Source organism: Mesoplodon densirostris, chromosome 4 (assembly GCF_025265405.1).
Source record: "Mesoplodon densirostris isolate mMesDen1 chromosome 4, mMesDen1 primary haplotype, whole genome shotgun sequence".
NCBI classification, from domain to species: Eukaryota; Metazoa; Chordata; class Mammalia; order Artiodactyla; family Ziphiidae; genus Mesoplodon; species Mesoplodon densirostris.
The window spans coordinates 109,218,723-109,362,901 of NC_082664.1; the positions used below are offsets into that span (position 1 = coordinate 109,218,723).

The 144,179-nt window shown below is 41.0% G+C and overlaps 2 protein-coding genes across 3 annotated transcripts; one reads left to right on the forward strand and one right to left on the reverse strand.

Moving 5' to 3' along the window:
* Positions 1-921: 921 nt before the first annotated feature.
* LINS1 (lines homolog 1) lies at positions 922-24,965 on the reverse strand. 2 transcript variants are annotated; one of them, XM_060096918.1, is made up of 7 exons: positions 24,835-24,965; positions 8,653-9,147; positions 8,242-8,331; positions 7,266-7,407; positions 6,326-6,805; positions 4,827-4,998; positions 922-2,735 (listed from the first exon to the last, which is right to left on the reverse strand). In XM_060096918.1, the coding sequence occupies exons 1-7, from the start codon at positions 24,946-24,948 to the stop codon at positions 1,850-1,852; spliced, it is 2,379 nt and encodes a 792-aa protein (XP_059952901.1). In that variant the 5' UTR covers positions 24,949-24,965; the 3' UTR covers positions 922-1,849. The 2 variants fall into 2 exon arrangements, with proteins under 2 accessions (XP_059952901.1, XP_059952900.1); XM_060096917.1 differs by having other exon boundaries at positions 924-2,735; positions 6,215-6,805.
* Positions 24,966-25,284: 319 nt separating this feature from the next.
* ASB7 (ankyrin repeat and SOCS box containing 7) lies at positions 25,285-81,812 on the forward strand. Its single transcript, XM_060096919.1, has 6 exons — positions 25,285-25,711; positions 25,882-25,976; positions 32,614-32,738; positions 34,651-34,912; positions 63,097-63,702; positions 78,425-81,812. Exons 4-6 carry the CDS (start codon positions 34,702-34,704, stop codon positions 78,562-78,564), a joined length of 957 nt encoding a protein of 318 aa, XP_059952902.1. The 5' UTR covers positions 25,285-25,711; positions 25,882-25,976; positions 32,614-32,738; positions 34,651-34,701; the 3' UTR covers positions 78,565-81,812.
* The last annotated feature ends 62,367 nt before the right edge of the window (positions 81,813-144,179 follow it).

Here is a 144,179-nt window from a genome sequence, read left to right on the forward strand (position 1 = left end):
TTGGTTTCCCAGAGCTTATGAAAGTTACGTTTACACTATACTGTAGTCTAGTAAGTGTGCAATGGCATTATGCCTATATATCTTAATAAAGAAATACTTTATTGCTAAAACATGCTAACCATCATCTAAGCCTTCAGCGAGGTGTAATTTTTTTGCTGGTGGAGGGTCTTGCCTCGATATTGATGGCTGCTGACTGATCACGGTGGCCATGGCAATTTCTTAAAATAAGACAGCCATGAAGTTTGCCCCACTGATGGACTCTGCCTTTCATGAACCATTTCTCTGTAGCAAGCAATGCATTTGACAGCAGTTTACCCGTAGTAGAAGTGCTTGCAAAATTGGAGTCCTCTCAATCCCTGCCGCTGCTTTATCAAATAAGTTTATTTAATATTTTAAATCCTTTGTTGTCATTTCAACAACCTTCACAGAATCTTCACCGGGAGCAGATTCCATCTTAAGAAACCACTTTCTTTGCTCATCCGTAAGAAGCAACTCCTCATCCATTAAAGTTTTATATTTGTAACAAATAATGAAAAAGTTTGAAATATTGCAATTACCAAAATGTGACACAAAGACACAAAGTGAGCAAATGTTGTTGGAAAAAATGGCACCAAAAGACTTGTATGACACAGGACTGCCACAAACCTTCAATTTGTAAAAAATGCAATATCTACAAAACACAACAAAGTGAAGCACAATAAAATGAGGTATGCCTGTAATGACATGAAAATTTGAATTTACTGCCTCCTCTCAAAAAGACAGAATATAATTATCCATATCACAACAATTTTAAATAGGAAAATTACCTATTAAAACTCTTTTTAAAGAATACACTTGTGTTCGTAGACCACATATATACGTATAGAGCTAATCACCTCTCTTTAAAAAACTGTTAAGATTTAAGTTTTTTTTTTTTTTTTTTTTTTTTTGCTGTACGCGGGCCTCTCACTGCTGTGGCCTCTCCCGTTGCGGAGCACAGGCTCCGGACACACAGGCTCCGCGGCCATGGCTCGCGGGCCCAGCCGCTCCGCGGCATGTGGGATCTTCCGGGATCGGGGCACGAACCCGTGTCCCCTGCATCGGCAGGCGGACTCTCAACCACTGCGCCACCAGGGAAGCCCAAGATTTAAGTTTTTTACATATCACATTACATGTAAATACCTCAGGGAGAAATAATAACCATACTGGCTTAAACAGCGTCCCTCCCAAAATTCACATCTACCCAGAACCTGTGCATGTGACCTTATTTGTTGGAGACAGGGTACTTGCTGATATAATTAAGCTAAGATGCGGTCACACTGGATCAGAGTGGGCCGTAACTCAGTGACTGGTGTCCTTACAAGAGGGAAACTGGATACAGATAGACACACAGGGAAAATGTCATGTGACAACAGAGAAAGAGACTGGAGTGATGCAGCTACAAGTCCAGGAGTACCAAGGATTGCCAGCAATGGCCAGAAGCTAGGAAGAGGCAGGGAAGGATTCTCCCCTAGAGCCTTGAGAGAAAGTGTGGCCCTGTAGCCATCTTGATTTTGAACTTCTAGCCTCCAGAACTGTGAAAGGATAAATCTCTGTTGTTTTAAGCCACCAAGTTTGTGGTAATTTTTACAGCAGCAATAAGAAACTAATACAATAACTATCCCAAATTTGTGTAAGGTGAACTACCATAAATTTTGAGCACTGTACTTGTATCAAGTGACTTATCATTTGATATATCTTTTTCAGTCACTAGGCAGCTTCCAAAAGGCAAAGGAAAAGCATGTTAGAAAACCCTTTTGAAGTTTTTTTTTTTTTTTTTTACTGTTATCTCATTAAGGCACAATTATATTAGGGAAAACCAGTTCCTGTTTTACAAAGGAGTCATACTTCTATTATATATTGTCTCAATATGTTTTAACAACTTCAAAAGTGCTGTTGGATTATATGGGAACAGATTTTTCTTCTGCAAACGATAAATGGCACCTTGTAGCTCTTCAAAGCACTTTACTGTTCTGTAAGATATTCCCACTTTAGAAGCAATGTTATTTGGGCCTATGTGACAATCAACAGAGAAGGGAGTATTAGATTCTTTGGGAACCAGAGACCTTGACTGAGACTCCAGGCTAAGTTCTTTTTTATCCCTGCTTGTTCCAATTGTGTCCTGAATTTTCTTCATTGCTTCTTGGTGTAAAGATGTTAGTCTACTGTTTGCTAAACGCTGGTCTGTGGATTCTTCTTCAGAATCATCAGAGGTTTCATAATCTACCAGACTTTGAGAAGTTCGTGGGGGAGGCAGACTATTAGCCTGGAGTGTGGCCTGGGCCTCCTCAGACATCACAGCATGGTTCAGTGGTTCAGAAGAAGCTTCAGAAGCCCAAGAGACCCAAGCATGAACATCTCTGTGATTACCAAGAACAGCCAAAGGCCTAGGTTCTGTTTGGTTGCTGCTTCTGTCTTGGACAAGTGAGGAGATACAACAACAAATATTTACGTTATCTTTAGATTCAGTTATATCAAAGTACTTGCAAATGGTGAAAAAATTATCCCAGTCTTTTTGCAATAATTTTAAATACCTAACAAAATACTCAAGAAAACAGGTTTCTGATGAAATCAAAAAATCAAGAAGAACTGTAGAGTCAAATCCTATATTTTTTAATAAGAATAAAAAAATACAGTGTGGATTATAGCCATTTTCATGTGTGTGATGGTTCCACATTTCTTTTTCTTGGGTCAAGCTTTCAGTAGCTTCACATTCTCTGAAAACAAAGAGAGCAGAGACTTCAGATTAATGACTGTTTACAAATATAAGTTTTGACAGATGTAATTCACAAACCATAAATTCTCCTATCAGATTTCTTTTTTTTTGTTTGTTTGTTTGTTTTGTTTTTTTTGCGGTACGCGGGCCTCTCACTGTTGTGGCCTCTCCCGTTGCGGAGCACAGGTGCCATATGAGCAGGCTCAGCGGCCACGGCTCACCGGCCCAGCCGCTCCACGGCATGTGGGATCTTCCCAGACCGGGGCACGAACCCGTGTCCCCTGCATCGGCAGGCGGACTCTCAACCACTGCGCCACCAGGGAAGCCCCAGATTTCGTTTTAATGTATGCTTTTTAAAAAGAAAAAAAATATTTCAAAACAATCTCTTTTTCCACAAACTCCATATAAATCTGATTCAATAAAATCCATTGACTTTGGTAGTTCTAGTTTTTACCTGCCCAATTAAAGTCCTCTGTCTTCCTGTCTCTTGACATCAGAATTCCTTGTTCCTACAGGTAACTAATTCCCTGTTACCACAGGTGGGAATTAACCTCCTTCCTTTCCTTCCACACTTGCCTCAACAGGGGTGGGCATGTGACCCAGACTGACCAATCAGAGTACCCAAGCTCCTGGCCACCATGATTCCAACATGAATCTGTGACCCACGCAGGCTAATCAGATCTCTCCAGGACTTCTGCTGGCACCATTAAAGATTATAACTGTAAGGCTGCTGTAAGCCTGGCACTGCTGGTGGCCCTGTCGGAGAATTAATTCAGAGCCGTGAGATAGAAACAAAGAGAAATAATCAATGACATGGTTTGAGTCATATACAGTTACACTTGATGCCAGTTTGACCCCTTAGAATTCCCAATTAAGAGCCAATAAATTCCTTTTTTTTTTTTTTTTTTTTTTGCTTAGACCAACTTATGTTGATTTCTATCATTTACAGCCAGTCACTCTTAACTAATACAGTTACATTAAAAAAAAAAACATATGACATGAGCACATGCCTCTGCCGAGCACACTAAACTCAAGCTAAGAAAGTTAGAAATTCACATACAAAGTAGATTTAATTCCGAGGCTTCCTCTTTCTTGAGGAGTAAGCAGTCAGCTTTGAATACAACTAAGATATACTCTACGAGGCATGTGCATTCCGACGGAATTTGTATTTGACCGTTTCTAAGCCTAATTCAAATCGCATGCAGGAATTCTGTGTTCTTGATGAGAACCTTTTGAAAACTGGCCCCAAACTCTTACAGTCTGAAAGCAGCCACTGCCAGCAGTGTCATAATACAAGTAAGAACTGGCAGCACAACACTGCCCCGACAGTCATTAGTAAGAAATCCCTTTCTCTGAAGCCAAGAAAGAAATGGAAATAAAGCAAATACTTTAAGGTTTTCATCAAGCAGAAGCAGAAACAGTGTAAAAGGTTTTCAGTTATTAACTTCATTACCAATTACAGATATTTGCCACAAGAAGATTGACCCAAGATCGACCACGTACAGCTGTTTTAATAAACAGAAATAGGATCAGTATAAAATGTCATCAGTAACGTAAGTTCATAATCAATTTCAGATATCTGCCTCAAGATGATATCAATCCCAGTTCAACTGTACATTAAAGTGAAAACTTACAACAGCTCCTTTGATTACTTACAAGATTGTACTCACCTTTACAAAGTCAAAAATCACCTTACAGAAGTTCAATACAGACAAGTTAGTCTCAGAGGTGAAAAGAGTTCTTAAACATCGATTAAATTAAGACTTAGACAAGTGTATTAACTTATTCCTGATCACACAGGTAAAGCAAAGGTGGAGGCTCAGCCAGAACCCATGCTGTCTAATATCAGTCTAGTTCCAATCCCTAGATCTGCCTAGCCAGCCAAGTTTTCATAATGAGAACTCAAATGTCATCTCTTTTCATGTAGGGCAGGGTTAAAGAAAGGAATTGGAACTTATAAGGAAACCACAAGATGGTTAGGGATTTTTTCCCCCCTAATGATGGAAAGTAAATAGTATGTCCAACACATTATTAAAAATGTTTTCTGCTTTCCTGGCATGTAGTTAGTATAATTACTTTAAAATATACGAACCTGGTCAACTTCAGGTAGATGCCCATTGCTGTTTTGGCAGCCTCCAGCATGTCATCGTCTTGTTCTATGAAGACCCTAGACAACCACTCACAAAGATTGTGTGATTGCAGAGACGGCTGAAGGTGAGGCTTTAAGAAGGTCAGTAACTCAGACATGAACCTCTGTAAATCAACTTCAAAAAATGCAAATTTCAAGGAGCAGGCAACAGTTTATGAATGCATTTATAATAACTTGCCTATATATAAATTTATAATATCTAGAGTACTTTAAAATTCATTTTCATAATCCACACTTTCAAAAAGTTTGTGAGTTAGGGATTATCTCCACTCTGTATATTAGGAAACTGAGCTTCAGAGAAAAAGTGACCCACTCAGTAGGATACAGTTAAAATGTATAGCCAGATCATCTACTTCCCATGCTGCCAAATAACTAATTATCTCTGAGAAATAAAAGTTACATAAATTCTTGCTAAAAGCCTATAAATGAATGAGTAGTAGGCAACAGAAATCACTTCACTGGATGCCACATGGTTTGTTACTAGAGGCAACAATGCACCCAAACAAAAATAATTTGCCCTCAAAATAACAGAAAAAATTTTTTTGTTTGTTTAAAATTGTTTAAAGTATTAAAAGAAAGTACTACTATTAAGCACAAAAGTCAAAAAGGTTTTGAGGAGTTTTAACTGCAATTTAAAATTCTTGACATATAACACACGCCATCTAGTGTTGTAAATGATAACTGCACAGTATTATATCTTGAGTGTTACTACAAGCTAAATGTTATCTGAAGCAATTCGGGGAAGTCATTGCTTACAATTCAAACCTTTCACTGAAACTCTATGCTGCTTGCTTAGAGACGTTTACTATTCATTTTTCTCAAATGAAACAGAGGACATAACCTTCCCCAGCACCTACACTGAATACTTTAAATGGCTCTCTTTGGACTCTAAGTTAACATCCTGGAAATTTTATACAAAAATTTCTTCATCAATATAACTTGACATAATAGTTTTGATTCAACTCCTAATTGTCAAAAATCTGTATTAGTAGATATACCAATTTTATGAAGGAAAATATGAATAATATACTACAAATATCTGAATATGAATTGACATTGCTTACTTCGAAGTAACTCAACAGCATCTTATTTTTTTTTAAACATAATTAACTGTACCATGCAAATTCAGTTTAGAGCACAAAACTGAAACTTTTTTTCTTAAGGCAATTCTAGTTTTTTCTTTTTTTGGAAGAAAATTAATAAATTATAACTAGAATAACATATAGCTTAAATTGTGAAATTACAGTCCTGAGATTTGATAATTATGAATAATTTTACTTCAGTAAATAATTACCCATTACTTTGCATACAAAAGGAGTTGAGAGAGTTACCTTTCATTTCATTTGCTGAAGCACCATTTTGAAACTTGATTTCTAAGGATCTAATGATAAGTAAGCTCGCTGCTCTAAGGATCACATGATCTGGACCAGGGACACACTCACATCCAGGTTGGACTTCATCGCCTCCAAAGCAGGAGGGTTTTCCATAGACAGACAGTGTCCTCAACAAGCCCAAATCCACAGCTTGCAGAACAGCATCAGCCAAAGCCAACAGGTCCACATCTAAAGGATGATCTGGTGCCATGAAGGTAGGGACAGATCCCCGACAAAGGTCTTCACCCACTTTGCAGAGAAGGCACTTTTTGATGAATATGATGAATTTCCTTTTGACAAAAGCCTGAATAGGCCAGGTAATAACGTCGAACACACAAGAAGGTTTCAAAAATAACATCCTCTGGCAAGTGAAATGTAACTTCAGGTGGATTCTGGAGGCTATAAGAAGTTCAAGCAATTCCAGGAAACATATCAAGCTGTTTATTAGTTTAGAAGTATCTTGGTTGTTTTCAAAATGCTGAGAAAATAAGGAATTGTAAAAGACTTCAAAAATAGTGTCAAAAGGAGTCAGGAACTGCTTTAGAATTTCTGTGATTAAAAAAAATAGTAACTATAAGCAACAGGAAAAACAAAGACTTCTTAAAAAACAATTTTACAATTCAATTTTTATAATTATTATCCCTTTATAAGATGAAAAAATGGCTTAGATTGTTTATCTCTAACATGAACAAATGAAGATACACAGACTAAGTAAGAGCTAATAACCATGGCTAATACCCATTTTACAAATAGCAGTAACATCAGACGATGCAAAGGATATATAAAAACGAAAAGCTTTAATTTCAGTTTTTAATAATAGTGAAGTTTTACATTTTTTTCCTTTTAAAAAGGTATCCTCAATCAAAAAATATGGGGCACAATTCTTTAGTTTTTCATACTTCAAGACAGATCAGACGTTGTAAAGTAAGTTTTACTCTTCATTATATAACTATAATGCTCCTTGGGAACAAGATAATGACCATTGTTTACGGGGAAACATAATTCATACCTGTTTTTTGTGAACATGTATCTTTAAAGATTTCTTTTATTACAAAGGTAAGCATCCAGAGGCAGTATACTACTTTATCACTTTCAGAATGTTCAGAAAGATTTTTTTGGCAAAAAGAAATCCAGGAATTACTCAATGTTATCTAGAAGTTAGAAAAAATTTAAAGGAGTAAGTTATAATACAATATTTTCTTTACAATTACAAATTGCCTATTATATACAACTCAATACAACATTGCTTACTCCCTTCCAAAAAAAAAAGTATGATAATATTTGTTAAAACAAGGACACAAATATCCTAATATTCCTTAAATCAAGAAATTCAATATGCCATAGAAATAAAAGATCAAAGGGAACATGAAAATATTAGCAGTGGTTATTATCTCTGGTAGCTGGAATGATATGCCATTTTTATTTTGGTTTTTATACATTTTCTTTTTTCCCAAATTTTCTACTGCAAATACTGCCTTTTTTAATTCAGGAAAGAATGTTATTTTAAGAAAGGAACAAGCAATTATAGCTGAAAGAAGTCAGTAAATTTAGATCTATTAAATAATTCAGAGATAAGAGAAAAATCTGATAATTTGTTATTTTTTCATTATGCTGAGGACCACTCTTAGAATTTATTTATATTAAACCTGTGAAAATGGTCTTAGTCTCAAGCAGGGGTTCCTAAACCTTTTTTTGGAGGGGAGGAAGGAGGCCCACCTACTTCTTTGACAATCTGAAGAAAGTTATGAACTCTCTGACGTGAAACCCATCTTTTGGGTTAAGAATCTGATTTGTGAAGATTTACAACATATTTAAGACTCTAATCCTTGATATAAGCCATCATCATATTATTCTATTCTTACACTTTTGTGGATTTACACGTTATTGTGTGAGCAAATATTTTACTGATAAAATACTGAATGCCAGAGAGCAATTTTAAAGAAACTATAAAAGAAACAGTAACATAATTTGATTACTTATCTTACCTTTTCCTTCAATTGGAAATACAGAAGTAGTGCAAGGCACTTTGCAGCCATGTGAGATAACAATTTATCCGAGTTTTGGAACATACAGGTCTATAAGAAAACAAATAAATTTACCTACTGTTACTGAATGTTAAAACTTATATTTTAAAAATCTAGATCTTAAAAAAAACCCCAGGGCCTCCCTGGTGGCGCAGTGGTTGGGAGTCCGCCTGCCGATGCAGGGGATACGGGTTCGTGCCCCGATCTGGGAGGATCCCATGTGCCGCGGAGCGGCTGGGCCCGTGAGCCATGGCCGCTGGGCCTGCGCATCCGGAGCCTGTGCTCCGCAACGGGAGAGGCCACAACAGTGAGAGGCCCGCATACCACAAAAAGAAAGAAAAAAAAAAAAAACCCAAAAGCAAATGGGCTTACTAGTTTAGAATCGATGTCAGATGATTTTAAAAGAATTTTAATTATATCTCTATATTTCTCCTTTGCATGCAATTCAGTTTCGGCAGATAATATTCTGGTTATCATCACTCTGATCACTGTTAACTGAAGGAGCATTATTTCTCGGGTACTGCTCATCTGAAAATGTCTCTGCAAACACACAGGTGCTACAGAAGGGGTAGCCAAATTGACAGAGGATGGCTGATGCTTGCCCTGAAGATCAAGGATGTTTGAGCAGTCTGAGGAGGTGGTTGTAGAGCAATCTTGATCTGAAAATGCTGGGTTGAGATAAAAGATGTAATCACGGCTGTCATTTTCAAGTGTGGCTCCAAGAAGTACTTTCCTGTATAATTGTTCTAAAACTTCAAAGAAAGCTTTCATTTTGATTGCCAAATATATCTTACAAGAAGGTCGACAAATCCAAATTGTAAATATTAATCTTAGAAATGGGATGAATCTCTGTTTCTTCAATAAAACCTAAAATAGGAAAAATAATTTAAAAATATAAGTGTTATATACATTACATTACAAGGGAAAGGCATCTGTTTCCACTTAATCATTTAGTCTCTCAAGTTAAAGGTAATACTGATGGCTTAATTTCTAAAAATGGAAAATTGGTAATAAGATTATTTTAAAACCATAAAAATAAAATTTATGTTTTTCATATAGATTTAAGATCATAAAATTATTTTTAATTTTATTACAGTAAAACTTTAGCTTGCCTCTAACATTTTTCAATGGGCTGTCAGAGTTTCTCAACCTTGGCACTATTAACAGTAGGAACTGGGTAATTTTGCTTTGGGGGAGCTGTCTTATGCATTGTAGGAAGTTTTAGCAGCATTCCTGGCCTCTACCCACTAGATGCCAGTAGCATGCCCTTGGGAGGCAAAATCATCCAGGTTGAGAACCATTTGGCTAATAACTCAAATTCATTAACTTTTACTTTCAACTTATAGATGAAAACCTAAAGTTAGATTGCTATGTGGTCAAACTATTATGGTTATTGCTGATTAACTCCCAACTTAAAATTATATGATAATATAGAGAAACCCTGGTTATCATTTATAACATTAAATTAAAAATTTTTAAATGCCATCCCAAGAAAAAGACAAGACGTTAAGCAAAAGCAATCCGAACGTGAGCAAACTGTATTTTGTATTTGTAGCTGGATATAAATTTAGACATCCTGGTTGCCCCAGGCTCCTTTGACCTGATGGAGACCAGAAAGAGTGGGGAGAAAGGAAAGGATCAGACGTGGCTTTTAAAGCAGAGAAATGGGCAATCAACTGATAACTGAATATTAGAGAAAGTATGTAGTTACTATACAGCAGGCGTGGCTAGGAAAAATGAAAGACTTTGGTGCAAGCAAAAGAGATTACTGAATATCCTTTCAATGGAATACTGGAGCCTCTGGGAATTATCGGATCCTACAGGGCTCCATCTTTTCACTGCCTTTGAGCTATTTTACACCTTGGTAAATTGTAGCTGACTGATAGCAATGCAAATAATTCTTGTCTGTGGACATGCCCATAATTGTCTGGTGAAGGGGCAACCCTTCCTGCAGTGGGAAAAGCCAGTTTTGCTTCCATCTGTAAACTCATTTCAACATTCTTTTACTCTATATAAAGTCAACTTTTCTTTTAAAATGGTTGTGACATTTGTCTAGTTCTTTCATTAATTAACTAGTTAAATAAAATCATTGTTCCGCGTTAATTTTATATGGGTCATGATTTTGTCCTTTTAAAATTTATATTTAACAAAATCCATGAAATTCCCTCCTTTACCCAGACCCACTTATAAATGCCCATCTTTAACCACCTTCCTTCCTCACTGGAAGAGACCTCATAGGGAGGGCTGTCACTTTTACTGGGTCTCACTTTTACTATAGGGCCTACTGGCCTGCCCTTGGTCTTCAAACCTCCCTCTCCACTGGTTTCTTCCCCTTGCTTAGCTTGTGAGGAATTTCAATTCCTGGTCACCCTTACAAGACAAAGCCGCCCTGTTTTAGTCCTCCAGTGCAGAAATAAATATTAAGAAACCTATAGATTTTAAGGTTACAAATGAAGCTTCTGTAAAGTTTTCACCAAATTCTATTTTCAAACCATGGTGTGTATCTCACACAATTTATAAACATAACCTAATACGGTAATATCAGTAACCTTGTTCCACCTGACAATGTTAAAATTTACCTGAGCCCTGTGCTCCCAGAAAGCAGCCATGGTTAAGAGGCACTGAACCTTCTGTGTTCCAAGAAAGGGCTGACCGTATTTCCAGATAGGAGCCACCTTCACCCTTCCTTACTGACTCCCTAGTTTTATAAAACTCCCCATTTTTTCCTTCTTTGAGAGGTTTTCCATTAATATACATTCTCCCTGTTGCAATAGCTTGAATAAAATCATCTCCTTAATTGCCTGGTATATTTTGTCTGTCACATACTAGAAATTAGTTTTCATATTCTACCTCAAAGATGAATTCCATCATACTTATTTTACTTTATATTTTAGTTATAACATTTCTTCCCAATAAAACTACTGACATTTTAATATATATTCTATTATATAAAATATTCTGTGACAATATTTTTAATTTTAAAACTAATTTAATCAGTAAACCTACCTAATTAGGTTTTAATATTGTATGCTCAACTTTATTAATTTTCAACCACAAATGGAATTATTTTTATTTCAATGCTATAGCAATAAAAATACTTCTAATAGTATTTCTATACATCTTAAGTCCTTAAATTTTACTACAAATGAGAATAAAACTGCTGCTATTTCAACTATTTTCAACCTATAAAAAGACCCATTTCAAGTGGTTCAATAATTTCAGCACACAAAACTCAAGTGAATGCCAATAAATAGGTAAACAAAAAAGCATTTTGGGGGTTTGGGGGGATTGGAGGGGAGGATGGGCTGTTTTCTATCACGGTGGGACCCAGGATCTTGATAAGAGTGGTTATGAGAAATCAGATTGAAAAGTTATAAACTTGAAGATACAAAGAGTCAAAATGATGCTTTATAGACAGAAAGAAAAACAAAAGCATTAACTAGGGGTCACAAATGCCAGGCAGATAACAAATGAATGAAGACAGTAGGTGCTAGGCTGCTTCTACTGTGACTATTATAAACCCTTCCTAATTACAGTGTCTTTTAAGATATTAATGCTGGCCAAAGAAACGTGCATTGAAACAAATGTCTATGGTAACCCATTGAGAACTGAGAACTGCAGTTGTTGTTTTAAAGCAATCATAGCACTAAAGGAAAGGACAAATCCTGAAAAAAAGAACTAGGGGATTCACTTAAAGCGATTCACCAAAGCGAAGTGTCTGGGGAAGGATGCTCAGAATGCTGAGAGGCTGTGGAGCCAGCTATCCTGGATAAATGAGAGAGATTTGTCTAGCCTGTAAAGGACACAAATGTTAGGAGAGACCTAATTAGGAAAAGTGAATGAGCAGTGCTTCTCTGAGTTCTTTCAGAAAACGCCTCCTGGAAAAGGAAAGTGAATTCCCACGTCAGGGGGCCTAAGGGGGTGCCCATTACAAGCACAAAATTTGTTTAAAGTCTCTCTTTTATTGTTTAAGGACTGTAAACTATCTGAATTTTGCAGTCAAATCCTAATAGAATCATGCTTGTCTTAATATAAAAAATATATTCCCCACCCATCTTCACATAAAATCAATGATTTAGGGATAATAATTGCTGAAGTTTATCGAGCACCCACTATATATCAGAAACTGTTTTAAGTGAGTAATAGCTTCATAACAACTGTAATAGGTGGGTACTTAATTACCACACCCATTTTACAATAAGGAAACTAAGGCACAAAGAGATCAAGTTTCAGAGCCAGTTAAGTGGCAGAATCAGGATTTGAACCCAGAAAGTCTAATTTCACAGCCAGTGCCCCTTCTCAAATTTCCTCTGATGTTCCAAAGCCTCAGGGCAATGGTTGAATAGAAGCTCTCTAATAAACTTCTTAAGTGTAAGGAGTAACTCACACAGCCTAATCTTTAACAGTTTTTTTTTTTTTTTTTTTTTTTTGCGCGGGCCTCTCACTGTCGTGGCCTCTCCCGTTGCGGAGCACAGGCTCCAGACGCGCAGTTTCTGTTTGTACTCCCACAATACCTTAAAGCAGAATACTGATCCTCAGAATCATTTCTACGTGCTGCACAAATTCTAAAATCAAGGCCAATTACTATACAACTTCGCAACTATGCCACTTCCCAGTGCAAACCACAATTAATTTTTTCAAATGATACTCAGCAACCAAAGGTTGAAACATTAATCAGGACACCCATTTGATTGATTTTTACACTAAATTACTTTTAGTAGCTACATCAAACCCAGGGTGAAAAGCCTAACTATCCACTGATCATACTTTGATATCAGTTCATCAACAATTTAAAGGCAGTATAAATAGGAGTGACTAAGACCTTGATTTAACTTCATTTAAAATAATTTCAACCTTTTACAACAATTAACTCAAGATGCATCACAGGCTTAATACTTAAAATTAACCTTTTAGAAAAAAAAGGAGAAAATCTTTGGGATCCAAGGCTAGGCAAAGAGCTCTTAGACTTGGCCTTCAAAGCCCAATCCATAAAAGTAAAAACTGATAAACTGGACCTCAACAAAATTAAAAACTTTTGCTCTGTGAAAGACCCTATTAAGAGGATAAAAAGATAAGCACAGACTGAGAGAAAATATTTGCTAACGACATTTCCAACAATGGACTAGTATCTAGAATATATAAAAAACTCAATGTTAAAAAAGATAATAATAATTCAATTAGGAAATAGGCAAGAGACACGGACATGTTCACTAAAGAGGATATAGAGCAAGTAAGTACACAAAAAGATGTCCAACTACATTAGCCATTAGGGAAATGTAAATTAAAACCACAGTAAATACCACTATCAATGTGATTGAAATAAAAATTAGTGATACCAAATTCTGGCCAGAACATGGAGAAAGTGGACCACTCTACATTGCTGGTGGGAACACAGAATGGTACAGTCACTGGAAGACAGTTTGGAAGTTTCTTAGAAAACTAAACATACTCTTACCACGTCGTTCCAGCAACTGCACTCCTCGGTGTTTACCCAGAGGAGTTGAAAACTGATGCCCAGAAAAAAACCTGCACATGCATAATTGCCAAAACTTGGCAACAACGAAGATATCCTTAAGTAGGTGAATGAATATATATATATAAACTGTGGTACATCCACTCAATGGAATATTATTCATGCTAAAATGAAAGTGCTATCAAGCCATGAAAAAGACATGGAGGAAACTTAAAAGCATATTACTAAGTGAAAGAAGTCAATCTGAAAAGGCTACACAGTGTATGATTCCAGTTATATGACACTCTGGAAGAGGCAAGACTATGGAGACAGTAAAAAGATCAGTGGTTGCCAGAAGTTGGGGGATGAGGGGAAGGATGAATACACAGAGCACAGGACTTTTAGGGCAGTGAAACTACTCTGAATGATACTACAATGATGGATACATGTGATTATACATTTGTCTAAACCCATAGGATGTAAAACACCAGAAGTAAACCCTAATGTGAACTATGGATTTGGGTGATTATGACGCGTCAATGTAGGCTTATCAACTGTAACACATGTACCACTGTGGTATCCCATCTGCAGATGCTGGTAATGGAGGAGATAATGCATGTGTGGGGGCAGAGCGTATACAGGAGATCTCCGTACCTTCCTCTTAATTTTGTTGTGAACCTAAAACTGTTCTAAAAAATAGTCTTTAAAACAAAACAAAAAAGCTAAACATGCTACCATATGACCCAGTAATTACACTCTTGGGCACTTATTCCAGCAAAATAAAGACTTATTTTCACACAAATACCTGTATGTGAAAGTTCGTAGTAGGTTTATTCACAGCAGCCCACAACTAGAGACAATCCAGTTGTCCTTCAACGGATGAATAAACTGTGGTACATCCATACTACTCAGTAATAAGAAGGAAAGAACTATTGATACATGCAATTATTTGGATGACCCTTAAGGGAATCACGCTAAGAGAAAAAAGCCAATGTCAAAAGGCTGCATACTGTATGGTTCAATTCTTGAAATGACAGAATTAGAGAGCTGGAGAGCAGCACATCAGTGGTTGCCAGATGTTAGTGAGGGCCCCTCCCACTTGGTGGGTGGGTCATAATGGCCTTGTGATAATAGAACTGATGGGGAACACGCTAACCTATATATGTGATAAAATTGCATTGAACTAAATACAGACACGTAAATTAATAGAAGTAAAAGGGGAATCTGAGTTGGAGCAGCAGATTGATTGTATCAATGTCAATATCCTGGTTGTGATACTGTACTACAGTTTTGCAAGATCTACCATTGGAGGAAACTAGTTGAAGGGTACACAAGATCTCTCTGTACTATTTCTTACAACTTCACGTGAATTTACAATTAGCTCAAAATAAAAAGTTAAATTAAAAAAATAACAATTTCAGCTATAGACATCAGCCTTCTGATCCTTAGCAACAATATGCGTAAGACTTCATTAATATCAACTAAAATATAAACGTAAACTTATTAGAAATTGATTTTAAAAATTTCTAGACTGAAAACTGAGAATGGTATTTAAAAGTATTTTCTTAAGAAGTATTCCTAAGAAATAGAGCTTTTAAGTGCATAGTCTATTCACTAGAAAACATTCTCCCACAACTTAATTTTAAAATTCTCAGAAAACAAGTTGCTAGTAATTTACTCCTTTGTCTAAAAAAAAAAAAAATGACACTACTTCTAGGGAGTTCTTTTTTTTACATAAACTCTAAATTAGGAATACAGAAAAATAATTACTTTCATGGTCAGTATGTAAAGTAAAAAACTGCTTTTCTTTCTGAGAAGCTAATGGTTTGCTAAGTGACTAGAATCTCTCAATACTGGGCTTTGGCCTAATGGAACAAAAGGTTCAAATCTGACCACAGCCAGACAGGTTACTTAATCTCTCTCTCCAATAACAAGGCTGCTGTGATTCTTGAGGCAGAAGTTGAGGCACTCTAAACAAAGGCTGCTTCTAAGATTCCAGTTCCTTCCCCCAACTGAGATGGCATTTACTTTGTCCAAAAAATTAAAGTGGGTCTGGTTAGACTCCACAGAAAGTTGGGAGGGGGCGGAGAACCTGGGTGGCAGTGCCAAGGTTAGGAAAGTCTGAGAGGGCAGTGAAGGCACTGAGAAGGCCCAGAAGATGAAAGGACAGAGGTTCCCATCATCCATGTCCACCATCAGGGCCATCATAGCTGGCCAACTCTGATTTCAAGAGCACCTCTCTACCCTAGTGACAAGAGGGGGAAGGATATGTTCCAACAGCACATCCTGTGTTGGGCACCTTCCCTTCGCCCTGCTAGTTCTACTCTTCCCCTTTCTCTGCGTCCCAACATGCTCCTGTAGGAGACGAGGGGGTGGGGAGGGGGGAGAGGGAGAGCAGGAGACTGTTCTTTCCAGTTTCAGGAACTGCTCCTTCTACTTACCTCCAGGCCTAGAGCAGGTACTGGCAGTTACCAGCCCCCAGTGTACACCATCCCTTGCTCATTTCCTTAAAACAAGTTTTAGCTGCCTCAGAATCACTTGCCAAGGCATGTAAAAGCAGACTGCAGGCCTTACCCCAGGAGTTTCAGATACAGCAGTTCTGGGATGGGGCCCCCAAATTTTTATTTCTAACAAGTTTCCAGGTTATTGCTAAAACACTAAGAACACTTAGACCCTGCCTCATGTTTGTAAATCGTCCTCCTATTAAACTCTTGTTGGCAGGACTCTGATCCAGGTCAGGCATTTTTTTTTAGCATAAAGAAAAAGTCTGTTAAGTTATAGATAAAAGATAAAATGTATGATTAAGACAATACTTAAAAGTGTTTTTCTGTCAACGTGGTATACTGGTAAGAACCTGGGATCTGGGATCTAGAGTCATATGTCTCTACCACATCAGGGTCACCATAGGGCAAGCTATCACCTCAGCTTCAGTCTTCTTCCATGTTCAAGGGCATAATGACGCTGGGAGGGTTAAGTTAAATGATTGTCTCCGTAATAATCCCCAGTGCACATCTGTCAGTGTTTCCTGCGCCCCAGGTGGCCCTGTTAAGACAACACACGGCAGGAATGACTCCAGGCCCTGCCCACCCCACTCCTTCCTTTTACTTCCTTTGTACTTCTATTTATGGTGTGAAATTGTTAAAAAATGAATGAACATGATTTATTTTGAGAAAAAACAATGCTCCTCCCCCATTTTTTAAAGGAGTGGCAAGTTTAGAAAGGCACAAATAGAAGACACTGTTTACCAGATTCTTTTTTAATTGAGTTATAATTGATATATAACATTATATTAGTTTCAGGTGTACAAAATAATGACTCACTCTCTCTATATATATATTGCAAAATGATCACTACAATAAATCCAGTTAACATCCATCAACATAGTTTCAAAAAATTTTTTGTGTGATGAGAACCATTAAGATCTGCTCTCTTAGCAACTTTCAAATATGGAATACAGTATTATTAACCACAGTCACCATGCTGTACATGACATCCCCACGATTTATTTATTTTATAAGTGGATGTTTGTAACTTTTGATCCCCTTCACTCATTTGCCCTCCACTTCCCCCCACCCCACCAATCTCTAACAAACACTGATCTGTTTTCTGTATCTATGACTTTGGTGTTTTTGTTATTTTTTTTTATCATCCATCGACACATACTTAGGTTGTTTCCATAAATTGCAAGCAAAGGAATCAGGCAGCAAATGCAAAGGCAACCTACAAAATGGGAGAAAATATTTGCAAACCATATATCTGATAAGGATTTAATATCCAAAATATATAAAGAACTCATATAACTTGATAGCAAAAACAAAAAAATCCAAAAAACTGATTAAAAAATGGGCAGAGGATCTGAATAGACATTTTCCCAAAGACATACAGATGGCCAACAGGTAACACTAAAAGATGCTCAACATCATTGATCATCAGGGAAATGCAAGTCAAAACCACAATGAGATACCTACCACCTCATACCTATTAGATTGGCTGTTTATCAAAAAGACAAGAAATAGCAAGTGTTGGTGAGGATGTGGAGAAAAGGGAACCCTTGTGGGAATGTAAATTAGTGCAGCCACTATGGAAAACAGTATGGAGGTCCCTTAAAAAAAATTAAAACTAGAACTATTATATGATCCAGCAATTCCACTTCTGGGTATTTATCCAAAGGAAGTGAAAACACTAACTTGAAAAGATATATACATCCCTATGTTTACCGCAGCATTATCCACAATAGCCAAGACATGGAAGCAACCTAAGGGTCCATCAATGGATGAATGGATAAAGAAGATGTGATATCTATATATTTATATATCTATAGATATAGATATTATTGTTCAGCCATAAAAAAAGAACAAAATCTTGCCATTTGTGACAATGTGGGCGGACCCTGAGGGCATTATACTAAGTGAAATAAGTCAGATTAAAAAAGACAAATACCAAATGGAAAAAAAAAAAAAAGACAAATACCATATGATCTCTTTGATATGTGGAATCTAAAAAACCCCCAAATTCATGGATACAGAGAACAGACTGGTGCTTACTAGAGGCAGGGGGTGGGGTGTGGGAAAAATGGTTGAAGGTGGTCAAAAATAAGTAAGTCATGGAATGGAATGTACAGCATGGTGACTATAGTTAACAATACTGTATTGTATATTTGAAAGTTACTAAGGGAGTAGATTTTAAAAGTTCTCATCACACAAAAAATCTGTAACTATGTAAGGAGATGGATGTTAACTAGACTTATTGTGGTGATCATTTTGCAGCATATACAAGTATTGAATCATTATGTTGCTCACCTGAAACTAATAATAATGACTTTCTCCATCAAGGTTAGGCCCTCCTGAGATACTCTCAGTCTCCTAGCACCACTGCTGTCTTACAGAATGTGTCACAATTGTACTTTAATTTATCTGTGCAATAACTTGTAACACTCCTGCCTTAAGAGGAGTCTGGTTGGGCTTCCCTGGTGGCGCAGTGGTTGAGAATCTGCCTGCTAATGCAGGGGACGCGGGTTCGAGCCCTGGTCTGGGAAGATGCCACATGCCGCGGAGCAACTAGGCCCGTGAGCCACAACTACTGAGCCTGTGCGTCTGGAGCCTGCCTGTGCTCCTCAACAAGAGAGGCCGGGACAGTGAGAGGCCCGTGCACCACAATGAAGAGTGGCCCCCGCTTGCCACAACTAGAGAAAGCCCTCGCACAGAAACGAAGACCCAACACAGTCAAAAATAAATAAATAAAATTAAAAGCTCAGGAAAAAAAAAAAAAGAGGAGTCTGGTTCATCACTTCTTCCCCAGCTCCTAGTTCAATGCCAGGTACACAGTAGTATTAACAAATATTTATTGAATATGTTCATGGCTGAATATTCTGCTTCAGTCAAGTTCTCAGGGATTTATTAACTTCATTCATTTAGTGTCCATGAGTAGTGTGTATGTCCAAAATAATCCTAAAATCAGTTCCAAAGTTCATTTTAGTACTGTTTTGATCTCAAAAAAATTTTTAACTGCTGTATAATTTTTAACTTATGAATTTTAAAATACAATAAAAATTTCATGTCAAAAAATTATAAATGCAGTACTATCTATAGCAGGGCTTGAGTTCTGAGCTCATTCAGTCTTTACTGTGTTACACACCTAACAATGTGCTCGAGCTGCACACATTGAAGTCACAATAAAGTGCAAATTAAAACTACCCTTGAGGGAAAAAAATCCCTTAAATTAGCAGAATCAGGGCTACAAGAAGCTCAAGAGCCAGTAGTTAGCTTCCTTTCTTTCAGCATTTTTTTGCTGGGACCGTGAGGTCAAAGTGGAATTTCTCTATCCATCCCCATCCTCTTTTCCTGCCAGGTACTGCTGAACAAAGTTAGGCTAAAAGGCAGATGATGTGACTGCGTGTCTGGTGGCCCTATTTACAACACACAGGTCCCGATCTCCCTGCAGTCCCAAGAATGGTGTCTGCTGTCATCAGGGCATAACCTGCTTACTCTCTCCACCAACACTGCGTGCTTTAAGACACAGCCTTCTGGCCAGTAATTCTTGACTTCAGTCACACACTGAACTCTCTGGGGCACTAGGAAAAATGCCTGAGCCCTAGGCACCAACTGAATCAGAGTTGCTGCAGTGGGGCTTGAGCATTTTTCCAACAATCAAGTCCACTTCCATGCAGGGTATAAACTTAATTCAGGTTGAATCAGGGTTTTATGAACTAAAACATCATAAGCGTTGATCCTGAATTATCTCATTTATATGTTGTAAAATTAGTGTTTCCATTTGTGTGAATTTGATATCACCTAACTGAATGGAAAATGAAGTATGTCTGGTGAAATCTAATCAATTTTCACTTGTTAAAAATATTATGCAATCTAAACTTTTAAATCAATGAAAAGTTATAATTTAAGAATTACTAAATTTGAGAGCACCAATACAGTAAAGCAACTTAGAATTATCTAGAAGCACATTCTGTGAAAGTGTGGTAATACCATGTTCCCTGGTTGTGATATAATTGTACCTGTCAGTAATCTTAAAAATTATTGCAACCTGAACAAAGGATTTCAAGTGAAAAATAAATGACCAGAGAAGTGGAAAAGCTAGGAAAAATTAGGACTCAACTCAGATACCAGCTTCTGTTAAGAAGCTCATAGACCTTCACGTCTTGGTTGAAGCGGCATTTTGCAAACACACTATCCAAATTGCGTGGGTGCTGAGGATGCTGTAAGACTGAACGTGTTCTCCATAACTATTCACATATTTATTCATTCTTTCATTCCTTTTGGAATTCAAAACTGCCTGATTCTACAATCAGTAAACATTATAAATCTGAACTTATAACTTACATTTATACTAGTAAAATACCACTTTTAATAGACTTTTTTACAATGGAGTCCCACTGCTACGAAAATTTGAAAATCCCTGGACCAGGAGATTCCTAAAGCCTCTACGCAATTCAAGAAACCAAGAGTACTAGGGACGTCAGGTGGCAATCCAGGTTGCCAAGAAGGAAGCAGTAATTATTTAGACAGAATGCACAGATAAAGTCTAGAAATTCATGGCATGAGGTTTATTATTATTTTTTTTGGCCACGCCATGTGGCTTGTGGGATTTTAGTTTCTCAACCAGGGATCGAACCTGGGACCTCGGCAGTGACAGCGTGGGAGTCCCAACCACTGGACTGCCAGGGAATTCCCCATAGCACAAGTACTGTTGGAACTGTGTGAAATGTCTGAAGACAAAAAGAGTATGCAAAAATACAGTTGGGGGCTTCCCTGGTGGCGCAGTGGTTGAGAGTCCGCCTGCCGATGCAGGGGACACGGGTTCGTGCCCTGGTCCAGGAAGACCCCATATGCCGCGGAGCGGCTGGGCCCGTGAGCCATGGCCGCTGAGCCTGCGTGTCCAGAGCCTGTGCTCCGCAACGGGAGAGGCCACAACAGTGAGAGGCCCACGTACCGCAAAAAAAAAAAAAAAAAGAAAAAAAAAAAAGAAAATGCAGTTGGTGGTGGTACTGAAGTTGAGGTATTGTAAGTTGGTTTCCAAACTTTTTGTGATGTTATTTTGTTTTTATAATAAACCAGTAAGAAATCATGGCAGAATTGAAAGGTCAGAAGTTGCTAATATGTAATATCATTTAATGTCTGAATATAACTGGTTTCTAATTATAATTCAGCTACGTACTTCAAGGAGGAAGGGAAATTTAGAAATTCAAAGTTATGAAATATTGCTGAGAAGTATAAAGATATAAAAAATAGCTGATTTTTTAAAAATTGGGAATTATACATCCAAAAATATGTAGTAGCCTTCAATGTAGTTTTTTTATGAAGAGTTACCTCCAAATAGAGTACCTTTGTTCCAGGCTCTTGTTGAAACCCCTTTGGAAACTGCTCGCAGAGTTTTGCACTGTATATTCTTTTGAATATACAGTTAGATATGATACTTTCTGGGTGGATTTGGTTTAAAGAAACAGCCAGAAGTGATTAAAAACTTCTCTTGTATAATTTGCAGCCTGGCTTTTAATAATACACAACTTTAATTTTTTCTAATCTAAGCAAATGTTTAGCAAGAATGTTCTTTTAAGAATTTGTATTTTCTGAAAAGCCTTACACAGAACAAGGGAAAGAAGTCTTTAGGGCTCACCAGATGTGAATATTAATTTAATCATCAATCCATAGAATTTCAGTGCCTTCTCTATCATGCATGAGGGTTCTCACTTTATAATACATCTTTTCATTCCCCTCCCCCTGCAAGTCTTCAAGTTTTCTTCTTAAAAGGGGCTTCTGCTTACAATTTCATCAGTAGACTTGCTGGCCAAAGGGGTATATTCTTTAAAGGAAAAATGGGCACATGTTCACACAGATAATAATTGTGTAGCCCTTCCATTAAAAATATTTTTGCCTTTTTCTAAACACATACTAATCCTTGACAAGTCAATTTCTCTTGGAGTTCCTTCTTCCTCTCTGGAGATTCCTTCTCAGACAGGCTTGCTGGACCCCTTTCCTTCTACAGTCATTTCTGGGTATGAGATTGGTTCTGGACCCCTCGGGGATACCAAAATCAGTGGATGCTCAAGTCCCTTACATAAAATGGCGTTGTATTTGCATATAACCTATGCACATCCTCCCCTATACTTTAAATCATCTCTTACTTACAATACCTAATACAACATAAATGGTATGTAAATAGTTGCTAAGCTGGTGGCAAGTTCAAGTTTTGCTTTTTGGAACTTTCTGGAATGTTTTTCTTTTTACAAATATTTTTGAGCTGAGGTTGGTTGAATGTGTAACCTGTAAATACAGAGGGTTGACTGTAGTCCCTTAAATGTTTCATGGACTTTCAATGTCTTCAATTAATATCTACACGTTAACAACTCAGAACCCACAGTTAGGTCTAGCTCTCTTCTGGGCTCCACACTCATGTATCTAAATGCCAGTGGAGAGCTGCACTTGGAGTTTCCACAGCACCTTCAATACAAACTCAACTCAGTCTATGGCCTTTCAAACTTGCCATCTCAGTGTACGGCACCTGTATCTCATAGTCACCCAAGTGAGAAACCTGGCTATGTTCCTGGACCCTTCCTAACCTCACTTCTCTCTATCCTCACTGCCACTGTTACAGTACACCACTCCTACCCTGGACAACCACAACAGAGTCCGTGCTAAGCGGCTGTTTCTTGGCCCACCCTACACCCACTTCCTTCTGAAAAACATCTCAACTTTCATTCGGATAAAGTCCAAATCCTTGAACATGGCTTAGCATGTCCTTTGAGATCTGGCTCTTGGGGTCTTCTCACCTCTGTACCCCACAAACTTAGCTCCAGGCTTTCTCTGAGGGCCTCAGAAACTCTGTGCACTTTAAAGATTCCCAAGCTTTGCTTGGCCCATTCTTTCTAAATCACACTCAACCATTTCCCTCCCACTCTCAACCTTCAACTAGGAAACCTCCAGTCTTGGGGAGCCCTCCACATATCCAAGTCAGGATTAGAGGGCCCTGCCAAGTGCTCCCTCAGCCTATACACAGTATTTCTCTCACTGAATTGTCCATAACTATTTTCTAGTTTGGTTCCCCTACGCTTGACTATGAGCTTCCCTGGGCAGGCCTGAACCCAGTTTGCCCACCTAAGCCAATAAGTAGCTCATGTAGAAGGCACCAAAACTAGTATTCTTTTTTTTTTTTTTTTTTTTTTTTTTCTTTTTTTTGCGGTATGCGGGCCTCTCACTGTTGTGGCCTCTCCCGTTGCGGAGCACAGGCTCCGGATGCGCAGGCCCAGCGGCCATGGCTCACGGGCCCAGCCGCTCCGCGGCATACGGGATCCTCCCAGACCGGGGCACGAACCCGTATCCCCTGCATCGGCAGGCGGACTCTTAACCACTGCGCCACCAGGGAGGCCCCAAAACTAGTATTCTTGATAAATGAATGATAATGTACAATAATATACCAGGATATAAATTTAAAGTGTTTTCAGTGACCCCCATCTGCCACAAAACATCTTAATATATTTTATTAAACAAAAACAGCTGATATGTTGAAATGCATACTTCCTTTATACAGTTAGGCCTTTCTTTGAGGACATCGGTGGTAGTCAAACGTCTGGTGTACTGGGTGACTTAGTTTAAGATAATGTCTACTACTGCCTGGACTACTACAACAGTCTTTCACATTTGCCTTAACCTCACTCCCAGCTACAGTCTTCTCCACTGAGCAGCCAGTGATCTTTTCAAAACATAAACGGATACGATAACTTTCCGACCACCCGCTACAAGGTCTTGCAAGATCCGCAGCCTGTCGCACCCCCCTCCCCCACCCTCAACTTCATTACTAACCATGCTCCCTCTTACGCTGCTTGACTACCTGGCCTTCTTTCTTGCAGTTCCTGCCAACAGCAAAGATTATTCCAGAGTCAGAAGCTCTGCCCTTTTGATGTCTCTGCCTGAAAAATTCTTCCCTCAGATCTTGGCATGGCTGGCTCTTCCTCACTCAGATCGATACTCATAAATGTCACTTCCTCAGAGACCTTTCCTATCTAAAATAGCCATCGCGCCCTAGCCAATCTCGATCCCATTATTCTGCTTTTCTTTACACAACCTATCCCTATCTGATAAGTAATTTTGTGTTTGTCGGTCTCTCTGTAAAAGTGACGAGGGCAAATGATTGCATCTAACCTATCTTGTTCACCGTTGTCTCCCTAACGGCTAGAACAGTGCCCGGAGGGTAAATACCGGCTAAACGAAAAAATGCAGTTAATAAACACGTCCTCCTCCCATATTTTCCACTCTTTTCCCTTTCATTCACAGAATTCGTGAGAGTCGCTGTTCTTGCAGGAAAGCCCTTGAAGCATCACCGTCACCCCACAGAGAGTCCTCTTTTCCACGCTAAGCGAGGCACGCCCAGCCTGGGAGCTAGCGGAGCCTCAGGGACCGAGAGAGGAGCCCAGGACCCGGCACTCGCGTCTAAAAAGCTCTGAGGAGAGCGGCGGGACAAGGCGCCCCTCTCCTGGCTTCCTGGGGACTGACGCCTCCGCAATCCTAAGCCCTGGAACAGCCTCTTAGTCGGCCGCACACACGGCCGCACACACGCCTCCCCCGCCGCCGAGGTTAGCGGCTGCGCCCAGTTACCTGCCAGGGAGCTGACTCAAGCCACTCTGCTTTCGCACCGCCATTCGAGGGAGCCCCAGCCCCTTCCGAGACACCGTAGTTCACGGAAAGTACAAGGCGTTTCCTCTTCCGCATGAGCAGAGGACCTGTTCGGCCTACAGTGTTTCTTAGCAACCGCTTCGAGTCCCTCCGCCCCCTGGCGGAGGGGGAAGTGAGTGAGGCCAATCGGAGACGAGTCCTAACCTCGATCGGCACGCCTCCTCTTACTGTCGCGAATGCACAGGAGGCTTTACGGCAGGCAAGGGGTGGGTACTGCTGGGGTAAGGAGGAGGGAAGGAAGCAACCAACCAACCAAGTCGCCTCCAGCCCCCACCCCCGCCCACCCCGGACCTGGCTCAGGCTCCAGTGCGGCCGGTGATTGGCCGCTAAAGGCTTGGTCCCATCCCAGTGACCCCAAAGTGTTGGAGGGAGGGGGCGGGGGTGGATCAGTGCAAAGTGCATCCCGAAAGCCCCCTGCCTGGAGCCCCCGTGGCTGGCACTTCGGACCCTGAATGACCTGGGACCTCGCTGCCCCGAGACCTCCCGTGTCCCCTCGTAGCTGGGAGCCTCCGGCCCGGAGCGCGGCAGCCCCCTGCTCCGAGCCCTCAGACGGGGACTGCCCCCCCACCCGAGCCGGGACTTCCTCCCTGCACCCCTGCCCCGAGGCTGCCCGGCGGCCAGGACCGCCGCCTCCAGTCTGCTCGGCAGTCTGGATGCTCGCCGGGCTGGGGCCGTGAGGCATCGAAGGAGGATCAAGAACACCCGTGTCCGGCCCTGCCTGGGCTGTTTCTTCAATGGAGAAGTTGGTGAGTGTGGAGGAGGCTGAAAGAAAGAAGAGAAGCAGCAGCTGAGGAGACAGGTAAAGTCAGTTACCTCTCCTGAGGGGAAGGGGGCTGGCCTGGGAGGGAGGAGAATCACTGCTTCTTCCTGCTTGCCTTTTACCAGTCTCTTCCTCTGCTCCCCCTTCTTCAGAGCCCCCTCCTCCTCGCCCCCGGGGTACTGCATCACTCACAGGTTTCTGATTTCCAGGTTTGAGCTGGCTAGGGGAGGCGAGAGAGCAGGAACGGGGCTGCCCACCCACCAGAGAAGCAGCAGCGAGCCTCTGACCAGCATCCTCCATAAAGGTAATAAGCCAGCCGTCCCCTCCCCCACTGTTTATTCCTCGCCCCTACTCATTAAGCAGTGCTTTATTTTCAGGATGGTTACCTGGAATGCAACCCTTTCCTGGCTCCAAGTTTCCCAGCAAAAACAAAAACACTGCCCATGCCCCAATCCTTAACATTTTAATAACTTCTCTTTCCCAGGAACATGTTTTCCCCCTTTCTCTCTGTACAGTGTGTTTCCGTGTTTTGCATTATCTTTTGGTGCACTGTACCATTTACCCAGCTCAGAGACTTTGAGACCTTTTTGTAGCTCCCCCTGCCCCTCTTACTCTCATAGGAATTCATCAGTTCCTTGTTAATGGCTTGTTAGTTCTGAATGACTCTGCTTTTCAGTTAAACCACAATTTTCTGTTTTCCCCTGTTCTTTCCTATCATCTTTCCTCTACCTCCATCAGAAAATCTTTTGAGTTACCTAACTGACAGGGGTTTGGTAGAGGATGGTAAAGTAATAGCTTGAAATTTGTGAGTTTCAGAAAATAATGTGACTTTTTTTTCTCTAGTAAAAAGTGAATCTGCGTACCTTAGTAGTATGAATGGTATGAAAGCAATACTCCCTCCCGAAGCACTTATGTATAATTAACTCTTTGGGCTTTTGTGTGTTTCTGTGTGACAGATATGGCTGGGCTCTGAAACTCTTATAAAAAGATAAATCGTATTTGTTATACCTCATTTTCTAATACTTATAAAACTTTACGGAATATCTTGTTAATCATTTGACAGTCAGGAATTTTAAAACAAAATAATGTTTTGGTGTGTTTAGAATTTAGGGTTTTATTTTGGCACTCTTCATAAGATTTCTCATTTCAAAACCCTTACAGAGAATTTGTTAAATTGAAATTTAAGCATCTAATTCATGTGATCACATTTCTGCTGCTGTATTTCGTTGCTGCCTCTGAAAATGCACTAAAGGTAGGTTTAGGACATTCATGTAAGTCCTAAAGAGGGGATGTGAACAGAGAAATTATGTAAGAGTTAATTCAGAAATTAGCCAAATGAATAGCTTCTCTAACATGCAATAGCAGGAGTATAAAGTGACTTGTTAATCTCAGAGTTATTTTAATATCTCAGATTGTTTAGGGAATTTTAGGTACAAAGAAGTACTTAAAATAGCAGTTGTTAGGAAATCTTTGACTTACTCTGTTTTACTGGACTTTCTGCCTTCCAGAAAAGGAAATTAATGTCTTTCCTGATTCTTCTAATTGTCAAGGTATAGCTAAAGAGACTTTTAAGGGGCTCTGAGGGTTTGCATATTCTTGAGATCTGGAACTGGACACCAAAATGAGAGTGTATGCTACTGAATGGGATTTAAAATCAGTATCTACTGATGACTATTACACAGTGAACATTTAGGGCACCCTTTGTATGTATATGTAGGGTCCACTTCATTTCAGTAAAAGCTAGGTAGAATGCGGTTTTCATTATTTAAATATGTGAATCACTAGAGAAATGCCTAATGATTCCTTTAGAACTTTGAAAAAAATGATAAAATACTTGAAATATGTTTTTAAGGTAAAAATGAATTATGTATTTTCTATTCAGGCCTTCTCAGTTAAATATATTTATACTTTAGATTGAACTCTAGCATGTTTTCATTTCTGAGGGATATTACCACCTGTGCTGAGTCAAGTATGTAAGGTAAAGAGAGAACACTGCTTTCCTCTGGTTTCCAGTCAGTTCATTCTCATTGCTTAAATAATGTTTCATTGATCCTCTCAGCTTTTAATGATTTTTCTAAGATTACAGAATATATATAAATTGTCAGCATCTGTTCCTAATATTAGCACGATTGAGAGTATTTGGTCTAGGTTATGCCAGTCATGTAAAATATTTAATTTAGTACTTCGTTACCAACATGGCCAGTTAGGTAGTTTATCTTTTTCAATCTGGTAGTTAACTTTGTGTTAATTCTGTTGTCATTCGCATGGTTTTGAAAGGAAAAAAAATTTAAAAACACCCAATTTTTTTGGTAATCAAGTAAGATTTATGATCACATAGGAAGAATCACTGATTTTAATTGAAGTGTTTCATTTTGAGTATGCTATGGCCAGTACTTATTTTCTTCATACCTAAAGTGATGCCATTCACAATTATGACACATACAATATCTCTTTATTTGATAGCACAGAAGTACATACTGTTCCTAAAAAGTCTAAAGTCAGGTAGTTTCTATAAGCATATCTAATACGTGACTTTCAGCCTTTCATTTCATTCTCAACAGAAGGCATGCCTTATGTGGAATGCTTGTCTCATTTCTTACAAACTTAGGTACCGACATGAGGTTGCTAAGGTGGTAATGCCAGACATGGGTTAATGAGATAAGACTGACAAGACTTCATCACTTATAGTGCTTGTGATTTATGCTTTGAATTGGGTCTGGGGAAGTGAATTACGAAATTTCCTCTGTTACCTTGTCCACATTTCATGAAATTTCTTGGTCTTTCTGTTAGAACTTAGGAGACTTATAGGTAAGTCTTGCATGATAATAAATCCTTATGTTATATGGAGGCCCAGTAATTTGAAGGGAATAGGAATACCCTCACTTGTTGTGGAACATAAACACTATGGTGCTTTGTTGAGTGATACTAAAATGACACTTCTACTTCATTTTGGGTTCCAGGCTCTTAGTTATACGAGTAGACCTCGTTAACATCCATCTCACCCACGTTGCACACTTCGGGCATTGTAGTGTTTCTGCATCCATCTTCCTTCTTAGGACTTGTAAACTATTGGTTTTTTTGTTTTTTGTTTTTTTTTCTCTCCTCAGAGCCAGTATCCTTGGAGTTGCTGATTTTATTTCCTTTCCAGCCTGTATCTCTGTTTACTCTGCAAAGAAATGCTGATTTCTTTTTTTGAGTAGCAAGCTGTTATCTTGTTTCTAGTTTGTGTGAAATCTGAAAGCACAGTTCTAGTGTGTGTCACTTAACCAAAAAAATGTGTGGCCTTTTAGTGAAAATAATATGTAAAAAGCCATTAATGACTAATCATTTATGCCAAAGGAAACTGGGGACATGTGGGCAAATTTGGTGGAAGTTATATAATTTTAGACAGATCTTAAATATATTTTGTTTTATAGCTATTCTTTATTTTGTGAATATAGATTTCTTTTAAGTATATGAAGCAAGAAGCTTTGGTTTTAGCTTAATGAGGTTCACTTGGCATCTATAATAGAAATTAGATGGCAACATTTTAATTCCTAAATTTATAGTTTCTAATATTGTCAACAGTATAAAAGCTTGGATGCCTAGATTGTTTTCTTTTGTAAGAAAAGTGTAGAGTAGAAAAGATAAATTCATACAGTTTAAACACACCATTAACATTGGGCAGTAAAATCTTATATAAAAGTGATATACATTGGGAAGCAGCTCATTTTGATATATAATTCTGAAGTCTTCCTTGTTAGTATGTTTTTTTTTCTTTTTCTGACTGTGAAACCTAGAATGGGATTTCTAAAGATTGCACCCTTAGAGTTTTAGTCATTCTGAGTCGACTTACATTACACATATGTTTATTAGAAAATTGCCTCCTTTGCCATATTTTTTAATTTTATAGGTCACTACCATGAGCTATCAGACTTTCAAACTTGCACTTTTTGAGGGGGAATAGACTTTTTTCCATTCTCATCTCTGAGCTTCCTTTTTAGTTTTTAATAGGTAACTTTACCACTGGATATTATATTTACTAAGTTCAATAGTCTTTTTCCCCTGTACTTATATATACATGGATGGTTCTACTCTAGTAAGTGCAAACTCTCATAAAATTACATCAGGATGAAATTAACTTGTCTGATGCTTTGAACTATTAGGATATTTTGGTAATAAGTCATTGGCTTTCATAATTTGACATATGCAGTTGACAGGGGTCATGTGTGCATGTTATGTGTGTCTATGTTGTTTTTTCCCATAAAGACTGAAGCGCTTTTTTGGTTTAAACCTATGGTTATTATTTATAGAGCTTGGTATTGTCAGAAAAGAGAAAAAGGATCTTAACCATTCTAGGAGTATTTGATTCATTTGAAGTATGCAAAACTCTCTATTAAAGTTCTACCCAGGGATGATACGAGTGGCCAAAGCCTAGTAGTATGCCAGGCATGTGTCAGGCACTCAGTAGACTTTCATTTGTCTAACTGAAGCAGACCACGTGGGATTATCACAAGTTACTATTGTTTGTGCGTCATTCTTATAAGAGAGAAATAGTTGAGTCACTTTGACTTTTAACAAAGCCTTTCTTGATATTATTAATAAATTAATACCATTTCATATTCTCCTCAACCCCCCCCCTCACATGTCCTCCCCACCACTCCGCTGCATTCATGGAAGTGGTGATGGCTATATGGAAAGCAACAACAACAAGAACAAGGACTCTTAAAGGCTCAAGACCATAGAGGGTCATCTCTACTTTTCTTGGGAGGCAGGGAGTACTGAGGACACACTTAGAAGTAAGGCATTCAGTGGTGTTCATTCTTGCACTGTAGGTGTAGCTCACATGTGAAGTAATCACATGTTCCTTTGTGGAAATGCTGCAGGCTCATCATTGGAGACATTGGTTTGCATTTTTTATTTTAGTACAGTTCTAGATTTATGGAAAAACAGCGAAGGTAATACAGAATTCCCATATACTGCACACTCACCTTCCCCTAATTAACATCTTATATTAATAGATACGTTTGCCACAATTAATGAACCAGTAATGAACATTCTTATTAACTAAAACCCATACTGTATTGAGATTTCTTTAGCTTTTACCTAATATCTTTTTTTCTGTTCTAGGATCCCATCTAGGATATCACATTCCATTTAGTCGTCTGTTTAGGCTCCTCTTGGCTATGACTGTTTCTCAGAGTTCTTTGTTTCCTTGCTTTTGATAACCTTGACATTTTGAAGAGTACTGGTCAGGTATTTTGTAGAATGCCCCTCAATTGGAATTAGTCTGATATTTTCCTCATGATTAGGCTAGGTCTGTGGGTTTTGGGGCACAGAGGTAAATTGCCATTCTCATCATATCTTACTAACAACATGACTTGGCACTCTTGATTTTGACCATGATCACCTGGCTGAGGCAGTGTTTTTCAGGTTTCCCACTGTAAAGTTTCTCCCCCCTCCCCCATACTATCCTCTTTGAAAGGAAGTCACACTTAAGGAGAGAGGAGTTGTGCTCCACCTCCTTGAGGGGGGAGAATTTACACAAGTTATTTGGAGTTTTGCACAGGAGATTTATTTCTTCTCCCCCTTTTAAAATTTAATTAGTTATTTATATCAATACAGACTTATTGATATTTATTCTGTACTTTGGGTTAGACTCTAATAGTACTTTGATTATCTTCTTGTTCGAATTATTCCATCTTGAGCTCTTTTGGTTGGCTCCTCTGTCCCTTTGACATACCCCCATCATTGCATTTTTCTTGGAGTACTTCCTTGCTTTTTGGCACTGTGAGATGCTCTAGGCTCATCTTCTATATTTCTTGCCCAGTCTTAGAATCAGCCATTTCTGTAAGGATAATTGCATTTTTTACAGCTTGCCATGTAGGAGTTGTTCTGATCATGCCTAGTTCAGTTAGAAGTGTTAAGCAGAGTTTTAAACCAAATATTATTTATTTCCAAGTGCATGTTTGCAAAGTCTTTGGCCTTCCTTGAAGAAGTTTGACAAGAAAAAATAAAGTGTGAAAAGAGGAAAGGTTCAAAGTAGACCATACTAATTTGGATTGGTTGAAAATCCTGGTCTTTAGCCACCACCACCTATGACTGTCACTTTTCTCCATAGCTTATCAGATTGCCAGGCAGCTTGACCATTCCTTGTTTAAGTGATGGAGGGCTTATTAGCACACCCACCCCACTGATATGGGATGGCAGTTCTCCCAGTGAGTAATTCCCAGAGGGATTCTGGTGTAATGCATGGAAGTCACTTTGCCTGTGTTCTTAACCTTAATGGAATTCACAGATCTAGGATTTATTTGACGTGGAGAAAGATCCCTATTCTTTTAGTTGTAGAGAATTTTTTCAGAATCCATATGGAGAAGCTGGCAAGACTGTTAATCTTTTACCTAGTTTGGTGTATGCATAAAGGAATAGAAGTTTCAAAATTATTAACGTGATGCCTTTTGTGTGTACGAAGAACCAGCATTTAAAGAAAATCTCCTTTTAGTTGTCATAGATTGCATTTTGACCCTAGCCACCTATTGTATTGAATGCAGATATATTCTCATTTTAATTGTTTAGAAAGAGTAAGAAACTTGCGATGCCAATTAAAAAGTAATTCAGTACTGAAAATATATTTTGAATAGAGTAAAAAGAAGAATTTGTGTTTGCATCCAAATTCCAAGTGTGTGATTTATTATTTTCCTTATTCATTAAAAAAAAAACACACCTGCCTTTATAGAAAAAAAAAATTCCTGAAAATAAGTCATATCCTATACCACCTTGCGGGTTAATGTAGATTTGAGATAATTTTTTCTAAGAATTGATTTAAGTTCTTTCTTTGCTCTGTAAGTTTGTTGTAAAGTGCTAAAATATAAGCTCATCAAAAGGTAGGCTACTCAGGCAGCTATGTTTCTTTATTTTTTTTTTAGAAAATTTCCTGTGATTGTTATTTCATTCATTTTTAGGTTAAAAAAGAGCTCATTGACACCGGAATCTGGACACACTCTGAGCCCCCTACTCACGATGCTGTATGTGCACAATGGTTATTAGGCAATCCACGTATCAGGAAAAGGGGCATTCTTCCCGTAAGGTAAGTGACTGAGGGTCATAAGTCATCTGTGCTGTTCTGGGGCAAAATCCATTTAGCTTTTATTTCTCCTTCAGATCACCTAATTCATACTAAACACAGCACTTGCTAAAAGAAAATCCAGGTTTGTTTTGATATTGTTTGAATCTTTTTCCTTGCATAGTATGCCTTAAGTGCCAAGGTGATCATCCCAATTAAAAAAGAAAAATCTGTTAAAGATGACTGTTTTGAGTATATGGTAGTAGTTTCTATTAACTCCTTCTAATGGTCTTCATCTTTCCTTATAATGCTAAAAATAAGCAAAAACCTATTACAAAAGGATTCTTGGTTTTAAAATTTCTAAGACAAGAGACTTAATTTTAGTGTCAGTTGAAAAAGTAATTAAGTGAAGAGATGGGGGAAATCACATTTATTAAGAAAACAGATTGTCAGGAAATTTCTCATTTCCCAATTTTCCTTGAGGAGATAGCCTGATATTTTTAAATTACATTACTTAGTAGTGATACTTAGGAGTTTTGTAATAACCATTTTCTATGTATGGAACCAGGTAGGATATGTGATTATACTATTAAGCTGTGATAATATGACCTAAGTTATGACCTAAGTTAGGCTTAAGTTGACCTTTGTACAGTCTATAAGGAGAAGTTTTACAAGGTAAACTATTATTGGTAACAAGATTATCCCAAGATGTCTAACCTACATATGAGACCAGAATGTCTTTAAAGGACTTTCACATAATTTTTTATTTTTAGAAATGGAAGCTACTAATTAGGAGGTGAGTTTAATCTATACCTTAAAGTTAGCCCAGATGGAATGGCTTCCTAGAATTATGTAGTTTAAGTTTCTGTATGTATTTAAAAGCTAAAAAATGCACTGAAAAAGTTTTTATATACACACATATAAGATGTAACTTTTCACCAATTCAGTTTGGACTTTCCTGTTTGCATGAAGATGATCTCATTTTACATTGGGTTTGAGTACACACCTCTTTTGTGACCTATTAGAGAGTGTTGGAATTCTATATACTGCTTTTACTTTTTTCATGTGGTTAATCAACAGACTGTTTAGATTCCTTTAGTTTTTAAATATTTTGTATGATCTTGCTACTTTGAGTATTTGTAGAATAAAACTTCTGGAAAATGGAAATTAGAAAAGTGCAAAAGAACTGTGGCAGAAAAAGAGGAGTAGTAATTCGTGCCTCAGAGGACATAAAGTGGGGAGGATAGAAAGAGAGACAGAAACAAAAGGAAAGTAAATATAATCTACACATTTTCCTCTAATTTACTTAAACCCCGCCCACTGCCCCTTCCCCCCAACTTTCCACTCTTTGGGGCTAAAAATAAAGTATTGTTGAAATACTTCAGGGGACCAGCCTAAAGGTGTTTGCTTTTTTTAAATTTTAAACTACTTCTCATAGCTGGAGGTCTTTAGTCCTAGTCTATGAATTGTCCATTTGATACTCGATATGTACTCGCTGATCTGTGATAGAATCCTTGAATGGTTTATAACTTAAATTTTCCATGTGCATCAGGTAAATGCAAACTCCTAAGACAAGTGCTCATTTGCTTCCTCTGTTGTCTCCATCTTCAGCTGCCCAGCATCACTTTCCATTTTACCTAAAATAAATGTTGTGTTCATTGATATTTGCTTTGAGTTTACAAAAGGCTGCAGAGGAAATTTCCTGTTTTGGCATTTTAGGGCTTTATGCCTCACTTTCTTTTTGAAATCTTTTATAATCTTAGGGAAATAACTGAAAGTTTTGGTCAAAACTGATACATGTTAATTTGTTGTAGTAGTATGAACTGTCATCACTAAAGTTTACATGATTTAGCAATGGAAACTTCTGTGCTATTTAATGAACACACTGTCAGGTGTCAAGTATTCTAAATTTTATGTATTCTGCCTACCCTTCAAGGTTGATCCCTGTGACCTAATGAATCCTTTGTAAAAAGTGGACTTAGCTAGGATGTTACACCACCATTGTCGAAGGAACCCTGAACTCCAGGAAGAGTTGCAGATTCAAGCTGCAGTAGCTGCCGGGGATGTTCACACGGTACGAAAGATGTTAGAACAAGGCTATTCTCCAAATGGCCGGGATGCTAATGGCTGGACCCTGCTTCACTTCTCTGCAGCAAGAGGAAAGGAAAGATGTGTTCGCGTATTTCTAGAACATGGAGGTGAGTTTATTAGGAGCAAACCCTTTTTTCCCAAGGAGAAACTTAAAATGAAATTCTATTTAGTTTAAAATATGTGAGTGCTTGTGTATATAATTTCTAATGCTTCTTTTTGCTAATACTAGACTTCTTATTGTCTCCTTTGTGAAGATGTGTTAAAATTATGCTGAGTCTTGTTGAAAACCAGATTGTCTAAAAAATCAGTTTGTTGAATGTGCTTTTTTTCCCCTTGTAACTCTAGTTTCTATAGAGCCAGATTTCCCCAGATTATTTCAACTAAAAGCAGCCCTTCTTCAGGTTGTCCAGTTGCTTTGTTTCAGAAGCAGAAGTGGCTGTGGACTCAACAACTGAGAGTTGCTCAAGCTCCCCCTTTTGAGACTTGCTCAAGCTAACTGAGCTAGCGCAGGCCCCCTGTCAATACCATGGCCTTCAGGACACCCTATCTTTTGAATTTACCTCTTCATAAAAAAATTTTAGTTGCTTTTATTACTGTTTTAGAGCACTTGCCTTTTCTAGAATTGTACATAGTTTCTAGGTATCCTACAAGATTGGTTAGCTGAGGTCTAACTTTGTGTAAACATATGCAGTTGGAAACTACATTTGACATTTAATGTTCTTGCTTGAAAAACTGTCCATTCCTGTAATTAATAGTAACTAATAATTGTCTTAAAGTCATTTACTTTTTTCTCCCATTAGATTTTCACTTAATTTATTGTCCTAAAGGTGAACAAGTGTATTTTGTCCTTTGTACCCATATTATTTTTGTAAATTATGGTGTAAAATAGCTTGGTTGGGACTCAGGATCCATTATGTACCATTCTAGGGCCTGGATTGCTTATTAACAATCATTTAGTTCCATTTCTATGGTGTACTTTGTTACAAGACTGGTCAAACTTACTTGCAAACTAATTTGAAGTACAGAAAATGTTAGAAGTCACACAGCTCTCATTAGGGTCTTGTGAATTATGTGAAGCTAGGAATACAAAGGCTATGAGCGTGGACTTACTGCAAAGTCCTGCTAAACCTGAGACTAGGAATCATCACACATCCGAGTGGCCCTGAAATAAGAATTATATCCCTGAAATAGTTGACTGTTGACAGGACACCACCATTTGCTAACCTGTGCCTCCTTTGTAGCCATCCTCCATCCCTCCCTGCTGCCCTTGCTCATATCTCATTTCACCTTGAAACTTGAAAACCTCAGCTCTGAAGGCAACGAAGGAGAAATGTAAGAGGAATGCCAGGAGAAAGATCTGAAAAAACTAAGAAGCGGGTGTAGGATCAGAATACTTAAAATTCTGGCAGTGCTTAGTAAAATTAAGACCAAGATCAGAACTCACATTTTTAAACTCTACCTAGTCCTGTCACTTTTCTGTTTCTGCCAGCCTTGCTTTGAAAATATTTAAAACATTAATTAGAAAGAAAGTTCAATTACTCAGGTAATATATGAACTTGTCTCCTTAAAACAAATAAAATATATTTTCAAATAAATTACAAATAAAGCCAAAGTCCCCTTTGGCCAACTCCCAATCCTTAACCTGCCTACCCCTGCCTAGAAGTAACTCATGGGTATGAGTTTGGTTTGGTCCTTATCTTTCTAGATCATTTCCTAAATGTACTTATAGAAAATATGTCTTATTGTGTTGTGTGTGGTTTTTAGAACGTAAATGATATCATACTGACTGTATTATTCTGCAACTATTATTTTTTGCTCAGCTGTATATAACTTAAGACTTTTTCAATATTGGGTTGGCAAACTTTTTCTGTAAAAGGCTAGATGGTAAAGATTTGGGGCTTTGCGAGCCCTCCTGTCTCTGTTGTTAACTACTCAACTCTGCCTTTGTAGCATGAAAGCAGCCATAGACAATATGTGAATGAATGAGTGTGGCCATGTGCTGATAAAACTATAAAAACCAGTGGTGTGCTGGATTCGGCCTCTGGTCCCAGTTTGCTGAATCCTGTTTCCTCACCATCCCCCTCTCTCTTTTTGTGTATGTATGTGTATGTAGATATTTTTAGCAGCTTTTATTGAGATAGAATTCACATACCTTACAATTCACCCTTTTAAAGTGTACAATTCAGTGGCTTTTAGTGTATTCATAGAGTTGGGAATCCATTACCACAGCCAATTTTAAAACATTTTCATTACCCCAGAAAGGAACCTTGTACCTATTCAGTATTAATACATATAGGTTTACTCTGTTCAACTGCTAGATATAGTATTTATTACTGTGGATATACTATCGTTTGTTTAAACCATTCTTTTTTATTTTTTGAGTGGCTGAAATTTTCTCAGTAGGACATTTTATTAAGAAGGTAACACATACATATAAATACATGGTTAAAAACAAAACGAAAGGTGATACGGACTGTTCAATGAGGGGGAAATGTCTGCTCTTCAGCACTGGCCCCTCCTCTCCTTCCCAGAGGCAGTCACTCTTACTGGATTCTTCTGTGTCCCTGCAGAGATAGTCTGTGCATATAAGTATGCATATTTTCCACCCTCCATCTTCTAGCCTGCTTCTCTTTTGTTAATTGTCTGTTCTGCATCTTGATTTTTTTCACAAAACGGTTTCTCTAAGTGATAGTTCCTTGTCATTGATTCCATTGTATGGATGTAATTTATTTAAACTTACTCCCCATTGTTGAACATTCTAATTTTTCATTTTTCTGCTTCTAGAAACAGTATTACAGAGAATGTCCTTGACTAATCTTTTTACATATGTGAATTTATCTCTTGGATAATTCCAAGAAGTATAATTGCCACATCGAAGGGTTGTTAGATTTTTGTTGTTGTTGTTGTTGTTTTGATGGATATTGACAAATTGTCCTCCAAAGAAGGTTGTTAATGGCTCTGCCCTTAACCAGGTGGGAGGGTGCCCAGCCCCCTGCCTTTGCCAGGAGTGTGTCACTAAGTGGTTTGCTCTTCCTCTGTGTGATTTGCTTGCCTCCTTTTTTCCCGAAAATGACATATGAGTAACAAAGCATTGCAAGACTGGGCTGCTTGCTTGTCTTTTTCTTATGACTTGTAGGAGTTGTTTATGTATTCTCTGCTGTTAGTTATATGTTGCAACAGTCTTCTCCCAGCTTGTGGCTTTTCCACATTGTTGTTTTGCTTGTTTTTTGTGGGCAGAAGTTTGCATTCTTAGTAGGTAAACTGTGTTTCTCTTTTGGCTTATAGTTTGTGCTTTTTGTACATCATACCACAGGGTCATTATTTGCCTATATTTTTTTCTAAAATGTTTCATGGCATTTAGGTTTTGGTGTATAACATGAGGTGGTCAGGTACAATTTCATACATAAAGGTAGCCTAAATCATCCTTTCTTTCCTCATTGTTATGTCTTGCCAACTCAGGTATAAAGTTTTTATATACACATGGTTCCATTAGTTCTATTGTCTGTTGTTATATCCCTGGGTCAGTATAATATTGTTGTAAATTATTATTATTCTCTAATAAGTTTTAATATCTGGGGGAGCAAATCTCCTCTCCTTGTTCTTTAAGGATGTCTTGGCTATTCTTAGCACTTTACATTTCCCTATAAAATTTTAAAACAACAAAATTACATATTTTGCAGAAGCCCCTCACTTATTCTTGTATAGCACCTTTTACTTCCTCCTTTTACCCTAGTACAATAAGAGATTTAGGGAGTAGTTTTTAATAGCACATTGTGTATCGATTTGGAAACACAAATAGGAGAGGAGACTTCCTCCTCCTTGCTCCCCTTGGCCACATGTGATGCTTAGACTTGCTCTGTATTTAGTCTAGGCCTGGCTTCTGATTTCTAGACCAGTGTACCCAGCTGCCTGTTCAGCTTCTCCACACTTGTGGCTCACAGCACAGCGCAGCACGAGCTGCTGCTTTGACCGTGTTCTTTTGCAGTAGATGGCACTACAGCCTATGACTGCTGTGCCAGAAATCTAGAAACCAGCCTCCTAAATAGTTGTCAGATCTTTTCACTTCCTTTCGTTGGAGGCACTGCCCCACCTTTGGGCAAGGAAACCTTGTTCCTCACCAGGACGGTTATGATGTCTCTTTCATTCCTGCTTCCAATACTGCCCCCTTCCAACCAGTCTCTAAATGGAGCGATCTGTTAAAAATGACAATTAAACTATTTCCTTTTAAAATCCGTCAGTGGTTTCCCACTTCTCTTGGGACAATATTGAGCCCTTAATGTGACCTACACAGCCCTGCAGTCTCTGCTCCTCGGCGATATCTTCCCAGCTTGTCTTTGAGCCACAGCCCATCTGCGTTCTTTCAGACTCACTGAGCTCAGAGGCTTGTGCCCAGGACCTGCTGGGGTCCCCCTGCTCCCTGCACTGCTGCCACCTTCGCCTGGCTCCTGCCTGCATCTCCCTCACCTCTCCCCACACTTTCTCAGGGAAGCCTTCCCTTACCATCCGGACTTGGTCAGATCCCTCTATCATGTGATACTATCGGGCTCTGTACCTTGTTATTGTAGTTCCTATCACAAGCATAATAAATTATTTTTGTAGTATTCTATTTAATTCTATTCTTAGTCTGAGGCTTCATGAGGACAGAACCCATATCTGTATTGTTCTCAATGAGAGAGAGAAAGAGGAAACAAACACCAGTTATCTAAAATAATTGTTCCCCAGCCTTACAGAGACAAGGCTGATGCTTTTCTTTTTATTAAAAAATATTGATTGAAAATGGGCCAGGTGGGATTAGAAAAGTCTCTGAATTCATCATACCTGCTCTTTTCCTTAAACCACAGTTTCTTTAAGAGCTTATAAACTTCCAGTTAGATTGGTCCCCTCCTGTTAATACGTTTATTTTGTGATGGACATTAAGGTGAAATGCAGTCAAAGATTCAAATATGGGAAAGTGAGCAAAGAAATGCACAAGAAACAAGGGTTCACCGTCCTCTTTCCCTCCCTCTCCCCTCCCCGACCTCTGTGCCTGAGATAGAATTCATATAGATAGTTAGATGAGGATGAGGTGGCCAGTTGGTCACTTATTCTTATATTTATTCAGCAAATATTGATTGAGCACGTAACGTATGCCAGGCTCTGGCCAGGCCCTGAGATATGGACGTAATCATCGTGCTCGCCTTCTGGCACTTCATAGTCTAGTGGGTGGATGGATTTGTAGCCAACATTTGTTGAGCATTTAGTATCAGCCTAATTCTTCACAACTATTCTGTGAGGGTAAGTAGTAATTTTTCCACTGAGAAAACGGAGCCACAGGATGGTAAGTAATTTGCTCAGTCATTCACTTCATAAATTGCAGAGTCAGGATTCAAACCCATTGTCTTAACCATGATTCTATATGACCTGTAAGAAAACAATGCAGTCCCAGCAGAGTGAGCTAAGCGCCGTGTATAAAAGACCACCCCAGTTGCTGGGGTAAAGGTGGTGGGAGTGGCATGGAAGGCTTACTAGAGAAGACATGGTTTGCATCAAGGTCTTGAAAGGTGAGCCTGCATGGGGTGCTGGAAGGGTGGAGGTGTGGGGTTCTTTCAAACACAGAAGACACTGAGTAAAGGGCTGAAGAAGAAAGGGAGCATGTTTGGTTTTAGGAACTGAAAAAAATTCAGTATGATTGGAGCATATCTGGTCATTTATTTTGGGGACGGTGGTGAGCCATTTGACAGAGGAGTGGGAGAAACAGCTGTGTGTTGTAGAAAGCTCAGTGGTTGTAGTATTGGGAGCTTAGGGAAAGGGCCCAAGGCCTCAGGCACTGCTGCCTGGTCAGGACTGCAGCCTCATCTCCCTGCACCCCACACGTATTTGTTGAGCACTGCTATGTGCCAGGCACTGTTCTGAGGGCTGGGAATACAGTAACAAAATAAAGTCCCTGTCGTCATGGCACTTACATTTCAGTAGTTGACAGTAAATATATGATATCAAGTCATGAAGAAAAAGGAAGCAGAGAAGGGATAAAGAGGTACAGGCTTCTGTTTTAAATGAGGTATTCAGGGAAGGCCTCTAATATGACATGTTAGCTGAGGCCTGAAAGAAACGAAGACCAAACCGTGTGTGTATCTGGGAGAAAAGCGTTAAAGGAAAAGTGTTAAAGTAAAAACTCTAGGCTGGGAATATGCTTAGCACTTTCAAGAAAAAGCCAGGAAGACGGTGGCTGGAGCAGAATAATGGGGGGGGGGGCAAACAGGGCTAAAGAGAGTCAGCTGACATGTTCTGTAGCTCCTAGAAGGCATGGAAAAGACTTTGGACTTTGTTCTGAGTGAGAATGGGGGTGCCATTGAATACTTCTCAACTGAGGAACAATATGAACTTACTTAAGGGCTCTGGCTGCTCTGAGGAAGATAGATTGTGGAGGAGCACGGGAGAAATAGGAAAACCTGTCCGGACGCTTTGGAACAGTTCAGGTGAGAGATGTTCATGGCTTGGGCTACATGATAGCAGTGGATGTGTTGAGAAGTGGTCGGATTCTGGATATATTTTGAAAATGGAGGCAACAGTATGTGCTGATAGATTGGCTATGAGGTGAGAGGGAAAGAAATTAAGAATAACTGAGGTTTGGGGGCTGAGGATCAGGAAGAAAAGAGTTGTCATTTACTGAATGAGCAAGGGAAAGATAGCCAAAGCAATTGAAAAGAAGGAAGGATATAGATGTTTAATATCAGCCGTTTACCCTACCAGAAAATTTTAATCTCACGTACATTAAAGGAGCAGATCTTATAATTCAATGTGTACACCTGCACCATGAAACCACCAATGAGTGATCACACAGAGCTATCAAAACTCAGAGCTAAGAGGTTGCCTGTCTCTGTGCTGTGGTGACAGCCATGTGACCACAGGGGGAAGCCTGGTTGTGGAGCAGGTATGTGAAGTTTGCTTGCTGCTGCTTGGGAGAAATCCAGTTTCATTGAGGAAATGCGCAAGTTTGACCTGAATTGCTAATACTGTCTATATTCCAAAAGGGGAAAAAAAAAGTGAGGCTCTCTTTAGTTTAACCTAAACCTGTGCTGTCTATAGCAAGTGTGGCAGCAGGTATACCTCAGAGATACTGAAGGTTGGTTCCAGACCACCCCAATAAAGCGAATATTGCAACAGAGGGAGTCACATGAATTTTTTGGTTTCCCAGTGTCTAAAGAAACAATGTACATATCTTAGTTAAAAAATACTTTATTGCTAAAAAATTGCTAACCATCATCTGAGCCTTCAGTGAGTCATAATCTTTTTGCTGGTGGAGGATCTTCCCTCATGTTGTTGGCTACTGAGTGACCAGGGTGGTGGTCGCTGACGGCTGGAGTGGCAATTTCTTAAAATATGACAAAAATGAAGTTTGCCACCATTGATTAACTCTTCCTTTCACGAATGATTTCTCTGTAGCATGCAGTGTGTTTGATAGCATTTTATCCACAGCAGAACTGCTTCCAAGATTGGAGTCAATTTTGTTAAACCCTACTGCTACTTTCTCAACTAGGTTTATGTAGTATTCTAAATCCTTTCTTGTGATTTCAACAACCTCCACAGCATCTTCACTGAGAGTAAATTCCATCTCAAGAAATCACTTCCTTTGCTCATCCCTGAGAAGCAGCTCCTCACCTGTTAAAATTTTATCATGAGATTGCAGCAATTCAGTCATATCTTCAGGCTCCACTTCTAATTCTAGTTCTCTTGCTAAGTAATCTGCAGTTACTTCCTGCACTGAAGTCTTGAACCCCTCAGAGGCATCCATGAGGGTTGGAATCAACTTCTTCCAAACTCTTGTTAATATTGATATTTTGTCCCCTTCCCATGAATCATGTATGTTCTTAATGGCATCTAGAATGGTGAATCCTTTCCAAAAAGTTTTCAATTTACTTTGCCCGAATCCATCACAGGAATCACTAATTATGGCAGCTGTAGCCTTAGGAAATGTATTTCTTCAATAATAAAACTTCATAGTCAGAATTACTCCTTGATCCACGGACTGCAGAATGGATATTGTGTTAGGCATGAAAACAACATTAATCTCATTGTATATCTCTATCAGAGCTCTTGGATGTCTAGGTGCGTTGTCAACGAGCAGTAATATATATTTTTTTACATCTTTATTGGAGTATAATTGCTTTACAATGGTGTGTTAGTTTCTGCTTTATAACAAAGTGAATCAGTTATACATATACATATGTTCCCATATCTCCTCCCTCTTGCGTCTCCCTCCCTCCCACCCTCCCTGTCCCACCCATCCAGGTGGTCACAAAGCACCGAGCTGATCTCCCTGTGCTATACAGCTGCTTCCCGCTAGCTATCTATTTTACGTTTGGTAGTGTATATATGTCCATGGCACTCTCTCACTTTGTCACAGCTTACCCTTCCCCCTCCCCATATCCTCAAGTCCATTCTCTAGTAGGTCTGTGTCTTTATTCCTGTCTTACCCCTAGGTTCTTCATGACATTTTTTTTTCTAGATTCCATATAAATGTGTTAGCATACGGTATTTGTCTTTCTCTTTCTGACTTACTTCACTTTGTATGACAGACTCTAGATCCATCCACCTCACTACAAATCACTCAATTTCGTTTCTTTTTATGGCTGAGTAATATTCCATTGTATATATGTGCCACATCTTCTTTATCCATTCATCCGATGATGGACACTAAGGTTGTTTCCATCTCCTGGCTATTGTAAATAGAGCTGCAATGAACATTATGGTACATGACTCTTTTGGAATTATGGTTTTCTCAGGGTATATGCTCAGTAGTGGGATTGCTGGGTCATATGGTAGTTCTATTTTTAGTTTTTTAAGGAACCTTCATACTGTTCTCCATAGTGGCTATACCAATTCACATTCCCACCAGCAGTGCAAGAGTGTTCCCTTTTCTCCACACCCTCTCCAGCATTTATTGTTTCAAGATTTCTTGATGATGGCCATTCTGACCGGTGTGAGATGATATCACATTGTAGTTTTGATTTGCATTTCTCCAATGATTAATGATGTTGTGCATTCTTTCATCTGTGTGTTGGCAATCTGTATATCTTCTGTGGAGAAATGTCTGTTTAGGTCTTCTGCCCATTTTTCGATTGGATTCTTTGCTTTTTTGTTATTGAGCTGCATGTGCTGCTTGTAAATTTTGGAGATTAATCCTTTGTCAGTTGCTTCATATGCAAATATTTTCTCCCATTCTGAGGGTTGTCTTTTGGTCTTGTTTATGGTTTCCTTTGCTGTGCAAAAGCTTTTTAAGTTTCATTAGGTCCCATTTGTTTATTTTTGTTTTTATTTCCATTTCTCTAGGAGGTGGGTCCAAAAGGATCTTGCTGTAATTTACGTCATAGACTGTTCTGCCTATGTTTTCCCCTAAGAGTTTGATAGTGTCTGGCCTTACATTTAGGTCTTTTTTATTTTGTGGTACGCGGGCCTCTCACCGCTGTGGCCTCTCCCGTGGTGGAGCACAGGCTCTGGACACGCAGGCTCAGCGGCCATGGCTCACGGGCCCAGCCGCTCCGCGGCACGTGGGATCCTCCCGGACCGGGGCACGAACCCGTGTCCCCTGCATCGCCAGGCGGACTCTCAACCACTGCGCCACCAGGGAAGCCCACATTTAGGTCTTTAATCCATTTTGAGCATATTTTTGTGTATGGCGTTAGGGACTGTTCTAATCTCATACTTTTACATGTACCTGTCCAGTTTTCCCAGCACCACTTATAGAAGAGGCTGTCCTTTCTCCACTGTACATTCCTGCCTCCTTTATCAAAGATAAGGTGACCATATGTGCATGGGTTTATCTCTGGGTTTTCCATCCTATTCCATTGATCTATATTTCTGTTTTTGTGCCAGTACCATACTGTCTTGATTACTGTAGCTTTGTAGTATAGCCTGAAGTCAGGGAGCCTGATTCCTCCAGCTCCATTTTTAGTTCTCAAGATTGCTTTGGCTATTCGGGGTCTTTTGTGTTTCCATACAAATTGTGAAATTTTTGGTTCTAATTCTGTGAAAAATGCCAGTGGTAGTTTGATAGGGATTGCATTGAATCTCTAGATTGCTTTGGGTAGTAGAGTCATTTTCACAATATTGATTCTTCCAATCCAAGAACATGGTACATCTCTCCATCTATTTGTATCACCTTTAATTTCTTTCATCAGTGTCTTATAATTTTCTGCATAAAGGTCTTTTGTCTCCTTACATAGGTTTATTCCTAGATATTTTATTCTTTTTGTTGCAATGGTAAATGGGAGTGTTTCCTTGATTTCACTTTCAGATTTTTCATCATTAGTATATAGGAATGCCAGAGATTTCTGTGCATTAATTTTGTATCCTGCTACTTTACCAAATTCATTGATTAGCTCTAGTAGTTTTCTGGTAGCATCTTCAGGATTCTCTACGTATAGTATCATGTCATCTGCAAACAGTGACAGCTTTACTTCTTCTTTTCCGATTTGGATTCCTTTTATTTCCTTTTCTTCTCTGATTGCTGTGGCTAAAACTTCCAAAACTCTGTTGAGTAAGAGTGGTGAGAGTGGGCAACCTTGTCTTGTTCCTGATCTTAGTGGAAATGGTTTCAGTTTTTCACCATTGAGGACGATGTTGGCTGTGGGTTTGTCATATATGGCCTTTATTATGTTGAGGAAAGTTCCCTCTATGCCTACTTTCTGAAGGGTTTTTATCATAAATGGGTGTTGAATTGTGTTGAATGCTTTCTGTGCATCTATTGAGATGATCATATGGTTTTTCTCCTTCAATTTGTTAATATGGTGTATCACTTTGATTGATTTGCATATATTGAAGAATCCTTGCATTCCTGGAATAAACCCCACTTGATCATGGTGTATGATCCTTTGAATGTGCTGTTGGATTCTGTTTGCTAGTATTTTGTTGAGGATTTTTGCATCTATGTTCATCAATGATATTGGCCTGTAGTTTTCTTTCTTTGTGACATCCTTGTCTGGTTTTGGTATCAAGGTGATGGTGGCCTCGTAGAATGAGTCTGGGAGTGTTCCTCCCTCTGCTATATTTTGGAAGAGTTTGAGAAGGATGGGTGTTAGCTCTTCTCTAAATGTTTGATAGAATTCGCCTGTGAAGCCATCTGGTCCTGAGCTTTTGTTTGCTGGAAGATTTTTAATCAGACTTTCAATTTCAGTGCTTGTGATTGTTCTGTTCATATTTTCTATTTCTTTCTGATTCAGTCTTGGCAGGTTGTGCTCTTCTAAGAATTTGTCCATTTCTTCCAGGTTGTCCATTTTATTGGCATAGATGTAGTAATCTCTCATGATCTTTTGTATTTCTGCAGTGTCAGTTGTTACTTCTCCTTTTTCATTTCTAATTCTATTGATTTGAGTCTTCTCCCTTTTTTCTTGATGAGTCTGGCTAATGGTTTATCAATTTTGTTTATCTTCTCGAAGAGCCAGCTTTTAGTTTTATTGATCTTTGCTATTGTTTCCTTCATTTCTCTTTCATTTATTTCTGATCTGATCTTTATGATTTCTTTCCTTCTGCTAACTTTGGGATGTTTTTGTTCTTCTTTCTCTAATTGCTTTAGGTGCAAGGTTAGGTTGTTTATTCGAGATATTTCCTGTTTCTTAAGGTGGGATTGTATTGCCATAAACTTCCCTCTTAGAACTGCTTTTGCTGCATCCCATAGGTTTTGGGTCGTCGTGTCTCCATTGTCATTTGTTTCTAGGTATTTTTTAATTTCCTCTTTGATTTCTTCAGTGATCACTTCGTTATTGAGTAGTGTATTGTTTAGCCTCCATGTGTTTGTATGTTTTACAGCTCTTTTCCTGTAATTGATATCTAGTCTCATAGCATTGTGGTCGGAAAAGATACTTGATACAATTTCAATTTTCTTAAATTTACCAAGGCTTGATTTGTGACCCAAGATATGATCTATCCTGGAGAATGTTCCATGAGCACTTGAGAAAAATGTGTATTCTGTTGTTTTTGGATGGAATGTCCTATAAATATCAATTAAGTCCATCTTGTTTAATGTATCATTTAAAGCTTGTGTTTCCTTATTTATTTTCATTTTGGATGACCTGTCCATTGGTGAAAGTGGGGTGTTAAAGTCCCCTACTATGATTGTGTTACTGTCGATTTCTCCTTTTATGGCTGTTAATATTTCCCTGATGTATTGAGGTGCTCCTATGTTTGGTGCATAAATATTTACAATTGTTATATCTTCTTCTTGGATTGATCCCTTGATCATTATGTAGTGTCCTTCTTTGTCTCTTCTAGTAGTCTTTATTTTAAAGTCTATTTTTTCTGATATGAGAATTGCTACTCCAGCTTTCTTTTGGTTTCCATTTGCATGGAATATCTTTTTCCATCCCCTTACTTTCAGTCTGTATGTATCTCTAGGTCTGAAGTGGGTCTCTTGTAGACAGCATATATATGGGTCTTGTTTTTGTATCCATTCAGCCACTCTGTGTCTTTTGATGGGAGCATTTAGTCCATTTACATTTAAGGTAATTATTGATATGTATGTTCCTATTCCCATTTTCTTAATTGTTTTGGGTTCGTTATTGTAGTTCTTTTCCTTCTGTTGTGTTTCTTGCCTAGAGAAGTTCCTTTAGCATTTGTTGTAAAGCTGGTTTGGTGGTGCTGAACTCTCTCAGCTTTTGCTTGTCTGTAAAGGTTTTAATTTCTCCATCAAATCTGAATGAGATCCTTGCTGGGTAGAGTAATCTTGGTTGCAGGTTTTTCTCCTTCATCACTTTAAGTATGTCCTGCCACTCCCTTCTGGCTTGTAGAGTTTCTGCTGAGAGATCAGCTGTTATCCTGATGGGGATTCCCTTGTGTGTTATTTGTTGTTTTTGCCTTGCTGCTTTTAATATGATTTCTTTGTGTTTAATTTTTGACAGTTTGATTAATATGTGTCTTGGTGTATTTCTCCTTGGATTTATTCTGTATGGGACTCTCTGTGCCTCCTGGACTTGATTAACTATTTCCTTTCCCATATTAGGGAAGTTTTCAACTATAATCTCTTCAAATATTTTCTCAGTCCCTTTCTTTTTCTCTTCTTCTTCTGGAACCCCTATAATTCGAATGTTGGTGCGTTTAATGTTGTCCCAGAGGTCTCTGAGACTGTCCTCTGTTCTTTTCATTCTTTTTTCTTTATTTTGCTGTGCAGCAGTTATTTCCACTATTTTATCTTCCACCTCACTTATCCGTTCTTCTGCCTCAGTTATTCTGCTATTGATCCCATCTAGAGTATTTTTTATTTCATTTATTGTGTTTTTAATCGATGCTTGATTCGTCTTTAGTTCTTCTAGGTCCTTGTTAACTGTTTCTTGCATTTTGTCTATTCTATTTCCAAGATTTTGGATCATCTTTACTGTCATTATTCTGAATTCTTTTTCAGGTAGACTGCTTATTTCCTCTTCATTTGTTAGGCCTGGTGGGTTTTTATCTTGCTCCTTCATCTGCTGTGTGTTTTTCTGTCTTCTCATTTTGCTTATCTTACTGTGTTTGGGGGTCTCCTTTTTGCAGGCTGCAGGTTCGTAGTTCCCGTTGTTTTTGGTGTCTGTCCCCAGTGGCTAAAGTTGTTTCAGTGGGTTGTGTATGCTTCCTGGTGGAGGGGACTAGTGCCTGTTTTCTGGTGGATGAGGCTGGATCTTGTCTTTCTGGTGGGCAGGTCCACGTCTGGTGATGTGTTTTGGGGTGTCTGTGGACTTATTATGATTTTAGGCATCCTCTCTGCTAATGGGTGGGGTTGTGTTCCTGTCTCGCTAATTGTTTGGCATAGGGTGTCCAGCACTGTAGCTTGCTGGTCGTTGAGTGAAGCTGGGTGCTGGTATTGAGATGGAGATCTCTGGGAAATTTTTGCCGTTTGATATTATGTGGAGCTGGGAGGTCTCTTGTGGACTAGTGTCCTGAAGTTGGCTCTCCCACGTCAGAGGCACAGCACTGACTCCTGGCTGCAGCACCAAGAGCCTTTCATCCACATGGCTCAGAATAAAAGGGAGAAAATGTAGAAAAAAAGAGAGAAAGAAAGAGGATAAAAGAAAATAAAATAAAGTAAAATTAAAAAAGTTATTAAAATAAAAAAATAATTATTAAGAAAAAAAAATTTTTAAGTAAAAAAAAAAAAAAACGGACAGGTAGAACCCTAGGACAAATGGTGAAAGCAAAGCTATAGAGACAGAATTTCTCACAGAACATACACATACACTCTCACAAAAAGAGGAAAAGGGGAAAAAATAATAAATCTTGCTCTCAAAGTCCACCTCCTCAGTTTGGGATGATTTGTTGTCTATTCAGGTATTCCACAGTTGCAGGGTACGTCACGTTGATTTTGGAGATTTTATCTGCTGCTCCTGAGGCTGCTGGGAGAGATTTCCCTTTCTCTTCTTTGTTCGCACAGCTCCCAGGACTCAGCTTTGGATTTGGCCCCGCCTCTGCGTGTAGGTCGCCGGAGGGTGTCTGTTCTTTGCTCAGACAGGACAGGGTTAAAGGAGCAGCTGACTCGGGGGCTCTGGCTCACTCAGACCGGGGGGAGGGAGGGGTGCAGATGTGGGGCAAGCCTGCGGCGGCAAAGGCCAGCGGGACATTGCTCCAGCCTGAGGTGCGCTCTGCGTTCTCCTGGGGAAGTTGTCCCTGGATCCCGGGACCCTGGCAGTGGCGGGCTGCACAGACTCCCCAGAAGGGAGGTGTGGATGGTGACCTGTGCTTGCACACAGGCTTCTTGGTGGCGGCAGCAGCAGCCTTAGCGTCTCATGCCCGTCTCTGAGGTCCGTGCTGTTAGCCGCGGCTGGAGCCCGTCTCTGGAGCTCCTTTAAGCAGCGCTCTTAATTCCCTCTCCTCGTGCACCAGGATACAAAGAGGGAAGAAAAAGTCTCTTGCCTCTTCGGCAGGTGCAGACTTCTTCCCGGACTCCCTCCTGGCTAGCCGTGGTGCACTAGCCCCCTTCAGGCTGTGTTCACGCCGCCAACCCCAGTCCCCTCTCCCTGCGCTCCAACAGAAGCCTGAGCCTCAGCTCCCAGCCCCGCCCGCCCTGGCAGGTGAGCAGACAAGCCTCTCGGGCTGTTGAGTGCCGGTCGGCACTGATCCTCTGTGCAGGAATCTCTCTGCTTTGCCCTCCGCACCCCTGTTGCTGTGCTCTCCTCCGCGGCTCCGAAGCTTCCCACCTCCGCCACCCGCAGTCTCCACCTGTGAAGGGCCTTCCTAGTGTGTGGAAACCTTTCCTCCTTCACAGCTCCCTCCCACTGGTGCAGGTCCTGTCCCTATTCTTTTGTCTCTGTTTATTCTTTTTTCTTTTGCCCTACCCGGGTACGTGGGGAGTTTCTTGCCTTCTGGGAGGTCTGAGGTCTTCTGCCAGCATTCAGTAGGTGTTCTGTAGGAGTTGTTCCATGTGTAGATGTATTTCTGGTGTGTCTGTGGGGAGGAGGGTGATCTCCGTGTCTTACTCTTCCGCCATCTTTCTCCCTATATCAGCAGTAATATATATATGTATTTTTTGTGGTATGCGGGCCTTTCATTGCTGCGGCCCCTCCCGCCACGGAGCACAGGCTCCGGACACGCAGGCCCAGCAGCCATGGCTCACAGGCCCAGCTGCTCTGCGGCATGCGGGATTCTCCCAGCCCGGGGCACGAACCCACGTGCCCTGCATCGGCAGGCGGACCCCCAACCACTGTGCCACCAGGGAAGCCCCTCAGCAGTAATATTTTGAAAGGAGTCTTTATTTCTGAGCAGTAGATCTCGACGTCGAACTTTATATATTCAGTAAACCGTGTTGTACACAGATGTGCTGTCATCCAGGCTTTGTTGTTCCATTTATAGAGCACAGGCAGAGTAGATTTGGTAGAATTCTTAAGGGCACTAGGATTTTTGGAATGGTAAATGTGCATGGGCTTCAACTTAAAGTCACCAGCTACATTAGCTCCCAACATGAGAGTCAGCCTGTCCCTTGAAGCCGTTCTTTGACTTCTCTTCTCTAGCTATGAAAGTCCTAGGTAGCATCTTCTTCCAATATAACACTGTTTCATCCATATTGAAACACTGTTGTTTAGTGTAGCCACCTTCATTAATTATCTTCTGGATAATTTTGTTGCAGCTTCTGCATCAGCACTTGCTGCTTCACCTTGCATTTTGATGTTATGGAGTTGGCTTCTTTCTTGGAACCTCATGAATTAACCTCTGCTAGCTTCAGACTGTTCTTTGGACGTTTCCTCACCCCTCTCAGCCTTCACATAATTGAAGAGAGTTAGGGCCTTGCTTTGAATTAGGCTTTGGCTAAATTAGGGAATGTCGTGGCTGGTTTGATCTTCTATTCAGCCCACTCAGATTTTCTCCATATCAGCAAAAAGGCTGCTCTGCGTTCTTATTATTCCTGTGTTCACTGGATTAGCACTTTTAATTTCCTTCGAGAACATTTCCTTTGCATTCACAACTTGTCTACCTGTTTTGCACAAGAAGCCTAGCTTTTGGCCTATCTCAGTTTTCAACATGCCTTCCTCACTAAGCCTAATCATTTCTAGCTTTTGATTTAAAGTGAGAGACATGTGACTCTTCATTTGAACAGTTAAAGGCCTGATTTCAATATTGTTGTGTCCCAGGGGACAGGGAGGCCTGAGGAGAGGGAGAGAGACTAGGGAACGGCTGGTTGGTGGAGCAGTCAGAACACATAACAGCATGTATTGATTAAGTTTGCTGTCTTATTATGGGCGTGATTCATGGCAACCCTAAATAATTAAAATAGTCACATCTAAGATCACTGATCACCATAACAAGTATAATAATGATGAAAAAGTTTGAAGTATTTTGAGAATTATCCTAATGTGATACAGAGACAGAAAGTGAGCAAATGCTGTTGGAAAATGGCACCGATGGACTTGATCTAGGTGGGGTTGCCACAAACCTTCAATTTGTAAAAATTGCAGTCATTATCTCTGAAGTGCAATAAAATGAAGTGCAATAAAATATGTGCCTGTATTTACATTTAAAGTAAACAAAAAATTCAGTTCCACAGTCACGCTAGCCACGTTTCAAGTGCTCAGTAGCCACACGTGACTAGTAGACATGTTAGACCTTGTAGATGTAAAATGTTGGCCTGTGCAGATAAGTGATATTTTACTGCTTTACTTTCAGATATCCTGCTTCAAAATGATGAACACTTAGGGTTTTATAATGTCCAAAAATATTACTGTTTCTAAACACAAATGTGATGCATACAATAGTACCTCTGTCCAAATCCTGGTAATCTTTCTGACCAGGTTAGTGTGCTGTTGGAATTATGGGGAAGAGTCTCTACTATAAGAGTGTGAATTTTAAGAAACCCACTATTATTATATTCATTTTCCCATTTTGAATCTTTCTAAAAATTCTAATACTACACTGGACATTTCAAGAGAGTAACATTAAGAGACCCTATATTAGCTAGTGTGTTTATTTATCTTCAGATTCAGTGTTTATGCAAACTGACCTGGAGGGCGGTCAGCTGAAGCTCTAGAAGTTAATTCCATAAAACATCCCTGGAGGGACCTGAGATGAGACACCTGATAAGTGTCTCAGGTCTTCTCTTGGTACAGTAGGTAAAATCCTCTTGATGAAACACAAGAAAATAAATGAGAGATATAAGTGATTAGAAAAATCCATAGCAGAATGGTGAGAAATTATTTTTAGCATTTCAAAAATGAAAGATTTTACAAATGGTAATCCCAAATGTGATGAAACAGGGACATTGATGGTAGAAGTTTATTAAAGCACTTGTGCAAAGAAGTTTAGTAGTATGTTAGATCCTGAGAAATGGGAGATTTTTTTGCCAGTAAATCTACTTCTATTAATTTATTCCAAGGAAGCAGTCTTAAGGTACAGGAATTATTTTCTGTATGAAAATTTTACTCTTTGTTATATATAATTTTAAAAATGGAGGCATTTTCAGTGCCCAAATATAGAGGAAAATTAAGTAATTAGACTATGATTACAATTATGAGTAATTTTTAAAAATGTATAGAAGGAAAGCTGAAAGAAGTCTATCATAAGTGTTGACAGTAGGTATTAGAGAATGCTGTTTTTTGCTTTGCTGCTTTTCTAAATTTTTAGTTTTTCATTAACAAAAAAGTAATATTTCTTGGGGAAATTCTGTTTGGGAACGTTATACCATCTGACTTTCTGGCTCTTTGTTCTGTGTTGAATTATTAGTCAAGTTTTAGGTTTTTGTCTAGATTTTTTTTTTCCTCCATTGTTGCTTTTTCTTCCTATAATAACATGGCACAATGCATAACTGGTATTTAGAACTCCAAGCAGTGCCTATGCCTGTGTAACTTAGCTAATTGCATTTGGTGCTTTCTAAAACTTTTAAGAAGAGTAATCACATAAATAGTAAATTAGGGTACAATGCTTATACATATATTTTGTAAAATTCTGACTTTCCTGCTTTTAGGATTTTGTAATGTCCAAAAGTAGTTGAGCTTTTAGACACAAATGGGAAGCATATAATAACCTCCATACAAATCCTGGTAATGTTTCTGAACAGTTTAGTTTATATATTCCAATCCTTAGAGTAACCAGTAAAAAAAAAAAAAAGATAATGCAAAGAAGTATAGCTAAACTGTCAATGGAGACATTAAAATGGAATGTTAAAAAATGTTCTGATAGTACAAAGAAAAAAAAGGTAGTAAAGGGAAGAAGAGGGACAATAGAGGAGACAGATGGAAAACAAATAATAAAATGGTAAATCTAAACTCAACTATATCAATAATTATATTAAACATTAATGGATTAAACACTCCAATTAAAAGTTAGAAATTATCAGAAAGGTAAATAGACAAAACTCAATTAATTACATGCTGACTACAAAGATAATACTTTAAATATAAAGGTACAGGTAGGTTGAAAGTAGATGAATGGATGGGATATATCAGGGAAATATGTCATGCAAATGGCAAGCATGTGAAGGCCCGAGTGGCTACATTAATATCATATAAAATAGATTGCAAGACATAGACTATTACCAGAACTAGAGAGAGACATTTCACAGTGACAAATGGAGCACTTCATTAGGAGGAATAACAGTCATAAAATGTGCATACACCTAGAAAGAGAACTTCAAAATACCTGAGGCAAAAAATTTGAAGGGAACTTCAAAATATGTGTTAAAGGGAGAAATGGCCAGTTTCACAATCCTGAATGTTGGAGATTTTTAACATCTCTCAGCAATTGATAGAACATCTAGATTTAAAAAATCAATAACTATAGAAAAATCTAAAAAAAATTATCAAACACATTGACCTAATATTTTTGAAAATTGCATCAGAATATACATTCTTTTATGTGCATGATGTGGACACTAGGATAAACCATATGCTGGCAATAAAATACGTGTCAGTAAACTTTAAAAGGCTGAAATCTTATGGGTATATTCACTAACTGCAATGGAATTCTGTTAGAAATCAACAACAATAACATGGCTAAGACAAACTCAGACATTTAGAAATCAAACAAATTTTGAACTGAATGATAGTGAAAATACAATATATCAGAATTTGTGGGATGTACTAGAGCAGTGCTTAGAGAGGAATTTATAGCTATAAATGTTTGAATAGCAAAGAAGAACCATCTTAAATCAATTACTGAAGTTTTTACCTTAAGAAACTTGAAAAAGAAGAAATTGAGCCCAAAGTGGCTGTTGCCATTTACCCTCTCTGCTCCCCAACAATCTCTGTGTCACATTATCATGGAAGCTGGAATCCTCCTTGATGATGGAAGGGACTGACCTGATTTTGGAGCCCATGGAAATTCCCCATGCCTGGAGCATTGTTGAAAATAACTGTGGTCTTGATCTAGGTGGCAAACAAACTGGAAAGGCCAACAGCACAGCTGCTTGACTGAGGCTGTAACACCAGTTGGGGCAAGCAACAGAGCAGCCTCACATTTAACAGGAGACCTGGCAAATGAGACAGCCATGTGGGCTTTGATAAGCTGCTACATATTTCTGGGAATTGGGAAGGCTGATACATACTTAAGAAAGGCCAGAGAGGACCCCAGTTATCTACTCACCCCTGGCTGAACATGAGGCCAGAAAACAGAAGCTGTAAATTGTAAATTGTCTGTTTATTGAATGTGTGTCTCAACCTATACACAGATCTCTTGGGCAAAGGGTGGAAGCCTTACTGGCTCAAATTGTTTAAGCACAACCTCTGACCAGTTACTGGTCAAACATAAGTTATTCCTAGGAGCAGCCCCTAGAAGCCAGACTTTAATAATAACAACTGAGCAGAGACGTAAGTGGCTGTATGCTACAAGGGAGACAGACTATGTAGAATTAGTCTAGGCAGTTCACTAAAACAAATAGCAACAGCAGCCCACCTGGAAGAGGTGAGGATCAAAATCCAGGGGTGCTATGATATAGTCTAAAATCTTCAATTTTCAGTAAAATTATGAGACACGCTAAGAAACAGGAATGTATTGCTCATACACAAGAAATGAAACTAGCTAATAGAAAGTGCTTATGAAGGGGCCCAGATGTTACACTTAGTTAACAAAACTTCAGAATAGCTATTATAAATGTATTCAAAGAACTAATAAGGAAACCATGTTCAAAGAATTAAATGAAAACATGTGACAGTGACACATCAAATAGAAATGATCAATAAAGAGATAGAATACATATAATTTTATATATGTAAATGGGAATGTATGTATATACATATATATAAATAGAAATTCTAGAGTTGAAAGTACAGTAACTAAGATGAAGAATTCATTAGAGTGGTAAACAGCAGATTTGAGCTGGCCAAAGAAGGAATCAGTGACCTTGAAAATTTATCAATAGACATTATCTAGTCTGAGGAACATATAAAAAAAGAATTTTTAAAAATATCAACAACAATAAGATATGTAAGACATCTTATGGCCAAAATAACTTATGTTTGACTGGTAACTGGTCAGAGGTTGTGCTTAAGCAGTTTGAGCCGGTAAGGCTTCTACCCTTTGCCAGGGAGATCTGTGTATAGGATGAGACACATTTAATAATCAGACAATTTACAGGTATGCCCCAGCTTCCATTTTCTGGCCTCATGTTCAGCCAGAAGTGAGTAGATAACTGGGGTCCTCTCTGGTCTTTCTTAAGCATGCATCTGCCTTCCCAATTCCCAGAAATATGTAGCAGCTTATCAAAGCCCACATGGCTGTCTCATTTGCCAGGTCTCCTGTTAAATGTGAGGCTGCTGTGTTGCTTGCTGCAAGCAGTATCACAGCCTCACTCAGGGCCCCATAGACCTGTGGAACATGATCAAGCATACCAATATATTCATGAGGCATAATGGGAGCCAGAAAAGAGAGGGGAAAGAGAGAAAGGGAAAGAAAAAAATATTTGAAGAAGAAATGACTGAAAACTTCCTATATTTGATGAAAAATGCTAAACTATACATCTGAGACACTCAGTGTCTCCAAGTAGGATATTCATCTAAGAGATGTAATAGTCAAACTGGGGAATGTTAAAAACAAAGAGAAAATCTTGAAAGCACCTAGAGAAGTGATGCATTATATACGAGGGATCCTCAATGATAAGATTAACAGCTGATTTCTCATAAGAAACAACAGTGGCCAGAAGGCAATGGGATGACATCTTGTAATTACTGAAAACAAATAACAGTCAACTAGCAATTTTAAATCCAGCCAAATTGTCCTTCACAAATGAAGGTGATAGGGCTTTCCTGGTGCCACAGTGGTTAAGAATCTGCCTGCCAACGAAGGGGACACGGGTTCAAGCCCTGGTCCAGGAAAATCCCACAGGCCGCGGAGCAACTAAGCCCGTGAGCCACAACTACTGAACCTGCACTCTAGAGCCCGTGAGCCACAACTTCTGAGCCCGCACGCCTAGAGCCCATGCTCCGCAACAAGAGAAGCCACCGCAGTGAGTAGCCCACACACCACAACAAAGAGTAGCCCCCACTTGCCGCAACTAGAGAAAGCCCACATGCAGCAACAAAGACCCAATTCAGCCAAAAATAAATAAATTAATTAATTTTTAAAAAGTAAAAGCCAATAAGAATATTTAAAAAAAATTTTTAATGAAGGTGATATAAAGATGTTCCCAGATAAATGAAGGGAATTTGTTGCTCTCAGACCTGCCTTACGAGAAGTACTGAAAGAAGTCCTTCCAGCTGAAAGAAAAGGACCGTGTGTAATCCAAATTCACAGAGCAAATAAAGATCACTGGTAAAGGTAATTATGCATGTAAAAAACAGTATATTTGTTTTCTATTGCTGTGTAACAGATTACACAAACATATGACTTAATACAAGATATACTTATTACCTCACAGTTTTAAGGTGTTGGTCAGACTGTTCTCATCTGTAGGCTTAAATGGAGAAGAATTTGCTTCCAAGCTCATTCAGGTTGTTAGCAGATGAATTCCCTTGGATGTATAGACTGAGGGCCTCAGCTTCTTGCTGGCTACTGGTTGAAGGTTGCCAGTAGTACCCAGAGATAACCTGCAGAGTCTTGGCCTGTGGGCTTTCCCACCAAGGCTCCTTAGCTCATCAAGGCAGCAGTGAAAGTTGCTACAATGAGTCTGCTAGCAAGATGGAGTGTGGTGTATCATAACATAACCACAGTAGTGACATTCTGTCACCTTTGCCAGATTCTGTTGGTTAGAAGGAAGTCACAGTTCCTGCTCATACTCGAGGGGAGAGAATTACACAAAGGCATGAGCATCAAGAGGCAGGAATTATGGGAGGGGCCCCCTTAAAATCGTGCTGCCAGAGACAATAGAAATACATTCCCCCCTTTTCATCTCTTGAAAGACAACAACATAAAACAATAATTATAAAACTGTTGTTGGGCTTATATAAAGATGTAATATATATGACATAATAGGACAAAGGAAGGGAGAGGAAAGGGGGCTATCTTGGAACAGTTTCTGTATACTGCTACAATTAAATTCAAAGTAAGAATAGGAATGAAATAACAAAGAGAAGAAAATAAACCAGTGGAATTGAAAATGGACAAATGATGGAGAAAATTTTTGAAACCAAGAAAAAGCTGGTTCTTTGAAAAGATCAGTAAAATTGATAAATCTCTAGCTAGACTGATGAAGAAAACAAAAGACACATACCAATATCAAGTATGGAAAAAACTGTTTTCACTACAGATCTTATAGATACTAAAAGGATAATAAGGAATATAATGAACACCTTTCTGCCATTTAGAAGAAATGAACAGATTCCTCGAAAGACACATATGGCCACAACTGACCCAAGGGAAAAATAGAACAATCTTAATAGTCCTACATCAAAGAAATAAAGTTCATAATTAAAACTTTACACTAAAAGTCTTTAGGTAGGCCCAGCTGCCTTTTCTGTTGAAATATTTCAAATATTAAAGGAATAAACAATAACAGCACTACCCAAACGATTTGAGGAAACACTTCCAAACTTATTGTATAAGGCATATAGTACCCTGAAACCAAATAAAGACATTGCAAGAAATGAAAACCACAGACCAATTTCCCTCATGACAAATTAGAAATAACCTTAACAAAATACTATCAAATCTCATCCATCATTATATAGAAAAGAATATTACATCACGACCAAGTAGTGTTTATCCCAAGAATGCAAGCTTTGTTTAACATCTGAAAATATGATGAGTAATTTACCCTATTAATAGAATAAAAGTAAATACCAAATGATCCTTTCAATAGATGCAGAAAATGCATGTGACAGTATAGTATACCCATTCATCATAAAGACTCTCAGCAAGCCAAAAGCAGAAGACAACTTCCAAACCCTAAGGAAAGGCACCTGTGAAAAACTACAACTTACATCATAGTAAATGGTGAACTACTGAATTCTTTCCCTCTGAGATTAGGAGCAAGGCAAGTGTGTATGCTTTTACTACAGTTCGTCAACATTTTATTGTTCAAATAAGGGTCCTGGGATTGGAAAGGAAGAAGTAAAGCTGTCTTTATTTGCAGAGAACATAATTGTATGTTTAGAAAATCGTAAGAAATCTCAAACATTCTAGAACTAAAAAGTGAATTTAGCTAGATTACAGAATACACAAGTTGGTATACAAAAATCAGTTTTATTTCTCTATACCAGTAATTAACATTTAGAAAATGAAATGTAAAAACAATTCATTATGATAACAACAAAGTTTAGTAATAAATGTAATGAAAAATGTGCAGTACTTGTATGCTGAAAAGTACAAAACTTTGCTGAGGGAAATTAAAGAAGACCTAAATAAATAGAGAGGTATTCTGTGCTCATGGTTTGGAAGAATAAACATTATTTAGATAATTTGGGGCAGATTTACATTTTTAGAGTCGGTAGAGTTCCAATCAGCATTGTAACAGGCTCGTTTGAAGAAATTGGTAGGTTGATTCTAAAATTTATTGCCCAAAACAGTTTAAAGAAGGTTTGAGAATGTTACCTGCTATCAAAACTTACTATAAAGCTGCAGTAATCAAGACAATCTGGTACTGGTATATGGATACACTTTTAGATTGGTGGAACAGAATAGAGTTCAGAAATAGATCCACACTTGTATGGTAAATTGTTTTGTGGCAAAGGCACCAGGATAAATCATCGAGGAAAAGGTAGTTTTTTAAACAGATTGTGCTGGATCAAATAGATATTTATATGGAGAATAATGAACCTTGATCTGATCTTACGCTGTACACAGAAATCAGCTAGCAATGGACCATTGCCCTAAGTATGAGTTAAAAGTATAAAACTTCTAGAAGAAAACAAAACCTATGTGACATTGTATTGGGCAAAGATTTCTTAAACAGGACACAAAAAGCACAAACCATAGGAGAAAACAAATGACAAATTTCATCAAAATTCAAAACTTTTTCTCTTCAAAAGACACAGTATAGAAAATGAAAAGGCAAGCCGTAGACTAGGAGAAAATACAAAACATATCTGACAAAAGGGCTTGTTTCCAGAATATATACACAATTGAGTTTTAAACTCAATAATGAGAACAACTACACAATAAAAATGGGTAAATGATTTCAACAGACACTTCACAAAAGAAAGTATATGAATAAGCCCAGTATCAGAATAAGCCCAGTATCAGTAGTCATCAGGGTAATGTATATTAAAATCCCAGTAAGTTACCACTTTATACTCAATAGAATTGATAAAATTAAAATTACTAATAATGCCAAGTATCAGTGAAGATGTAGAATATTAGGAGCTCTCATACATTGCTGGTGGGAGTGTAATATTGTATAGTCACTTAGAAAAACAGTTTGGCCCTTTTTTAGGAGGTTAAATGTACATTTAACATATGACCCAGCAATTCTCTTCTAGGTATTTACCTAAGTGAACTGAAAACGTATATCCACAAACAAACTTGTATATGAATGTTCACAGTAGCCTTATTCATTATAGCCTAGGAATAACCCATTTATCCATTTGCTACTGACTATAAATAAATAACTGTATATCCATATTATGGTATACTGTTCAGCAATACAAAAGGACGAACTTTTGATGAACAACAACATGTATGAATTTCAAAAACATTATGATAAGTGAAATAAGTCAAATACAAAAGCCTACTACTCTATGATTCCACTTATATCAAATTATAGAAAGGCAAAACATTAGTGGTTGCCTGGGATGCAGAGTCTGGGCAGGAAATTGTCTATAAAGAGGCAGGAAGGAACTTTTTGAGATGATGGGAATATTTTGATTGTAGTGGTAGTCACATGACTGTATACAATTCATCAGAGTTCATCAACCTGTATACTTAAAATGGTTCAGTTTTATTGCACCTCAGTAAAGCTGTTGGAAAGAAAGAAGCCATATTGGTAGGGAATGTTTGTCTGCTTTTATTTATATATACTTTCAAACTTTTCAAATGGGTTTCTTGAGACTGCTACAATTTGTATTAAATAGGTTGCACCTGGGGGGAGAAAGCTTGCTAAAGCGGACAAAGTTATGAGGTGATGGGGCTACCATGTTAGTGTTCAGGGAAGGCTTTTCTGTTGAAGGAACATTTGAACAGACACAGATGAAGTGAATTCAATTAAGTCAAAGAAGGTCTCTTCACATGTGCCCTTCACATTTCTTACAGAATTTATATCTAGGTGTTTTGTAGTTTCTGCTGTTACAAATAAAATCTTTTTCTTATCTTGTTGCATTGGCTAATAATCCTTAAATTAATTTTTGTTTTCATCTTTGTCTTGTATTTCCTATTTGTTAATTTCTTGAGGAAAGTAACTATACAGATTTTATACGTTGTTAACCTACAGTCTTCCTTCTGTGCTGTGTTTCCAGTGTGTGCTCAATTAATGGATTTTAGTGGTTTTTACTTAGACTAAGCAGATCATTGCTGTATTTGTTAATCTTTGTTTCTCCTAGCTCAGTATAGCACCAAGTTGTAAGTAGAATCTTAAAAAGACCTGAGGGGGAAAACTAAAGATGCAAGTGCAATTTTATGTAACATAATTTTAATTTTACTGTCAAACAAAGCGAGTATAGGATGCACATGAGACTGTTTGCTGGCAACTTTAAAGGCACCCATGGTAGATGAAAGGTGGGAGAAGTGAGAAAAGATATTCTTAAATTTCACTAACAGATTAAAAGAGAATGTCTGGAAGCAGTTGATTGGTCAGGTATAGATTAGGAATGGCCATCTTGGCAAGATTTATGGTTTTATTTGAATAGAAGGGGCTTTTTTATATTTCATGCCTGTCTTCACTTAGTCTACTTTAGGTAAGTGAGGTATCTGAAAACAGATTTGAGGGCTCAGCATCATCTGTCAAAATGGAAACAGTAGCTCATGTTCATGCCTTACCAGTAGATGGCAGCAATGTGCATTGTTTAAATATTCTTGCTCCTTTTTTTTTTTAATTAAGTAGTGAATAAATACTGTATATCTTTCTTTTAGTGAAGACCAAGGCAGATATGATACCCTCATTTTCTTTAAACACATAAAAGTCATATTAGTGTTGTGTAATGTCAGTTTATATGAAATAATCTTAGAAATTCAACTGATATAGCTTACCTAAAAAGTGTTAACTTTTTATAGCTTTTGTTGTAACTATTTCTTAATTGAAATTTGTATTCTCCACAGTATCATTACTATTTTAGATACAGTTTTCTGCCTCATAGGTTTTTCTAAGAGACCAAGCTGTCATAAAATGTTTTAGAACTAACCAACATTTTACTAAACAAAACGTGACTGTTTAATCACATGACTGTGGAGGCTTTTTGTTTGTTTGTTTGAAGAACAGTTATGAATTTTTCTCTTTCATGAACAAGCTAAAAATTAATGGTGACTTTTATAAGAAGAAAGTATTTTAATCCTTGGTAGTTAGGTCCACCCAGTTATCTTCACACAGAATTGCTGGCCTCCAGGAAGTGACCTACCTATAGCATATGAGGGTTCTTACCCCTTTTCTGCCCTTGTCCAGGAAGGCTAGTGGGATGAGAGCTGTGTAGAACTGACCCTCAGCTTTAGGAAAGATTGGGGGCAGGTGACAAAAGTCTGTGACTTGAGGAGTCACACAGCAGATAAATCATTTTGGTTTCTTTTCTTCTCTTTATTTCTTTTTTTTTTTTTCTTCCAGAAATCTGTCGATTTAGGAGAGAGGTTTGGAACTGTTTTAGAAAATAATATTTATTCAGTGCTGAGGTTTCTCCCAATTTTTCTCACAATGTGTGCTGCTTAATTCTTAAAAACTCCAAAGTTCTTGTAAAAGGAAGAATTCAGAATAGAGTTTTATCTTATAAAAACACGATTTATCAAGATCACTTAACATATATCTTACATGTTTTGGAATTCTTACAGATCACAGAAAACCTTTTTTTTTTTTTTAATTTTTACCTAATACACCCTAAAACAACACAGTCTGCCAGACCACAGTACATCCGTAATTTAGATCAGCAGATGTTGCTACACATGCTTCTTTTTAAGACCAAGAAGCAGCAGAAGAGAAAATAAAACAAAAAGTTCAAAACAGAAGAGAAACATGAAACAGTACAGAGATGAGGGAGTTGGGAAGCCAAGGGCAATTGGTGAAATTAGCAAAGAGAGGGGATGTGGTGATCTGGACTCTGTGTTTTTTGTATACAGCTTTTAAACGCTTTGTAAGTCATATACTCATCCTATTAATCAAGGTTTGATAACTTTCTACTAAATTTTTTCTCCATTAAAATGGTATTTCAATTAAGCTGAGGCAAGAAGGACTTAATATTCATTATAGTGTTTAATCATTTCACATTTCATATGAGAATTGGCTAAGATGTGCTGTGCCATGGCAGAGTTCGTTGCTTTGTCTCAGAGTCTGCTAATGTTTTCATTTTGGTTTTAACTCTAGCTGATCCCACAGTTAAGGACTTAATCGGAGGCTTCACTGCACTTCATTACGCAGCCATGCATGGCCGGGCTCGGATTGCACGCCTGATGTTAGAATCTGAATACAGGAGCGACATTATTAATGCAAAAAGCAATGATGGCTGGACTCCCCTTCATGTGGCTGCTCACTATGGTAGGGATTCATTTGTCCGACTCCTACTGGAGTTCAAGGCTGAGGTCGACCCGCTCAGTGATAAAGGTACAACGCCGCTTCAGCTCGCCATTATCCGAGAGAGGTCAAGCTGTGTGAAAATCCTCCTGGACCACAATGCCAACATTGACATTCAGAATGGTTTCCTGTTGCGATACGCTGTGATCAAAAGCAATCACTCTTATTGCCGAATGTTCCTTCAGAGAGGAGCAGACACAAACTTGGGTCGCTTAGAAGATGGACAAACTCCTTTACATTTGTCTGCCCTTAGGGATGACGTGCTTTGTGCACGGATGTTATATAATTATGGAGCGGACACGAACACAAGGAACTATGAAGGACAGACCCCACTGGCTGTTTCAATAAGCATTTCTGGAAGTAGTCGACCGTGTTTGGATTTCTTACAAGAAGTCACAAGTATGTAATTTAATTATTTCTATTATTACATTTTTTAAAAAATTTTGCATCTTCTGAGTAGCTTAAGGTATTTTTACAACTTAAAATGACCAGACATTAATGATTCTTATTAGCCCTGCTCATTCCATTCATCTGAAATGAAAAGAAAGCTCTATATCACAGGATTTCATTAAAAATTCAGTTGTGTTACTAAAAGTAAATGGGGGTAGATAGGGTGTTAGAACACCCTCGATGTTAGATGTTAAGATTGATGCTAGAACAAGGCAGTTCCTACTGGTCATAAACATAGTCTTTCCAGGCTTTCCTGGACTTGAGATTGAGGAATTAGGAGAATTTTGGATCTTAGCATCCATAGCTATGGAAGTGTCCTAGAATTTGTGCTTTATTGCTAAGCTGTTGCTCATGTTTTATTGTTGCTTTTCTTCTTCTTTACAATGTGAACACACGTGAAATGGAACAACAGTGTTATTTATCAGACATCTTAGTAATGCAGGTTAAGGATGATAGAAATCAGAAAGTGTTGTAAAGAAAAATTTGCTCCCAGTGGAAAATTTGGTGCCACTGTCTCTGGCCCACACAGGACTATATAACTGACCTGTTTTTGTGTGGGCACTTTTTTTTAAAGCCAGGAAAAGTGTCTGACCCATTGTGTGTAGTGGTGCATGTGTTCGTGTTGTTTTTCGGATAGAGGTATTAGTTTGTGTGGAGTAGCCACCCTCTCCTGTCCGACTTCCTTGTAACCAGTCGAGTATGTGTCTCAGAGCTTAACATCACACATGAAGCCATAGTCTATAAACAAAACATTTGTCTGCCACACTTTTTAATGAATTCCCCTTCCTCACCTAAGTTTTATGTTTCATTCATTGTTATGGAAGAAGAAACACATTCTGGGTACCAGGTACTGGAGGATGAGTTTACTTGACCTGCTTATAAATAATCCACTGCCCCCCTGAGAGCTGAATTTGGGAGTAGAAAACTTATGAAGAAATGAAGTGTAATTTGTATTTTGTTTATTCATAAGAAGGGAAGGATGAAATTATTACCACTAAGTATATTCAGACTCAAGCATAAAAAGAAATCACACTCAGAGTCTAACTCATGCTGTCCAATAGAACTTTCTGTGATGATGGAAATGGTCTCTGTGCTGTCGACTGTGGTAGCCACTGCCCCATGTGGCTGTTGAACACTTATTATGTGGCAAGTGCCACATAGGAACTGAATTTTTAATTTTATTTAATTGTATTAATTTAAATTTAAACATCCACAAGTGCCTAGTGGCTGTCGACTTGTACAGCACAGATAGGCCTGCCTTGGGAGAGGTGTTTTGGGCTATCTGGTAGGTGGTCTCTTGCCGAAAGCTTTTGAGGCACACTGATGTACCCAGAGACAGGAGATGTTGTGTGTGCTGATTCCTCCCCAGCTGACCCTTCAGATCCAGGCCACATTTTAGGAAAAGACTACAGCAAAAATTCAAATGCTGATTCTCTCAGCAAATGTTCTAGCAGTTTTCATTTATATAGACCAGTAGGGGTGTTGGTGTAGTGAAAGATAAGATTACTCTTGAACTTGAGGTTAGAATTCTGTCGTGGTATGTAGCCTATAAAGTATATCTTATTCTTAATAAATTCTGAATGTATTTTTGTTGTTGCTGCTATTGTTGTTGTTTTAACTTTAACACTAGAGGCTCATGGTTAAATTACCTTGTCTGTCTTCAGGAAGGCATGTTACACACATAAATGCCGCAGCCTGTTTGTTAAATACTTTGCTCAGTGGTTAATGGTGTAGACTAGGGCTAGACTACGTTAGACCAGCCGTGACTCTACCACACATTAGCTGTTACTTTGGGTGGGTTAGCTAACTGCTCTGTGCCTCAGTGTCCTCATCTTAAAATTGGGGTAATTATATCTGTCTTACAGGCTTGTTGTGAGGATTGAATGAGTTAATATTCATAAAGCACTTAAAATAGTACCTGGCACATTTTAAGTGCTATATATATGTTTTTTTTAAAAAATAAAATAATTAATTAAGTGAGGATAGATGAACAGCAAGAGCTGGCTTGCTACCTACAGAGTGAATCCCTTAGATTCTTATTCTACCATAGCCTCTATTTTCAACTCTATAAACTGTTGTGTAGTCTGCATCTGGAGACAGGCAGCCAGGGGGATGGGTGGAGCTGCCCCTTCATCCCCCAGCCCTTGGAACTGCTCAGTTCCACCATGGAGTGCTGCTGGAGAGCAAGAATGTTGAGTTAAAAAGAGATTCCCACGTACCTTTAAAATTAGGGCAGATAGAAAAATCGACGGGACTGCCTCTTTGTGTTTGAGTTCTCCACTGCACCTAGAGCAGAGCCATACACCTAGTAGGTCCTCAGTAAGTGTGGGTTGGCTGATTGGCTGCATCTGTAAGGATGGTGGCTGAGCAAACTTGGGATGCTTTTCAGAAGTGAAGGACCATCTGTCCTTGGAAGGCTGCAGTTACCCTCTGTCTTCAGGTGATGCAACATAATTCATTACTTCTTGACTTTGCTGTCAGTGGTGTTTCCTGCCAAAAGCAAATTAAGTGTTTCTGCTTCACCTGTGCATTATTTATTAGATTTTCTTTTCCTAGTGAATAATTATGTGCTAGAAGGACCAACTGTAGCTGATGCCCTCTGGAGCTCTGTACTGGCTCTCTTGGAAACCAGAGTGAGGACTTCCCTGGTGGCGTAGTGGTTAAGGATCTACCTGCCAACACAGGGGACATGGGTTCAAGCCCTGGTCTACGAAGATCCCACATGCCGCGGAGCAGCTAAGCCTGCGCGCCGCAACTACTGAGCCTGCACTCTAGAGTCCTCAAGCCACAGCTACTGAGCCCATTGCCACAACTACTGAAGCCCACACACCTAGAGCCCGTGCTCCATAACAAGAGAAGCCACCGCAATGAGAAGCCTGTGCGCTGCAACAAAGAGTAGCCCCCCGCTCGCCGCAACTAGAGAAAGCCCGCGTGCAGCAATGAAGACCGAATGCAACCAAAAATAAATAAATAAATAAATAAATTTTTAAAAAAGAAAAGAAAACCAGAGTGAAAGATGGTTAGGTGGTTCAGGGAGCCATCAAGTCAAATCCCTGAGCTCCTTTCAGTCTTTACTGCTGCTGAGAGCTACCGCTCTCTAGGCCCCAAGTCCTTGGCCTCAAATCTGAAAACTCAGACTCCTGAGGTGTAAGGACAGCAGAAATGCCACTTGGTGGTCTTTATTCAGGGCCATTTTACTAGAGAGCAAGTTATTTAAATTGGAAGAACTCAAGACAGTCATAATCCTAGAATCTAAAAGCTACTGTGGCTTTTTAGGAAAATTGCCATAAAAGCTCTGATACACACTCGATAAAAACAGAGCAGGTCAAGTGGCTTAGTTATAAGGTAGTATCTGTGGGTGCCTTGTTGGTCACAGTAGAGGGAGAAGCCACAAAGAGGTGTTGTTATTCTACAGACAGACTTCCAGAAACCTCTGCCTTCTAGAATGGCTGGAACTCAATGTGATCACCTCCAGAAAGCCAGTCAACTGAAGGAGCAGCTTTTTTGTGCCCTGGAACAGTAAATACAGCTAAGAAGAGCCAAAGATCCTACCTGGAGAATGAAGATCACCTTGCTGAGGGAAAGATGTTTCCTGCTTAGATAAGCCAGTTTTTGGTCTTTTAGTTCTTTTACTAGAAAAAAAAAAAAGAGTGGAGCAAATAAACTAAAGGGACAACAACAGAGAGAGCAATGAAAATGTGACCGATGACAGGTAGAAATGGTGGTGATGACAGACAGCAGCAGACGTTCTGATGGAGGTCCATTGATGGAGGATGATGGAGATCTGTTGATGGAGGTCTGTTGGAGACACTCATTCTGAGGGTCATGCAAATGCATGCAGTTAATTAAAGTAGAATAATTTGTATGTAGCGTTTGCACAGACACCATTTGGAGCTAAGAGGATCATGGAAACTCTGGCATATAGGAATGGGCAAAAATTCTCTAGCTGAAGATAAAGAGCAGAGATTGTAGGAATGTTTGTCCAATTCAAAAGAAAAAATTAACATTTATGCACAAGAAAGGGCGAGCACAAGAAACTGTTGTTAAAAGAGGTGCAACGTTAAAACTTCAAGAAAGACTATTTCATAAGTAAAGCTTACCCTGAGAAATGGTTAAATGATAATAGAACTCTCCTTGAGCAATGGGATTGTAATCTAGTGCTCTTTTCCCCTTATCATCTCCCTGCCCTACAATGTAAACTTTCCGAGTCAAGGAGTTACTCAGAATATGAAAGTTTTTTAAGAAAGAGAGATTTCATGAGAAAGCAGTTTTGCTCTCTCCCCTGTTTCATGCCCTGCCCCCCACCCCCAAATACCCACACCTTGGTGAGCTAGGAGGACTGCAGTGGCTGGAGTCAGAGAAACGTTTATTCTCCAGGTGGGGTAAGACTCTGGTGAAGTCTCTTCCCTTGCAGAACAGACTTTGTTATGAAGTTTCTGAGTGTATGTCAGATAGTTATTCTCACCCTCCCCCTGGCAGAGCCATGAGGGGGTCTTTATTGTCTCTTCATGTGAGAACCTGATGGGGTTCCTAAAAGGAAAGCTCAGAACATCGGGGGTTTCCTAAGACTGTGGCTCTCCCTCTCAGGCTGGTCCATGCACGGCTCTTGGCAGTTTGTCAAAATGACCATTTAAGTGTTCCTACCAGTTTGTGGCTCCAGTAGCTACTGCTGCAGGTGCACAGATTTCAGCTGTGACTCTAGATCTGATTCTCTCTCCAGATTTTATGGTGGAGGTTTGCCCTGTGACATCAGTTTACCGATGGGTCCTAGATAAGTCATTAATTTCAGTTTGTTCAGCTTTTTCTTCTTGTAAGGACTGGAGTGAGGACTTCAAGTTCTTTATATGTTGGAGCTGAAACCAGAAGTCTATTCATTATTTTTATCATTTTTACTTAAAGTGTGAAAATCATCCTATCCATGGTCCCTTGGGCTGAGTAGAGTTTTGCCCACTTGTATTCAGAGGCACGTGTCTCCCTTATAGCGTCCTGAAGGTTTCTCAGCTGTGCCTGTGTCATGGGTGCATTGAATCAGCTGAGTCTGGTGGTGGAGAGAGCAGCTAATGGGCTCTTGACCCAGTGTCTGACTTACCTAATAAACTTGGGCAAGCTGCTTAGCCTCCACCTGCCTTATGGGTCTGTTTCCTTCTCTGAAAAATGGGGGAATTAGACCATAGTCCGTGGAGTCCCTCCTTTTAAAAATTCTTGCCAATAAACACTCTTAAAGGGGATGATATCCTGCTGCTTGTGGTTTTATTTTATTTTGTTTCTGGATTCATGTAGAACAGTGTGGACTCTTGGGGGTCCTCGAGACAGTTTTAGGTGCCCATGAGGCCAAAACTAATTTCATAACAATACTAAGATATTATTTGCCTTTTCTTTTTTTTTTTTTATTGGAGTAAAATTGCTTTACAATGTTGTGTTAGTTTCTGCTGTACAATGAAGTGAATCAGCTATATGTATACCTATATCCCCTTCCTCTTGGACCTCCCTTCTCCCCCACCACCCCGCCATCTAGGTCATCACAGAGCACAGAGCTGAGCTCCCTGTGCCATACAGCAGGTTCCCATGAGCTATCTGTTTTACACATAGTAGTGTATTTATGTCAAACCTAGTCTCCCAATTCTTCCCACCCTCGCCTTCCCCCCCGTGCCCACATGTCCGTTCACTACGTCTGTGTCTCTGCACTGACTTTTGCACTGATGGTGTAAGAGCTGTGGTGGGTAAAATGGCAGGTACCTCAGCATTAATCAAGGCAGTAGTCCCAGAGGGTACTAGTAGTTGTGTTCTTCATCACAAGGCAATCTCAGTAAAGAGTGTTCCAGTTCCATTTAGGAATCTCTTTGATTTAATTTTATTAAATCTTATCCCTTTCAGTATGTACCTTTTAATTATTCTGTGGGATGGAAATTGAAAGTATTCTTACTGTGTAATGAAGTGCTGTGATTGAATTGAGGAAAAGTACATCTGTGATTTGTTTGAGCTGAACCAGCAGCATTTTTGGTGGAATACCATTTTTACCTGAAGGATGGACGGACAGCCAAACTATAGCTGTTTAGGCTTTGGTATTTGGTAGACATTTTCTTGAAAATGAATAAAGTGCATTTGTCACCTTAAGGAAAACAACCGACAGTATTTATGGGGAGTCATAAAATTTGAGCTTTCAAGTGAAAATTAGAATTTTGAAAAACTTGTATTTTTGTATTTGCCACTGGGACATTGACAATTTCCCAACATGTAAAGACATTTTTGAGATTAGTAGAGATAATAACAAAAGTAATTTTTTTGTGTGTGTGTGTGATACGCGGGCCTCTCACTGTTGTGACCTCTCCCGTTGCGGAGCACAGGCTCCGGACGCACAGGCTCAGCGGCCATGGCTCACAGGCCCAGCCGCTCCGTGGCATGTGGGATCTTCCCAGACCGGGGCACGAACCCATGTCCCCTGCATCGGCAGGCGGACTCTCAACCACTGTGCCACCAGGGAAGCCCCAAAAGTAATTTTTTGATATCATGTAATAAATTGGGTCAACATATGGAAGATCTGCATAATAACCCAGGTAACCAGTATTTTCCAAATGACTAATGCATGATGTTACAAAATCATGCATGGGTAAAAGATCCGTTCAGAGGGCAAAACAGACCAATGGATTTTAATGTGAAAGAGTATAAAGAAGTTCATTGTTGTGGTTTCAGAGTCCATATTGCATCTAACCTTTAAAAAAACACCTCTTGTTGAGTTTTGGTGAAGTATCAAAGAAGATCCATGATTATCTAAAAAGGCCATGAAAATGGCCTTCCTTTTCCAACTACCTATGTGAGTCTGGATTTTCTTCATCTACTTCAATCATAACAGCATATTACAACAGATGGTACGCAGAAGCAGATCTGTAAATCCAGCAGTCTTCTCTGAAGCCAGACCTAAGAGATATTTGCAGAGATGTAAAACAGTGCCACTCTTCTCATGAAATCTTTGTTTTGAAAAGCAGCTTTTTTTCCCATAAAAACTTATTTCAACTGATAATAAATTTATTACTAGTATTTTAAGTGAATCAATAAGTTTTTTTAAAATTTCTGACATTTATTTTCTAGATATGATGAATATAGATGGGTATAACACACATAAACAAAAATTCTTTGAGGTCCTATAATTTTAAGAGTGCAAGTCAGTTTAGAAGACTAGTACCCTGGATTCTAGATCCCAGTTTCAGAGATTCACCGTGCACAGCACCATATCAGAGGTGCCAAGGAGTCCTTGAGTAAGTTAACCACTTAACTGTTTACTAAACACCTTTTTTTTTTCTTTTTTACATAGCATGGCAGGCTCTCGTATAAATTACTCTTAAGGCAGAGAATATGCCAGTTGGGTTTGTGTTTAATATCTAGAGGAGTCTAAGGTAATGCACTGATCTGTGTTTCTAGTAGATGCTGTTCAAATACTTGAAGCAGCTGCTCATTATGCTTCAGTGGTAGGTAAAAGGTAGTGCTGGGTTGTATCAATATTTCAATTTGTATGTTTTAAGGAATTAAAGGAGTTAATAATAGGAATTAATTATTTAAATTAAATTTTAAATAATTTTAATGTATTTAATAAATAATTTTTAAATATATTATTTAAATAAAAACTTTTTAAATAAGTAAATTGACCAAAAGGAATTTGAAAAATAAAGGGCTCATACTTCTAAGAGAAAAAGATTAGGTAAATGGGAATGAGTTGGATAAACTGTTTTGCAGAGACTTAATCCATCAAGTACTTAAGATTGTTACTTTCTAGAACATCAGTTACGGGCATTTAAAAATACTATTTTATAAACACTACAGTAACCTGAAATCACGGGCATTTAAAAATACTATTTTAGGGCTTCCCTGGTGACGCAGTGGTTGAGAGTCCGCCTGCCAATGCAGGGGACACGGGTTCGTGCCCCGGTCCGGGAGGATCCCACATGCCGCGGAGCGGCTGGGCCTGTGAGCCATGGCCGCTGAGCCTGCGCCTCTGGAGCCGGTGCTCTGCAACGGGAGAGGCCACAACAGTGAGAGGCCCGCGTAACGCCAAAAAGATAATAATAAAAAAAATAAAATAAAGGAACAAGTCTTTATAAAAAAAAATACTATTTTATAAACACTATGGTAACCTGAAATATGTCTTTATTTAAATTTTAGTCATAGTCAAGTAGTATGTTTTAGCTGCAAAGTTTTAAACTTTAAAAAAAGTAAGAATATAAATCATGACTTTAATTTTAAGAAAGTGAAATTTAGGCTGTGGCTTTCTCAGCTAAGTCCAGCACAGCAACAGGTAGGTATGTAAGCAGATGACCCCATACAACCCCTCAGCATCAGGTGCCCTTACTCCTCCTGTGTTCCTTTCAAATGCTTCTTTAATCAATTTCTTTGACTTTTTTTTTCTTTTTTTTTTTCAGTATGACTTACCAAAATAGTGTTACTTAGTATAACTCTTTGAGGAAATAATTTGTGTAACACATTTTAACTAAGGTTATTTTTGATTATTGATTTTTCTTCTCATTGGGGATTTTGCTACACATCTACATTGTAGTCTTATTAGGTTATTTAGTCCCAATTATTAAAATCACTTTTAGAAATAAATAAATAGTACACAGTTTTAAGTCAAATTACACCACATTTTAAGGTTCTTTGATATGGAAAGTATTACCTTATTCTGTACTATTTCTGTCATATTTGTATTACTTTCTATTTTTTATGTAGGCTTCTAGGGATTTCTGTTATTTGTTAGGAAGCAATATATGCTTTTGTTTGGCTTAGTGCAAATGAGAAAAATAGGTCAAAGCTCGTGTGCCTGTGAAGAAAAATGTAACAAGTGGACAAATGTCATCAAGGCTGACATTGTGTACTTTTGGATTCTATCTAAGAGTTAAATCAGAATAGCCTTTTATTTTACAATAACATGATTTTTATTTTGAGGTGAGCTCGCAACTACCTTTGTCCTGTAAAATAAGATTTAACACATTTCATACTAAGTCCCTGTGAAGGGAATTCAGAGGCAAAAGCAAAGGAATAAAATGTGTTTATGGTAGGATCTTAAAATGGGAAACTGAAATAAAACAAAGAGGTATTGGGAGACCATTCCAGATGTTGACCTAAGATGGAGAGTGCTAAATAAATAAGTTTAGCCTATTATAAATGCAGTGGTGGTCATGTCAAAAGGAGGTGCTTTAGGATATTTAATTTTCAAAATTATGCTGCTGCCCTGGTTTTGTAATTATACTAGACCAGACCCTTCAAAAGCTGATTTCCTATTTTATACCAGCCCAATTATTACTAATGATGGGCTTCTTTACCAAATGGAAAGACTAATAACCCTTTGAAGTATTATGTAATCCCATTGTAGTTCATTAGTATGAATAATAGTTTGTAGTGTTTCTGCATCCCCCATAGTGTTTATAATTCCTTAAATTATACTCTTTTTGTGAGATGTCCCCCAAGGTCTCCCCTGTCATCCCACGGACAAGGCAGTTGCTATTTAACAGGACAGGAGTAATTTTCTAAGACGCCTGGTAAGCAGCGTGCACATGTGTTGGTTTTTTGCTTTTGTTCCCTTTATTCTCTTTCTCTGCCTTCTTTTCCTCTGCCACCACCTCCTTCTTTCTCTTGCCCCTTTAATCTCTGGGACAGTGCATTTTTAAGTACATAGTAGGTGCTCAGTAAATACTTTTGAGTGATATGTTGACAACAAAATAAATAGGCACATCTCAGAGATACTGCAGGTTCTGTTCCAGACCACTGCAATAAAGTGACTATTGCAATAAAGCAAGTCATTCAAATTGTTTGGTTTCCCAGCGCATGGAAAAGTTATGTTTAGACTATATTGTAGTATATCAAGTGTGCAATAGCATTATGTCTAAAAAAACAATGTGTGTACCTTAATTTAAAAAATACTTTATTGCTAGAAAATGCTAATCATCATCTGAGCCTTTTAGCCTAGTAGTAACTTCAAGAAAAGGATCACTGATCACAGATCACCATAATAATATAATAATAATGGCAATGTTTGAAATATTGCAAGAACTACCAAAATGTGACACAGAGACATGAAGTGAGCAAATGCTGCTGGAAAAATGGCACTGATAGACTTTCTCAATTCAGGGTTGCCACAGACCTTCAATTTGTAAAAAATGCAGTATCTGCGAAACACAATAAAACGAGGTATGCCTGTACTTCTTTTTCAGTCATAATCTTCTATTCCTAAAATGATATTCCTGAAAAAATGGGTCCTTAAATAGTCTTAGAAATAACAGTCATTAGAATTAGTCTTTATTACTCTTTATTATGTAGCCCGCTTTTCACTCAGTGCCGCTACCTGGCAAGGTGAGGGAATATCTGTATATTTGTGGAGCAGTAGTATAACGACACACCTCACTTCATCACTGCACAGCTTTTTTATACAAAGTTCTCACATCTCTGCCAACTCCAGGTCATGTAGTGATTTCCAGAATATGATTTCCATCAATTTGCTCAGGACTGTTTCCCAGGACTAGATTACGAGTTGTTCTTTTACTGTTAAGTTGTCAGCTAGTTTTCTTACAGTCTTAACACCAGGAAGCTTCATCTTCCAAAAAGGAGCCCTCTACGTTTCTGAGAAGGGGAAGTAAAACATATCCTTACAAGTGTTTAAAATTACTATTTTAACATTTATTTACCAGATACTCTATAGCTCTTACTATATGCCTGGGTACTATTGTAAGCACTTTATACCAAAACTAATTCTTTTTATGCTTGTAAGGCCTATTATGTAGGTGGTGTTATCCTTAGTTCATAGATGCAGAAACCAAGGCAGGAGGCTAAGTAGCTCACCCAAGAGCTACTGGGGCCAGCGGTTGATGCTGGCTGGAGAGTTGATGCTTTTAACCACTCTGGCCTTTACCATTCAAGGTCTTTCTGCAGACAGGAATTATACATGGTCAGGAAATCTTCAAAAGATCACATTCTCCCCAAACATTAAAAGACTGCCACAACACACTGCTTAAGAAGAAGAAAATTCTGTAGCAAATTGAGTAAAACTTTCTGATATTTAGGCATAGAAAGTGCATTTTTCCCTGGGAAAGGCTAATGCACCAATAGCTTCTGAGGGTGGTAGTATTTCTGTAGCTTCCTCCTTTGAATTTATTAAACCATTAAAAGTCTCCCCTTTCCTCCAGCTTCTAGTAACATTTTTAAAACTTTCCCTTAAGCCCTGACCAACAGCCTCATCAAAGCTTTTCCCTCCTGCCTGGTCCCAATGACAAAGCCATCTATTTTAGATTTTTTTTTTTTAATGGCAACCCCCTACTTCCACATCCCAGAATCTCACTTGGTTATCTAATGCTGCAAATTTTAGTGGCTTAAAATAATAATAGATGATTATTTTACTTCTCTACTCCAAGCAGTGTCATCTGGAGCCACTTGACTGGGGCCTTTCCACTGTCAAAAGGGCTCACTCTGATGGCTGGCTAGTTGTGCGGGCACTTGGCTGGGAGCTCAGCCTGGATGTTGGGCATTGACCTCAGTTCCTTTTTGTAGACTGTTGAGACTTCTTCATGGCGTGGTGATAGCTGTGTGCCAAGAGTGAATGTCCCAAGAGCCAGGTGAAAGCTATGATCTATGAGTTCCACCATAGTCATGAGCCCACGCAGTTTCAAGGAGAGGGAACCTAGATACCATCTCTTAATGATGGGGTATCCAGTCACATTGTAAAAGAAAGAGCATGAGGCATAGGAGGTACTGTGGTCGTTTTTGGAGAGTATAATCTGCCACAAAACGAGACCATCAGAAGATCCCCTATTTGGAACCTATTGTTTCCATCTTTTCTATCTTAGCTAAGCAAATTCCAATAATACAGGTTTTCCACATTGTTAGATGATATGTTTTCATTTAAGTACACATGTATATTTATATATGTCAGTTCTATGTCATCTGTTTTTTGCCTGAATACATTGTGGTTATTCTTTTCATTAATATTGTACTTGAAAAGGACCTGCCATCTATTAGGAAAATCAAATTCTTTAAAAAAAGAAGATTCAAATCTGATACATATTCTGGTTTGCATTTGCAGATCAAATACTATAAGCATTTGTTGAAAAATGACAGTGATAATTTATTCTCTTCCTAAAGGTAGCCCATGAATGGTGATGAAAAATAATTCAAAACAGGTTAGAAAACGATTTGCCGTTGACATGGGTGTGTTTTGCAATGAGCTGTTTTATACTTTAAGGACAAGCCTATTAAGTGTTCATTTGTTCAACTAGTATTTGTTGAGTATTGTGTCAGGCATTGGACTTTTGCATTGGCAACCAGAAATCGTCTTACCCTCATGGAACATGTGAGGAAGATGGACATTAATGGGTAATCACCAAGTAAATGTAAAATCATAGCCTTGTTAAGTACTGTAGAGAAAAGGAGCTCGGAGAGAATCTGATGGGGAACCTGACCTCATCTCTCTTTCAGCAGTGCCCTTTTAGTAGAGATCTGGACGATGAGGGGGACACACCTCACCAAGAGACTCATGAGTGAGTGTTACAGCCTCACAGGGATCCTTATGCAGACATCCACGGATACACGTGCCCCTAGCTTACAGCCATTTTTAGGAAAGCAGTAGCTTCAGCTGTGATTCTGTTAAGAGACCATGTATTAAGTACCTCTTGGAAAGCACATGTTCATACAGGTCTTACAGAGCAGAGGTCTAAGTTTTAAGGACCCTTTTTTGTTTATAAAGAATTACTTAATTTTGAATAATGGTGATCCCTGTAAACGAGTACAATTCAAGTAAGTACTAAGTACAGCAGTAGTACTCCATGTATGGCCTGGGGACCCCTGGAGTTAGCCAGACTCTTTCAGGATATCGAGGTCAGAGCAATTTTCATAATAATACTAAGACATTATTTGTCTTTTCCACATTCCTTCTTTTATGAGAGTAAGTGGACTTCCCCAGAGACTGGATGATGTGGTTTCATCACAACAGATTGAGTGTAGGAGCATATATGAGAGTTCAGCCATCATCTGTTAAGCCAGACCTTTAAAAGATTTGCAGAAATGTGAAAGAATGCCATTCTTCTCATTTATTTTTGAAAATATTGTTACCTTCATAACAATGGTATTTATGTTAACTAACATATAATAGGGTTTATCTTTGTTATTTTTAAATGAATTAATAAGTATTTCTGAAATTTCTGTTTTAACCTCTAATATGGTAAAGTGTTTTGGGGTTTTTTTAAATTATTTATTTATTATTTATTTATGGCTGCGTTGGGTCCTCACTGCTGCGCGCGGGCCCCCTCCAGTTGCAGCGAGCGGGGGCCACTCTCCACTGCGGTGCGCGGGCCTCTTGTTGCGGTGCCCCCGCCCCATTGCGGAGCCGGGCTCCAGGTGCGTGGGCCCAGCAGTCATGGCCCACAGGCTCTAGAGCGCAGGCTCAGCAGTTGTGGCTCGCAGGCTCAGCAGCCCTGGCGCACGGACTTAGCCACTCCGCGGCACGTGGGATCCTCCTGGACCAGGGATCGAACCTGTGTCCCTTGCATTGGCAGGCGGATTCCCATCCACTGGGCCACCAGGGAAGTCCCTGTAAAGAGGTTTTGAGGCCAAGAAGTTTGAGAATCGCTGAAGTATAGCATCCTGCTTGACTTTGAGCATGTTACTTAGAGATGCAAGCAGTCTGTAAAATGGGGATGATGATCAAAGTACTTCCCTCGTAAAAGGATTAAACGAGTTAGTATATATCGGGAGCTTATAAGACTACATGGCACAGAGTACACATTCAACATATGTTAGCTTGTATTATTATTACCATTTAATATGAAAGTAGAATTTATGTGAATCCAAACACTTCTGAGGCTCTGTGGCAAAGAATTTTTGCTTGTGTTTGTGGTCATCTATATTGATTTGGTAAAACAGAATATTCAAAAGTGAAAGGAATTGCATTTTGTAATTTTTCTTTTGAGTTGGGTTATAGCAGAGGTTTTTATTGGCAGATGGTCAGGGTGGCATGTTTGAAGAGATGGAGATTCAGAATAGCTTGGGGTGCTTTTTCTGCCCCCGCTGCCCTCCCAGTCCATGCCCTCCCCACAGCCAAGTTCTGCTGTGTCCAGAATCACGGTGAACACCAGGGCAGATGTCATTTGGGAGAGCTCCCCAGGATTGTGTTCTGTGCCCTGGACAGTGAGCTGACAGGAGGAGCCATGTTAGAAAGCATCTCTTTTAGTTCCCTCACTTTTCAGGTGGAGAAACTGAGGCCCAGAAGAGTGATTTGCCTCACACTGGTTCACCCAGCATATTAGAGGCCTACCTGGGACAAGAACTGACATTCCAGTTTGTACTGGTAGGCATACCAGGCTTAGAGTCAGAAGATCTGGTTTTAGCCTCTGTCTAAAAAGCTTTAATTGGTCGTCTGACATTGAGCAATTGACTAAAATCCCTGATCTTTAGTGTCCCTATTTGTAAAATGGAGGTGAAAATATCGACCATCCCAGGGATGTGAAAAGGATCAAATGAGACACCATATGAAGGTACCCAGGACATGTCCTCCTAGCTAGAGTCTCTCTGATCCTTTGAATATAAAGTCCACAGAGAGACACTTCCCAGTGAAATAAACTATTCTTTTCAGAACCTTAAAGCCCACCTTAAATGTTGTGCTTTGCAGCTTTGTAACATTTTCTTTTTTCTGTCTTTATAGGACAGCCCAGAAACTTGCAGGACCTGTGCCGAATTAAAATTCGACAATGTATAGGCCTTCAAAACCTAAAGCTACTTGATGAACTACCAATTGCCAAGGTCATGAAAGACTACTTAAAACACAAATTTGATGATATCTGATATACACAGAACTGTGAGCAAGATAGGAATTATATTCCAGATACTTAAAAGGCTTTTTGCCTTGCACAAAGTATATCCTATGCAATTTCTGATTTGCTGTGAAATCAGAAAGCAGGTATACACTTTTAGGTTTTTTTTGTTTGTTTGTTTGGTTTTCATTGTAGGGGAGGGATGTTTTTATATATATAAACACACACACACACACACACCCCCCACATGCTTGAAGGTCTTAATTTGGTTTCTTGGTCCAAGTTTACGAGGTTCAAGCTTTCTATACAATATTGCATTTAAAACAATTGTTTTTCCAAAATGACACAAGCAGGTTAGGAGTGGAGAATTTACCCTTTCCAAATGTATGGTTTCATTGACGTGCACAATATTATAAACCAGCAGAGCACTTGTTACAGTTTGGAGGCACAGTTTTACCCAGGGCATCCTGGGTTCTACTGGAAAATGCCCTAAGAAAATTTTAAAGTAACGCTGTCACCTCAGTCATTTTTCATGAGTACAAATTGGCTGTTTCAAACTGTTCTTTTCCTAATTAATGTAGCTTTGGATGACATAAATCCATTACCTCTGCTTTCCTGTTGGTGTGCTCTTGTTTTTAACTTATTTTTTTTTTTTAACAACTGAAGTACACTACCCAGAGACGTTGCGTCTCAACTTCTGTCTCTAGTTGAATTGTGCTTTTAAAAAAACTAATGGGAAAGAAAATAGCTTTATAAAGCCCGTGTATTCTGTTTTTAAAACAGTGCCTCCAGTGCAGTACTCTTTCTGGTGTATTTTATGCATTATTTCACTTGATGTTCCTCATTCCACAGCTGGCTTGGACATGCCTGTGAGAACAGGAACCACCACTAATTTTAATTGCAGAACCATAGTATGTCAGTTGCAATTTCCATTTTAGCAACTTCCATTTTAAGCTTTGTCTTTTACTTCACTTTAAGCTGAAAATTTCATGTCCTGGTGGTAGAGTATTCCCTAAAAATAGCCCAAAATATTGTTAAACCATTTGGCTTTAATGGTTAAATAATTTGGGGTGGTTTCATGGTGTTTTTTTCTTCCCAGTTGAAATAAAATTTCTAAAGGGTAAAATTTCTAATGGGTGCACATTTGTAAATCTGGTTAATTCCTAATATGCTAATTAAGCATTTCCTATCTATTTTAAAGTTATGCACAGTGACGCTCTTCAGAACAGTTATTTTCTGCGTTGATTGGCATATGTTTTAGTGTAAACATAAATATGATAAAGTGTCAATAACAATGGTTCTAGAGGCATTAGGGATCTATGGTGATGCCCTTGGAAATGAGTTCTGTGCTTGATTTGTCATCATGTTAGTTTCAGAAGAAACTTTAAAAATATCCCAGTATTGTTCTTAGTGCTTTAGGAAATTTCAGAATAGTTACACACCAGTAATAAATTCATTATCAGAAGTTTACAAGATGAAGGGCTTCTCTTGTCTGAATTTGTAGTTTTAAGTCATTAAGTATAAAGCTATTTCACCTACCTGAAAAGTATAACTAAGCAGAATTAGGAGTCTACTCTGGCTTTACCCTTTTCAGAGCCAGCAGTGTTATTTCCTCAAGCACAGAGTTTATTCTCTTGGATGCAGAGTAGCTGTGGCATCAGATGTCTGATCTGCTGGGCCTAGGCTGGGTACAGGTTTCTGAGGAATGGGCAGCTTCGGGAAGAGGTTGCTGTGGGGGATCACAGATGGGCTACGTAGCCTCTTCTACAGGGAACCACTAAGAGTGTGGCCAGTTTTGTAACCATCCCAAAACTATAACTGGAACATGATGGATAGAAATGGGTGGTCTTTTTTTTTTTTTTTTTCATAAAAATATCTCCAAAAAGTTATCTTCTGAGAGAGAGGCCTTTATGAAGCTAGGAGCTGAGCTGTGTTCCCATTCTGGAAACCAATAGCCAGGTCAGAGCTAAGACACATTTGCAGCATCAGGGACCTGGCATGGCCAGAAATGAATTGTGTTACTTTTCCCTGAAACCCTGGGCCCAGGGAGACGAGGAGATGGGAGGGCTTGTGGGGTCCTGCACTCTGAGCAGTGATGTTAATGTTACATTTGCACAGGACTTATTTCCTCATGTGTCTATTAATTTATTCAGTTAGTTCAAAATGATTTTCTTTCCCCAGCCAGTCAAAGGTTTCCAAACTAAGTTAGCCACTGAGTTTGAGTCAGGGAATTCCAAGTAAAAAGGTCAGATGAAGGTAAATTCTTTGTTCTGTATTGCTGCTGCGACTTCAGAAAAAAGTTATGAATGCTCTTCCTGGAATCAAAATTTCTATTTAATGAAGAAGTGTATAATTCCATTATTTATTGTTTGAGGTTTCATTTTTCTGGAAGTTTAAAAAGAATGTTTTTTTTGTTGTTGTTAATAGAATCCCAATCACGTATCATATTTAACAATAACTAAAATGTCTCCAAGTTGGTAACTGGTGGAATATAGGGATGAACGTGCTGGTCTGCACTTGAATTTGATTGGCAGAGAAGCTTTCTGTAGTGACATAATGAGAACACATATTTTCAGAAAATCAACTGATTGGTTTTTCCAGAATCTTGACTGAAATGTTCAGAATAGTATCAAATTTGTCACTGATCCTTCTATGTTTCTTTTGAAATTTATTATTTAAGCCTATTACTAAACCTATTTAGAAATATATTTGGCAAGTACACCAAAGAAACCAGCTCATAAAAGATGATGATCATTAATGAACTGCAAACCTCATCTTTTAAAAACAGATTTTTTGTGTGTGTAAATATTTGTTTATAAATGTACAGCAGAGTAAGTTTTTTAGATTATTTAATTCCCATATTTCTAAACTATTTACCACAGAATAATCCATGCTTGTTAGTTTGGAGGACTTGACTATTTTGTTTTTTTAATTCATTATCAGTCATGCTTGGAACAGCATTTCCGCTAGAGAATTCAGTGTTCTGGCAGTAGCAAGAGTACACATCTGGAGCGTGAGGGAGTCTAGCTTGATTTGTCAGATACACACCCTATGAGATGAGAATGTGTAGTTTAATTACCAGAGTGGACCATACAAAAACTGAGATTCTAACTTTCTTGCAGAATTGCTCATCAGCCCAGAATGTGATTGGGATGAGGCCCTTTGCCCACAAATTTAGCTTTCATGTAACTCCTAGTGTGTTATATCATAATGTATTTTGTTCTTCCTTTGTAATGTAAGTTTTGCTTTGGGTCGATTTGAATTAAAAAAAACAACTTAAATCTGGTTTAAAACATATTGGAATTGTGTTTTATTTCTAGTCTACCTTAACTTTTTAATACTTCCAGCTATTTGGTCAAAAGAAACAGAACTCTCTCTTTCATTCCTCAGCATTTTAGATAATTGGGAATTGTATAAGAATGTGATACAGAAAACAGCACCATTTTGGATCAGATAAGGAAGCCCCCCTCCCTTTTTTAAGGTATTCTGCAAACACCTGCCAACAAAAGACTATCTATCCCATTCTTGAGTGTGTTGATCCAGCACTGAGCCTTTTGGGGCCGTATTCACCTCTCCCTCACCTTGACTGAGGACAGAGTTTGGACCACAGCATCTCTAAGAACAGAACAGTATATTCAGTTAAACAATGAATTTGAGGTAGTTTATTAGCTTACAAGAGATAGAAGGAAAATAACTTTGATTTCATATTTCCTCTGTATATAAGCACAGCTTGATTTAGGAGAGACCTCAGACTAATGTGAATGATGCTGTGCTAAGAAGAAGGGAGGACAGATGACTTAGCACCCCGTGCAGAAACGCAGTGTTTTGCTACCATAACCTTGTTACAGACTTGTCCAGGGTTTGGCACAAATGAAAGCCGAGAATGGGACATTTGAAACTGTTCCTAATGATCAGCAGGGGAGTTCAGATGTGAAAAAGAGCTGTGTTACTTGGAAATCTTGAGGTCATTCCTTTTCCAATATGATGTAAGTAGTGTATTGTTTTTTCAGCTGAAAGACAACTTACAAAAATGGCTTTCTAGCTATTGATAAAACAGATTATCTACTTGATAAAAAAATATTTCCACATCCCATGTAGTTGGGTTTCAAAGGTAAAAGAAAGTGGATTTTTGTATCATCTTTGTATTTATGTAACAATGTAGCTTTGTGTTCTCTTAACACGTCTGACAAACTTTGATGTTAGCATTTATATTAGCTTAATACCAATAAAGATTTTAAATATCCACTGCCAGATACTGTTATTTAGATTGATGTAGACTCCTAAGATACAAAGGCAAATTTGTCTTTATTTTATCATTAGTTATTCTGTCATTACCTATAAGGTCTCTTAAGTCTTAGATGAAAAGCGAAGGGTCAGCCAGCATATGGCTCTACTGAAGCCCATGACTCTTCTCGTATGCTGCTGATAAATAGTGTTCAAAATCTTGTACTACATTTCTCTAAGATCATGGTACATTTTCTAGATACTTCTTTATCTTCCAGAAAAACTCTTGATTCCTGAGTGACAGTTAACATGCTCAATCCCATGTGAAAAAAGACTGAGGTGCTTTGCGCAAGGTCCTATGAGAGATCATCATTGTGTGAATAAAACCTGGCAATAGCGCTGTTGCTGCAGAGCATGGTCTCTTGTCCTGCAGGGGAGTGTCTTCCACCAAGTGTTGCTCTTTCCATTTCTCACTCACCTGTGCCCAGAGTGCCTCGTGCTGGGTTTCAGTTGTGCGTCCACAAGCTAAATGCTTTATCAATTCTGAAGACCCATAAACCATTAGAAGTAAAGGATCAGATTAAAGCAAAATATTTCTCTTCTGTTGCAGGTATGACCTTTAAGAAAAAATCATGTAATCATTTGTAGTTATTGTAAATATATTTTAAATTAAATCTTGGTTTGTTTCAGCATCTTAAAAATCACACTCAGAACCTTTTTTTTATGTTTCCTTGTAATTAGGAAATTGTTTTAAATGAATGCAAATGTAATTTATGTTACATTAGGTAGTAATTAAGTGACTCACTTTTCTGTGAAATAGTATTTTATGAATCAGAAATGAGATGGCTTAATTTGGATGAGGGGATTCAGTTGAAGCTGAGAAACTCGGTTATGTGCTGAGTAGACTGACCCTTTGTGACTGACACAGAGGTAATCCAGCTGCAGATATTTCCTATTTTATCTGGCAAACAGAGTCTTATTTTTCTTGCTGCTCAGTCTTGAGCTGATGTTGCTTTTCTTCCTCTGATAGTTTTGGGTCAGGTCACTGCTCAGTTTTCTTTTTCTTTACTGAAAAAAAAGAACACTTGTAGGGGTGGACTTACTGTACATGACCATTTTATATTTCTCTGGAGGTTTTCTAGATTTTTCCCCCTCTTACTTCTGTCCACTTAGCCCTTTTGTGAAGTACACACACGTGCACAAAGCATGGCCTCGCCAAGTTGCTTTTTTGATTTTTGAGTTCCCTGATTGCTTGTTTACCCTGCCTTACCTGGATGGAAATACAGCTTAATATCATTAGGAAATATAGCATAATATCATTTAAGAAGCCTAATAAATAAGTCTGGGCTACATCCATTTCCCATCTTGGGTAGCACCAGAGAGGAACAAATTGCATTTCTTCCTGGTTTATTACGTGTTCTTAAGAAATCATTTTCTGTGAGTCCATTGCCCAGTGGGCTCCTTGAGGATGGACCCTGGGTCTTATTTGCCTGAATCTCCAACAGTATTTGCTGAAAGAATCAGTTTTCCAGAGCCATAGGTACATGTGGCATTTGGTCCTCAGCCAGTAACTTTATTCCTTCAAGCTTCCAAGGAACCCAGGGCCGTGTGGATGACAGCATCAGCATTTCCCAGCTCCAAATCTCAGGTAAGTATCTCGTCCTCCTAATTCCTGCCAGTGTTGTCTTTTGCTGTTCCTTCCTCCCTTCTGCCCCCACCTCTCTGCCCTCCCCTCCATCATGGTCACCGAGCAGTGGACCCATGTGATCAATGGTGCGTGGACACTGGGGTGGCAGACTTCCGAAGAGATGCCACAGGGCTCTGGTCATGGGGAATTCTGCCTACTGGGAGTCTCCCTCCCCGCGCTCCCACAGTGTGTTGAGCCTCTGAAGGATCACACTTCTCCTGAGGACCCTCCATGCATGTCTAGCTCAGAGCTTCCCAGCAGTGACCCCAGCTCACTGATGTGTCTCTGTGGGTTACAGCTGTGCTCTCCTCACATCTCAGGGCAGCTAGGTGGGGACTGAGGTAGAGCCCCTGGTTCATCCTCCCCCCGGCTGGGCTCTTCCCCGCTTTCCCACAGGCAGCACAAACGACCGACGTCATTGTTTACGTAGCAGGGGAGCACTGCATAGCCGCCTCCTGCGTCTAACCGTTGCTCCTCTCCATGGTGCCTGCCACACAGGGCCTTTCACATAGTGGGTGCTCAGTTGTTATTCTTCAAATGAATTAATCTAGTCCAAGCCCTTTCTTTTACAGGCAGGGAAGCCCTTTTTTATGGGTCGAGAATTGAGGTGACTCAGTAACTGTGGCCCTGCCTGTAGTGGCTGGCAGTGAAGGGCACAGCAGCCAGGACTCCTCAACCTCTGGTTCTTCAGCGATCCCAGCTTCGGGTGGCTTGGCCCTCACTTGCATCTGGTGTTTTCTGTGGAACAGAAACTGAACCCCTTGTTAACAGAGCAATGATGGAATGAGATACATTTTGGCAAGAGTTGGCAAGGCTCAGGACTCTATACGTATACTTCCTGGATTAAAGCCCACACATCCATAAAACTGCCTCTAATTTCCTACAAAATGCTTCCTGAGAGTTCCATCTTGGTCTCCAATGTGTCTTTTTGAAAAATCATGACTGGGGCTTCCCTGGTGGGGCAGTGGTTGAGAGTCCGCCTGCCCATGCAGGGGACACGGACGGGTTCGTGCCCCGGTCCGGGAGGATCCCACATGCTGCGGAGCGGCTGGGCCCGTGAGCCATGGCCGCTGAGCCTGCGCGTCCAGAGCCTGTGCTCCGCAACAGGAGAGGCCACAACAGTGAGAGGCCCACGTACCGCAAAAAAAAAAAAAAAAAAAAAAAAAAAATCATGACTGAAAGGGCTTAGGTTCTGGGGGCGACCTTAGGAACGGCATCGCCAGCCTCCTGAGCGTGGGGCTAGGAATTCTCATTGTGCTGTGCTTTTGTTTTGCTTTGTGTTTACAAGGCGAGTTGAATAACTGCATATATGAGGCTGCTCAACGATGCCAGTGGCGTTTATACTCAGCATTTTTTCCCTTTAAGTTTTCATTACAGGCAGCTAAGAGATTGATCCACCACTGTCTTTTCATCATATTTTATGATCCCTCACATTCACAGTATGTATTTCCATTGAGAGTTAAAGACACTTGCAGAGGAGTAGAGAGAGGAACTTGGACATTTTGACTTAGAATTAAAGTTGAACTGAAACAAATTGTACAAATCCTTGTATCACATAGCAACTGTAAGAAGCTGATTGATAAATTTTTCTGTCAGGTAATTATCTCTAACAAACAGAAAATAAGACTTGTCAATTTAGATATGGTGGGCTGAGTGGAGCTGCCGACTTGGAGGATGTCACCTTATTAGTTTACCCTAATTCATCAGTCCTTGAGACTAAAGTTATAATGCTTTTATTCCAGAAAATACTGTCAACTCAAATATACTATCCATAGAACATTTTGAGGTCCCATCATTAAAATTACAGTGGACACGTCAGTAACAAGATGGTCATTTCTCTTCCAACTTCCTGTTAAACCCAATGAAAGTCACCACCACCTCTCCACCCCTAGCAGGTGTTTCTAGGGCATGAGGTGTAGGGGGTTAGGGCCTCCACCTGCTGATGTAATATCAGAGGTGGAGAGATGGAAGTCCCTTGCCTCATGCCTCTCCTTGTGGGGAGAGTAGGCCCTGGGAGAAAAGGGCCAGGTACACAGCTACAGTCTGATGACAAACAAGGTGCACCAGGAACCTAGATCTGAGCCAGGCAGAACTGGTAGCAATAACAGCCTTGCCTTGGCTCCTTAAAGAATGAGGGACACTGCCTTGCCTGGACCTGCACAGCGTTGCCACTGCATCCTACACCCAGTATGGCCTAGGAAGCAGCAACTTTGCTTCAGCCTGTTCAGAACACTTGTCTTTAGTCCTGATTCCTATTAAATCTGTCCTTAGGCATACCTGCTCTGTAATGTGCAAGTGACAAATGTGTGTTGTCATCCACCCCTGGAGGGATGTGTTTGTATGTATGTGTGTCTTAGAAAGAAAGCTTTAGAAGACAAGGATGAGGTTCTGATTAAAGAAATGTGTTGGGGAGGAGAGTGTCACTCTCTCCTCCCCAGGGAGGGGGGCGGGCCTGTGGTGCCTCTGCAGAGAGGTCAGCTGTGGTTGTGTGTTGTGAGCAGGGCTTCTGCGTTGAGAGCCGCCTGTGGACTTACAGTAACGGGCTGGTCAAGTCTGGAAGGGGATGGGAAACTAAGGAGGTGATGGAGGGGGCTGGTACTCAGGTGTGAGTACCTGGTAGCTGGTAGTCCTGTGGCTGGGGAGAGCAAGGGAGGGGTCCCATCCTGCTGGGCTGGTAGTCAGGCTGCCCTTGTGACTGCTTCTCCAGGGCATTCCTGTCCCAGCCCTGAGGAGGCCCTTCCCTCCCAGCCTCCCGCCCCTTGGCCCTTACCTTTCCTTTAGGAAGTCCTAGTTGGAGGCTTTGCCTTGCAGTTCCTCTTTCTAGGGAGGAAAGTGGTCTGCATGTTTGTGTCCACCTGCCATGCCAGAAGCCTCTGGAAGGCAGGGATCTGGCCTTAGGCTTTGCGGCCCAACAACAAGACCAGCACCTGCGAGTAGACAGTCAGTTGCCTCCCAGATGTTTGGGGAGTGAGGAGGTGGGTGTGATAGCCCCTTCAAAGCCCTGGTAGCAGGTACGAAAGCCGGAAGGGAACCAACACTAGATTCACTGTGTGGACTCGAAGCTGTGTGGACTTATACTTATTCTAACTTACTTCTCACCCCCATACTGCCAGGTAGGTGTTTGGTCATCTTCACAATGAAGAGGCTGAGGTTGAGTCCTCCCCACTCCGGTTTTCCTGTCTGGCTCTGCCCGGCCCTGGCCCAGCCTTTCATGCCTCCTCACCAGGGGTGCTTCCCTAAGCCTCCCACCTGGGCTTACTCCCCCTTCCCCAGGCTCCCCAGAGTCTTTACTCCCTCTGTTATCACAGGTACCAGCCTGTGATACCTGTCTTGGAGCCCCGCATAAGGCTGTGCGAATGTTGTGTGCATGCACACGTGGCTTTTCCTGGGAGGAGGGTCTGGGCCGTCAAGTCGTCAGAGGGGTCTGTAGCCCCCTAGTGTCAGAAACAGCGCATTGACCGACCCCTGAAGCAGTTCCCGAGCATCTGTCTCCCTGCCAGCCCAATGCCAAGGGCAGCTCGCCCACCACCTTGGGGGCCCTGTCCGTGTCCTTTGCCCAAGTTCCACGCTGAGCCTGTGAGAGGTGTAGCACACGCCTCCTGCCTCCTGGACATGGAGTCGCCATCTGGCCCTGACTGGGCTGGGGCTTGGGGTCTGCTCCCTTGGCCCTCTTCTCCCCGACCTTACCATTTCCTCGCTTAACTGTTTCCACATGGGTCCTGGACGTCTTTCTTCAGTGAGAAGGTTTTAGGGGATAGAGAGACTTGTTAAGCTGGAGGAGACCTGGGGGATCCCATGCCGCAGATCAGGGATAGGAGAGGCTGGTGGGCTTTGCCCGTGGCCTGGCAGCAGGTGATGCTGCTGGACCAGCCTCCAGGTCATCGCACCGTCAGTCTGTCCTCTGCAGGCTCCCGTGTTACCTTGAAAGGAAGACTCGCAGAGCTGGGAGGGGGACAATAGCAACCTTGAGTGTCCTGGATGATGAGGCTTCATGTTACCTGCCTGAGGCCACCTGGAGGGTCACTATATCACCAGAGTAGGCCCTGCAGTGGCCCACTCTGAGTGGGCCAGGGCCAGTGGCTGGAAACTAGGTTCCCAGCCTTGAGCCAGGCTGGCTCTCCAAAGTATGTAACCCCTCGTTGCATCCTCTTCTGGACACTTTTGTGCATTAAGATGAAAGGGTGAGTATACAGGCTCCAGTATGGAACATCTAAACCCTATGTTATATGAGGATCCTGGCTATTCCTTTGAGAATTCTGTAGAAGTGCTTACTCATAAAGCCTTTAATTAATTGGCTAGCTTCATGGAAATGCTTGATGTTTAAGAAGTTATTAGGAGCTTCCAAAAAAACCTGACCTGAGATTAACTGATACCATTACTACCTTCTTCATTTAAAATTTTTATAAATTAAAAAGTGCTTGAATCACCTTCTGTTTTAATGGACAGAAATAAAAATCTTGCTTAGTAGAAGCTCATCATCACATGATAGACAAGTTGAGTTGTTCCTCCAGTCAGACTGGACCCCTGGTATTGAAAATAAAGCTCCTGAGAGCAGTCCCTTGGTCTTCCTGATGCAGTAGAACCCCAGCTTAGTGTTTCTGGGAGGTTCCTGATACAACCTTCATAGATTCCACCCTTGTGTTGTTTACTGAGATGTTCACAAAATTGGGGAAAGTTTGGAAATGATCAGTTGAGGATTGGTTGTCCCTTCAACACATATTTTTGGAACACCTGTGCTGAGGGGCCAGCATCGTGCCAGCACTCATAGCCAGCAGTACCTGGGAAAGGAAAGAGGCAGGGCTGGTGTGGGGAGGCCAAGTGTGTGGAGACCGGGTAGTGTTATGCTTGACCGAGGACTCCCACGTTCTAAATTCAAAATGTGTACAATTCCCGAGTGTGGAATTATGGTGCTCCACTGTATCCATTACCGGGCGAGGGTCTCAAACTTGAGAGGGCCTCAGAATCCCCTGGAGAGCTTGTTAAAATATTGCTGAGCCTCCCAGAGTTTCTGATGCAGTAGGGCTAGGGTGGAGCCTGAGAATCTGCATTTCTAATGCAGATGATGTGGACGGTGCTGGTCTGGAGACCGTCTTAGAACCACTGCATTTGGGTATTTAGGTTCTTCCATGGCAAATGGAAGAGAGAGAAAAAGAGAAAAATCCAACAGTTACTATGAGATGTTTCAGAAACCACCTACCTACTTGTCCATGAGTTGTGCGTATTAAGTATTTCTAGTGATTCTCAGAAGCCACATGTGAAATGAGTCCCCTTATTCTATGCGCAGCCTTGAATAGTTCTGTATGTGTTATGTGAACAAAGACTACAAATCTGTCTTGCCATATTACAAGCTGACTCTACATCTGGGCCTTTATGTCTCCAATTATCTTTTGCAACTGCTTAATTTAAATTGGGCACAGACAAAACTGGTAGCCTGTAGTTCTGTTATCCTGCTGTTATTATTCTTCAACCTAGTTTAGCAGCTCGTAAATAATATGTCTGCCCAACATTAATAATGACAGCCCTGGCCTGCTCGGGGGTGGGGGAGACAATGACTCTGGCTGCTCCAGCCAGCATGTGCCTTGGTACTGCCGACAAGGCAGGCTGCCAATGGCGTGTCCTGAAGATGGGAGGAGCATCAGCAGCCTTGCCCCAAGCGCTGATGGCAGATGGGAGACACCTTGCCAGGTCAGGCCGGGTGCAGCCTGAGCTCCCAGAGGGGCCCAAGGGAACCACAGCACCCACGAATCCTTACCCAGCCCATGGATGTAGCCTGGGTTTCTTGGGAGCTAAGCTGGTGTTACCTGCTTTAAGAAAGAAAAACTAATCAGCTAGGAGATGAGTGTAAATTTGCACCCGATGCTGCTGCTGCCGGTCCAGGAGCCACTCTGAGAGCCGCTGACATGGAGTCATCCCTGGATGGAATCTGCCTGCTAAAAGGAAGAATCAGTTACTTAAAAAAAAAAAAAAAAAAAAAGTTTTATTGAGGTGTAATTATTATAGAAAAATTTGCACATTTTAATGTTTACAATGTGATGGGTTTGATTGTTCTCACTGGAAAGTGGTAAAACAGACAACTTGAAGGAAGGGGAAGGTCCCAAGTTCCTCCTCATGGTAGGATAGGCTACTGCACATAATCCAAGGTCTCAGACAGGTAACGAGTGGCACAAGTTCCTAGTCTCCAGGGGCAGGTGGCCTTGGGGTAGAGGGGCAGGTTGGAACTCATGTGGCAAGGACAGTACATAGTGGTGTCCCAAATGTTCTGAGGGAACTCCCCGAGGGAGGCTCAGCCTACCCCTCGCTCCAAAGCCTGGCCTGGTGGGTCTTGGGAGGTGGCTGCAGGCAGCCCGCCCTGCCCCTGTCAGCCATGTGGCCTCCTTACAAGGGTACAGCTGGCTGAGGTGGAGGTACAGGGGGCCAGAAATCCTTTGTCAGGTAAACGTGCTTAATGAAATATTTAGGGTCTTTGGATTCTTGGAAGGATTTTAACAGTCCTATTCTCCAACACCTGTATCTCCTAACTTACCTAATCGAGTATTTTTCTAAAGGGAAATGTAGCGGAATCCCCAGCCTAGAAGTCCAGGGTCATGAGCAATCCCTGGCCTGCTGTAATATTGGTTTTATTTGTTTGGTTTTTGGCTTGGGGAGAGACCACGTGAATATGACAAAATTTATATGTCTGGGTTGTGAGTAAATGGGTGTTTGTGCTATTATTCTCTGAGCCTTCATTTAATATTTTACCCAAAAATGAAAAGAAAAATTTTCTTCTTGCCCACCTGACTGTAAGTTCTTTGCAGACTGGGTCTGTTTTTTCCTTTTTGGATTCCAGCACAGAGGCTGGCACATTGCAAACAACCACTCATTAGGTGGAAATTTTGGTCTATTTGAGTAGAGGAGAGTGATTCCTAAAATCCATTAGTTATTAGTATAGAGAGGCTTCTTTCTTTCAACACAGCTGTACCTAGTGCCTACAAACTGCTGCCGTTGGCCCTCCGGTAATCGAAGAGAGATGGGGTCAGGAACCTGCCTTCCAAATGTTTAGAGCTTTGGGGAGAAGAGGAGGTAAACAGAAGTTACTAATGCAGTGGGAAACCAGGGAGGGCCACAGAAGAGCACCAGACGGAAAGCTGCGGAGCAACACTGCTGATTTTGGCTCCTGAGATGCTGCTCCCTGTTCTTTCTTTCTTTTTTTTTTATTCAAACGGAAAGTCACAAAAATTATAATCACCCTCATCAGTTCACTCAGTCCCATGTAATTAATTATTTTATCATCTTGATCTTTTGTTAGCACTTTTATGAATTCATCAGTTTTCCATTGGAGTTCTGAAAATGCTTATTCATTCAGTTCAGCAGTATAGTCAGTTACCAGAAACCTGTACTTGTCAGAGTCTTTTCCATGAATTCCTTGAAGATGAAACCCTTTTATAGGAACATTTTTGTGAAAGCATCAGAGTACATCCAGAGCTGTCTGTAAATGACAAAAGACTTAAAAATGACCATGGTTAAAGATTTGATGAAAGTTCATAATAATGCAATTGACAAGGAAATTTAGTTATTTCTGAGATATACATTTTAAAGTAATAACTAGAATTATGACTTATAACATCATTATACCAGAACATATAAGATTTTTAGAAATTTCATGTAATGTCTGAAACATCTATATTAACATATTTCCATACAAATAACCCAAAGAAAGTTTAGTATTAGTTGTTTTTTTGTTTGTTTTTTAATACTGCAGGTTCTTATTAGTCATCAATTTTATACACATCAGTGTATACATGTCAATCCCAATCACCCAATTCAGCACACCACCATCCCCCCCCCACTGCAGTTTTCCCCCCTTGGTGTCCATACGTTTGTTCTCTACATTTGGGTCTCAACTTCTGCCCTGCAAACCGGTTCATCTGTACCATTTTTCTAGGTTTCACATACATGCATTAATATACGATATTTGTTTTTCGCTCTCTGACTTACTTCACTCTGTATGACAGTCTCTAGATCCATCCACGTCTCAACAAATGACTCAATTTTGTTCCTTTTTATGGCTGAGTAATATTCCATTGTATATATGTACCACAACTTCTTTATCCATTCATCTGTCGATAAGCATTTAGGTTGCTTCCATGACCTGGCTACTGTAAATAGTGCTGCAGTGAACATTATGGTTTTCTCTGGGTATATGCCCAGTAGTGGGATTGCTGGATCATATGGTAATTCTATTTTTAGTTTTTTCAGGAACCACCATACTGTTCTCCATAGTGGCTGTTATCAGTTAACATTCCCACCAACAGTGCAAGAGTGTTCCCTTTTCTCCACACCCTCTCCAGCATTTGTTGTTTGTATCCCTGTTCTTTCTGATTGGCTTGCTGAAGACAGAAAAGGTCTGTGACATGGATGTCACATGGCCTGGGTTTAATTGGCTTTGCTGGTAAATGGCCGTGTGACCCTGGGCAAGTGCTTTGCCAAGGATTAGAGGATCTGAGCTAAGGGCTCCTTCACCCACCATCACTGTCTGATTCAAAAGTGACAGAGAAGACAGCAAGGGGAAGAATGGGCACCTAGGACAACAGACCAAACTGTGAGCTCCAGTGGGGTGTGGGGGGATGTTCGTTACTCTCCTCCCCTCCCCTCACCACCCATCCTATTAACAGCGGCTTATTAGAGGTGGTTTATGAAAACACTGGAATCCATGCTCCGGGGTCTGTACTGCTCTGGCGGAGGGTTTAGCACCGTAAAACTCACTTTGTAAAAGTGCAGCAGCTGTGATAAATAAGCTTAAGCCTCAGTAATCACTTTTTCACTTTTACCAATTACGCTAGGCTGCTTTGTGACAGAAGTTAATACCAAGTAAGAATTTTAAAGAAGCCTCATTTTCCTTGTCTAATTAAATTAAATACTTGAAAGGTGATTCACATGTTGATTTTCCTACCATTAGTCAACTGAAAATTACAGGGTTTTTTAGGAGTTTGAGCCCCGTGATTCTCCTGCTCAGCCTGTAGGGTCAGGGAACCCTCACCCCTGGATGCTCTCCTGCCGGCAACCCACCCACCCGTTTTTTGTGTGCAGCTGTCCACGGCGGGGCGTTTTGGCCGCCACTGCCCAGGAGAATTTATGGAGGGCATGCTTGTTAGTTTTTTAATCCTTCCACAAAAATCTGCACAGGATGCCTTTGTTTCCAGGTGTTTGATATTCCCACCATGTGTCAGGTCTCTCTAGACTGAGAAACCAGGATAGGCTCGTCCTTCCTGGTTGGTCTTTTTTCTCCTGGAGAGCTCATCCACTCAGAGTCTCTAATCTTCCTCCAAGGTGACCATCTGGGTTATTTAAATACCCGTAGGTCCTGACAATTTTATTTCAACAGTGTCACCCGGATGCTATAATTTGAAACGTGAAATACTTTTCTCTATTTTCTGTTTTTACACTATGCTTTCTGCTCCTTGTTTCTGAGATAACACATATGCATGCGTTAGAAAATGTAGCATGCTCCCTACAGGTATTTCTTGGACACGTGCCAGGCCCTGAGGAGCATCAGGGAGCCTGGCTGATGGATGGCATTGAGTGTGAGTGAGCTTGCTTTGCCTAAACGTTTGAAGAGTCATCACCTGTAAAGTGACTATCTGGTATAAGTTTTCATGATTGGATCAAATTATTCACCAGTTTCCATGCTCCATTTCCAGATCACCCTTCTTGAAGCATATAATCATTGTGTGCATCTTTCTTTTTTTTTTTAACATCTTTATTGGAGTATAATTGCTTTACAATTGTGTGTTAGTTTCTGCTTTATAACAAAGTGAATCAGTTATACATATACATATGTTCCCATATCTCTTCCCTCTTGCTTCTCCCTCCCTCCCACCCTCCCTATCCCACCCCTCTAGGTGATCACAAACCACCGAGCTGATCTCCCTGTGCTATGCGGCTGCTTCCCACTAGCTATCTATTTTATGTTTGGTAGTGTATATATATCCATGCCACTCTCTCACTTTGTCACAGCTTACCCTTCCCTCTCCCCATATCCTCAAGTCCATTCTCTAGTAGGTCTGGGTCTTTATTCCCATCTTACCCCTAGGTTCTTCATGACTTTTTTTTTTTTTCTTAGATTCCATATATATGTGTTAGCATACGGTATTTGTTTTTCTCTTTCTGACTTAATTCACTCTGTATGACAGACTCTAGGTCCATTCACGTCAGTACAAACAACTCAATTTCGTTTCTTTTAATGGCTGAGTAATATTCCATTGTATATATGTGCCACATCTTCTTTATCCATTCATCTGATTATGGACACTTAGGTTGCTTCCATCTCCTGGCTATTGTAAATAGAGCTGCAATGAACATTTTGGTACATGACTCTTTTTGAATTATGGCTTTCTCAGGGTATATACCCAGTAGTGGAATTGCTGGGTCATATGGTATTTCTATTTTTAGTTTTTTAAGGAACCTCCATACTGTTATCCATAGTGGCTGTATCAATTTACATTCCAACCAACAGTGCAAGAGTGTTCCCATTTCTCCACACCCTCTCCAGCATTTATTGTTTCTAGATTTTTTGATGATGGCCATTCTGACTGGTGTGAGATGATATCTCATTGTAGTTTTGATTTGCATTTCTCTAATGATTAATGATGTTGAGCATTCTTTCATGTGTTTGTTGGCAATCTGTATATCTTCTTTGGAGAAATGTCTATTTAGGTCTTCTGCCCATTTTTGGATTGGGTTGTTTGTTTTTTTGTTATTGAGCTGCATGAGCTGCTTGTCAATTTTGGAGATTAATCCTTTGTCAGTTGTTTCATTTGCAAATATTTTCTCCCATTCTGAAGGTTGTCTTTTGGTCTTGTTTATGATTTCCTTTACTGTGCAAAAGCTTTGAAGTTTCATTAGGCCCCATTTGTTTATTTTTGTTTTTATTTCCATTTCTCTAGGAAGTGGGTCCAAAAGGATCTTGCTGTAATTTATGTCATAGAGTGTTCTGCCTATGTTTTCCTCTAAGAGTTTGATAGTGTCTGGCCTTACATTTAGGTCTTTAATCCATTTTGAGCTTATTTTTGTGTATGGTGTTAGGGAGTGTTCTAATTTCATACTTTTACATGTACCTGTCCAGTTTTCCCAGCACCACTTATTGAAGAGGCTGTCTTTTCTCCACTGTATAATCTTGCCTCCTTTATCAAAGATAAGGTGACCATATGTGCGTGGGTTTATATCTGGGCTTTCTATCCTGTTCCATTGATCTATATTTCTGTTTTTGTGCCAGTACCATACTGTCTTGATTACTGTAGCTTTATAGTATAGTCTGAAGTCAGGGAGCCTGATTCCTCCAGCTCCATTTTTCATTCTCAAGATTGCTTTGGCTATTCAGGGTCTTTTGTGTTTCCATACAAATTGTGAAATTTTTTGTTCTAATTCTGTGAAAAATGCCATTGGTAGTTTGATAGGGATTGCATTGAATCTGTAGATTGCTTTGGGTAGTAGAGTCATTTTCACAATGTTGATTCTTCCAATCCAAGAACATGGTATATCTCTCCATCTATTTGTATCATCTTTAATTTCTTTCATCAGTGTCTTATAATTTTCTGCATATAAGTCTTTTTTCTCCTTAGGTAGGTTTATTCCTAGACATTTTATTTTTTTTTGTTTCAACGGTAAATGGGAGTGTTTTCTTAATTTCACTTTCAGATTTTTCATCATTAGTGTATAGGAATGCCAGAGATTTCTGTGCATTAATTTTGTATCCTGCGACTTTACCAAATTCATTGATTAGCTCTAGTAGTTTTCTGGTAGCATCTTTAGCATTCTCTATGTAGAGTACCATGTCATCTGCAAACAGTGACATCTTTACTTCTTCTTTTCTGATTTGTATTCCTTTTATTTCTTTTTCTTCTCTGATTGCTGTGGCTAAAACTTCCAAAACTATGTTGAATAATAGTGGTGAGAGTGGGCAACTTTGTCTTGTTCCTGATCTTAGTGGAAATGGTTTCAGTGTTTCACCATTGAGGACGATGTTGGCTGTGGGTTTGTCATATATGGCCTTTATTATGTTGAGGTAAGTTCCCTCTATGCCTACTTTCTGCAGGGTTTTTATCATAAATGGGTGTTGAATTTTGTCGAAAGCTTTCTCTGCATCTATTGAGATGATCACATGGTTTTGCTCCTTCTATTTGTTAATATGGTGTATCACATTGATTGATTTGCATATATTGAAGAATCCTTGCAGAATTGAAGAATTCCTGGAATAAACCCCACTTGATCATGGTGTATGATCCTTTTTACGTGCTGTTGGATTCTGTTTGCTAGTATTTTGTTGAGGATTTTTGCATCTGTGTTCATCAGTGATATTGGCCAGTAGTTTTCTTTCTTTTTGACATCTTTATCTGGTTTTGGTATCAGGGTGATGGTGGCCTCGTAGAATGAGTTTGAGAGTGTTCCTCCCTCTGCTATATTTTGGAAGAGTTTGAGAAGGATAGGTGTTAGCTCTTCTCTAAATGTTTGATAGAATTCATCTGTGAAGCCATCTAGTCCTGGGCTTTTGTTTGTTGGAAGATTTTGAATCACAGTTTCAATTTCATTACTTGTGATTGGTCTGTTCATATTTTCTATTTCTTCCTGGTTCAATCTCGGCAGGCTGTGCACTTCTAAGAATTTGTCCATTTCTTCCAGGTTGTCCATTTTATTGGCATAGAGTTGCTTGTAGTAATCTCTCATGATCCTTTTTATTTCTGCAGTGTCAGTTGTTACTTCTTTTTTATTTCTAATTCTGTTGATTTGAGTCTTCTCCTCTTTTTTCTTGTTGAGTCTGGCTAACGGTTTATCACTTTTGTTTATCTTCTCAAAGAACCAGCTTTTAGGTTTACTAATCTTTGCTATCATTTCCTTCATTTCTTTTTTATTTATTTCAGATCTGGTCTTTATGATTTGTTTCCTTCTGCTGACTTAGGGGATTTTTGTTCTTCTTTCTCTAATTGCTTTAGGTGCAAGGTTAGGTTGTTTATTTGAGATGTTTCTTGTTTCTTAAGGTAGGATTGTATTGCTATAAACTTCCCTCTTAGAACTGCTTTTGCTGCATCCCATAGGTTTTTGGTCGTCGTGTCTCCATTGTCATTTGTTTCTAGGTATTTTTTGATTTCCTCTTTGGTTTCTTCAGTGCTCACTTCGTTATTAAGTAGTGTATTGTTTAGCCTCCATGTGTGCATATTGCAAAAAGTCCTTCATATTTCAAAATGAGTGTGTACCCTTAAAATGTAAACAGTAAATATATATTAACTAAAAAGTTGAAGTCCCTTCTCTTTTCCTCCCAGTGTTAACCATGTAGTGTGTATTCTAACAGCTCTTTCTCTGTGAATTTAGTTTTACAAAAATGATCTCTCTGCAGCTTATCTCTACTCATAGAGACCCTTTTGTGTTACCATGTGTAGATGTGTAAATGTACCTAATTCTAGTTAATGGCTAAATAATATTCCACGTTCTTTTTTTTTTTCATGTATATTAAGCATCTTCCATGTGCCAGTCTCTTCTCTAGGGACTGGTGATATAGCATGAACTAGTTATTTTGTATTGTCTGTTTCTTGCTAATTTGTTTATAGAATGTAAAGTATCCTACCTGCTTCTCAATCACTATATCATCAAGAGCTTTTATTTTCTCAGGCTGAAATGTGCTTAATGTGTATATTTTAATTGTCTACATTAAAATATAAACTCCACAAAATCCATGACGTTGCCTATCTTATTCACTGATACATCCCCAGCACTAAAAACAGTATTTGACAAATAATACCAGCAGCTCAAAACCTATTGAGTCTCTGCATAGCTGGATGGACATGTGGATGGACACACAGGTGAACGGATGATTCTTGTATTTCCCATGAATAAAGGGATCAGGGGAAGAAGTAGAACTGCTCATTGATCACCTTGCTTGGGTTTCCTTCAACTTCCACCACAATCCTAGCTACTTTAGACAGAGATATGATTTAGTCTTATTTCTATTCATTATATCTTTATACAAGCGTGTATTTACCCATTCTTTTGTTAAAATATTGACCATTTCTATATTTGGGCATCAGGCATTCCCTGAGCCCTCCAATGTCCCCTGCCCCCACTGCCCCTGCCCTCCTCAACCTCGGAGACCTCACCCAGATCCCGCAGCTCCAGAACTGGCCACCTGCCCCAGCAGGGGCTTACCAGCACCTGGCCCTTTTGCAGGACCAGTGTCAGTTCTGATTGGTCAGGACCCTTGTCTTGAAAGTTGCTCAGTGTTTTGAATATCACCCCTGCCTTTGTGGACACAATAAAGTTCTGGTTCACTTGTTCAAGAGAATCACTCAGCTTTAACCTTTAAAAACACAAATCAGGTATATCACTTCCCTGCTCAAAACCACTGATTGCTTTGAATGCACTGAATCTGAAGCATTTATGATGGCCTCAGCACCTTCTCTGACCCTCATCACTTCTCTGGAACTGCTCTGACCTCCTGTGTTCCCTGACACAGGGCACACTCCTGCCACAGAACCTTCCTCTGCACTTACTGTTCCTCTGCCAGGAATACTCCTGCCCAGAGAACAGACAGCAGCTCACTCAGTCATTCCAGGCCTGCCCAAAGGGCCCCTTCTCAGACAGCTTGCCCTTGGCTGCTTGGCAAAAAAGTCAGGCTCTCTGCTCCCAAGCCCCTTTATACGCTTTATGTTGTCTTCATAGCCTTTGATTTATGCAGACCCTCAGTAAATATATATCATGCATTTATATATAACATCTATATAATACAATATACCTAGAATATAGCAGACCCTCAATAAATTATATATATCTTTATGTACATACTATACACCTGGAATATAGCAGACGCTTAATAAATATTTGTGGATTGAATAAAGAAGTGGATAAATAGAAACATCACGTAAGAGTATAATTGTTTGCTTCAGTGTTCAGAGGACTGAAGACTCCTACATGAGGAAATTTCTCATTATTCACATAACGAAGTACAGGAACTGGACAATGATTTTACAAGATATTTGAGCTACCATCTTCAGTTTGTGCATGGCCCACTTCCATTTTATTTATTCATTTATTAATAGTATGTTATAGATATCAAGCTTCCACAGAATCTAAGAACTAGAATACTGATAATAATGTTCACTGACATCTGTGCTCCTCCTTCCTCCTGAGACGTCACCACTAACCTGCATTGGGATTTTATAATGCTGCTCTTTCCTTGTCTCACTAGTATGGTCGGCCCTCCATATCCATGGGTTCCAAATCTGCACATTCAACCAAGCACAGATGAAAACTATTTGGAAAAAAAATTCCAGAAAGTTTCAAAAAGCAAAACTTGAATTTGCTGCCCACCAGCAACTATGTACATAGCATTTACATTGTATGAACAACTATGTCCATAGCACTTACATTGTATTAGATATTACAAGAAATCTAGAGATGATTTAAAGTATAGGGGAGGATGTGCAGTAGGTTATATGCAAATACCATGCCATTTTATACAAAGGACATGAGCATTCGTGGATTTTGGTTTCTTCTAGATTTTGGTTTCTTCTAGATTTTGGAACCAATACCCCACAGATACTAAGAGATGACTGTAGTAGTGCAATCTTGTGTATGTGCTTGCTGGCAATATTTTCTCCACTATGCTGCTCAGAAGGCAAAGCAATGGAATGTGTGTCTTCTAATTACAACAAATTCCCCTTCCTTTTTTTTGCTCTGGACGCGCAGGCTCAACAGCCATGGCTCACGGGCTCAGCTGCTCTGCAGCATGTGGGATCCTCCCGGACCGGGGCACGAACCCATGTCCCCTACACGGGGGACAGGCGCAGGCGGACTCCCAACCACTGTGCCACCAGGGAAGCCCTCCCCTTCCTTTTTAAAATTTTTTAGTTTTTAAAATATTTTTCCTTTTATTTATTTTTATTCTCTTGGATTTCTCTTTATTTTTATTTTGCTTGTTTTTCCCCCAGCTTTTTAACATGAATATCTTCACATGAAAAAGTAGAAAAAAATTATACACTGAATACCTCCATGTAGATCCAACAACTGTGAAGATTTTAACATCATTGCTTTATCCCTGTGTGTACACACATAGGTATCTTTTTTGTGCCATTTAAAAGTAAGTTGTAGACATCATGACACTTCACCCCTAAATACTCTACCCTGTATCCAAGAATAAAGACATTCTTCAATATAAACATGATGCCAACATCATTCCTAAGAAAATAATGGTAATTCCATATTCTAATGTAATATCCAGTCCATATTCAGATTTCCTCAATTGCCACAAGAATGTCTGTTATAACTATTTTGATATTTTTAATCAGGATTTAATATAGGTTTATATATTACATTCAGTGTGTCTCTTCCAGTCTCTTTTAGCCTAGAACACTGCTTCCTAAATTTATCTATCTATCTATCTATCTGTCTTCTATCTATTTAATTTTTATTTTCATGTGATTGAGTAAAGAGTCTAGAAGAGTTGCCTTGGAGAATATCCCATAATCTGGATTTGTGTGACTGTTTATTCCTCATGTCATTTAGCTTGTTCATCATCTACTGTTGGTATTTCCTGTAAGCTGGAGGTCAGTCTGGCAGCTAGGCTGTATTCAGGGTAAACATTTTATAGATGATGCTGTGTATTAGAATACATATTAAGAGTTTCATCTTTAAAGGCAGTTGAAAGTAGACAGTTCCTAGGCCTTGCCAAAAGACTACTAATCTTGCATTAAAAAAGGCAAGAATCATTTCTACCCTAGGAAAGCCTTAATGAGGAAAACATCTGGCCACTTAGCAGAGGCTGGGAATGGCTTATGTCCCTTCCAGGAATAGCTAGTGTTTGGTGATGCACCACACTGCATCCGAGTCACATTTCCCTTCCCTATACGTTTACCCTAAGCTAAAGTGAGGTGAGGAAACAGGCCAGCCGATGGAGGGCAAGGCTTGGCCAGGCCTGTTTGTTTTGGTTTGGATGGAGGATTTTGTTCCTCATTTCTTTACACATGATGTTTCTTTTTTCCCCCTCTCTTTCTCTAATCTTGTGTTTCATGTCTCAGGCCAAAAACCGAATAACAAAGTAAATAGATGGCCCAAGCTGGTTGGTCCCACAGAGTTGGAGCTGAAAAGACTCACTTGAAAATTCCCTTCCTTAGGTTTTAAATTCTGTGGCTCAGACTTGCTTGTGTTTAAACACACACACACACACTCCTCCCAGAACTGCGCTGCATTCGGTCTGAGCCCTTGGCTGATGTTCCTGGGGCGTTTCTAACTGTTCACCCAGAGCCCTGTTGTTGTGGCACCATGGATTGGGTTTTGATGGAAGACACCTGGGCACGTTTCACTGTGAATAGTTTTCTCCACTTAGACAGAGGTCACTGGGACTTTTGGTCAACACTGTGGTGTTGCTCACATTGCCAGAGTCTTGGGGTCCTTGTCAGCCCATCTGGGGAAGGACAGGCAACAACATCCCCACCTAAAGCAAACAGCACCACCCAACCAAAAACCCATGGCTTTCTGGCTCGAGCAGCTTAATGATGCATAAAAACCATCCTACCATCCTCCAAGAAAACTTGGTAGTTGGTTTTACTAGAATCATCCTAATTGTGTCACTGTGGTGGATTGGGTCACAGGCAGCAGGACTGAGATGTGTTCAAGCACAGACAGGCAGTAACGTACAATAAGGAGCCCGTCGGCTGGGCCGGGCTCCTGCGCACTCAGCAGGAGAGCAGGACAGTAAGAGCAGGAGCTGGTATCGCAAGCCGGGAGCATCACTGTGCATGCTGGCTCGCTCTCACAGGGCTTGTCTGAGAAGAGTCTGCTGGTCTGCGGGCACCACAGGGGCTTGCATGGATGGAGCTACACATGTGATGTCCATGTTTTCTGAACCCTAAATCAAGACTGATGGTCCTTCAGTGGATTTTGCTGCTTTTAGGGAGTCTGGGAGGCAGCTTGGGAAAGAATATTTTCTAGCTGAAATTTGAATTTCTGGAATATTTTGACAGCTTATGGGGATTCAGGTTTAGAACATTTGGAATTGTAACTTTTCTGGAGAATGCAGGATGTCGGTCACTGTATTAGTGTGTGAGGGCTGCCACAGACTGGGTGGCATAAACAACAGAAATGTATTGTCTTCCAGTTCTGAAGGCCAGAAGTCTGAGATCCAGGGGTCCAGAGGGTTGGTTCCTTCTGGAGGCTGTGAGGGAGCATCTGTCCAGGCCTCTTCCCCAGATTCTGGTGGTTTGCTGGCCATCTCTGGGGTTCCTCAGCTGGGTGAAGCATCGCCCTGATTTCTACCTTCATCTTCATATGGCATCCTCCCTGTATGCATGTTTTTCTGCATCCAAATTTTCACGTTGTGTAAGGACACCAGTCATATTGGATTAGGGCTCACCCTAATGACCTCATCTTGGTTCAATCTGCAAAGACACTGTTTCCTAATAAGTTACATTCTGGGGTACTGGGAGTCAGAACCTCAACATAGGAATTTGGGTGGGGGACACGACTCAGCCCATAACACTCACCATGTTAAACCACAAGTGTCTGAGGCCTCCTTGGTCTAATCAAGCTCCCACCTCACCTGTCTGAGGCCTCCTTGGTCTAATCAAGCTCCCAGTGTCTTTGGACTCCAGATTTAAATGGGAAAGGTGAGGACTCACCTTTCAACATTTGCTCAGCAAAGTGATGGGAGGCTGTGAAAAAGTGGGGCTGCGGTACCAGCAGTAATGGGCATGCACCTGTGTTTCAGGGCAATAAGAAGGAGAAGATGGGAAGGTTTGGACACATAAACTACTGTCCGAGGAGAGTTAGCTCTGCTACCCAGCTACCGAACTCCCTTTTTTTAGCAGCCCAGGCTGGGCTCGGCACAAGGCCACACCTGTAAATGGAAGGCCCAAGTTCTCCACGTTGGAAAAGAAGCACCCTGAAGGCTTCCTAAGAGCGGCCAGAATTGCCCGGCCACCATCAGCATCCTGACACTCGGTCCCCACCAGCCCTGCCCCTCAGTCTGCGGGAGGAGAGGATTGGTGGTGGGGGTGGGGGGAGGCAAAGGCTAAGTTTGCACTGGCAGCACCGGGTTCTGCAGCAGGGAGGTGAATCGTGCACACCAGTTTCTCCCAGGAAGAGCATTAAGGAAACTGATTTGCATCATGGGTTAAAGCACCGAGGACGCTGTGCCCCTTGGAATCTCTGTGGCTCTGTGGAATGAGATGTACCTGCATTCATGCCCTGACTATATGCCTCTGTGGTGTCAGGCAGCCCCCTCTGTCCCCAAGACTCAGTTTCCACATCTGAACAGTAGTCACAGGGCTACTGTGAAGATTACTAAGATGCTCTGTGTCATTCAGCACCATCAAATGACAGCCAGCAAGCAGAGCAAACTGCAGCCAGCCAAATGCCCAGCCTTGCTTTGCTGTGGTAATTTCTCCCTCTGTAAAACAGTACTATTAGGTGTGAGTGCAAAAGGGACCCCCGCAAAATATTTGGGACTCTAATGCCTGTAACCATCCAGATATTCCTCAATTTTTTTTTCTTTTTAAGAGGAATTACCCAATAGATGTTGGAATTTGTTTATAAGTGTCTCTTGTGCATATCTGCAAAAAGGGGAGATGAGTTGGAGATTACAATATTAAAAAAAAAAAGAGTGCCCTATTGTTTTTTTTTTTTTTTTTTTTTTTTTTTTTGTAAATCAAACAGTCCCTACAGCCTAATGTGTTGGGCCTGTGGATTACTGAATATTTTAGAGTCTAAGGCTAGGTTCTAAATGACTCTAAGATGCACCATCAGTTTAACAGCTTTTCAGAGGGAGAAACTCCTTCAATGTCCACATCGATTGTTAGAGATATTGTGATTCTGAAACATTAAAATGTGGGTAAAATGCAAACAGAGGAATATGGGTGAGTGCTGAGCATCGGTGGGGGGTGGCTGCTGCTTCACTGTTGGGAGTGCTGGGAAACAGAGCTGGGGAGCCTTTGGGGGTGCTGTGAGTTGGGGGTCAGAAAGGTAGCTCTGCGGTGTGAGCGGCCCCCTAAGGAAGGACATGGGCTCCCTTTGTCCTCATACCCCATGTGTAGACCCTTTCTGGACTTTTAAAAAAATTTAAGTCAGGACTTGAGGCTTACACTTCTCATCTTCGAATATGTACAGCTTTTACATTGTAACATTTCTGAAATGTCTTAAAATTGATGGTATCTGGGAGTCAGTGACATCCATAGCTGAACCACCAGCAGTCGCATGACGTTGCCCTTGGGGTGACATTCAAACTCCCATTGGCAGGTGCTTAGCTCTCCTCTCAGCTACATCCTGGAGGCCTCCCAGGGTATGGCACCCTCTCTCACTCACCCTCTCTGCTTCTGGCATTGCTGCGGTCTCGCGTGGCCCCCACTCCACTTCACACTCTTTTCCCCTGCTCCCATCCTGCCCGAAGCCTTATCTGACCCCCAGACTAGGTGGAGTCCCTTTAGTTCCGTCTGCTCTTTAGTCCATGCTTGTGGGACTCTCCCACTGCAGACTGTGACCCTCATGGACAGGGGCCCGTGTGTCTTGCTCATCCAGCTTAACACAAAGTTCTTAAGACGGTGGGTGGTCAGTGACCATTGTGTTATAACACTTGGTGAAGAGACAGTGATTAAAATGTTGCAAAGGCAACTCCTGCTAGTACAGTCCCTTCTCTAGAAGCCCTCACACATCATCCTCTGATCAGGGGGACAGAGATGAAAAGGTTTTCCAGGAGGCAGGGATAAGGATGGTGTCCTGTGATCAAAGGATTGCATGGCACTTTCCTCCCAACTGCCGTGCCTCATACAGCGTGTGTGCCCAGGGGACAACCCTCCTCCCAACCTCTTTCACAAACCACATAGCATGTCCTTTCAGAATGACCTCTCTGTGTCACTTACAAATTGAGAAACTGGAGTCACAGGCCAAACCTTGCACACAGGAACACAGAGAACCATCTGGGATGTGAATTCCTACTCCTAACTGAGGGCATCTCAGACGTGTCCTGCCTTCAAGGACAGATGTGTGCCTCCTGGGAGGAGGAGCAGGCCAAGGGCAGTGATGGAGCTGCTTGCTCAAGTTCAGTTCCCCCAAAGCCAAACTTTTCTCTTTCATTGGTGTTTGGGGATGAAGCAGATGATGTCGTTGAACTACCTAGGTACTACCTGAGAATTTTGCCTTTGTCAAAATACTCTGAAGTCTGATGGTTTTGCAGCATCAATAAATCAAAACTGCTTTATATACTTGCTAACATTTTATCATCAGGCAGGAAAGGATATTTTAATGAAAGATTGGGTCTGTCATTTTAGAAGCAACTGGCAATTCTAGCCTAAGTATTGCACTAGCCTCAAAAGCCAAATGTCACTTCTTTGTAGAACGTTTTATTGTGGATTCTACTAGAGCCTTCTCTGAATATCTAAGGCCCTTGGGGGCCATCTGGGCAGGCAGGGGTCAGATTCCTGTGGACCCTGCTGCAGCTGAGGTTTTACCACAAGCTAGTAAGTGGCCATGGGAGACCAGGTCCTCGTTCTATTCCTGAATCCCTTTTTGTCCCCACTCTGCCACACAAAGCTACAGTCTACACATGTTTTCCTCTCTCTTTTCCCTGCTTAAGACGTGAGCAGCCCCTTTAATTTTGGAGGCATTGGAGCACTGGTGACAGTCTCTCCATTTGTAGAGAAGAGAGGACAGGAAGGGGTTCCTCTATTCCATCCTCAGCAAATGCTCATGCTTTGCCATGCAGATATGGAAGAGAATACAGGCTCTTTGTTCCAGGAAGGAGACAGTCAGGCCCGCCATCAGAGGTCGGCTTCTCCCTTTTTATTTTGGAACCTGGCTTCAGGAGGCTCTCAGGTCCTGGCCACAGAGTGATCCCAGGCCAGTCTTTTGGGGAAGAACTGCCTTGATGAAACACCTCTTTAGGGCAAGAATGGAGGTGATGTCCTTACTTCTCCCCTTATTCCTGAGCCCTGACCCTCCTGAGAAGAAGGGAGGGCTGATGGCCACCTTGGGCCCCCCAGCTGCCTCTTTACAGAAAGAAATAGTGATTCTTCTGATGAGCTCCACAGCTTCAGAACCTAACCAGCTTTCCTGTAAATGGACCTTCCCTTGGCTGACATTTGGAAGCTCAGGGTTTGTTGGAGGGTAGAGGTCCAACGTAACTGTACAGTATCTGATTCCATTTTAAAGGAAATTCTGTGGCTGTGTTTCACTGAGAGCTGACCTTCTGGTGTAGTGAGAGGACTTCCAGGAAACAGCATTCAGGTGGAAGGACTCCAACAAAGAGCAGAGCCTTGAAACAACGACAGATGACAAGCAGGCACCCGAGCCTGGCTTCCAGTGGGTACTGTTGCTGAGTTCAGGGCAGATGGCGCACATCCTAGGACACCCCAGTGGGCTGCCCAGGTGCACAAGGAAGCATGGAGGGCGAAGCCGGGAAGGGGAGGGCCGGGCCCAGAGGATGGAGAACTGGAGCCCGTCCAGGGAGAGCCAGCACGTCCCCTCCTTGGCAGACAGCTGTGGGGAAGTAGTGGTGGGGCTTCCAGAGCCAAGCCTTGGACAGCATTCATGTAAGTAAAGGGTCAGTGCTGATTCTGCATCCCAGATGGGAGGAGGCCACACCCCTGCAGGGCTGTGTTAAAGAGCTCTGGGACAGCTTCTTCCTGTTACCAGGTGGGCCTAGGCGTGGCGAGAGGGGTCCCAAGCTCCTACACACCACCTGTGGCCCCTTCTGGGGCTCCTGGGGGGGGTTGGGAGTTTGATGAGTGGTCAGGACAGGCCTTGAGCAGTCTTTGTGACAAGGCCCAGGCCTCTGAACTCCCTGGAACATGAGAGGCCTGCTGAGCTCCCTGACCAGGGAAGTGATGTGCCCTGTCTGGCTTGGCCAGCTTTGGTTTTTAGAAAGTTTACCCTGCTTTGCTTCTCCAGGTGATTTTCAGGCAGACAGCTAAGGTTTTGTGTGTGAATTTCTTCCTCAGGGAGGGAGGCGGGTGTTGGGGAGGGAGCTCATACTTCCTGAGTCCTCACTCTGCTCCAGGTACTTTGGGGGGGCTTATGCTTTGAAAGCCTCACAGTTTCCCTGTGGGTTAGAGGCCATTACCTCGTTTAACAGGTGCAAGAACTGACATAGAGACAGGCTGGGCCACTGTGCAGTCACCTGGGGAGCTGACCCCAAGATAGCCTCCCCTCTAGTGTGAGCAAACCCTACCCCCACACCGCGCCCTGGGACCACTCAGCATGTCTCTGTGGGGAGAGAGAACTGGCTGGGGATAACTCTCAAGGGACAGGAGGGGTCACCTAGACAGAAGATTTGGAGGTTCCAGACTGCCACTGTCACCGGCCCTTAGGGTGCTGGTCTCAACGGTTGTGGGGAAGTTAGCCCCTTGGGGGAGTGGGCAGCAGCCCCAGAGAGGCACGGGCCAAAGATGGCCATTGGAGGATGGATGGGAACACTGGCTGCTGTAACAAATGACCCCCACTTGGCGGTGATTTTGCACAACAGACCTCATGTCTCACCCACGTAATAGTCCAAGGCAGGCATTCTTGGTCAAGGGGCAAATTTTCTCCCATGTGTTTTGCCAGGGGCCGGTACTCTTCCATCTTGTATCTTTGGCATCCCCCAGCCTCTTAATTTACTCTTTGTCCACCCAGCAAATGGAGAGAAGAGGACAGGCAAGTCACATCTGCTCCTTAAGAACCCCAGCCTAGAGGTGACTCGGGCACGTCTGCTTACAGTCCACTGGCACAAGAACCAGTCACACGGCCTCACCTGGGTGCAAGGGAGGTGGAAAAGGTAGTCCTGGTGGGGATCCCTCCCAGGGACCACCGGGCAGGGCAGGGGAGCCCAGTTTTTTTTGCACATAGCCCTCTCTGCCACAGTAGTGACATGGCCTGGAGGGAAGCAGGTGACAGGAGGAGAGGGCTGCTCTCTGAGGGCCACTTATTCAGGAGTGAGAGGAGAAAGAGAAGAGAGAACCATCAGGATCCCAGTCATGGGGAGACAGGTCAACCACATAGGCGAGAGCATGGAGCCTCAGCATTGTAGACTGTCTCCCGGCTGCAGGCTTCTGGGCTGGTGCCTACATCCTGGGGAGCAAACTTAGAGCAGGGGACCCTGGTGGGGATTGGTGGTGAGCAAAAGAGAGAGGGAGTGTGTTAGGGAAAGGTGGCTACAACAGAGCCAGACGTGGGGGTCCTTTCAGAACAGGGCAACCCAGGGGTGAGAGGGCCCTGGAAGGTAGCAGCATGGATCCTTCTCTGGATCTGTGTGGGAAAGTGGACAGGCCTGGGGTTCTCAAGGAGGGTCATCCACAGCTCCCCTACCATCCTCCCTGACCGGTGGCTTGGAAACAGTCCACATAAATGCAAAGGCACCAAGGAAGGCATATATAACAGGTGACGTTGATTTGAATTTGGGGAATAACTGGCAGTATGAAAACTCTGGAAATCTGGACAAACGAGTTGGATTTTAATCCTTCACTGTGTTTCATGAGTGAGTAAAGCAGATGACTAATATTTTATTTTCCAGAGCTGAGATTCAATCTTTCTGCTGTCTGTCTGGGATATTCAAAAGACATCATTTTAGACCAGTGGTGAAACAAAAACTATCTATGACCCCAGTAGGAAGTGATTGAGCGTGAGTAAGACTTGAGGAGGGCAGAAACAGTGGAAGGGATTTTTTGATGGAAACAAGAGAAACTTGATTTAAAGAAAAGAATATTTGCTTAGTGCCATGGACAGTTCTTAGATAGCTGTCCTTGGGAGAAAATGAATGTTTAAGTACACAGCATGAGAGTCAAGAGCAGCAAATTACATCTTTTTATCCTTCCATACACCACCCCCCAGCCACGCACACTCAGCCAAAAATGATATAATACGTAAAGCCAAAAATTTGAGTGGGAGAGAAACTTAATAATGATAATTAAATGGATAAACATACGTTCTGCCAAAAGTTCAGCAATGTTGTAATCAGCTGAGTGAGTTTCTCAGAGATTCTCAACATGAAGCTTCTTGGTTTGTCAGGAAACGTAGCGAGCTTTCGGCTGGAGCATTTTGAGCCAGAATTCGCTGCCCTGGTTTTCTTCAGGTCTCAGGATGGACCAAAAGGGTGATGGAAAAGGAGAAATGGAAGGAACAAAATGGAAACGTTCTGGTGGACCTCAGGCTGCCACATGGCCTGCCAAAGAAATCCTTGCAGCAGTGGACAGAGAGGCATTCATTACATCACTCAGACCAGGGTTGCAAGAACGGGAAGAGCAAATTACAGGAAAAGTGGGCTGTGCAGCCTCTTAATGCTTATGCAAGTGAAGAAGGTGGCCCTGTTACCGACAGGAGCTTCCGGCTTCTCCCCGCAAGCCAGCCCGTCTGGCAGGAATGATCCACCCTGCCAGCCGGATTCCCAGGGCTGATGTCACAGCAGCAGTGAGGGAGGGAGCGTAGGCGAGAGAGAGGATTCAGGGAAATAAGGGGGATCCCTAGGACAGTGAGGTGCTCAGGCCCTCTGACTGTAAATGAACCCTCAGAATCAATGAAGCAAAGCCCAAACAAGGTGTAGGGGAGAGGCAGCTGGCCCCACGAGCCTGAGCCAGAGGCTCAACTCCAAACCCTTCTTAGGTAGTGTTGCAGGCTCCCTCCCAGGCCGTAGGTCAGCCGCTGCCACAAGCCTCAGGTGCTGCCGTGTGATGTGTTCCTGCCCAGACGCTGCCCCGGGGAACAGTCCCGGCTCTGCTCTTGGCCCAGAGCCGGAAGCCTGTGCCATGCAGGCCTGCACTCCAGCTGTGGGCAAGGTGTCAGCATGGAAGCTCAGGGTCTATGTCTAAAGTCGACAAACCTCAAAACTAAAGCCAGCCTCCCCTCCCCAGCCCTCACTGACTCCCTGCCCTTCTGACTCCTCCCAGGAAGCCACAGGAAAGGGGTCCTGCACCGTTTGCCTCCCTGGCCAGAGCAGATTTGGGACAGTAGGAAGATGTGTTCTGTGCACCCCAGTGACACAAGTGCCACAGAACCTGAACGTTTGTTTTGGCCTGAATGTTTATGTCCTCCCCAAATTCATATGATGAGGCCAGAACCCCCAATGTGATGGCATTAGGGTGTGGGCCTTTGGGAGGTGATTAGGTTAAGATGAGGTCAGGAGGGTGAGGCCCTCAAGATGGTATTAGAACCCTTATAAGAATAGGAAGAGACCCCAGAGAGCTTGCTTTCTCTCCACCATGTGGGGACACATCGGGAAGGCAGCTGTGTGCAAGACAGAAGTGGGCTCCCAACAAGAACCTAGTCTGCCAGCACCTTGACCTTGGGCTTCCGGCCTCTAGAACTTCGAGAAATAACTGTCTTGCGTTTGAGCCCCCAGTCTGTGGTATTTTGTCATGGCAGCCCAGGCTGACTGAGACCTTGCACCATGAGCCTCAAGCCTACCAGGTGGCTCCTGGGCCACGTGGTCACCATAGCGTGCTACCAGGTCAGATGCCGGTGAAAATCTGCCTATTTTATGGCCAGTATTCCAAGACGTGGGTGACCTCAGGCAAGGGGGGGTGTTGATGTGCCTGCTCCCAGAGGAGGATGGGGGAGGGGTCTCCCATCATGCAGACAGCTGCCAGTGCCCCACAGGCACCTTATGCAGAGCAGGGACCTGCTGTGTTTATATTGTCCCTTTCCAGATCCCTGCCTCGTGCTGACTGTGATGTGGAGCATAGCCACTGAGAATCACAGAGACAGGCTGGAATACTGGCCAAGCCCTCTACATAGGTGACCTTGAGCATATCAATCTACCTGGTGTGTGGAAGAAACTCCCAAGCTTGTCTGGATCCAGCGCTCCACTCTCTCAGACCGCATGGAAGCTCCATTTTTCTTCCTCCTTAGGCAGGGCCATAGGCCTCCTCTGAGCCCAAGGGCTGTGAGAGAGGTGACATGGGTCACTTCTGAGCCGAATCACTGAGTTTTTGGTTCTATTGGTCTCTTTCACAGTTCATTTGGGGAAATGCTCCAAAGTGAGGAATCGGTCCAGGTGTAGACCTGAGCCTAGATAAACCCAGCTGGCCACTGAGACTGCCTGAGGTTGCTGTATGTGCACATGTGCACACACCCCCACACATGCACACCAGTTACAGGATGAAACCTAATGGGGACAGTCTAGATTTGACTACTGCTAGGTTGTCTTGACTTAAACCCACCTGGCTAGTCATGCCAGTTAGTATTTTTTAAATGCCTGAAAACCCCTGGGAGGGATATCCTTGGGCGGGTTAAGATGTATGCCTACACAATAACCAGGGGCATTGTGGGCCCACAGGGAAAACTGGAGAACTGCAAGGTCCTTCTCTTGTGATCAGAATTGTCCATCAGCTCCCAGAGAAGACTGGTTCCTGACAGTGAAGCTCTCTGGAAATGGACCTGTACCCACCCTTAGTTCACAGGTCACAAATGGAGCCCACTTTAGCACAGAGGTTACAGGCCAGGGTCTATGGATTGACTTTGGGGTCCTTTCAAATTCATTGTAAATTGTGTGCTAGCAGGAATTTTTGGTCATTTTATTTGCAAAGGAATCTATGATCTCCTCAGTTTTAAGAACAAGTAGAACAAGAGGTTAATGCATTCTAGGGAAGAAGGATTTTTTTGTCAACTATGCAAATAAACAGAAAGACATCCTTTGCCAACTGCTGCATAGACAGCCTGTGCAAAGCCAATTCTAGTCACTTGATTAACATTATTGTTACTTTCCTTGTAATTCCTGGACCAAAAACCTCCCTTGGTACCACTTTTCTTGGCCAAATGGTGTTTTCTTCCAAATGCCTTGAGGTGCCTCTCAAATTTTGGAGGGTAGCCAATGCCACAACTCTGAGAACACTCTTAACCTTTCCAGGCCTCCGAAGGGCTACAAAAGAGTAGCTTATCACAATGTCTCCTTTTCTTTCCACATTGTTTTGTGGATTTTTATACTTTATTCTCTATCTCATTTCCAAAAAGATTTGAGGTATCTGATTTTGTCAAGATGCAGGGTGTGAATACTCTGCATATCTTACCAATGTCATTTCAGCACAATATTCAAGGGGCCCGAGACACTCAAGAATCGGTTAACAAAATTGTTTAATTCACTGAGGATTAATGAGAGAAAAGTTTCCGTTTGCTTCATTCTCAACAGTCTGAAATGCATGTATTTGCTCTCTGCTGTGGAAACCAGCAAGGGTCTCCAGAATTAATTCTCTCTTCAGATGGTTAGGGTGGTTCCTTTGGGCTTTGATGGGTTTAGGGCCACCATCCTAAGTTTGCCTCCCAGCTGGTGACAAGAGCTAGGACCATTTTGGTTTGTGATTGTTGGTGTTGCTGTTCTCTAATTATATCCTTAATGTGAGTTTGTGTTATTGTGATTTCTTTTTCTGTTGCAAGACAGTCTTTCCAAAATAACCTGACAAATTTAGAGTTTTGATTATGCTCCAGTTTATTAAGGTTTTTTTTTTTTTTTCTGTAGTAAAACCTCTGAGCTGAAGAGGCCAGAAGCATGAAGGCCTACAGATTGTGTCCAGCAGGCCCCTGACATGAACACACTTAGATGTGTGGCTGGAGATGGCTTTGAGAAGGATTCTTGTTTCTCCACGTTGAAGGCTGGGCTTCCCCAGCTCCTAGGGAGGGAGGCTGTGTTAGTCCTTGGCCAGGGAAGTCTGCTCAGCCTTTCTCTTTTGGATGTCATTCCCAGGAGTACAAATGATCGTGGTTCTTCCGGGACCTTGTATAGAGAGAGGCATCTACAAACGCGTGCCGTACAACAAATGTCTCCATCCCCAGTGCCACCAGGGGCAGCCACAGAGCCTTCTCTCCAAGAACAGGAACACGAATTGGTGCTTGTCACTTCTCACTTGGCTGTTCTGGCTGGACACCAGCCACTACCCAGTGGCTTGTGGGCAGTGGAAGTCATTAAAGTTCTTGATTCTGGCCTTTGGGTCACAGGTACCATCTGACCCATCCCCCCAGAGCCCTGATGAAACTGGTCCTGCCCCAGTGCTGGGAGAAGAATCAGTGGAGACACAAATAAGGGATGGTCCAAAGGGTTAATTGACAGATGACTGGAGTCAGAAGCAGAACCTGAGCCAGGAACATATAACCTGGTCAGACGGAGGCCCCTCCCTCTGGGTGACCCAAGAGAGCTGGGTGTCCTCATGGTGGTTTTGTGGATGGTGGGTGAGAAGTTTTCTGTGGGAAGGGCCAGCAGCCAGATAAACAACCAACAGATCATTGCAACTACTTATCAATCCTTTGGGTAAAAGTCTATTGGTTGTTTAATTGGATCATCACCATCATAGAAGTAGTCTTTAGAGACAAATGGTCTCATGGAACAGATAAGACAGACACCCAGAGAAGCTGTGTGAGGTGCCCAGAGCCAGGCCACAGGCCCAGGCCTCACTCCTCCCCCCACAAAGGATGGTGCATTTTCTCCATCAGTCCATTGACCCACATCTTGTTGGGACAACTTCCTTGTCTTCAGAGCATAGGAAATCCAGTGCCTTGTGCCTGAGATACTTCTATAAGAGATTTGGAATACTCCTGATGGGTCTTCTTAGACTTTTGGGGTGTTGCTAACTTTGGAAGTAGAAAATCATAAGGAGGGATTGGATAGAGCTCCCTGAGTTGCAATATCACTCTTGGTCCTCCCTTACCAGGAATGTCACCAACTTTCAATTCTTAAAGGTTACTGAGCCAGTGACATCCTGAGCTGTCATCAGCTAGCCCTTGAGTGCTTGCTAAGAGCTGATGCACAGTCTGTGGGGACTTGGGCTTCTGACTCAGGTCAAGGAGCCTGGGCTGGCCTGGCCTTGGCCCTTGCACACTCCTTGGATATCTGTGCCACCCTACATTGTTGGATAAATGCAGTGAAACTGTTCTCTGCCATTTCTTGACTAGGGGACAATGACGTTTCTTAAGACATAGAGCAAAGCCAAGCTGGGAGGACTCCAAGGTAACTGGAGGTGTCTGTAGTGCAGAATCAGAGCAAGGAAAGAGCAGCCAAAAGAAGCTGGGGAGGCAGAATGGCAGTGGCATTCTGTGTCAGAGGGGCAGCGACTCACTCCCGTTCAGTGAAAAGTCAGGATTCAGCAGATACTGAATCCTGACTCTTCCTTTGCCCCTTCTCGGTGGCTCACATGCTAAGACACTTTATGTGGCTGAATAAAAGAGTCTCTGCCTACACAGCCTCTGTCTAGAATGACAGGACCTAGCACTTCAACTTCACAGTCTTAGGGGTGAATGGTGACTCTGCACGTGTTTATTGAATACATACATTGTGTTGAAAGGAATTAAAAATATGTAGCATGAATGGAGTTCCTACCACATGCCAGATGGTGTTGGGCACTTTACTACTGTGTGACATCTAATCCTCACAAAACATTCTAAGGAGGTGCTGTTATCACCTCTACCTCAGACATGTGGAAACTAGACTTGGCCTGGGGTGACTCTCCCCAGGCCATGTGGGTAGAGCAGCAGAATGAGACTCAAACTCAGGTCTGTGCCACCCCAGGGTCCTATCTTTCATGCGGCCTGACAGCCTCTCAGTCATAGATGATAGTCGCTTTGAGGGATCAGAGGGCATGATGGCTTCAGGAGGACATTTAAGCAGGGCAGTTCTTGAAAATGGGTAGAACTCAGAGAAGAAAGGAGGTAAATTCCAGGTAGGATGTAACAGCAGGGACAAACACATATAACTGGTTTGATGGATGGAGAATGAACAAGTTTGGTCAGAATCAAGCAGTGTTTCTCAGCAGGGGCACTGCTGGTGTCAGGATGGGACAACTGCGTGGGACCGTCCTGGGCATCAGAGGGCAATTTGCATGGTTGGACCCTGCCCACCAAATGCCAGTTGCCACCCCCATCCTTGGGACAACCAAAAGGCTTCCATGCATTTCCAAACACCCTCTAGGGCACCTCTGGCTGAGAACCACTAGAGCAGATGAGAGTTGGAAATCAGGGTGAGATTTGGTATCAGACTAAAGAAGGCCTTGGAAGCCAGAGGAACAAGCTTGGCCTTGATCCTTAAGAAGATGGAAAATCACTGAAGGCTTATGGGCAAGGAAGAGTGTTGGGGGAAGTACAGGGGAGGAACTGGTGTAGAGGAGAACTTGGGGAAAGGGGAGACCTCATACTCAAATGAGAGAAGACTGTCAAGATAGCTGAGAATACCTGTGAGTCACCTGCTGCCTTTCCTACTGTGGTCAGTCTTGTATGCACATGGGAAAGGGTCTAACACCACAAGCAGAAGGGGTGATAACAAGACAGATGTGAAGGATGATCTCTAATCCACCTCCAGAGGAATCAGGAGCTCTGTGCTCAGGGTACTAGGGATCAAGACTATATAATAAAGAGATACCCTACTCTGATATTATTAACGAAGGGAAAATAAGATAGGGAGTGAGGGAAACTAGAAGAAAGTTGGCTGGCGAAGGGGTGGCTGGCAAAGATTATTTCTTCTGTATTTTATTCAGATCTATTTAAACTATCTCTGAGCCTGCATCCCTTTATCCAAGAGGTCATCAAACTTTATCTTGTAAACTTCACCCCAGAATTAATTTACAAATAAGGAACATGATGTACCAGACATGTGTACTTGATACAGTGATCACAGGGATCTCATGTCCACACTAACGGGTCCTCAGAAAACTTAGCCCTTTATCGCCAGGCAGAGAAAATTGCAGGCTCTGTGGGGTAGAGGAGGAAGCCTTCTGAGATCCATGCATGAGATGCCTGGGCCAGATTGGAGAGGTCTGAGGAGATAGCTGTCTTGATACATGTCCTGAAAAGGGGAAGTTCCACTGGGGAGTGAAAAGTGAAACCCAAACCCCTTGTTGTCAGTTGGGACCACCGGGCATCACACTTTGGCCTGAAAAAGATGCTGCAATTGCTTGCATTCCAGTTTTCAGACAGCTTCAAGAATGATATGTAGTTTTGTTTATAAGGAAAAATACCAAGCCTCTGAGAAATTTCCCAGAACAATGATTGTAACTCATGACAAGACAGAGCATGTAACATTTTTCTGGCGCCTTGGTCTTGATTGCTGATATAGAACCTTATGGGATTTACTTTGTCCTCCTCTGAGGAAGTTATGCTTTTTTTCACCAATAATACTGATTTTAAAAAGTGAAACTTCATGGCTCTTTGGGGAGCATTCAAAGGAATCCTAACCTGAGATCAGTGTTCTAAAGAACCTCCTCTGCTCTATTTCAGCTGGGCTGTAAATCATTACTTCCCATGTAGAGTGGGGGCTGATTTTGCAGTGTGTTATCACACCGATACTGGATTTTAACTTAGGGGATGGGGTGAAGTGATCCTGATTTAATAAAATTTAAAAATTTCCCAAATCCTACCAACACCCACCACAATATGATAACAGAGCAAATTTTGCTATGTATTTATTGAGGAATACCAGCCAGGGATATATTCCATACTTTCATCAGTTCTGACAATTGCTGGCCATTATCTTTTCAAATACTGACTTTGCCTTGTTCTTTCTCTCCTTTACTCTGACTCTACCTAAATGCATGTTTATCTACTAACTCTATCTTCCATATCTCTTAATCTCTCTTTCATATTTTCTATTTTTAAATGTGTCTCTGTGTTTCATTCTGGATAATATCTACTAACTTAACTTCCAGTTCTCAAATTCTTTCTTTAGCTTTTTCTAACCTTTTGTTAAAAGGTCTGAGTTTAGAGGAGAACTCTGTGAAGATGGTGCAGTAGGAAATGCCAGAAATCTATCTCTTTACCAACAATTGTACTGCAGAATCTGTCTGGCATACAGTTTTGGAACTCTGGAATCTGTTGAAGGCTTACAACTTCCAGGGGAAGACTTAGATCATAAATTGTGGTTAATTTTGGTCAATTTCAGCTCTTAGCACAGCAGCTGCTTACCCATCACCCACCCCCAGCCACGTGTCAGGCAGTGTGTCTGAGTTCCTGGAACAGCCTACACACTTCTTGGAGGAGGCAGGGAGGGCAAAAAGGACTTTGTTCTCCTGTCCTCCAAGTATCAGGATCTGTACTCCAAATGTGATCACTGATTGTTGCTTTTGATCACAGAGATGCAGTCAAAGAGGCATGTAATCATTGTTTTTGCACCTCTTCCCACTGTTGGGAGCTCTTTCCCCTCTGGCCAAAGTGACTTCCAGGGGATTTAAAAGGCTGCCATCTCTTTTTCCTCCAGTTTATTTTTTTTCTTTTGCCCCCTTTTGGGAATCAGACATTAAAGAGTAGGACACTCAAAAAACAACTGCACTTACCGGGAAAATTTAGAAGTGAACAGGCATCCTAGGGAAAGGCTCAGAAAAGACCTGAGAAGACCTTAAGTGTACAATTCAGCCTGATCTTCTACACAGCTATGGCCTACAACAATTTAAAAAATGAACAAATAAACTAAAACAGTAACAAAGAGCAGCAAACCCTGGGGAAGGGGGAGATTCTACTTTCCAGAGTTCCCACATTATTAGATTCAAATGTCCATTGTTCAACAAAAAATTATAAGGTACACAAAGAAACAAGAAAGTATGACCCATTCAAAGGAAAAAATAATTCAGCAGACTCTGTCCCTGAGAAAGACTTAATGGCAGATATAGTAGACAAAAACTTTAAAACAGCCATCTTAAAGATGCTCCAAGAGCTCGGGCCTCCCTGGTGGCGCAAGTGGTTGAGAGTCCGCCTGCCGATGCAGGGGATACGGGTTCGTGCCCCGGTCTGGGAGGATCCCATATGCCGCGGAGCGGCTGGGCCCGTGAGCCATGGCCGCTGAGCCTGCGCGTCCGGAGCCTGCGCGTCCGGAGCCTGTGCTCCGCAACGGGGGAGGCCACAACAGTGAGAGGCCCTCATACCGCAAAAAAAAAAAAAAAAGATGCTCCAAGAGCTAAAGGAAGATGTGGAGAAAGTGAAGAAAATGATGTGTGAACAAAATGTATATATCAATAAAGAGATAAGAAATTCTCAAGAGATAGAAAACCTAAAAATAAACCAAAAAAAATTCTGGAGGTGAAAAGTACAATAACTGTAATGAAAAATTCACTAGAGATTCAAAGCCAGATTGAGTAGTCAAAAGAAAGAATCCACAGGGCTTCTCTGGTGGCATAGTGGTTAAGAATCTGCCTGCCAATGCAGGGGTCATAGGTTTGAGCCCTGGTCCGGGAAGATCCCACATGCCGCAGAGCAACTAAGCCTATCTGCCACAACGACTGAGCCTGCACTCTAGAGCCTATGAGCCACAACTACTGAAGCTCATGTGCCACAACTACCAAAGCTCATGTGTCACAACTACCGGAGCTCGTGTGCCTAGAGCCCGTGCTCCACAACAAGAGAAGCCACCGCTCACCACAACTAAAGAAAGCCCACGCGCAGCAATGAAGACCCAACACAGGCAAAAACAATATAAATAAACAAGTAAATTTATTTAAAAAATAAGAAAGAGAGAATCCACAACCTTGAAGATGAGACAATGGAACTTGAGCAGTATGGAGAAATAAAGATCTCAATAAAGCTAAATACAGGGGCAATTATAAAAGCAAGTATTATTGTAAAAATGGTTTTTAACCGAACTTTTTGTTTTCTACATGATTTAAGAGACTAGTACATTTAAAGAATAAAACTATTACTAGTGTAAAAAAGCTAGTACTACTGTAACTTTTGTTTATAACTCCAAATCTTGTTTTCCACACAATTTAAAAGACCAATGCATTTAAAATAATTATTAGTTTGTGTTTTCAGGCAACATACATAAAGATGTAATTTTGTGACATCAACTGCACATTAGTCCAATTAGATGTAACAGGCATGTAGAACACTCTACTCAACAAACACAGTATATACATTCTTCTCAAGGGCACGTTGGACATATTCCAGGATAGACCATGTGTCAGGCCACAAATTAAGCCTCAATAGATTTTAAAAGATAGATATTATACAAAGTATCTTTTGTAATCACGATTTTATGAAGTTAGAAAACAATAACAAAAGGAAAAATGGAAAATTCACAAAATTCTGGAAATTAAACAACACACTTTTAAATAACCAATGAATCAAAGAAGAAATCACAAGGGAAATTAGAAAATACTTAAGATGAATGATCACAAAGCACCGAGCTAATCTCCCTGTGCTATGCGGCTGCTTCCTAATAACTATCTATTTTACGTTTGGTAGTGTATGTATATATGTCCATGCCACTCTCTCACTTTGTCACAGCTTACCCTTCCCCCTCCCCATATCCTCAAGTCCATTCTCTAGTAGGTCTGTGTCTTTATTCCTGTCTTACCCCTAGGTTCTTCATGACATTTTTTTCCCTTAAATTCCATATATATGTGTTAGCATACGGTATTTGTCTTTCTCTTTCTAACTTACTTCACTCTGTATGACAGACTCTAGGTCTATCCACCTCATTACAAATAGCTCAATTTCGTTTCTTTTTATGGCTGAGTAATATTCCATTGTATATATGTGCCACATCTTCTTTATCCATTCATCCGATGATGGACACTTAGGTTGTTTCCATCTCCTGGACCACCTAGAGGGGTGGGATAGGGAGGGTGGGAGGGAGGGAGACGCAAGAAGGAAGAGATATGGGAACATATGTATATGTATAACTGATTCACTTTGTTATAAAGCAGAAACTAACACACCATTGTAAAGAAATTATACTCCAATAAAGATGTAAAAAATAATAATAATAAAAAAGATGAATTAAAATGAAAACACAACATACTAAAACTTATGGGAAAACGTGAAAGTTCCTAATGGGGATGTTTATAGATATAAACATTTACATTAAAAAAGAAAGATCCCAAATCCACAACTTAACTTTACAACTTAAGGAAATTAAAAAAGAAGAACAAATTAAACCTAAAGCTAGCAGAAGGAAGGAAATAATAAAAATTGGAACAGATATAAATTAAATAGATAATAGAAAACAAGAGAGGAAACAATGAAACCAAAAGTTGATCCTTTGAAAAAAATCAACAAAACTGACAAACCTTTAGATAGATGGATCAAGAAAAAAGAGAAAACTCAAATTACTAAAATCAGAAATGAAAGTTGGGACATTACTACCAATTCTATAGAAATAAAAAGGATTGGAAGAGAGTACTATGAACAATTGCATGCCAACAAATTGGCATAATCTAAATGCAATGAGCAAATTCCTAGAAACACAAAACATACCAACACTAAACCAGGAAGAAATAGAAAAATCTGATTAGGTATATAACTAGTAAGAGTACTGAATCAGTAACCAAAAATCTCCCAACAAAGAAAAATCAGTGACTTGATGATTTCATTAGTGAATTCTACCAAACATATAAAAAAGAACTATATCAATTTTTCTCAAACTTTTCCCAAAAAAATTGAAAAGGAGGGAACACTTCCTAACTCATTCTGAGACCAGCATTACCTTGATACCAAAGCCAAAGACACTACAAGAAAAGAAAACTACAGACCAATATCCCTTATGAACATTGATACAAAAATCCTCAACAAAATACAGCAAACAGAATTCAGCGGCATAATAAAGATTATACACCATGACCAACCAAGTGGGATTTGTTCCAAGTGGGATTCATTCCAAATGGGAATGCAAGGATGGTTAAACATAAATTAATGACAATGTAATATGTCACACCAACAGCATGAAAGAAAAAGCTCAAGTAATCATCACAATTGATGTAGGAAAAGCATTTGACAAAATTCAACATGCTTTCATTATAAAAACACTCAAAAAACTAGGACTAGAAGGAAACTCTCTCCACATCATAAAAACCATATATGAAAAACCCACAGCAAACATCCTACTAAATTGGTGAAAAACTGAAAGCTTTTATTCTAAGATCAGGAATAAGGTAAGAATGCTTGCTTTCATGACTTCTATTTAACATAATACTGGAACTTTTAGCCAGAGCAATTAGGCAAGATAAAGAAATAAAAAGAATCCAAACTGGAAAAGAAGTAAAATTACCTATGTTTGTGGGTGATATGATCTTATATGTAGAAAAACCTAAAGATTTTACCAAAAAAACTGTTAGAACTAATAAATGACTTTGACAAAGTAGCAGGATACAAAGTCAACACACAGAAATCAGTAACATTTCTATACATGAACAATGAACAATCTGAAAAGGGAGTTACAAAAACAATTTTATTTACAATAGTATCAAAAAGAATAAAATACTTAGGAATTAACTTAACCAAGGATGTAAAACACTTGTACAATGAAAACTACAAAATACTGCTGAAAGTTAAAGAATACATAAACAAATAGAAACACATTCCATGTTCATGGACTGGAAAACTTAATATTATTAAAGTGTCAATACTACCCAAAGTGATCCACAGATTCAATGTAATCTCTATCAATATCCCAATGACATTTTTTTCAGGAATAGAAAAATCCATCTTAAAATTCATATAGAAGCTCAAGGGGACACCGAATAGCCAAAACAATCTTTGAGAAGAAGAACACAAACAGAGGACTCACACTTCTCAATTTCAAAAATTACTACCAAGCTACAGTAATCAAAATAGTGTGGTATTGGAATAAAGACATTGATAAAGATCAATAGAATAGAATAGAAAGCCCATAAATAAACACTTGTATATATGGTCAAGTGATTTTTTGACAAGGGTGCCAAGACTGTCATTTAATGGGGAAATGACAGTCTTTTCAACAAACAGTGCTGGGAAAACTGGATATCCACATGCAAAAGAATGAAGTTGGATCCCTACCTTGAAACCATATACAAAAATTAACTCAAAATGGATCAAGGACCTGTCTTGATACATGTCCTGAAAGGGGGAAGTTCCACTGGGGAGATTTTTTATGAAAATTAAAAATTTTGTGCATCAAAAGACATCATCAACACAGCCTAAAGGCAACCCACAGAACAGGAGAAAATATTTGTAAATCATATATCTAACTGGTAATTGATTTATATCTGGAACATATAGAGAACTCCTAAAATTCAAAACAAAAAATAAACAATCCAGTTTTAAAATAGGCAAAGGTCTTGAATAGACATTTCACCAAAGAAGATATACAAATAACCAATATACACATTAAAAGATGCTCAACATCACATTACATTAGGGAAATGTAAATCAAAACTACAATGAGATACCACCTTACACCCATTAGGATGGCTACTTTTAAAAGAACAGAAAACAACAAATGTTGGTGAAAATATGATGATGTTGGAATACTTGTACACTATTAGTGGGAATGTAAAATGGTATAGCTGCTGTGGGAAACCATGGTGGTTCCTCAAAGATTTAAAGATAGAATTACCATATGATTCAGTAATTCCACTTCTGGATATTTATCCAAAAGAATTGAAAACTGGATCTTGAAGAGATATTTGTACACTCATGTTCATAGCATCATTGTTCACAATAGCTCAAATGTAGAAGCAACTCAACTGTCCATAGACAGATGATGAGCAAAATGTGGTACATGCATACAATGGAATATTATCTAGCCTTGAAAAAGAAGGAAATTCTGCAATGTGTGACAACATGTATGAATCTTGAGGACATTATGCTAAGTGAAATAAGCCAGTCACAGAAGGACAAATACTGTATGGTTCCACTTATATAAGATACTTAGAGTAGTTAAGTTGATAGAGACAGAAAGTAGAATGGTGGTTGCCAGGAGCTGGGGAAAGGGGAGAATGGGGAGTTATTGTTTAATGAGTTTCAGTTTTACAAGATGAAAAGAGTTATTGGGATGTATGTTGGTGATGGCTTCACAAGAATGTCAATCTATTCAAACCACTGAATGGTACACTTAAAAATGGTTAAGATAGTGAACTTTATGTTACGTGTATATACCACAATAATCTTTTTTGAAAGGAAGGAAATGTTGATACTATGACATGGGTGAACAAAAGAGAAAATACTGTACGGTTTCACCCATATGAGGTACCTAGAGTATTCAGATCCATAGAGACACAAAGTAGAATGTTGGTTGCCAGGGGCTGTGGAGGAGGGAACGGGGAGTTAGTATTTAAAGGGTACAGAGTTTCAGTTTGGGAAGATGGAAATGTTCGGGAGATGGATAGTAGTTATGGCTACTCAGCAATAAGAATATATTTAATGCCACTGAATTGTACACTTAAAAATGACTTAAATGGGAAGTTTCATGTTATGTTATATTTTACCAAAATAAAAAACAAGTTAAAAAAAGATAAGAGTTTTAAATTTTGATGATTCTTTTAAAAATTATTCCTAGAAGTTCTATTTGGTTCTATTTCAAATTTTCTGTCATTTTTATAGATTCTTATTCCCTGCAGATATTTTTTAAGCTTTAAATATATTTTAATATCATAAATTACAGTTATTTTGTAATCTATGTCTTATGTTTCTAATACTGGACTTTTTGTAGGTCTGTTTCTTCTGTCTATTATTTCCGCTGGATCTCACCATGGTGCCTTTTTCCTTATGGGCTTGGTTAATTTTTATTGCATGCTGCTCATTTTCCTTGAAAAAGTATTTGTGGGATGAAATGCTTTCTTTCAGGATTTGCATTTGTTTCTGCAAGTTGTCTGGGGTGACTCCCGCCAAGGCCACTTTAAACCAAACTCACATTTGAGCTTACTTTGGGACCCTCCTAGAAATGTGAACTTGGGTTACAAATCTCCATAAAGGTCAACTTATGATTATAAATTTTTAGGGGATTCCCTCCTCCCATTCTGCTCAGTGTCTCAGCAACTCTCATTTAGTTCTCTGATTCATCTTGTTTTCTAAGAGTATAGCTTTTCAGGTTCATAGAATATCGTGGGAGATTCTCCTATTGAACTTTTGACTTTTGTCCCACCACCATCAAGAGGCCAATCAAAGTTCAGGTTTGCTTAGATCAACAAATGCACTTGGACAGAAATAGAGACACAGATGTAGAGAACAAACGCATGGACACCAAGAGGGGAAAGTAGGGGGGCGGTGGGATGAATTGGGAGATTGGGATTGACATATATACACTAGTATGTATAAAATAGATAACTAATAAGAAACTGCTGTATAGCACAGGGAACAACTTCACTTCGCTGTACAGTAGAAACTAACACAACATTGTAAAACAACTTTACCTCAACTAACTAACTAACTAACTAAATAAATAAATAAACAAAAACAAATGTCCTTGGGGCAAAAGCAGCTCCAGTACTGCTCTTACCATTCTAGGGATCCCTCTTTCCCTTAGATTTTTGTCCTGTTACTTTACTACTATATTCTTTACTACCAGATTGAAACATATGGAATTATTATCAGTTGGCCATTTTTGGCTGTCAAAAGGCAAATCTAATAAATCTAATATTTAGCCAGGCTTTGGATATTTCTTCTATTTTTATCTAGCATTTTAAATTGTTTTCAGCAGGAGGGTTGGCCAAGTAATCTTGTCTGCCAAATTCCCAGAAATGGAGTCTATCTTTCAGCTGTCCCTGATGATGGTTGTGGGAAGACTTCCCTTTCCAAAGCCAGCTCATTCATGTGTAATCTCTGGAAACTTTCTCCTACAGATTATCTCCTTATCTCGGGTGATCACAGTTTCTCTATTTTAGCTAATTCCTTCTCATTTGCCTTTTTTGGTTAAGAGTTTATGTTTCTCTCTTTACTAGAAAACATTTTAAGCAAGTGGGAATGACCTTCTCTTTCTCACAATTTACCTTCTATTTACCAGAGAGAGTAAAGCAGGAAAAAGAAAGATGATGAAAAACCAGAAATAAATGAAAAGGAAACACAGTTGAAAGGCAAAGGGGTGTTGTGAAAGGCTAATGTGAATGACAGACAGTCCAGGACTGCAGCCACGTTGTTGGCTAACCACAGCCAGTTTCATTTGGAGCAGGAAGATAGAGAGCCACAGGAAAAAGATATCCAAAAAAGAAACAAAACTGATAGATTATTGGATGTGTTTAAATGTTTTGAGAGGAGAATGTATCAGAAGTGATGCTAGTGAATAAGTAAGCAAAACAAAATAATAATGACAACATACATATACACACATCTAAAACAAAGACAGAAACAGAAAAATAAAGCCATTATTAACTCTGGGAAAAAGAAAAGCTGTAAGTAAAGGAAAGATGGTCATAGTCATTGGGTGCATGGCTCATCTATAGGTAATATTTACAAAGCCATGATTTTATGAACATGGAAAATTAGTTTATTGTGAAAAAACTATATTAAGAGATGCGGAATATATATGTGGGTGAGGGGTGGTGTAAGAGACTTAAATTCTTGTTTTCCATTTGGGGGAAGTGAATAGGTAGTATCTAAACCTAAAAAATAAAAAGATACTAATATAATCATGTCATTTAGAAATATGGCACTGTGAAAAAGTCAGAAAAAATAGCTAAAAGAGATAAAAGTAGCTTTGTCTGAGGATATGGAAACAAGAGTGTGGCAAGAAACTGCTGCTTTTAAATTTTAAGTCTTCTAGTATTATATGACTTTTAAGTATATGCTTTTATTACTAAGATAAAAAATAAAAATTAATTAAAAATATAAATATTAGGGCTTCCCTGGTGGCGCAGTGGTTGAGAGTCCACCTGCCGATGCAGGGGACACGGGTTTGTGGCCCAGTGCGGGAAGATCCCACATGTTGCGGAGTGGTTAGGCACCTGAGCCATGGCCACTGAGCCTGCGCGTCTGGAGCCGGTGCTCTGCAATGGGAGAGGCCACAACAGTGAGAGGCCCACGTACCGCAAAAAATAATAATAATAAAAAAAATAAATATTAGAAATAAAGGTGAAATTAGCTTTATATGCAGTTGTAATTGATTGGACATCTTGAAAACTCAAGAGACTAAAAAAATAGTATTGGTAAGAAAATTAAGTGAGCTTGCTGGATACAAGGTAAATATATAAAAATCAGTAGCCTTTCTTCGTATTAACAAAATTTAATTAGAAATGAAAATAGAAAGATCCTACTCATGTTCGTGACAAAAATTCAACAATATTCATAGAAATAAATCTAGCAAAAAGGATATAACACCTATTGAAGAAAATTATATAACTGTATTAAATAAATCAAAACAACAATGGAGAGACATACTGTGTTCCTAGATATAAACACAAATTTGTATAAAAACGAAAATAAAATATAGTCCTAAATGGAATTCCAATGTTATACATTGGGGTTGAACAAATATTTATATGTTGGGGTAATATGAAAGAATAAAGTCTGAGAATAACTCAGAACATTTTATAAGAGAATGGTGGCAGGGGAGTGGTTTGCCTCCCCAGATTTTTACAACTCACTTTAAAACTGCTTTAACAATTGGCATAAAAATAATCACATAAATCAGAAACAAATGAAACAAAATAAAGTCCATAAATATTAACATTTTTATTGTCTTTGCATTGTTTCACTTATTATAGACATGTATTACTTCATAATTTTAAAAATCTAATAAAGATAATTAAATAAAAATCTAATGAAGTATTTTTATTTAAATGTGTTTTTAATATCTTTTTAGAAAAACAATGGTATTTTTGTCAGATGACTTTCTTTTTCTGCATGTTTTACTTCTTTTTAAAATTCCAAGGATCATTGTCAAGTATCCAATAACACAGAAGTATATTGAGAAAAATGTGTATGCTCCTCTTCAAGACCCAGTCCCAGGTCCTTCCCCAGAGGAATTTTAGAGTGTACCCTCTCCATTGATTATTAAGATCTCTTTGCATGCTTTCAGATAGCACAGTCAGTTTTTGGTCCACACTACCATGCAAAGTGAGGACCACTATATGTGTATTTAAGTACTTGTCTTTTAAAAACTAAAATGGAATAATTCTGTACTTATTGTTTTTTAAAAATCTTTTAAAAATATCAAATTCAAAAGAAGTATAGATTGTAAAAAAATTTTACTTGTTGCTTTATTCATTCACTTGTGTGTACATTCAACAAAAACGTTATTTTAGTCAATATAACAATTTATTGTTAAATAATTCTACTTTAAATAACTTTGGGCAATTAGTTTTTATGGATGAGTATCTTATGGAGTTTTTTTTAAATTGAAGAATAGTTAACGTACAATATTACATAAGTTACAGGTGTAAAATATAGTGATTCACAAATTTTAGAGGTTATACTCCATTTATAGTTACTATAAAATATTGGCTGTATTCCCCATGTTGTACAATATATATTTGTAGCTTAACTAATAGTTCACTTCTTAATCTTCTACCCCTATATTGCCCCTCCCCACTTCCATCTCCCTACTGGTAATCACTAGTTTGTTCTCTATATCTGTGAGTCTGAAAAGTATAGATTATTAAAACTAATGAACATTGAGGTGCATGTGTCTTTTATATACAGTAGCCAGGGCATGGAAGCAACCTAATGTCCATCAACAGATGAATGGATAAAGAAGATGTGGTACATATATATATATAATGGAATATTACTCAGCCATAAAAAGGAATGAAATTGGGTCATTTGTAAAGACGTGGATGGAGCTAGAGTCTGTCATACAGAGTGAAGTAAGTCAGAAAAACAAATACTGTATGTTAACACATATATGCTGAATCTAGAAAAATGGTACAGATGAACCTATTTCCAGGGCAGGATTAGAGACGCAGACATAGAGAAGAGATGTGTGGACATGTGGTGGGGGGAAGGTGGGGTGGGATGAACTGGGAGATTAAGATTGACATATATACACCACCATGTGTAAAACAGATAGCTGAACCTTTTGTATAGAGCAGTGAGCTCAGCTCGGTGCTCTGTGGTGACCTAGATGGGTGGGATGGGGGGGTAAGGGAGGTCCAAGAGGAAGGCAATATATGTATACATATAGCTGATTCACTTCGTTGTACAGCAGAAACTAACACAACATTGTAAAGCAACTATACCCAATTAAAAAAAAAAGTAAAGGTTCTTCATTGCAAATCCAATATCTCCACCTCACCTCCAATCTCATTTTTCTTGCCAGAGTAATATAGTTTTGTGAGGACCATTTTAATTTTTTGTTTTATAATACATTTTTTTTTGTACTTGCACAAAAGGGTCATAATAAAGGTGTTGTTTTGAGGCTCTATGTCTTGCATTTAAGAATAGATCTTTGGTCTCTTTCCACTTCTGGACATCTAGAACCACCTCCTTTTTGAGAAAGGCTGCATGATATTTCATAGTAGGAATATACCAACATTTACTTTGCAAGTCCCATCCTGACATGTTTAAATTTCTCCAATTTTAGCTATTACCAACAATGCTGTAGAGAATGTTCCTGAATGCATGGTCCTGTGCATGGCATAAGGATTTAGGTAAGTTATATTCTTAACTGTGAGATTGTTTGTCCAGAGAGTGGCCCATTGAGGGGCACCACTGAATGCCCTCCACAACACAGTCCACGTTCCATGATCCCACCAAAAGCGTGTGATGGATCTCTTTCTCCCATACTCTAACCCACATTATCAATCTTAAAAAAATTTTTGCCATTCTGATAGATTTTTAAATGTCCTCTTGTTAGAATTTGCATTTCCATGTGCAATACTTCATGACGTACTAACATTTGTAGTTCTTCTGTGGATTGTTTTTAAATATATTTTGCCTATTTATTTTACTAGGAGTTTCCTTTTTCTTTTATAAATTTTTAGAAATTTATATAATTTGTAAGTTAAACACTGTTTTTTATACATATTACAAATATTTTTCCCTAATTCTCTCTCATCAATAAGCCTTGCAAATGATGTCATTAATGTACAGAAGTTTTAAAAATTATAGATAGTAGTTAAATCTGTTAGTGTTTTCTTTTGTGGCTAATGGATTTGGGATCCTGCTTAAAAAAACTTTTTGCATATCAAATTTGAAGATATGTCCTTATATATATATTTTAATACTTCCATAATTTTATTTTTTGGCATTTGATTCATTAATCCAGTTGGATTCCATTTTTGTAAATAGTGATATATTAAGGATCTATGTCATTTATTTTAATACTAATTAGTCATCCTATCTTCATTTATGGGACTAGAACATTCTAGTCTGTCTCTGTTGGTTTAAAATGACACCTCCATCATGTACTACATTCCTAAATAATCATGAGTCTGTTCCAAGACTTGCTGTTCTTTTCCATCCATCTACTTGTCTATTCTGGTACCAGTACCACAATATTTTAATTACTCTAACTTTATAGACTATTTTGATATCTAGTATATCAAGACTTTTCCTTTTTCTTATTTTTTAAACACTTATGGCTATACTATCAGATATTTTTAAAACAGAATCATTTTGCAAATTTCAAGGACTCCTTTAGGATTTTGGCTGGGATTTTTTTCAGTTTGTGTATCATTTCAGGGAAACTTTATAAAATTGAGCATTTCCAATGAAAATTATGGAGTTATTCAGGCTTTTAAAAATGTTCTTTAATAAATATATATATTTTTTCACATAGAATTTATAATTTTTTTCCTATGGGGGTTTAAAAATATTATTTCATGTTCTTTTAAATGGCATTTCCCCTCTATTATAATTATAAAGTTTATTGCTGAAGTGTAGGAAGTCAATAAGTTTTTGTATGGTGGGGTTGGGCGGGAGAGTTGCTGGGGAAAGAAAGGGATGGCACTAAAATTTATTTCCTCACTTGTTTTCATGGAAGAATTTGGACCTCATCTTCCTCACCACCATTTTTTTTTTCAAAATATGGTGAGTCTTATATACTACTTATAATTCTTCCATTCTTCAAATTTTGTTTTATTACTCATTTCTTATTTCAGTGATTCATAACTAGAGATGGGGTAGATACACCTTCCTGAGAGGGATATCAATATACCTCAGGGGCTTTAAAAGGTATTAACAACTTTTTTATACATACAAAGAATAAGTATAATGTCTATCTAAGGAATAAAAAATAATATAATAAACCCGCATCTACCCAGCACTCAACTTAATAAATAGAACATCACCAAATCTTTGGAGGCCCTTTGAAAGTCATTCTGACCTCATTCTCTTCCTTCTCTTGAAGAAGTAAGGGATGTCTTGAATTGCTTATTGTTCTCTTGCATTTTCTCATCACTTTACTACATATGTACATACAGGGACAATTTTTCAAAGTCACACGCACACACACACACACACACACACACACACACAGACATTCTAAATGCTTCCCTTTCCATCTTAGGCCCTTCCAGTGAGCATCTTTGTCATGGTGAGTACTGTTACCCTGGGAATGTGTGCAGTACTCCAGAGTTTGGGGATTTGAAAATAATTAAACTCTTGTCACTTATGCCTTTGAAGTTTATCTTCTATTACTGAAATACCTGGGTTTCCTTGGAGGCTTTTTATTATATTTCATTGATATGTTTATTTCTCCACCAGTACCATGCTTTCTCGATGATTATGGCTTTAAGATAGGCTTTTAATATCTGTTCGTGCATTTGTACTTTTCCCGCCAAATTTTCTCCTCTGTTACCTTTTCATTCTCCAAGAGGAACTTTATATTAATGCTGTCAAGTCTCTCAAACAGTCATCTTGGTATTTTGATTGGAAGTACATAACACTTACAAGCTGATTTGGGAAGAGTTTTCATCTTTACAATGTTGATCTTTCTAATAAAAAAGTAAATATCTTTCTCCATTTATTAAAATTTTATCTTGTTTCCCTCAGTAGAGTTCATAGCTTTCTTGACAAATCCTGCTTTTCTCCTGGTAACTTTGTACCTACGTATATGTTAATTTTTGATAGCATGGTAAAGGAATCTTCTTTTCCACTTTGTTTTCTACAGAGGAAAGCCACTGATTTCTCTATGGTTGCTTTTTTTCAACTGGTCAGAAGGTGTCCATTTGAAAATGTTCAAAGGGAACTACCAAGTTCATGGAATAGGTGACTATCCAATGAAAGTAAGCAAAAGTTCTTTTAAACTATGAGGTAGTTTGGGAATATTACTAATCTTGTTATTGTTTAAATTGGTTCCAAAGTCTTTGGTCAGTGGTATTCATCAGAGAAAGCTATGCCATGCTGTCACAATAAATTAACCCTGTAATAAACAAAAGTTTATTTCTTGCTCACATAAGGTCCAATGAAGTCTGGTAGTAGTTCTTTCCACCTAGTGACTCAGGGAACCAGGCTGCCTCCATTTTTTCCCAGGTCACTGGAGCAGGGGAAGAGAGGGATGGAGGACACATACTGCCTCTTATTGCTTATCCTGGGAGTAAATCATATCACCTGTGCTAGAAGTCCATTGGCCAGAGTTAGTCATGTGACCTGACCTAATAGTAAGGGAGGCTGGGAAATGTAGGGGAGCTCATGGATAGTAGGTAGGTGAGCATCATCTGTTTCCACAAGACCAGCAGAGTCGTGGTAAAAAGAATGATGTGTGTGGTCTGATGCCTTCACTGAGAAGTTTCAGCCACAGAGTTGAAGAATGGCCTTACAGTTGCTGACAGTGTGTGGGAAAATGTGCTGAATCCAAATAAGCTCCTGGGTCTATTTCCTGGATTTCTCATTCACACCCTTTGTTCTTTCTGACTTCAGGCTTCTATGTGTAAACACAGCCCAGCTCACTCAATCCCTTGGCTTAGTCATCACCTCTAATTCCTCACAGGGCAATGGGTGATTTCTGAGGCAGTGTCTTGCCAGGTCTTGAGCCCAGTGGAAAGGTGGGCTTGAGAAGGCCCACCTTGAGAGTTCTGGTGAAAGCAAAGGGGACCCGTTTCAGGACTCACCTCTTTCGGCTGCAAGCAACAGAAACCCACTCAAACTCAACCTTTCTCTTCTCTCACAGCCCACATCCAATCTGTCAGGAAACCCTGTTGGTCTTCCTGCAAGATAGATCCAGAACGGCCCACTGCTCACCAGGTTTCCTGCTCCCACCTTTCTCAGAGCATCATTGATTCACATCTGAATTATGTGATAGCATCCAAACTAGTCTTCCTGTTCTACTCCCCATCAACTCTCAAATAACAGTCAGAGTGATCATTTTAGAGTGAAACTCAGATGCTGACATTCTTCGGCTCACTTCTTCCAGTGGCTGCCCCTGGCCTCAGGCCCCCTCACCTCTCCTGTCTCCTTTCCCACAGCTCTGCCTTTCCCTCACTCTGCTCCAGCCTCTGGTCACCTTGCTGATCCTCAACCATTCCAGGAGCATTCCCACGTAGGGTTTTGCACTTGCTGTGCCTTCCACCAGGAGCAATCTTCCCTCAGATACCCTGACAATGTCTCCTTCACCTCCTCAAAGTCTTCTCATTTCACCTGCTCAACAAGGCCTCACCTGACCAGCCTATACCCTATTTAATGTTGCAATTTGCTCCCATACTCGCTAGGCCCCCAATTCCCTCACTCTATTCTGCTTTCTTCTTCCAGCACCTATGACTTTCTACATACTATATAATTGACCTATTTGTTATGCTTATTGTTTATTGTCTGTTTTCCCCTTCTAGAACACATACTCCATGAAAACATGGGTCTTTGTTAAAATTGTTCTCTGATATAACCCAAGCATCTAGCATTACACCTGGCACCTGGTTTATGCTTAGTAAATACTTTTTTGAATAAACAAATGAACAAAACTGGTTCATGTAAAATGTTTCCTTAAATAAGACTACAAAGGGCTCACAAGAATCCCAGAAGAATCAGCCCCAAATAGTTAGGCACTACAAGAATTAGCACAGGGAATCTGTATCCGGGTGGTAGGGTTCCCATCTCAGATTCTCGACACGCCTGCTCCTCCAGGTTCTTTCTGCCCTCTCTGCTTGGTCCTTCTGGCTATCCCCAGAGCCCCTGAAGGCCTGTGGACTCAGGGGCCAGTGGATGAGGTTGCAGAGGTCATGGGCTACACTGGGAGAAGTAGGGCAGCATGTGGTGCCCAGACAGGCCTTGATTCTGATACAGGAGGCATTGGCCTCTTCTATCCCAATTCACAGGTAAAGGCCAGACTCCATCTTGGTAGTCCTTCTCTCAAGTCCTTCCAGAGCTTTCTATTTACTTTCATCCCAGCATTACCATCTTGCCTTGCTCCTGCTTGCTTATCTGTCCCCCACCCAATATTGTAAATCCTTTTGTGAAGAGGATTATCTTATCACCTCTGTATCTCCAGGCCTAGCACACACCAGCATGGAGCAGGCACTCAATAAATATTTGCTGCATGAATGAAAGACTTACTGTGAGGGTGAGATGGAGCACAGAGGTGGGTGCAGGGTCAAACCCAACTGGACAAAGGTGCTGAATTCCAGGCAGGCCCTGGCCCTTGGCCACCTGCACTTCCGTTGCTCAGCATGTCAGGCCCAGGGCCACTGTTGCACCCTCTGGTTCTCACATCAGGGACAATCTCCATCATGCAGCATGCTGGAAATACTTCTCACCTTTTGTCTTCTTGGGAAATGCTGGTGCCTTCATCTCTGTGCATTAATATCCACCCTCCTAAAACTTGACAAGAGACCTAGGCGAACTCAGGACAGGATTTAAACTCTATTGATTCCAAAGAAGGGAGAAGATATTTCCTCCCAGTAGAATTTCCATCTACTTGTTTGCAATAGATATCCCCTGATAGGGCTGGAGTGAGGCCTCAGCACTTCTGGGAAATCTTATGATGCACAGGTTGCCATAGGTTCAGCCTTGTTCACGGATGGTGTATTGGGTTCAAAGCTGTGCTGAGGTTTGTTTGTCCTCCAGTTCTCCTCACAGCTCTGTGAGCCAGGCCGGGTAGCCTCCTTTTTCCAGAGGAAGCCCAGAGCCAGCCTCAGAGAGGCTGAGGAGATTGTCATAGTCCCTGAGCTGGTGGAAGGGGGCAGCCACAATGTGAGCCAAGGCCCCCACTTGGGCTCTCCTGTGATGGGCACTGAGCTGGAGCAGGGGACACTCACCCATGAACAAGACCAGACCCCCCAGCCTGTAACTCACAGGAGCAGCAGGTCTCAGTGTGGGACCCAAGGACCACCCATAACAAGACCACCTGGTGTGTTGTTAAAATGCACATTCCTAGGCCCCACAATCAGAATCTTTAGCATGGAGCCAGGCAACCTGCCTTTTTTGTGATGCTGCCTTGTGGTTTTGTGCACTTTGGGACTCTTATGGGAGAGAGTGACTAATTGACAGAGGATCACAATATGGAGTGACAAACGCCACAGTGGACGTGTGTCCAACCAGTCTTGGGAGGAAGGATAAAGGAGTGGCGTGATCAGGGCTGAGTCACAGGTGATGTTGGAGTTGGTTCTCACAGTGTGTGGGTTGGAGTGGCTGAGGCAGAGGGTGACGTGGCGAAGCTGGCAGGGGAAGATGACCAGATAAGTGGAGGACAGACTGTGTACATCCAGATGGTACAGAGTTGGATGCGGGGTCCCAAGCTGTCCTGGGGCTCTGGAGGCAGAGGGGCAGATGGATAGGATGGAAGGAGACCAGGAAGAAGAGAGTCATCAAGCTGGAAACAAGACAAGTGTGGGCCTGATGGGAGGTTGTGTGGGTGGAGAGATGAGGCTGGGCTTGAGGGAAATTGGGAGACAGATGCTGGAGGCCTTTAATGAGAGGGCTTCTAGCTGAGGCAACTGGACAGCTGTGGTGCTGGTGCCCTGCCTGGCAGGGGACACCGAGGAGGAGTTGGGAGAGAGCTTAGCTAAAGATAGTTCCACTTAGAAGCTGGAAATGCCGGTGGAGAGCATGGGAAGCATCAGGGAAGCACCAGGGAAGCATTTATCAAGCACCTACTATGTGCTTGGGCTGTCGCTCACCAGCTTTAGGTCGTAGCTTAAAACTGAGGAGTTGGGGTGTGTGTGAGAGAGAGGGGGTGAGGGGGGTATCATGATTGTGACCGCGCAGCCTCATGGGGTAGCTTCAGTGGGAATCCCTCTGTCACCTTTAAAGTAGACAAAACGCTGAGTGCAAAAGGCCTGCCATGCCTTCCAGCTGCTGAGGGTCACACAGACTGTAGGGTCTGGACAGCCACGTGTAGCTGTGGTGGGTGCACCCTGGGGACCCCTGTGGGTGGAGAAGCCCTTCCCGTGAAGCCCGCCTAGCAGCCTCGGGGACAGAGCTGAGGCCCAGCAATGCTTGCTCACTCCCATTCGGTCTGCAAGTTCTGGGGAGGCTCCAGCTCACCTCAGTTCTTGGTAATGGGGTGAAAGGGGAGGGGAGGGTGGGCTCCCTCCTCTGCGAGACAAGAAGCTGTGGGGTCAAGGCCTCCTGCAGTCAGGGGGAGCCCACCAGTGGGGCGCCTGGGCAAGGGGTCTCAGGAGAGTGCTGGAGAAGCCCTTTCTCAAGCCCTCACCAGAGACATAGTGGGGCTACCTGCCTGCCCTGGAGGTGAGAGGGATCCCCTTTATTCCAAAAGGGACATTCCGAGCCCAGGCAGTCTGAGGACGCATCACGCTGGCCACGCAGCCTCGTACCTGCCATACCTCGCGGGTGGCCCAGCCTGCCTGAGAGCCACCAAGCACAGAGGACCCCACCCACATGCAGTCACCCCATCCAGGGCAGCGGGGGCTCCTCTTCAGACCCTGTGGACAGGTTCTATTATGGGTTGGACTGTATCCCTCCCAAACTGAAGCTGATGTGGTAACCCCTAGTACCTTACAATGTGACTTGATTTGGAACTAGGATTGTTGCACATGTAATTAGTTAAGATGCCATTATACTGGAGTAGGAAAGGCCCCTAATAACTGGTGTCTTTATAAAAAGGGGAAATTTGGATACACTCGTACCCACAGGGAGAATGCTATACAAGGATGGAGGCAGAGATGGGGGTGATGCCTCTACAAGCTAAGGAATGCATAGATTGCCGTAAACCACAAGAACCCATGGAAGAGGCCTGGAACAGACCTTCTCTCCCGGTCAGTCAGAAGGAATCAATGCTGCTGACACCTTGGTCTTAGACTTCCAGCCTCCTGAGCCATGAGACAGTCCATTTCTGTTGCCTAAGCCCCCAGCCTGTGGTACTTTGTTATCGTAACCCTAGGAAACTACTTAATACAGCCTCCGTTCTGTGTTCAGTGAGTAAAATGTCTCCTTCAGGAGGCAAGAATAGAGATTTTTTGTTGTTCTGGCCTTGCACCATAGCTGCTGAAATTCGCTGAACTCAGACTCCAGGACACACCCCACACACAGTCATCCCTCTTTACCAATGAGGAAACTGAGTCTCAGGGTCCCAAAGCTGGTGAGAGGCTGAGCCGTGTGTGTCTGACTCCAAGACCTTTGCTTTCAACACAGTTAGAGAAGCTGCCTCTGAATAAGCAAAGCTCCTCAAGCATTAACTGCAGAAGTACTGGCTGAGTCCTGAATGTGCTAGGCTGTTTCTAGGCCCTGGGGACGCAGTGAGGACAATATGCACGTGCTCCTTGCCCTTTTGTTTGCATTCTGGCAGTGGAAACAGATCCTAATATAGTTACGGATTTAATCACAATCATAGTGAATTTAGGAAGAAGAAGCACATGGTGTCACAAGAATGTGTATGCGGATGTCCGGCAGGTGTCTGGCATGAAGGGATACTTGAACTGAGCTCCAAAGGACGTGAGGAGTTACATGTAGGAGTTTGTGTAAGTGATGCAGGAAGGGAGAAGCACCCCTTCCACTAGCTGGTGTGGTTGACCTGCAGGAAGCTGGAGATGCAACTAGGAACCCCACTGATGAGGTGAGGGAACCACACTAGGGATGCTCAGTTTTATCCTGAGAGTAATGCGGAAACAGAGGGTTTCAGCAAGGGAATGGTTTGTGTTTGGAAAGATTTCTCTGCTTGTGTAGAGTGGACGGGGGTGCAGGTGGGTGAGGTGAGAACTGTTTGGAGGCTCCTGCAAGAATCCTAGCAAGAGAGGATGGCATCTGGATTGGGTGGCAGCCAAGAGAAATGGTGGACTAAGAATGATGCTCTAGAAAGATTTGTCCTTCTGACAAATACTGTATGATTCCACTTATATGAAGTATCTAAAATTGTCAAACTCATAGAAAGAGAGTAGAAAGTTGGTTGTCAGAGGCTGGAGGCAGTGGGCTGTGCAGTGAGCTATGGAATCAATGGGCATAAAGACTCAATTATTCAAGATGAAGACGTTCTGGTGATCTGATGTACAACACTGTGTCTTTAGTTAACAATACCGTATTGTGCACTTGAAAATTTAAGAAGGTAGATCCCATGTCAAATGTTCCTTCCTTCACAACAAAATAAATTTTTAAAAATTTAAAAAATATATTTGGGACACTAACTATTGGCAAAGCTGTGGACCTGAGGGAGGCAAGTGGATGGCTGTGTCGTCTATGGAGATGGGAAAACGCTGGAGGCAGATTAGGTTTGAGGGGGAGGAACAAGAGTTAATATGTTGGCCACAGAGAGTTTGAGGCACCAGTGAGACATCAAAGTATATTTGTCAAGTGGGCCGCTGGTGAAATCAGACTGGAAGCTCTGAGCCGAGGACCGGGGTGGACACAGCATGAGGGAGTTCCTAGAGGGCTCGGGGTGGCTGAGGCCATGGGGGCAGCTGCAAGGGACATGGCTGAAGGAGCGCCCAGAGCAGGAGAGGGCAGCCAGGCATGTCTGGAGGAATGCAGCACTGAGGGAAGCCTGGAGAGCCTGGGCCCAAAGGACACCAGGACAGAGTGGTCGGGGTGGGCGGGTGCCTGTGTGTGAGACTGGTCCAGAAAGACAGAGGGGCAACTGTAGATTCTGCCCAGAGGTTGAGGCAGCTGAAAACTGACACACAGCAGGGCGAGTTTAGTGATTTGCGTCATTGGTGACATGAGTAAGAGCTACTTTGACGGAGGGGCAGAAACAGATTCCAGGGGCCAGTGGGCTGAGCAGTGGGGGAGGGGAGGGAAGGAGATGCATGGTGCAGGCAAGTCGTGCAGACACTGCACGGTTTCCTTCAAATTTTCTTGCCCAGACCAGTGAGCATTCGACAGCTGCTCCACAAACACTGATGGCACCACCATTTCTCAGGCGCTGTGTTGGCTGAGGGCATCCCCATTACTCTCTGCCTTTAGGGAGCTCCTGGACCAGTGGGGAAATCAGAGATGTAAACAATTATAGTGTTAGAAAGGGAGTGAGGAAGTAGGTGGGGGGTGGTTATGTCTACCTTGGAAGATGTGGAGGAGGGACATTTCTGAGGAGACTTACCAGCAGGGAGAGAATCATGAGAAGGGGAAACCAGGGCCAAACGGGTGCCTTGGTTTCCCTTCCTCCTCCCTGAGAAGCTCCAGCCAAAGTGACATGATTAGGGAAATTCAGGAAGCTCTTCACAGTGCATCTACTTTCTTCCCCTGGAAGTGTCTCCATGCTCATTCATATTAAAGACTGCCAAATCTTGCAATACAGAAAAACATTTAAGTTTTTAGTCCAGCACCCAGGGCTCTGGGCTGCAGGTATAGATTTGGGTCAACAGCCACAGAAGTAGATGGAACCATAGGAAAAGCAAGCAGAGGTGAAGATAAGGGGTCTGGATGGTGTCTGCTTGGGTCACGGTCTCCTAGATAAGCTCCAATGGGAAGGGGCAGCTATGTCCCTGGTGTGCCACATCTACCAGAAAATTCCTGAGCATAAGAGCCAGTGGTCCAATGCAGGTCCTGCTCTTACAGGAAGGAGGGCCAATACAGCTCCATCTGAACCAGGATGGCCCTGCCCTATTTGTCATGGACCTAAGGGAGTAGGTTCGTGCTTTTGGCCCAGTTTCTCACAGGCAGCCTGTTGGCAAGGAAGGGTCTGTGTGCCATTTGGAAGTGACAGGCCCTAGTCTTGTTCCCTTGGCTGGGCTTGGGTTGGCAGATTAAGGGAGCTGGGCTTGGCACAGGGGTGAACAATGGCTCTGCAGATGGGTGTCTTGCTTGCATGTCAACTGGGTGTGTGTTCAGAGCACACAGATTCTTTTCCTTCAAGCCCTTCAGGCTACACTGTGTCAGTGGCCTCTGCCATCTTGGGTTGTTTGACAAATGTCTTGGCAATTCTAGTGGAGCTGAAGGCCAAAGGCCCTGGCAGCGTGCCTGGCACTTATTTGGCCTCTTTAAACTTTGATGAAGTGCCCACATATCATCACAGACTGGATGCCAATGTCAGGAAGGAAGGCTAGGGGTGGGGGATGGGGATCCTTCCTGTGGGTTTGGGTTTGGCTTGTGAATCTGGGTTCCTGTACTCAGAGGCATTATAGGAAAGTAGCCCCCAAGTACACAAACATTGCCCGTTATTTCACTGAAACATTCATTTAAAGAGAGCCATTTTTTGAGGTTTTACTTGTTGAGTTCAAAGTGCATTTTAACCTAAACCAGTTGTTCTTGGTTCTAACTTGTGTGTCAGATGTCCAGGGTTTGAGGAAGCCACAGGTCTTGAAAATCCCTGGTAGGAAGAACCCTGAGACCTGGCTTAGGAATTATGTCATCCTATGGTATTGAGGAAAAGGCAAGGGCTTCCAGAGGTGTCTCTGGGGGTAGCCCGTGTGTCCAGGCTGCTGCCAGCTCCATGCGGATTTCTACTGTGGGAGGGACATTCTCAGACAACCCAGACCTGCTGACACCCAGACAGACTTGGTCCCTTTCCCTTCCTCCCTAAAATGCATCCGCCACTAAGAGCTTTCACATGTAGCTTTAGGGAAGGTTTGGGGAAGAGGAGGAGAGATGGTTGTCTGGTGCTTATGCAAAAAACAAAAATATGCAAACCAACCTCCTTCCCAACTTGCATTAATGGAGCTGCGATGTGCCCTTCTAACCTTGCCAGTGTAGACGGGGTTTGGCCTGCTCCAGCTCTGGGTCTGTAATGCCTAGGGAGCAGGCAAACTTCCCCATACTCCAACTCCAGCAGACTCAGGAGTCCACGGCCAACCAGGAGGAGGCTCTTCTCAGGCTCTGATGATTGTTTGCCCCCGGGGGTCCAGGTCCCAGGCAGCTCAAGAATGTGAGCACCCCTGCATGTTGAGCCTGAGGCTCAAGGAACTGGGTGGGGTCCCAATCAAACCACATCTTGGTCATCTGAGGCCTCTGATGCCCACCTAGGCAGGCCCAGTCTTGTTCCATCCCAGGGGCGTGTGGGAGGATCAGGCATGGTGTGATGGCTCAGGAATTGCTAGAATGGTCTCTGGACCTCTTGTGGGGACAGAGATCTGACCCTCATTGGCAATGAAAGCAGGATGACCTTGTAACAAAGCATAGGTTTTGCTTAGTTCCTATTGGAAGACTTTCCTGGCCCTGCCCTTTATTTAATGTTTTTAAGGGAAATAAATAAAGATGAAAAAAGTTTAATAGATCTATTCCTGCTTAAAAGGATTTCCAACCACTTCTCTCCATGGGTGACATTTCCCACAGCTGGCTTTGCACTCGAGTCTCAGTGGATTCTTTGGCTTGGTCATTTTGGGGTTCCTGGGCCTGCCCTTGGGAGCTCCATGGCCTGGCTGAAGGACCAGAAGCCTCACTGCAGGGAGACCTGGGTTACAACACTGACTCAGCCGTGAACATGGGCAGGGAACCTCTCTGATCTGTTGATCCATCTCTAAATTGAGGATAAGCTTACTTATCTCCTGGTTTGATATCCTGATCGATTAAATGCCATCATATAGGTACAGCCCCAGCATGCTTCCAGGCACCTAGTATCATCAACAGTGCTGGTGCCTGGCACGGAAGGGGCTCTGGGGCTATCTGTAGACTCAGTTCCCTCAAAGGGATTATTCATGGTTTAGTGACAACCTATCAGGAAGGACAATGGTCCTACATTGTTCTCCCTCCCATCAGGCCTATTTATAATGCAGAGGATTCCTCAGGAGTGACTCACCTGCCAAGCTGCTCTCCCAAGGAGACCTCATCACACGCTACCTGCCTCGCCTACCTGTGTCTGGCCTGGGCTCCCCTGGTCTCACCTCAGCCAGCCCAGCCCAGGGGTGTCTATTTGTGCCCTCAGCCCTGGCATGAGAGGACATTACCAGCTAAAGAGGCTGACAGAGGCCAGGGGTCAGAGATAGTGGAGAAACCGAGTCCCAAGGTGAGGCCCTAGTCAGGAGCTGGGTCACCATTTAAATGCAAATCAACCCAAGCCATAGGGGGCAGTTTGGGGGAAGGCCAGCATGAACAAGTGATTTCTGGGGAGCTTTTCCGACTTACTGACCCAAATGGACAGTCCAGTCAGCACAGCGGGGCACCTGTCTGGGTTCAGGAAGAGGGGTTTAAGGCCAGGTGCATCCCAGCCCTCCTGGGAACACGTGTGGGGATGACCTCAGGGTCTCAGGTGGCTGTGTGGAGAAAGGCACTCAGGGGGCTTCCCCCTCCCTGAAAATGGGCAGGGACTGGACACCAGGATGACTACAGAGAGGAGGGCTCTGAGGACCCCTCACGCCAAGCCAGACCCCCTTACCCCTCGGTCATGTGGTGGGGCAGCAATTTCCAGTGGGAGATTGTAGCTGGGGGTCCTCCCTTTCCCTTCCCACCTCCAGCCTCCAGGCTTCAGCTCAGGGGCCCTGGACAATTTTCTTTCTTCCTTCACAAAAATGTCTGGGAAAGGCAACAAGAAAATCTTGTATTCTGGGAGGACTAAGCATTTTTAAGCTCATCTCTTCCAGGCAGCACTCACCTTCCCTCCCTGCAAAAGGTGAAGGTTCTGTTCCAGGGAGAGGATCTCCTGGCATCTGCCCCCAGGGTCATGGGCAGGGGTGACCTGGGCTCCACCCTGGCACTCCCCTGGACCCACAGCTGGCTGGCCACTGCCGTCGGCTTCTCCCACCTCTCTGCCTTCCTGCTTCTTTTTAAAAAATCTACCTTTTAGAAACAGTGTGTAAGCATTAAGGTGAAATTATATGGATATTTTCTCAAGAGCTTCACAGCCCCTTTAGAGGACTTGGGGATACCCTCCCAAGGGGCAGCAGGAGCAGCCTCTGGACATTCGCATCTACAGCAGGCCTCCGCTCCCTGGGTTGGTGGGGAGGGCAGATTCTGCCTTCCACCCGCTCTTTATCTTATCAAAAAAGTGTATGAGAAAGGACAGTAATATTTGTCAGGCACCTATTCAATATTTTGAGTGATTAGCCCATTTAGTTTGTTCAGTGTCCCTCTGAGTTGGTGTAGCTGTAGCTAACAATAACTAACATACAATAAATAACATAGCTAACAATAACAAAGTGCTTATGGTTAGCTTGGGTCTGGTTTAGCACTTTACATGAATTCACTCACTCAGTCCCCTTGATCACTCCATGGCAGGTACTACAGTGATTCTACACTTTATGGGGAAGGAAATTGAGGCACAAGAATGTTAAGTGACACAGTGTGACACAGCTAGTGCTGGAATTTGGCCTCAGGTGGTCTGGCTCAGAGTCGGGCTCTCAACCATTTTACATCATCCTCGCAAAGTGACCAGGCTAGGATTTGAACCCAGATCTTCCTGAGGTCAAAGACCTGCTTCCTGATCCTGCTATGCTGCCTCTCAGGATAGAGAAGGAGCATCATCCTCCTAACAGCCTCTCAGTGTCTGCTGGGGAAGTGACAGATTCCGGCCCAGAGCATCAGGTTCCTGCCACAAGAAAGAATGGCGGGTGGAAAAGGGGCCAGAGGAGGGGGAGGATTTAGCAGGGGCCCCTTGGCCCAGTTCCAGTTCCTTAGGTACAGACCCCAGGTTTTCCTTCCTTTGTTAACTGGGGGGCCCCCTGGAAAGATCTGATGCCAAGAATGGGCTGGACCAGGTGAGGGCCAAGGCAGCTCCTTGCAGCTTCCCACGGCACGGAACCGGAGACCTGCTCTGGGCTCTCTGTCGCCCCTCTTCTTCGTTGTCCACCCATCCATGACTGTCCGCCTGAACTCTTATCTAGGCGTCTGTCCCCCAACTAGCAGGAGACACAGTTTGGTTCTATCTTGAATGCTGGCGCAGAGCCTGGCAATCAATAAACATTTGTTGAAAGAATGAATGAAACTTGGAGCATTTACTGGACAGAGGCCATTAACCTCTGGTTCGAGGGCCATCGGTCTGACGTCTCTCTTCAAGTGGTCTGAGGAGACCCGACAGCCTTTGGCGCTGAACCCGAGGTTTCTCGCTGGTCTGTGACAGAGCTGACCTCCAGGAGCAGGGGGCTGAGCAGCGCTGCTTTCCCCTCTGTTGTCTCAGCAGTGCCCCTGCCCAGGGTCCCGCTCTGCCTGGTGTCTCCTCCAGGCTGGCTCCCTGCCTCCCCGCTCAGCTCTCTGGTCATGTGGACTCCAGGCTCAGATGCAGCTGCCCACGGGGGACAGGGTTGAGGAGGAAAGGTTGGAGAGAAAGGCACCAGGCTCCCCTGAAAAGCGGTGGCTGGATTTGCTGCCTGAAGCCTGATCTGCTGTTTGTTGCTGGAGTGTGAGGCTATGAATACAGATGCTGAGCGGAAGCATTTCGACACGTTTAGAGCAGTGTGTCCTGGCCGCAGGCGCCAAACATGTGATCCGTGGACTCCTCTTCTTGGACCAACTGGGCAGAGATGGGTTCAAGTTTGTTCTTCACCACAGATGGCAGGACAGGCGCTGGGTGGGAAAAAGTGGCCTCAGAAATGCATTTTTCCTCTCTCTGCCCCTTCCTCACTGAGGAAGTGTCCACTCCTGCCCAGGGAATCCTAAGGCAGATTCATGTTCCTACTCTGGCCCAACACCTTCCAGCTGGGTGACGCTGGGTGGGTTCTTGAGCACCTCAGTTTCTCAACTGTTGATTACTGTGAGAGTTAGCAGAATTAACGTGGAACTGGGCCTGGCCAATGCTAAACCCTGTCATTAATGAGGATGTCCAATTCTGTCCCAGACACTCTGGGGCCTGAAAGGAACATGAGACCCAGGCCTGCCTTCATGTTGCCCTTTGGGAAGCAAGACACATGTTCACTGAGACCAGGGAGGCTGAGTTCCAGTGGGATGGAGGGGTGAGGGGATGTGGTCCAGGAGCTGCTGGA

Coding starts and splice junctions, on each gene's coding strand:
- LINS1 (XM_060096917.1), bottom strand. CDS start 24,948: ATGCGGAAGAGGAAACGCCTTGTACTTTCCGTGAACTACGGTGTCTCG. Junction 6,806..7,265: donor TACATGTTCACAAAAAACAG/GTATGAATTATG, acceptor TTTTAATCACAG/AAATTCTAAAGCAGTTCCTG. Junction 2,736..4,826: donor ATCTACCTGAAGTTGACCAG/GTTCGTATATTT, acceptor CTTTGTTTTCAG/AGAATGTGAAGCTACTGAAA.
- ASB7 (XM_060096919.1), top strand. CDS start 34,702: ATGTTACACCACCATTGTCGAAGGAACCCTGAACTCCAGGAAGAGTTG. Junction 34,913..63,096: donor CGTATTTCTAGAACATGGAG/GTGAGTTTATTA, acceptor TTTTAACTCTAG/CTGATCCCACAGTTAAGGAC. Junction 63,703..78,424: donor TTTCTTACAAGAAGTCACAA/GTATGTAATTTA, acceptor CTGTCTTTATAG/GACAGCCCAGAAACTTGCAG.